Here is a 144,179-nt window from a genome sequence, read left to right as displayed (position 1 = left end):
CTCACAATCAAGGCTAGTCCGAGCTCTCTGAAAAGTGGTAAAGCCAACCCCCTTAATGTAGGGGTCCTGTCTAACCTTGGGGAAGGTCTAGTGCAATCCTTCCTTTTAATGTGTATTAAGATCAATAAGAATCCTAAACCTTTACAAATGCATACGTTCCTTTCAAGGTGCATCAACCAATCCATTTTAGTACATAATTTGAAATCACAATAGAATTTATCCTAGTAATCATTCTATAAGAGGCTAGAAATAATGTGGAAAAATACTAGCTACACTGGTTGGTATATAAGGTATGACTTTTATTTTTCATCATCAATTAGTACAAAATTCTCTTCATTTGACACCTTCTCTCTCTCAGTTTCCATGGATGTTCTCACATCTTTGATCCGCTCTCCTCTGTACATCCCCTTTCTCTCTCTCTCTCTCTCATTTGTAGTCTTCTCTCTCTTCTTTCTCTCTCTCCTAGTTGATTCCTTTACAAGTGGTATCAAAGCTGAGTCTTTGATCCATGCTCAATCAATTTTCAAGTCTATTTTCTTCATTTTCAAATTAAAAAATCTATGGACCTTCAAGTACAACGAGCATAGACATGGTAGGAAGCATCTAAGTGACCAATGGTCTCACAAGCAAAGAAGACAATAGGCTTAGAAGCACTAATGGAATCCTGGACAAAAGTTGAGGAAAATTACCAAAGAAAGTAGCTCATTTTCAACTTTAGGACAATTTTTAATGTATTTTGGATAAAAAGAAGGTAACATGAGTAAATAAAGTCTTTAATCAAGGTTGCTTTTCAAAAGAGGACTCTTTTTCTTCCTTTCAAGCTTTCCTTTTTGAGTTTCCATGAAAGTATGCAACTAAGAATCTGTCATAGCTTAGATTTTGCTCTCCCATGGCCTCAAAGGCTTCCATAGCTACATTGAATAACTCACAAGCTCTGCATTAAGCACCATAGTGATTGCTTTCCACACCATAATATCAGGTGGTATAAGAGGAGGTGTTTGTGCTACTTGCACATGTAGAATAGCCTCACGTAACTCAACAAAAATTAGGGATTACAAGCTTCCTTAGAGGTTAGATAAGCTCTAAACAAAGATCTAGTAATGCTTCTCCAAGCTCGTATTAATCCAAGGCAAGAATCTTCTCCATCTCGTGAAGCTTGCAACCTTCAAACCCTAGGTATTGGTAGGTTTGGATAGTAGGGTAAATGGATTAAAATCTTAGTGATTCAAGGTCCCTCTTCATTTAAAATGTCTTTGGCAATCACCTAGAACCTTTCTTCTATCCATCCAATAAGAATTAGTCAAATCCTTCACTTCTTAAGCTTCATTCTTCTATGATAAAGCATGGATGACAAAGGCCATTGATTCTTCATCGAGACATCTTCAACATAGAGAGATTTTACTTCTCTAAGATTAAGAATCCTATCTACATCAAGGATACATGGGGATTTTGCAAGCACTGGTTTCATTGGGGGTATCTTGAAGAGTGCAAGCTTGGATTCAGGGTATTCATCAACAACCTTACAAATTTCTTATCTCTAAGGGCTTAAGATAGTTGAATATATTCTAAGTTGGAGGATTATTCAATAGGAAGCCAAAGAATTGAAGTCATGGGTTGCATGGGAGAATATCGGAGCTACTTGAGCTATGGGAGCTACTGAAAGGTGAAATTGGAGTATTCAATCTTCATCAACCAGTAAGAGGTATTCAATTCTTAATCCCTCTCTCTTCCTTTAATCCTCTTTTTTGGGCCATTATCCATTTGTTGGAAGAGAGTCAAGAATCCATAATGCATTTTATGAAGCCCATCGCTTGTGTGGATTAGACATCCTTCTTCATTTTAGTGAGTACTCAATGTATTGAAAGTATTTCATTGAATCCCTTTTGCTGAAGAATCATTTTGAATCTGATATTTTGATCTTACCCATAACTTGTTGATGGTTGATTATGCATAGAAAAATAAATGAAAAATTCCATCATAAAAGGATAAGACAAGCAATGAGTCACTACATGGTAAGCCCCTCTTCCAATCCATTTTACCATTTTGATTTCCAATTCATATCGTGGAATCAACTAAAAGTTTCTTTCAAGAATCGCATTTCATGCTAATTGCTTAGCCTAGAATTGGACTGCCATGTTGAAAATACCCATGAGAAGCAGATACTAGGTGAGATGTGAGACAAAAGAGATGTGACCCTCCCTCACATTGAAGATCATGACGGTGCACAACCTAGCTTGGGGAGGTAATTTATACACCCCTCAAGTGTCTTGGAGCCCATGTAGGGAGCCCATTTTACCCCTTCCCTCGCATAGGTACAACCATGAGGAGTGCTAGAGACGAAGTACTATTGAAGATTCAACCTCACATCAATTTTCATGGGGTACTTTAGAATTTGCAACCATTTGAGTAGGGATTAAATGGATTAGATGTTAAAATAGGGTGCTATAGGGTCTACAAGTTAAAATAGGGCATTTGGAGCCTTTTGCAAGAGTTTTCCAAATTTGGCAAGGTATTCTTGGGTCTATTTAGCCAGGATATAGGTCTTGTAGGAGTTCTTATGGCACTCTTAAATATGGTTCTAGCACCAAATTGGCTGATAGATTTTATGGATCTTATGGGATCTTATGGGACTTATTAGTTAGAACTTCCCTCATCTAATAGGATTCACAATGCTTCTATGTGAGTCTATTCAAGCCCTTTATTGGATCTACTATGAATTATGTAGAGGGGCTTTCACCCGTTGATAAGGAGGGCATCATCCAATATGTGCCTAAGAAGATTATTTGCTAGCAAGATAAGAAGCTTAGATCAAGAAAGATCAAAGAAATTTGATCAAATGCAAGGATTACCATTAGAAGAGGCTTATTGCAGACCAACTTCCATTATTCCTTGTTTTAGCTCATATAGATTGTAGATATCTCTTTGTTTTAAATAAAATTTTATTCTATACTATGGAAAACAAACACCAACAAATATGGACTAAAAGCATTCAAAAAGAGTCTTGTTTTGATGTATAGCATCCCTTGATCAAAGCTTCCTACTAAAAGTTATTTATGATTTACTACAACATGGTCCTATAGTAGACAATATACTTTCCCATGTCTACAACTCTTATTGGCCAAAGATTCATGAGTAAGTTTTGGATTTTCTCATTCCTCATTGATGTGTATACAATATACTTAATCATAACTCCTTTATTTATTCAAAATTCTTGGATTATACACTTATTCATACCTTGTACTGGTTCAAACAAAGTAGTGCTCTATTTTGCTTCTATCTCATACATTGTAATAAGTACCAATTTTGTTTTTGGGGACAAAAATACTCGGGCAAGGATAGAATGTAAGAGGATGAAAATAATATAAAAAATACTAATAGGGGATAATACTAGCTACACTAGTTGTTATATAAGGTGTAAGGGACTTTTATATTTCATCATCAATTAATACAAAAGTCTCTTCATCTTACATCTTCTTTCTCTCAGCTTCCATGGCTCTTCTCACCTCTTTCATGTCTTTTTCTCTCCTCATTCAGATTTTCTCTCTCCTCTATATTAATATTCTCTCTCTTGTGTGGCTCTCTCTCTCTCTCTCTCTCTCTCTCTCTCTCTCTCTCTCTCTCTCTCTCTCTCTCTCTCTCTCTCTCTCTCTCTCTCTCTCTCTCTCTCTCTCTCTCTAGCTCACTCCTTTATACATCCAATAATCCTTGGGTTTACTCTTCCCCTTGGAGATTTACTTGGAGTTTTAAGTTGTGAACTTCCATTATTTCCTTTCAAAGAACTAGGGTTCTCCCTTTAGTCTATTGCTTATCTTATTGGAAGGCAAGTGATCAATTCCTTTCACTCGTTAGGGTTTCAATTTCAACTCAATCTCTATTTAGGACAGACCTATCTAGAATAGGCAATCCATCTATCATGGGTTTTTTAATGGTCAAAATCGGTTTCATGTTTTAATAAGACATTAATACGTCTTTGACTTGTTATGGTAGGAAGTTTCCAAGATCTTAAAGATCTTCTCAATGCATAGATTGTTTAGGGGCATTCATACTTGGATTCTCAAATGTTGGGATGGTTATCTTATCTCCTAAATAGTTTCTATCCAAATTCTGAGAGTTTCAAAGGGGAGGTCGATTGATCCTTCCATGGTTGCTGAAAGGTGAGAAGGATCAAAGCTTGCACGCGAGCTATGGTGGGAGAGCAAGAGCAAGAAAGAGAGAGACAAGAAATGGGAACTCCAACAGTCACAATGTGTGACCGGGCCTTCCTTTATTTACTAGTCACTAAAAATGAATGTAAAGAATAAAGTGACGTGACGGGCGCCCGCCACCTGTAGTGTGCAGTGGCGGGTACTGTCATTGTAGTAATACACGGGGCGGCACGGCGGAGGCGCCTTTACCCCAACAACCTCCCACTTAAAGGCGAATCTGCCCCAGTGAGAGAGAAAAGAAAAGAAAAAGACAGTACAACTGTACATAGGTACAAGGGATGAGGAAAGGCAACATCTCATCCAACGCCCATCAATCTCTTGAGGAAGGCAAAGCGCTCAGTAGTGAGGCTTTTCGTGAGCAGATCTGCAGGATTCTCATCAGTGGAGATCTTGACAAGGTCAACAGACTTGTCCTCCACAACACCACGTATGAAGTGATACCTCACCTCGATGTGTTTCGTCTTCTCATGGAAGACCGGATTCTTAGCCAACTGAATGGCACTCATAGAATCCGAATGCAGTGCAGGTATAGCATCAATCCCAAGGTCAGCAACTAGACGGCCTAGCCATATGGCCTCCTTGCAAGCATCAGTGGCTGCAACATACTCGGCCTCAGTGGTAGACAAAGCCGTACACTTCTGAACCCTGGACATCCAAGAGACAGCACCTCCAGCCTAGGTGAATACATAGCCAGAAGTGGACTTCCTACTATTTGCATGTCCTGCATAATCGGAGTCAGTGTACCCCACGACCCCTGTATCCTGGCTGCCATAGCAAATACACATATCTGTTGTGCCCTTCAGGTACCTCATAATACCCTTCACGGCATCCCAATGTTTCCTACCAGGTGTAGCCATATAGAGTGCCACAACACCAACTGCAAAGGCAATATCTGGACGAGTGGCTATCATGGCATACATCAAACTACCCACGACTGAAGCATAAGGGATCTGGGCCATCTCAGCCCTTTGCTCATGTGTCTGCGGACAATTGGCCTGTGATACCTTCACATAAGAAGGCAATGGATAGCCAATAGGCTTTACGTCCTGCATGCGGAAGCGCTCAAGGACTTTATAAATATACTCCCTCTGTGACAAGTAGAGGAGTCCCTGATGTCTGTTGCGTCTAATGCGCATACCAAGTATGTGAGAGGCCTGTCCCAAATCTTTCATCTCAAAGCTCTTCTTTAGCTGAGATTTAAGAGCATCTAGCTCCTCATGAGCTTTCCCTGCTATCTGCATATCATCCACATAGAGTACCAAAATAAGCAATGAACCATCACGGGCTTTCTTCTGTAAAGGCACGGATCCATAGCACTCCTACTGTAGCCCTGTGACTGCATAAAGGCATCAAACTTATGATACCATTCCCTAGGTGCCTGCTTCAAGCCATAAAGACTTTTCTTCAACTTGCACACTAGGTGCTCCCTGCCAGGTTCTGCAAAGCCCTTAGACTGCTCCATATAGATCTCATCATGCAAGTCCCCATGTAAGAAAGCCGTCTTGACATCCATCTGATATAGATCTAAGTCAAGGTGAGCAACCAAAGCCAAGACCAAGCGCAGGGTGGTCATCTTAACCATAGGAGAAAAGACCTCATCAAAGTCTACACCATGCTCCTGCTTAAAACCCTTTGCTACCAATCTAGCCTTGTATGCCGGCTTGGGGTGTCCAGGGGTACTTTTCAGCTTGTACACCCACTTGCATGGCAAAGCCTTCTTGCCCTTAGGCAAGGCAACCAAATCCCAAGTCTCATTTTTATGCAAGGAGTCAATCTTAGACTACATAGCCCTCTCCCAGGAGTGACTGTCACCCCTGCGCATAGCCTCATCATAAGTGAAAGGCTCTCTTGCATCTGTAACCAAAATATAATGCATAGAGGGCTGAAATCTATCAGGTGGACGTCTGTCTCTAGCAGACCGTCTCACTGCAGGCTCTGCTGCCTGCCCAGCTGCCTGTCCAACACCCTGACCATGAGCATCTGCTGCAGCTGTAGGCTGTCCAACTAGTTGTGCAGGAGCTCTAGGCTCCTCCTGAAAGATCACTCTGCGGATCTCAACCACCTTCTCAGGCTACCTGTGCATCTTGTCTTCATGGAAGACTACATCATGGCTGCATACTATTTTCCGCGCCTGCGAATCCCATAGGCAATAGCCCATCTCTCCTGAATCACCATAACCAAGAAAGATGCATTTAATGCTCTTTGGATCCAACTTACTCCTCTTGTCCTTGGGCACATGGCAGAATGCCTCACATCCAAAGACACGGAGATGCGCATAAGAGGGTGGCTTACCAGCCCAAACTTCCTCTGCAACCTGGAAATCCAATCCACTAGAAGGTGATCGGTTTATGACATGCACTATTGTACTAACTGCCTCAGCCCAAAAGCTCTGTGGTAGGCCTGCATGGCTAAGCATAGAGCGGACACGCTCCTGAATAGTCCTGTTCATGCACTCAGCCAAACCATTCTGGGCGGGGGTGTAAGGGGCGGTCAACTGACGCTTAATACCCCTGTCATCATAAAACTGCTCAAAAGTACGTGAGACATATTCTCCCCCATTGTTAGTCCTAAGGCATTTCAGCCTATACCTAGTCTGGTTCTCAACAAGAGCAAGCCAACGCTGAAAGACTGCCAAGACATCGGACTTTTGCTTTATGGGATAAGCCCACACTTTCCTAGAAAAATCATCAATGAAGGTAACAAAGTACTTCCGCCACCCATAGACATACACGGCATGGGCCCACAAACATCTGAATGCACCAAAGCCAAGGGCTCACTCATGCATGGCCTTCTCGATTTCTTATGCGTAGACCTATTCTGCTTACCATAAAGACAATGATCACACGAGTCAAAACGTGCATAGTCCAAAGGCGGAAGATACTGCAAACCAGATAACATTTTCATTCCCTTCAAAGACATATGCCCCAAACGGGCATGCCAAAGTGATACATGTGGGATAGAATCCACTGCCAAAACATGGTCTACAGAAGACCCAGATACAACAAGAGGATAGAGGCTGCCAGCCTTGGCGCCTCTAGCAAGCACAAGTCTGCCTCTGATAATCTTCCAGGCAGAATCCCCAAAACAAACATGAAACCCTGCATCATCCAACTGTCCTGCAGACATAAGACTGCACGTAAGCGCAGGTACATGACGTACATCCCTGAGCAAAAAGGAACTGCCAGTGGAAAACTGCAACTGAATATCTCCACAACCCACAATATCAAGAGACCTGTCATCTCCAAGTCTAACTGATCCAGATACAGTACGGTAAGAGTGAAACCACTCACGGTAAGGCGTCACATGGAAGGACGCACCTGAATCCAATAACCAGCACTGTGCATACATACTAGGTGTCTCAGTCAAGTGTGAGGCATCAGAAGAACTAGTTGCAAGTATGAACTCATCACTACCATCGGAATCCTCGGTCTGCGTGACATTAATTTCTTCAATCTTGACGCTGGACTTCGCAGGTACTATGCTGCGATCAGAGGACTTCTCATGCACTTTCTCTTTCCCCTTATCCTTGCGCTTCTCATTGCGCAACTCATGACACTGTGGTCTGATATGGCCCTTTTTTCCACAATGATGACAAGTGACATTAGCGTTGCGCCCACGCGACTTTCCACGAGATTTAGACTAACGCTTCTGAGAGTCACGGCCACGGCCATTCCCACGTTCATTCCTGTCATTCCTGCCTCTAACTGTCAAAGCATATGAAACACGAGAGGCATCCAAGTTTTTGCGATTAACCTCTTCCTGCAAAAGAGCACTCTCAACATCATTCAGTTTCAGAGTAGCACTAGAGGCACATAGGGCAGTGCGGAATATATCCCATGACTCATTCAGAGTCCCAAGCAAGAAAAGAGGAGTTACTTTCTCTCCAAAGGTGATATCCTGTGAAGTCAGGTTGTTCAGTATAGCATGGAACTGGCTCAAGTGAGCAGACATAGTCACATTATCCTTCATGCGCAGATCCATAAGCTGCTTCAACCAGTACATCTAACTCGCCGGACTTTTCTTATCATAAAGATTCTTGATCTTATTCCATAGATCCCATGCACTCTGTGCTTCCTCAAATACATTATAATGTACCTGTTCAGTGAGAGACAATACAATCGTGGACTTGCATAGCTCATCAAGTTCAAGCCAATCGTCATTGTCCATAGTTTCAGGCTGCTCCCCACTCAACCGAAGTGGCTTAATCTAAGATTTCTGCACCAAGACCTGTCAAATTTGACTCTTCCAATAAGAATAGTTGGTACCATCCAACTTTGTGATGTTAAATATGGCATTATCAGTCGCGAAGAGGACACCATAATGCATGCTGGAAATGCACAGACAATGTAAAACTGCTGGTTGTTTTACTGCAGAAAATGCCCAAAATCCACTGAAATGAGCTCCAAATGGCGAGAAAAGTGTGCCAAAAGATACTGCTCACTTAGTACTAGGTGTGGTACACCAAATTAGGATATTTCAGCATAAAAAATACTGCTTAGTCCACCAATAAATGCTTGCTGTAATAAATTTCAGAATTGCAATAATGAGAGCAAACTGTCCCAAAACTAGATCTAATGTCAACTAAACAATGCTAGGTCCAAAGCCGGCATAAAGAGGACAAAGCAAAGCCAAATGACAGTGAAAATACATGAGCATAACACCGAGAGATGTCAAATAGCATTTGCCAGTAAGAGGCACACCCCCAAACAATCTAGGAAAAATGTAGAACCAACTGCCAAAACCTGACACAAATAGATGTCTGCTCAAAAGACAGAGGATCCAAAATTGAGACTCAGCTCATAAGCATCCTGTGAACCAAGACATATACTCAATGCAACATCCAATTGTCGGAGTATAATCTCAAAGTCTCAATACATCTATAATTGCTCAATGACATAGACTGCTCCAATAGCATGTAATCCCTGCTCAAGGTCAAGTAAGCATGCAAGATGCTCCCACTGGCACAAAAGGCGTACAATCGAGTTAAGGGCTCAAGCAACCCAAGACAAAGTACCAGTTACAAGTGACCAAGTCAATGCATCATACGCTTCCCAAGAGCATGACATACATGAAGCAACTTATGTAGCAACCACTAAGCAAGACATAATCCCAATGGCAAGATCTCTATCAAGTCAATACATCCAGTAGCAAGCCAAAGTCAATATCCCTGTGAGTTGGAAGTGCTCAAAACATCCAAATCGGAGCTCCAAAATATCTGTCAAGCATGGACGAACTAAGAGGCATCAACCACGGACCAAAGCATGTAATGCATAGAGCTTATCTGTCAAGTACAGACAATAGGCATAAGCAGCCCAAATGCCAGTCAAGTCGACCAAATTGCCAATGACAAACCAATAACAACGGAGCAAATGCGATGCTCAAAAGCATTCCGGAATCACGATCATGAGTTCGAAGTCGATCCCCAAAGTGTAATACATCATGACATAACCCATAGCATACATCCGGTATCGATAGAGAAGCAATACATGTGACAAATGAGCTTCAGCCCGCTCATGTACAGCAGCTCTAAATAGTCCAAAACTGTCAATTTTCAGCCCAAAAACAATGCCAAATCATGGGCAAATCGAATGCATACATTCCCAAGACATTAGGCATCATGTAGACTGCATACGGGCATCAAACAAGGTAACCGGAATAGAGTATAAGCATCAAATGCCAATGCCAAGTGTGGCTGCCCTGTTTCCAGCACTGTATAACAGTAAATGACAGTCCCAAATCAGCCAATATTTTAGGCCAAAATCATGGCATAATCATGTGCATACATTCCCAAGACATTAGGCATCATGTAGACCGCATACGGGCATCAAATAGCACAATCAGAATGGAGTATAAGCAACAAATGCTAATGCCAATGGTGCTGCCCTATTTTCAGCCTGTTATGACAATCCCAAATCTCAAGAAATCAGCCCCGAATGATCAAGACCAATGCCCAAAGCTTGAATGACATCAAACATGAAGTCTATAGCCCTCTTGATCAAGGTAGAGCGCAAGAAGCAATGGCCAAGTGTGGAGCTGAAGTAGACGAGTGCTAACAGCCTGGAAAAAAATGGTGCAATCTGCCCTGTTGGTGCTGAACTTGCTATTGCTCCACGTGGGCTGAAAGGGGCTAATGGGGGGCTCAAGAAGGGCCTATCAAAGCCCTATGACAAGCCTCTTTGAGCCTTGATAGGTGTAAGGCACAATATGAGGGGAATAAGCTTCAAGGGTTTGAAGCCATGGCTGCCCTTGCTGTTTGCAACCTATAGACTGAAATAAAACCCTGAAAGAATGATCAAATATCTCAGTACCAATGCCTTGAAGGTGCCTCAATAGGCCGGGAAGGTGCTCAGGAAGCCGGGGAGTGACGGGAGCTCGGGGAGATCGGATATGGCTGCCGGGATAGAGATCCAATGCATGAAGGGAGTCGATCCGAAGGTAGAGAAGCACCAAGTTGAGCTCGAGCAAGAGGAAGCCAAGCTTTGATACCAATTGAAAGGTGAGAAGGATCGAAGCTTGCTCGCGAGCTATGGCGGGAGAGCAAGAGCAAGAAAGAGAGAGACAAGAAATGGGAACTCCAACAGTCACAATGTGTGACCAGGCCTTCCTTTATTTACTAGTCACTAAAAATGAATGTAAAGAATAAAGTGACGTGACGGGCGCCCGCCACCTGCAGTGTGCAGTGGCGGGTACTGTCAGTGTAGTAATACATGGGGCGGCATGGCGGAGGCGCCTTTACCCCAACACTTGCAACTTGGCAATGGTCATCGGATCATACCATCGTTAAATCTAACCTATTTAACTTTGAGCATATGATAAAATTCTAGGCTAAGGGAAGTTGCTATTTAAATTCTTTAAATATTCTTATGAAGGATTCCAATTTGTTAAATTCAATACAAAGCACTAGTTGAATTTAGGAGGAAAAATCTAAGTCCTTATCTTAACCTTTGAAAGTAGTTACTTTCAACATCTAAGTTTATTTTAACCTAGCCCAATACAAATTAGAATTCAACAAAAGCAATCTCGCTTAATTTTTCAAAAGGGTATCTTTATTCATATCTTTCACATCTAAGAGGTTTTCTCTTTTCTTAATCTAATTATGAACATTTTCCTAAAAGGTTTCTCTTAATCAGAATAGCCCTAGATTTGAAACTTACTATCATTTTGTTACATAAGGAAACTTGCATACTTTAACTTGTGCTTAGACTATAATTTCTACCAATTTTAATATTGGTCTAACCTAAATTCTTCATTCTTTCAAGACTTTAATTAAATGTGAAGAAACATATGATTAGATGTTTGGTATTGGGGCATTGTCTACACTTGTAGCTCAATTTTGCAGCTCCAACACTTATAGCTCGTGAACTTCTTTTCATTGGGGCTGTCATGATTGATAATTCCTCTATGTGATGCTCTAGCCTTTGACTATATTGAGAATTTTTTGCTTGAATTCAAAGCAAACAAGGTGGAGATGATAGAGCTTCAACTTGTCATAGAAGAGGATAGATCTCCGAGTAGATGAGAGAGAGATCTTCTTGGAGATGGATCCTACGATGATAGTTGAAGTGGAACATGTGATGATGGATTTAGCTTCTTCTTTTCTTTCTCTACTTCAGCACACACACACACACACACACACACACACACACACACACACACACACACACACACACACACACACACACACACACACACACACACACACACACACACACACACACACACACACACACACACACACACACACACACACACACACACACACACACACACACACACACACACACACACACACACACACACACACACACACACACACACACACACACACACACACACACACACACACACACTCACTCACTCACTCACTTCTTCCTCTATATCTCTTCTTCTCCTCTCCCTCTCCCTCTCTCTTTATCCTCTTGTTTTCTCTTTGTCTCTCTGTCTCTGTCTCTGTCTCTCTGTCTCTTTGTCTCTCTGTCTCTCTCTCCTTTCTTGTAATGCTTTGATGTTATGATATTTTGTTATTTTACCTTATGATATGCTCTCATAATCATTGTTACCTCACAAGTGGGTGGCCTATTTGTGATCATGCATGCATGTCAGCTCACATGGCTGGTGCTTGACACGTTCAAGAGGGGGCTTCCATCAATGGCAATGATGATGAAGGAGATCACATTGATGATCATGGAAATGGTCATCAAGATGACAAGTGGGAGGAGGAGAATGGTGACTTGACGAAGTAGCTAACTCACAACTAAAGTTAATAATAACTTTAAATTGTTAAACTTTTTAACATTTGTATTTTTTATTTTTCCTTTTTTCTAACTTTAATCTTTGTTTATGTGTGGGGAGAACTAGAGATGAAAGCTAACACTTGGGGCCATTGTTCAGTGCAAAGGAGGTGAGAAGAGGAATAAGACCTCAGGGCATTGTTCACTCATGAAGGATGTGAGAGAAGAGGAATAAGACCAAAATAGTGTTTTACATGCGAAGAAAGCCCAAGATTTAAACCAGAGATGTGTGTTTACATGTGATAAGAAGGAAAAAGGAAATTTTCAAAAACCTAAGACATTATATCCTCTTCCTTTTTTAGGAATTGAGATGTCCTCATCTTGAAAGAAATAGGGGATTTTGCCTACACAATGCTTCTTCATCAATCCAAGTGGCATCCTTGTTAGGATAATCCTTCCACAAGATGAGGTGCTCTCTAATGGTCTTGCTTCTTAGGGTTCTCCCTTTCACATCAAGTGCCCTATCAGATTGAAGCTCAAGGACTCCTTGGCTTGGCATTACAGCTTGTTGATCATCAAGAATATGATCAAGATTGGCTACTAACCTTTCAATAGGCTAATATGAAACACATTGTGAACTTTTAGGTTTTTAGGGATTTGTAACTTATAAGCCTCGGATCCTAGACACTTGAGGATCTTGTATAGTCTACAATATTTTGGACTCAAATTCTTGAATTGTCCTTAGGATAAAGAACTCTTCTTAGGTCAAACATGGACAAAGACCATGTCTCCTTCCTTGAAGATCCACTTTGCCCTCCTAGATCAACATATGCTTTTTTCTGATCCTTGATAGCTTGGATATCTTGTCTGATAGTCTTAACTCGCTCGTCCATTTCTTCTAACATCTTTTTAGAAGCTTTTACCTTTAGGGTAGGATCAAAGAAGTTGAGCGGTGTAAGAAAATCTTAAAAGATAAAGCCTGAGTAAAAGCACACAAGTGAAAGTAAGAGCTATGGCACAAGAGAGAGAGAGAGAGAGAGAGAGAGAGAGAGAGAGAGAGAGAGAGAGAGAGAGCATATGTGGGAACTCTAATAGTCACACTGTGTGACAAGCCTTTCTTTCTCAATAGTCATTGAAAGGATAAAGAATGAAGTAACAGTGATGGGCATTTGATGTTTGTAATGTATATGTGTGTGAGTATAGTGTACAATGAGTAAATGTAGGTGCTAGGCACATGTGTCTTTGCCCCCAACAACCTCCTACTTAAAGGCAAATGTGCCTTAGTGAGGAGTAAAAGAAAAAAGAGAAAGTACAATATGTACATAGATTACAATAGGTATGGTTGCCATCTTCTCCTCCTACGGGATTTCCATGTGTATTGAAACAAGAAAAATCATTTGAGAATAGGGTAAATTAGCAAAATTTAAACTCAAGAACAATCTAGATCTTATGGCACACTATGAGACAACATTTCAATGTGGCATAGGCTCTAGGTGCAAAATAATACTATTCTTCTATTTGGCATATTTGAAGACTTCTCAATGCATATGATACAATTTCTAATATTTGATACCAATATATACAACAATATTGTGCAGAAAACATGAGACATACAATAATGCACATGCAAATTTCCAACATTGATCCTCCATCAAACAAATTAATATCGAAGCTTAACAACAATAGGTGGCACTTGGAATGGAACCTCTCACAAAAGGAATAGGTGCAAGCATGTGCCCTAGATGTACACATGCTCACAAATCTAGTTCTCAATTATTCCCTAGTTATAGTTATAAATCTCTATGGTCATAAAAGGAACATGGTAGTATGCAAAATGAAATTTTAGAAATACTACTAGGCATCAAATATGTAACTATCAACTATTAAATAATGCTTACCATAAATCATGGGTCATGCATAGCTTATATATACCTACTTTGGCTACCCTCTTTAATGGATATTGCTGCCCTACGTAATCTTTTGGAAGTCTTGTAGTAGTTTTATTACAATTTTCATTTGATTGTAGTCCCTTAAATGGATAGTGGCTAAATATCCTAGACTCTATGACCACTTTCTCATCCTAGAATACAACTCATGCAAGTTATACTTTTGCTTTTGGTGTGAACAATTCACTATGGCTCTACAATGTTCTAGATGCCATTGTAGCCTTTGAAGGTGATTTCTATGTAGATTAGAGGGATGTCAAGTTGATCATCCAAAAGTTCATGTCTAGTGAATTGTCAATTTTACTCATTCTGGTGCTTGCACAATTCTTGTTGCATGACTTGTTTTGATATGAACCTTGTTGTGACAATAGCCTTGACAAGCTAAGTTGAGCTTGTTAATAAGTGGAAGTCCATTTGCACATAGTTTGGCCTTTTCATGTCATTCCTAGGGTCCAATCTTGATTTATATTGACTTCTTGAGTGAAGACAAGGAATCATACAATTGTAGTCTTAGTTTCTCTCAAGACTTCAACATCAAGCTCTAATCTCATAATGAGGAGCATCCTACTAAGGGAACTTTGGAATATAAATTTAGAAGTAATTGAGTTTAGATGCTTTAGGCAAGGGTCATGGTGGTCATGATGGCCTAGGAAGGAGGGTTTCAAGTCAAGGAGATACCTTTATCTACCAAGATTCACTTCATCTCAACTTTTTGAATGGAGATTACAATGGTGAAGACCACCCTTGTTACTATCATTTTGAAAAACTATGGCTTCATCAATTCATTTTTTAGTTCACTTAAAACTACAACCATTTAAAGTTTTGAAAATTTTCATCATCATCAACTCTTCTTTTAGCTTGCTTAAGACTATATCTTTTTTTTATTTTTACAGTTTCCCCAATTTCACTTTCTAGAACCTCCCTCCAAGCTTTTACTATGATTGCTTCCTAGCGTGATGACTTCACTTGGATACAATTCCAACAATTTTACCCATCATTGATATTTCTCATTTACCTATCCCAAGCGTTCCATTTGAGGACACTACAAATACTTTGAAGAAGAAGAACATGAGACTAAACATTGACTTATGGGTACATGAAGAGAAGGATGCATTCATATTTTTTCTTCATTTTTCTATGCCAATGGTTGCACTTGAAGACACTACCAACACTCTTAAGACAAAATGGAATCTCTAAAAATTTTAGAAAGTTGAAGAAGAAAAAACATGATGGACTAGTTGGTTCTTCCATTCTTCAATGGTCATGCTAAAAAAAGAGACAAAATAATTATTGATGGGTTCTTTGAAGGGAAGGATATAGTGATATGATGAGGAATTGTTCTTTCACTTTCAATGGCAATGCTTCTGCTTGGATAGGGAGAGTAACCATTGATCTATGGGTGCTCTAAAGAGAAGGATCTAGCAACATGATCATGAGTTCCAATCATAAATGTATGACATAATGTATATATTTTATGAACCCATAACATAATAAAGACATAACACCATCTCTATGAATGGTGTGCTCCCTAATGCACACCCTGCAAAAGTAAGATGCACAATATCCACATAATAAAAAAATCTACTATGATTTAGGTATGTGCAAAATGAATATTCCAACACATTTCTTAAGAAATAGATATGCATATATAATATAGATCAAGAGTTACACTTGAAAGTTTACTTTGATCATAATGCATTAAATGTTGAATAAAACTTAGGTGGAGACAAATGAATGGAATGTTCACCTTTGGATTATGGTATTAAAATTGTCCGATATTCTGATTTCCATAACAAAACTAGGTTGCATGCATTGGTTGAAGCTACACTGCCATAAAATGATTTTTAAGTAAACTTTAAACCTTATTTTGCAAATTATTTTTTAAAGAAATGTGAAGATATGAAATTATGAAATGAAGAAGTTATACATTTGACTTTTAGTCTAGAATCCTTAACCATCAATTTTTTTTTAGATTCACCATGAAACCCATCTGAATAATAAGGAGTTTGAAGGCCTTGTCTTCTTCAAACTTTATGCAATGTTGTTCAAGGAGCCAAGTTTGGGGGGTGTGTGTGTGTGTGCACGCGCGCACATGTGTGTGCGTGTGCGTGTGCGTGTGTGCATGTGTGCGTGTGCGCATGCGCATGTTATGGAGCTTTTTGTGCCAATTTTATATTGGTTACATTGAACCCTGAAGCTTCACAAAACCAAGAAATACACTACCAAAGGATTCGTGGTTGTGGACTATACTAGGGGCAAGGGGGGGTATTTATGGAGCTTTTCATGCAAATTTTACATTGGTTACAATTGAGTTGAAGCTTCACAAAATCAAGAAATACATTAGCCAGAGGATCTAATAGAGGATTCATGGTTGTGGAATGTACCATTAGTGTCATTTGCAAATTGACTAAGGATCATTTTTCTATTGGAATCAAGAATAGCAAACAAAACATGTGACAAAGGGAAACCTTGTTTGATTGAGCTTTTATGAGGGAAAAGGGAGGAGGGCTGCAAATTTAATGAACCTTCTACCAACCCTCCTATTATCCAATAAGATTGGAAAGTGAAGTCTCATTTTACCCTACCATATGCTTTGTCAAAGTTTATTTTAAAGAAGACAAAATTCTACTTAGTGTTTTGAGCACGTTCCATTGCTTCCCATAGAAAATGATGGAGTCCAGAATAAGTCTACCCTCCTTAATGAAGCTTTTTTGCTCTCTTATTATCCATTGCTCAAGCAAATTTGAAATCCTCCCAGCTAGAGTTTTGGAAGACACTTTGTGAACTAAGGACAAGTGATGGGTCTCGAGTTGCATAGAATACCCTTGTCATCTCTTTGATGAATGAGCTTGGTTTCCCCAGCTTTTGTGTTATGGGGGAGCACCCCAAAATGAGCCAACTCTTTCCATATCATGTGTAGGGGGAACTATTGTGTAGGGGGTAATTACAATGTTTTTGAATTATTGGTAGAACTCATTGGGCAGCCCATCTAACCCAAGGCTTTTACCCTTCTTTAAGGAATCTATTGTGTCCTTTAATTTAGTGCATCTTATGTTTTGATCTAACATTGTAGTAGTAGATGGGGATATTATAACTCTCATGCATCTAGCTATTTTGGCCTTAGCCAATGTTGCACTCACTTTAGGTTAAGGGGCTTGGGCAGTCAGGGGAGGGGGTGGGTGGTGGGATGTGTGTGAAGATTTTTTGTAGAGAAAACCACCTTCGAATTAGCATAAATAGAGACCACAACAAATTCCTCTTCGAATTCTAGTGTGCCACCAAACAATTATAACATCCTTGTTGGAATAAGTAATTAACAATAAAATCCTAGCATGAATGCCTATTATAATAACCCTAGTTCTAGGAAAGTGATCAATACATACCATTTAAAATCAATAGAAATACTTGACAAATTTTAACCAATTGAGCGCCTCTAGCCTTTACGTCTTATAGCCGCAAAATATTCAAAGAGTGTCATCCTATCTCAGCCAATTAACAATACCTTTAGCTCTCGAGGGGTTATTTAGCCAATTTGTGTTGTACCTTTAAAGACTTAATCATTTTAAAGATTTATAAGGTTTCCCTTTTGGGAGTGCAATTGTTCTTTGATGGAGAGAAGACTTAGCACCAACTTTGAGAACCTCCTCTTAAGTTCAATAGATACATTACCATTAGTTGGGCATTTATTGTCCACCTTAGGTCATCATGGGAGTACTTCCTACTTAGCTTGAGGCTCTCCAACATTGACATCATTTTTAAGATTAAACTCATTTAGTTTCTTATTAAAACTCATCATGAACTTGTTATTTGCAAATCAAAAGTTTTCCACAAATTCTTCATCCCAAATTTAAAGCTTTGCAAGAAATTGTGGGCCTACTATAAGCACTAAGCTCTAGTTGAGCATCCACCATCCCCACCACTGTGGAATTTTTTGAAGCTATTTCATGTGGCACCCCACTAGGTAGTAGGATAGGGAATGATTCAAATCTTTGACCATCTTCTTTGGGATGGAGTTTAAGATGGCTTCTAGGGGTCCATGCCTTGCATGGCCATATTCTAAATAAGACCACAAGTGTAAATGTTGTTCCTCTTAGTAATATCCATCATAGCTAGTTTCAAAGCCATATATGGTTGTATCATTGCAGTACCATTGTTTGGGTCACCAAGGACAATACCAAGGTTATGTTGATATACTAGGTTGCTAAGAATGGAGATGAATGATGCATGTAGGCAATTGTTAAACCTTAAGCTTTTAGTTGCGTTTGGATCGCATTTATTGCAAGGGAGCCACAAGATTCCATCATTGTGAACATGATAAAACCAAAGAATGCAACAAAAGAACTAAGCTTACCAATGTGATACATCAAGCAAATCATCCTCCACACCTTTCTTATCTGATATCAGTAATTGTGAAAAATAATACGCTAGAACATGAGTTTCGTCCAAGATGAGCAACTATTTGAAAATCAAATTCTTGAAACAATAGTATCCAACAAATTACTCACCTAGAAATTTTTGCTTTATTAAGAAAATATTTTAACACCTCATAATCAACATATAGTAAATTTATTCCCCAATACATCATGGCAAATTTGTCCACCACAAATACCATGGATAAGCATTTATTTCTCAGTGAAAGTATAATTCCACTCCGCATCACTTAGATTATGACTTGCATTATAAATCGGATGATTCACCTTAGTGTCGTCTTCTTGACATAAAATAGCTCCTATAGCAAACATTGGTGCATCTACATGAATGTGAAATTCCTTCAATCCAATCCAAGGGTGCTAATACTAACCCTTCAATTAACTTGTACTTAAAGAATTCAAATGCTTCCTAACAAGCATCATCCCAATTAAAAGGAGCATTCTTTCATAGCAAATTTGTTAAAGGTGATGCCACCTTTGCTAAATCCAAAATAAAACATTGATAGTAGTTTAAATGCTCCAAAAATCCTCTAAGTTGTTTAAGATTTGTTAGTGGTGGAAGTGCAAAAATCTTAGCAATTTTAGCAAGATCCATGTAGTGTCTTTCTTTAACCATAGGGACATCTTTTGATATTACCATTGATACATTTTTTAGCAAACTATGCCTTGCACTCATTTCTTGTGTTTCTTCCCCCACATTCATAGAATGTATAAAAATGCATCCCCAAGGTCACTTTAGTCCCTATCCAAAAAAAGTTTGGGACATTCTTCAAGGAATGAATCATTCAAATCATTGTCTTCATATATTGTATCATCAAGACATTTATCTTCCTTTGTTGATATCATTAAGCAATTTGGGGTCTTATCTTTTAATGTAGATGTAATATCGCCATCAGAATCATTATCTAATGAGAGATCAATAGCATATTCACATATACCCACCTATTCTACTTTGTGAGGCTAATGCACCATATTCGTCTCTACTTTTTTTGCTCCTGCTAGTCGCTACGTCTTAAATAAGCACAAGGACCTTCCTAATCAGTCCTCTCTAACTCTAAATCATAGAACTCACTATTGGATCTCTCATTCATTGTACCAACCACTTCATTCACGCTAGTATCAACTTTTCTACTCTTGCATCAAACTCGTTTAAGATAAAGCTATTTTAAACACGTAAGTGCTATTTCCAAAAATTTCTTAAGGTTAATTTTAAAGATAACTTCTTTCAATGCTTCCCACAAATCATAGAACTTTTCCACCTTCCCCTCTTCTTCTATGTTTCCCTATGCTAGAGGCATCAATCTCTCATGGAATAAAGCCAACCCCACTTGATCTTAGGATTTGTTAGGGGCACCGGTAATAGCACATGATCATAAGAATGTTGAGAGTTCAATTCATGTAGCTTTACATTAGATTCTACATCCTTAGTTTTTTCTCTTGCAACTCATTTTGCTTGTGGACTCTCTTCCTCCAAACCTTGCTCCTTCTATTATCACTTTTGTGCTCTAGTAATGACACCGATCATGGAGGTAGCCTTAAAAGGCACCTACAAGGTAGGAACTTTGACTTCACTCTCCACTCTTGCTCTTTTGGTTCTACTTTGACTGAATTTGTGGATGAAGTCAAGGGGTTAGTGGAGGCTTTTTTTGCCTTTGTCATTAATATTGTTATTATCCCCTTGGTAAATTGTCTTCATAATGCCCTTCACCACTGCACTTCCTACAAAGAAGCATATAGTCTTGATTTTTACATACATTTGGGCATTACGTAGCTATATGACCTTCCTGTTGACATCGACAACGAATTGTTGGTCATCTAGGCCTTTGTTGTCCATTTTGCCTTATCATATTTCAAAAATTTACATCATTTCTCCTAAAATGGGAGTTTCTCCCTTGATTCCAATCACTATTATAATTATTTTGGGGCACTGGAGGTCTTCCTTAGGCAGGTAAACCTCGTGGTCTAAAGGCTGATTAGGGGGTCCAATCTCGTAAGTAGTATTACTCCTATCCATATAATTATAATTTTTCTACATTAGTCACATATGACACATTATTAGGCACCCCACTTGAAGTACTTGGATATTCCATCTAGGATTCCTTAAATAGATCATTTCACTATTGTTGGCTAAGCTGCACTTCTTCCCACCATCTAGCATGTATTTTGGCATTTGCTAGTGTAGCTGGCCTCTAAAGGCTAATATGCTGATGGACTTCAAGATTAAGCTTGTTTATAAATTTATGTTTTTGCATAGGATTCATATTTTGTTTTATTATTTTCATGTGCTCAATATTATGTTCAACTCTTTCAATTACCCCTTGGGATAAATAATCTAATTAGAGAGCTTATATGCCTTAGAAAACTTTTCGTTTGAACTTTTCTAAGAATGGCTTTGACAAGGTAGCATATGTTCCTCTGTGTTGAGCATCCAAGTTTCCATACCACCTCGCATTGCTTCATCCTTCAATGTTGCAGGAAAGATATGCACCTTTTGATAGTCATCAACTATTTCATTTTCCATGCAAGTTACTTCAAATCTTTGTATGTCTACATTGGGATCTTCATCCCAAAGTCCCCCAAATTTGGTAAAATCAACTAGTCTTATAGGATTTCAAGCCATTGTTTCCTAGAATAAGATCCCTAGCTTGAAATCTTGAGTAAAGTCAATCAAACCATGCAGATTCTCTCGGGCTTCTTAAATAGGGATTTTAACCCCAAATGAGACATGTCTTGCAATGATTCTTCTTGGTGGGGAATTATAAACAAGGATCATAATGCTAAATTTAATGTTCAATCTATCCACCACTGGCTCTTTAAATAATTGTTTTAAATCAAAATTAGACTCTAAGTCCCAATCAATGGATCGTTTTTCACTACCTAGTGCAACATTAGTCTCACTTCCTTGACCCTCACTTTGCCTAATCCTTTCTTCAATTGAGCTATTAGTACTAGAGGCAACCCTATCCCAATAATACAAATCTACTTTGCTTCTTATCAAGGTTGTCATGTTTGATTGGATTTCAGGCTCAAGAGGTTCTTCATTTGAACTAGAGGTTGCATCTATACCCAAATTCAACAATGCATTAACTCTTTTGAGTCTTTCTAGTATCCAAGCTTCTTGTCTTGCTACTCATTCCCTTGCTTGTTGTTGATCCCGAGCTCCTCTAATTAACTATAAACTTGTAAATACCCTGAGCTCTGTCAACTTTTCCATCAAACATTCCTACACCTTGTGCTTCCAAACAAAATTTAGAAAGCACGTTACAACTTGAAATTTTTTGGGAAATATTTCACTGTGTGCATTCATTCCTATCCAAGTCACTTGCTCTGACTAACTTGCCTAAGTGCACCTTAAGTGCCTTCTTTTTAACACTAACCATTCTATCATCAAATTGTGGAATTTTATTAGCTTTGTGGATCTTTTGGTATTACAATCCTAAGATCATCTTGCTATATAGATAAAAAGGAATCTTAAAGATCATGATTTTTAGTAATGAGCTATGAGAGCAAGCATCCTCCATTCTTCCTTCAAACCATGCATTTTCTCTAACTCTTATTGGTTAGGGTTTCCATGATTACTTGCGCACTCAATAGCTTAAGGGTCATTGGCAACTCTAGGTCTACTTCTCCATAAGGAAGTTTCTCTTTCTACTTAGGGATTAAACCTAAAATCTCATTAACTTCTCTTATGTCCTTTGTGTTGAAGGATACTCTCTATTCTCTAGATACACAAATCCAAGGCAACACATTATCCCAATTAAGCCTCCTAAAATTTTGATAGTCCGTCCGATATTACCAATCAAAATTGTACAATACACTAATCATATTTACTTGGATTTTCTCAACCAAACCCAAAATATGGTGCCGAGAGAGCAATGGTTTGAGCACAATTGTTATACCCCCAACTCTAGGTAGGTAGGTAGTTCATCTACAATTAATTGTGCATAAAAGTATTTGTCACCCTTGATTAAGTATGTACCTCTTGCCCAATTTAACACTTGCCAAAATTTGAAAAATAGTCTTTTAGGAACGAGACTTCGTATCCACCCATTAATTCCACAAGAACACACCTAGGATTTAAATATTTCCAAGGATACTCACAACCTTTCTAGTGCACTTGGCTCCTGATAAACACACCAAAAATGACTAGTCCTAGACTAAGCCACACTTTAACCGAGTTTACAAGCCAACTTATATTAGACAGGTGAGATTGATTGCAAATATTGCTCACTTTGACTAACCTTCCAAACTTTCTCTAAGAACTTTGATCATAGTCCAACAACAATACATGTATAATTTATGCTCTACTAATCAAACCTCCACGGTTCAATCATCACAATAAAATCAAACTATTGCTTTGAAGAATTGATCACATCTAGGTCACTAAATAGACACTAGAAATCGAACCTAGGATCATCTATGGATTCTCCCCATCTCTTAACGATTGGTCCTCATAAATTACTTATCTTGCTTATAATGACAAATTATCCTGGATGGCATTTTGTTTTCCTTTTGAAAGTTTGTCTCAAATAATAGATCAAGTGATCTACAAGTTTCACCATTTATGTGCCTTTTTATGTTTTCTTTTCTCCTCCTTTGATATAAATTAATTCTTTTTATGGATTTCATAAACAAACATTCAAAAGAAACAAAAGTAGCATCCTATAAAACCCATAAATTAATTCCTTTTTAGATGCAATGCTCCATAAAACATTGTGTGTTGCTACTCATTAAGCGATTAAAAATTTAATCTCTTTTAAGATTTTTTGATTACCATCCTTCTCTTTCTCTTTCCTTTAGCTAGATAGAAAACAAGATATATCAACTTTCTCACTCTTGCGCATATACGCATAATTCTTTTTATAACCTAAACTATGCCCCCTAAATTATAAATTTAAATCTACAGACGTCCCTCTCTATTTTCTTACTAAACAACAGAGTCTAGTTATCATGAATGAGCTGGCACTTAAAATTCAAAATCAGCATTGAGGCTTACCCTTATACCCCCCTTTATACCACCATTCTACCTCTTACAAATAATTATTTGATAAAAATGTGAAAATACTTTAAAAATATAAAACTCACTTAAGACTTTTCTAACTCCCAAATTCCATTGTTTTGATACATAATGATGTGGTTGATAATATCTCTATTTCCTTAATTCAAATATTTCTAGTTTAAAATTGGCTTAAATTTTTAATTAATTTATTTTTTATATCCAAAAAAGTTAATAAACTCATTATTTTTTTTTAAAAACACTTTTCATCTTTCTCCTAATTTTGGAGATTTTTATGAGTGTCTCTCATTATTTTTACATAATAAAATCATGATTTTTATTTTAAATTCTATTTTTTATTTTTAAACTAATAAACATGTTTTAAAAATCTAGGAAAAATATAAAGATTTCATAAAATATATTTAATATTATAAAATATAATATTACATTTTATATGTTTTTTGTATAATTTTAAAAACTCTATTTATGACTATTTTGATACAGATTTCTCACTTTTTTTTAAAAAAAAATCCAATGAAGTCCAAAAATCATATGACACATAGATAGTGTAAAATCAGGCTTCGATGTAATGATAAAAATATTTAAATATGAAGAATTCCAAGCTTTCTACACTCATAATAATATATAGATACTACACTTACTTGGAACTTTGGGCGATTATAGTCAAGACTTTGAGGGCTGTCTGTGTAGTCCAACAAAGGGAATCATTCTATTAGCTATTTTTGTCTCAACATGTATTTACCTTGATGATTGTCCATAGTCGACTCCAAATTTGTCGCATTTTGATCATTACATGTGAATTTAGCTTAATCTGGTTAGAAGTTAATCTTTTAAATCTTAAAGGTTTAAAAGAAGATTTCTAATAGGAATATTAACCATTTGATCAATGGATTTTGTCACCATGATCCTTCAACATACTCAGATGCTAGTATTTTAATTAGAAAATGTGGCACCTTGAGGAGGATATGGGATCATAATTAGTTTGAAATTGACGGAGCAATTAGCATCTATGCTATTGAGTGAAGAGAAGGGTGATGATGGTTGAAGATGATAGAAATGATTCCCCCTTCCCTCTTTACCAGGTAGCATAGTCTGTTCTTGCCTTCCCATTCGTTCACTTCTCGTCGAATGATGGTGCCCTCCAAGATCTCCCAACAAAGATGCCGACAATCACCCTTCATCATGTTTTTTTCTTTTTTTCTTTCTTCTTCTAAACCATCACAAATCTTTTAAACTTTCAAATCTCTGTGCCCCCCCCCCCCCCCCCCCCATACAAGGCATCCATAACCTTAGGCTTTTGGGCACACACCTACCCCCCATTCTATGACTTTAGACCCATTTCATTCTAGAGAAGATATTGGACAAGAGTATTGACATGGTGTATTACTGAACGCAAAATAACTTGGCAAACTTATCCATGAAAGATATTGGGCATGGGCTTCACCCACCCTCTAAATTATTAAAACAATTCCTAAGATACCACTTCCCAATCTAATGAGTGTAAGACATACTTTGTATGTCACGAGAATACTCACACTAGATAACTATGCTAATAAAATTATCAATGATTCTCCATAACATTGTAGAATTTCCATCCTTCTCTTGTACGAAAGCTCCCTTGTACCAAAATTTTCCTTTTGCCAATGGATTGTGAGGACAAATCCTTTTCCAAGACATCAATTATGATGCATTTGCATCAAATTATTTCAAAAGTATGGTAACAAGATCTTAAGTGTATATAATTTTTTCTGAAAAGTTTGAAATTTTGAGTAAATTTTTTGCAGTTGTGTGTGTGTGTGTGTGTGTGTGTGTGTGTGTGTGTGTGTGTGTGTGTGTGTGTGTGTGTGTGTGTGTGTGTGTGTGTTCTAATGCTTTTTTTGTGAGTGAAATAACATGAGAGAGAGAGAGAGAGAGAGAGAGAGAGAGAGAGAGAGAGAGAGAGAGAGAGGATGAAGAAGAAGAAGAAAGTCATGTGACGTCTTTTTAGATAAAGTCGTCTTTTTCTCTTTGGATTCTCAAGATGTGTGACACATAGGATTATGTCATGGTTGGTAAATATGTCTAGTTATCTTTTATAGCATTGTGAAGTCTTTTTTATGAATGCATCTATAATCATAAATACCAATTGTAATTTTACAAGGGAAATTGAGCTTAAGCGCTCTCTTAAGCAAGCTTTACACCTTATTGCTTGCAAGGATGATAGAGCCTTTGTTGCATAACATTGACCTTCAAGTGCAAGCTAGATCTAGTCATGTACATTTCCTGCATGATGGGAGTCAATTTTTTCCTCATATGTTTGTTTGAATAAAGCTCTAACTTAATTCATGTAGCCCAAAATTATGCACTCTTTGATGCAAGTGAATGAAGACTTTACTAAAGTCTAGTTCCATCATAATGAATGATAAAAGTGGAGCTTCTTTAGATAAATTTTGATGCAATCCCTAATTAGGTGAAGGAGTTGGGATACAAAGAAGTTAAAGGTTGGCCAAACCTTTAGATATGTAGGATGTGTTGTAGAATTATTTATGGGCATGATCATTGGTTCCAATGGGTATTTGAAAAAGTTTCAGCTCATATTCAAAGGTGGATGAAGACTCCTATGGACTTGCCTAGGAAGTTGGTCATTCTCAAGTCTACACTTACTCCAATGATGGTATTTTTGGGGTTGATATTTCTAGTTTAGTAGGAGCAACTAGCATAAGATCAAGCCCCTCATTAAGAGTTTTATGGTCTTTTAGTCATAAGGTCTCCCATGAATTCTCTTGTGATTAGTTCACCTTGCCTTAAACTAAAGGTGGACTTGGTTTGGAATTGATGCATTAGAAGTCCTACAAACTTTATTTCCACTTGTTAAAAGGAGCTAAAAGGATTTGACAAGTAGCAATTCTTGGTGATTTTAATGTGATCCTAGTAGGAAAACAAAGGAGGCCAATTTTCTAGGGGGTCAATGGAGGGACCTAGATTGCATTGATGTATTGTTTTGTAAGAAAATCAAGGTGAATATAAAGCACTTTGGAACTCCTTATAATCTAGCATATGCTTTGAGAAAACTCATTGCATAGTGGGAGTCGAAAAGGCTCTAAAGAGAGACATGGTCTCATAGATTCAAGGCATCACCTTTGAAGAGGGGTTTGTTGTGTGTCTTGTTCTTATTCCTTGCCTAATCAAGATAGGGTGTGGGAAAGTCTCATTTCACAAGCAGGGATCCTGCTTAAGGCCATAGAGAGCCTTCCTCAAACTATACTCTCTATCTTAAGGCCATAGGGAGCCTGCTTAAGGCCATAGAGAGCACGTCACCACCACTGCACTCTTTGTCTTTCGTTTGCTCTGCACGTAACGTCATCACCACTGCAGGTCGTTAGTGTTAGCAGCAACGTCAACAATGTCAGCAACATCAACATCGTCAGTGTTAGCAGCAACGTCAGCAATGTTAGCAATGTCAGCAACGACAGTGATGTCAATGTTAGCAGTAACGTCAGCAGCATCAACGACGTTAGTGTTAGCAGCAACGTCAGCACGACAACCACGTCAGAGGTTAGCAGCATCAAGAAAGAAACAACAGCAGGAAAATAGCGTCAGCAACAACGACCTGCGCATCAGGCACGCATCAGTGTCAAGTCAGCATCAACATCAAGTCTGCATGGCGGGAGCTTTTGATACCGTTAGAGATAGATCAAAAGCACATAAGAATTCTAAGAGAGAGATTAAGAGAGAGAGAGAGAGAGAGAGAGAGAGAGAGAAGTTTGTATTGTTTAAATTGTTTATACTTAGTAAGTAGTAGGTTTGTTTATAGTAGGTTTGTGTATAGTTAGTTATTTTACTATTTTATTTATTTACTTTAAATTAATTAAAAAATCATTGATCGATGATTAAGTTTGTGTGTGTGTGTGTGTGTGTGAGGTTTGTATTGTTTAAATTATTGATTAGTAAGTTAGGTAGTTTATTGGCTGTTTAGATTAGATTGGTTACTTATCTTACATAGTTAATTGATCGATAGATTAGATTAGATTAGTTTAGTTTAGTTAGTTAGTAAGTTATTGATTAGTAAGTTAGTTTAGGGTTTTAGGATTAGGCTAGCTCCCTCTTGGATAGTTTAGATTAGATAGCTCTCTCTCTCTCTCTCTCTCTCTCTCTCTCTCTCTCTCTCTCTTCTTTTTCTCTCTCCTTTTTCTTAGTTAGTTAGTTAGTAGATTGGTAAGTTATTGTAAGTTAGTAAGTTATAATTATGTTAGTGTCAATTTTGTTAGTGGGTTTCTGTCTTTGTCTCTCTCTCTCTCTCTCATTCTTCTTCATGTTCTCTCTCTCTCTCTCTCCCCCGTCATGTCTCTCTCTCTCTCTCATTCTTCTTCATGTTCTTTTTCTCTCTCCTTATTTTTCTTAGTTAGTTAGTTAGTAGATTGGTAAGTTATTGTAAGTTAGTAAATTATAATTATATTAGTGTCAATTTTGTTAGTGAGTTTCTCTCTCTCTCTCTCTCTCTCTCTCTCTCTCCCCCGTCGTGTCTCTCTCTCTCTCTCATTCTTCTTCGTGTTCTTTTTCTCTCTCTCCTTTTTCTTAGTTAGTTAGTTAGTAGGTTGGTAAGTTATTGTAAGTTGATAAGTTATAATTATGTTAGTATCAATTTTGTTAATAGCTCTCTCTCTCTCTCTCTCTCTCTCTCTCTCTCTCTCTCTCTCTCTCTCTCGGTTAGTTAGTTAGTAGGTGGGTTGGTTGGATAGTTAGGTTCTCTCTTCTCCCTCTCTCTCTCCCATCATGTCTCTCCCTCTCTCTCTCTCTCTCTCTCTCTCTCTCATTCTTCTTCGTATTCTTCTCTCTCTCTTTCTTTCTCTCTCTCTCTTCACTCTCTTCTTCTTCTCTCTCCTTTTTCTTAGTTAGTTAGTTAGTAGGTTGGTAAGTTATTGCAAGTTAGTAAGTTATAATTATGTTAGTGTCAATTTTGTTAATAGCTCTCTCTCTCTCTCTCTCTCTCTCTCTCTCTCTGTTAGTTAGTAGGTGGGTTGGTTGGATAGTTAGGTTCTCTCTTCTCCCTCTCTCTCTCTCTCCCATCATGTCTCTCCCCCTCTCTCTCTCTCATTTTTCTTCGTGTTCTTCTTCTCTCTCTCTCTCTTTCTTTATATCTCTCTCTCTCTTCACCCTTTCTTCTTCTTCTTCTTATTCTTCTTCTTTCTCCTTTTTCTCAGTTAATTAGCTAGCAGGTTGGTAAGTTATTGCAAGTGTCAATTTTGTTAATAGGTCTGTGTGTGTGTGTGTGTGTGTGTGTGTGTGTGTGTGTGTGTGTGTGCGTGTGTGTGTGTTAGTTAGTAGGTGGGTTGGTTGGATAGTTAGGTTCTCTCTTCTCCCTCCCTCCCTCTCTCTCTCTCTCTCTCTCTCTCTCTCTCTCTCTCTCTCTCTCTCTCTCTCTCTCTCTCTCTCTCTCTCTGTGTTGATTAGTTAATTAGAAGGTTGGTTGGTTGGATAGTTAGGTTCTCTCTTCTCCCGCTCTCTCTGTGTCTCTCTCTCTCACGTCCATACACATGTTCTCTTCTCTCTCTCTTTTCCCCCCGGTTTGTGTGTGTCTCTCTCTCTCATTCTTCTTCATGTTCTTCTCTTTCACTATCTCCTTATTTTTCTTAGTTAGTTAGTTAGTAGATTGGTAATTTATTGTAAGTCAGTAAGTTATAATTATGTTAGTGTCAATTTTGTTAATGGGTTTCTCTCTCTCTCTCTGTGTCATTCTTCTTCGTGTTCTTCTCTCTCCCTCTCTCTCTCTCTCTATCCCCCGTTGTGTGTGTGTGTGTGTCTCTCTCTCTCTCTCTCTCATTCTTCTTCATGTTCTCTCTCTCTCTCCTTTTTCTTAGTTAGTTAGTTAGTAGGTTGGTAAGTTATTGTAAGTTAATAAAATATAATAGTATCAATTTTGTTAATAGGTCTCTCTCTCTCTCTCTCTCTCTCTCTCTCTCTCTCTCTCTCTCTCTCTTTGTGTTAGTTAGTTAGTAGGTGGGTTGGTTGGATAGTTAGGTTCTCTCTTCTCCCTCTCTCTCTCCCATCGTCTCTCTCTCTCTCTCTCTCTCTCTCTCTCTCCTCTCTCTTCTTCTTCTTCTTCTCTCTCCTTTTTCTTAGTTAGTTAGTTAGCAGGTTGGTAAGTTATAATTATGTTAGTGTCATTTTGTTAGTGGGTTTCTCTCTCTCTCTCTCTCTCTCTCTGTCTCTCTCTCTATCCCTCGTCGTGTCTCTCTCTCTCCCTCATTCTTCATGATATTCTTTTTCTCTCTCTCCTTCTTTTTCTCAGTTAGTTAGTTAGTAGGTTGGTATGTTATTGTAAGTTAATAAGTTATAATTATGTTAGTATCAGTTTTGTTAATAGCTCTCCCTCTCCCTCTCCCTCTCTCTCTCTCTCTCTCTCTCTCTCTTTGTTAGTTAGTTAGTAAGTGGGTTGGTTGGATAGTTAGGTTCTCTCTTCTCCCTCTCTCTCTCCCATCATGTCCCTCTCTCTCTCTCTCTCTCTCTCTCTCTCTCTCTCTCTCTCTCTCTCTCTCTCTCTCTTCGCCCTCTCTTCTTCTCTCTCTCTCCTTTTTCTTAGTTAGTTAGTTAGTAGGTTGGTAAGTCATTGCAAGTTAGTAAGTTATAATTATGTTAGTGTCAATTTTGTTAATAGCTCTCTCTCTCTCTCTCTCTCTCTCTCTCGGTTAGCTAGTTAGTAGGTGGGTTGGTTTGATAGTTAGGTTCTCTTTTCTCCCTCCCTCTCTCCCATCATGTATCTCTCTCTCTCTCTCTCATTCTTCTTTGTGTTTTTCTTCTCTCTCTCTCTCTTTCTTTTTCTTAGTTATTTAGTTAGCGAGTTGGTAAGTTATTGCAAGTTAGTAAGTTATAATCATGTTAGCATCAATTTTGTTAATAGGTTTCTCTTTCTCTCTCTCTCTCTCTTCGCCCTCTCCTTTTCTTCTTCTTTTTCTTCTTCTTCTCTCTCTCCCCCTACTCTCTCTCTCTCTCTTTCTTGGTGGTTACTAAGAGAGAGACATATTATTATATTGGTTAGTTGGTTAGCTATTAGTAGGTTCTCTCTTCTCTCTCTCTCTCTCTCTCTCTCTCTCTCTCTCTCTCTCTCTCTCTCTCTCTCTCTCTCTCTCTCTCTCTCTCTGTTGATTAGTTTCTCCCTCTCTCTCTCTCTGTGTCTCTCTCCCGATGTCTCTCTCTCTCTCTCTCATGCATATACACACATTCTCTTCTCTCTTTCTTCTTTGTGTTAATGTATGATTTTAGTTGGTAAGTTGGCTATTGGTTGGTTAGTTATTAGTTAGTTGATGAGTTGGTTAGTTAGTAAGTTTGTTTGTTTGTTAGAGAGAGAGAGAGAGAGAGATGGTTACATTAGTTGGTTAGTTAGGTGGAGAGAGAGAGAGAGAGAGAGAGAGAGAGACCATGTTCGTTATGTTGGTTACGTTGATTAGTTAGTACATTGATTGGTTGGTTAGGTGGAGAGAGAGAGGGTTAGTTGAACTTTGTTGGTATTAGATGTAGGAGTATTCGCTATTTTTAAATTTTGAGAATATTTTATATGTCCCTCAAGATTAACACGTGCTTTTTGTCGAGTATGGAGGCTTCTACAACAAACATGAATATGTCTATAGAAGATATTATACTGTGCACTCCTAATGTGCAAATGAATGTACGTAAAATGAAGGCGGCTATAAAGAAGAAGGCAATTCGTCGTGCACTCAGGCATGTTGGAGGGCATGATAGTTCCGTTGGTTTCTTGAGGTTGATTCGTCACATGGATGGGATTGAAAAGCAAGTGAAGACACTATTTCCTCGGCACCAAAAAGCTTTGATTTCTCTTTATGAGAATATTGGTGACCGTCTACAAAGGATTGAGAGAATGTTGGAAGAGAAATATGAAGGGCACCTTGCCGATGGGGTAACAATACAGGGCGAGTTTGAAGAGATCAGGTGTTATATATGTGACATTTATGAACATATCCAAAAAATTGGTTGCCACGTGTTGGATCTTCGGATGATCAAGAAGAGAAGTTGAAAGATATTATTAATAGTGCAGGTCATATAGAGGATGGAGTATGTGATTTAATTGCTCACAAAAACGAGAGCTTGGTTGCACCGGAGAACATTGCCCTTGATGTGCAACTTACTTCTTTGAAAGTTTATCTTAATAGGTTTTCAGCAATGTTAACACTGATGAATCGCCGTGCAGGCTCATCTTCTTCCATTAGAGAACATTGCCCCTAATATGCAGCTTGCTTCTTCTTTGAAAGTCTATTGTAATAGGTTTTTGGCAATGTTAACCCATGCTTTTTTTGCCATGGTTTGCTTGGTATATGTAATCCCTACAAGACTTCTTAAATGAGTTATTTGATGGAAATCTCCATTTTCAAATAGATTATTTATCTCTTTCAAACTATAAATCTATTTTTAATTATTTTAAGAGTCCCTCTTTCCCTCTGTCTCTCTCTCGATTAATATACAATTTTATTAAAGTGCTTTCGTAACTTAGATTAGATTAGATATATATAGAATGGTTGAAGCTTAGACATGTTGGGACGCTTTGTATAGTTTGGTTTTGCAATCAGGGTACATATGCCTCTCTCTCTCTCTCTTGTGGGTGGCTTATGTGTGGCTCTCCCGCAGTGTCTCACTCTCTCATTCTTCTTCTCTCACATACATACACGTGTACACACACACACACACACACACACTCTCTCTCTCTCTCTCTCTCTCTCTCTCTCTCTCTCTCTCTCTCTCTCTCTCTCTCTCTCTCTCTCTCTCTCTCTCTCTCTCTTAGTTAGTTAGTAAGTGGGTTGGTTGGATAGTTAGGTTCTCTCTTCTCCCTCTCTCTCTCCCAGGAGTCCTCTTCTTCTTCTCTTCTTCTCTCCTTCTTGCTTGTGTGTGCTCTTGAGAGAGGGAGTGTGAGAGTGTGAGGGAGTGAGTGTGTGTGAGGGTGAGGGATCAAGAGGGTGAAGATCTTCACCATCTCCTCTCCTCTTTTTCTCTTCTCTTCCCTTCTCTTCTCTTGCGCGCGCGGCTATGGAGGATGGAGCTTGGAGATGGAGGAGCCTTGAGGATGCTTGCGCTAGCATCTAGGATCGTGGAGCTACCGGAGTGCAAGAGAGAGGAGGGTACTCGATCGAGTATCAAGGTAAGCTCACTACACTCGTAGGATCGATGGCGCGTCGGCTAGGTGAGAGATAGCCATTAGAGCTCGCTTGAAACGCTTGAAAGAATAAGCGGTCCGAGGGTCTTGGCGGTTGAGTGAAAGCTCCCACATTTTGGTTCCCTTGTTGCCGGGACCAACGGATTCAAGCTTGAGCACTTGCGCGCCTCACATCAAGAATCGAAGTAGGGTATTCATCCGCGAAACAGAGCTTGAGATAGGTAGGAAGTTGGGTGCTTTTAATCTTCGGAACAAGTAAGTATTTTGGATATTTTGGTTGTTTGATGATTGGAAAGCATGGAGAATCTATTCCAGTTTTGTCTTCGATTTTTGTTGCATTTAGCGTAGGTTAGAGCTAGGAGATCGAACCAGAAAAGGGTAGGGTTCATTGTTTCAAAACAGGGAAAAAAGTCATGCAAATGCACAAAATTCTCACTAGTGAGGACTAAGATCGATAAGAGAGGGATCAGGGGTGTCAACGCCACAGCTGGGAGGGCATATAAGTACCGGGAGGCCAAAGGAGAACTCATTTGTGCCATTTCAGTGTGAGAGAAAGAGAGAGAGAGAGCTAGGAAGCCCCAGGCTGTGTGATTCGATCGCAGCACCGACGCACTCACCGACCCATTCAGGTATATCAATCCCTCCCTCAAACCCCCTAGATGGTATCTGGAGGTTTGTGCTTGTAATGGTTGAGTAAATCATAAGAATCGGGCAAGATCGTCATCGCGCGGTTTCCGTCGCGCCATTTTCGGCCCGTCCGAGCTATTGCTTCTGGGCCGAGGCCCAGAATCGGCCTTCAGCCCCTTGCCATTCGGCCACTCGGTCAGAACCCTAGTTGGCACTCGGATTGTCCGAGTCAACCCGTTCGAGAGACCCTCCTCGGACCGTCCGAGCTAGAACTTTTTGACCACATGGCACATTCGGCCTTGTGCCATTCGGCCCGTCCGAGCGACCCGTTCGAATTTCACAATCGGAACTCGGCCACACCCGGGATTCGATCCTCGGCCAACTGTCCGAATTAGCTTGTCCGAATCTGTCAAACCTGCAATTCGGCCCGTCCGAGTAAAAATCGTCCGAGCCAAATTTGGAGATTTGGCCCTTGACCCCTTGCCATTCGGCCCGTCCGAGTGACCCACTCGGACCCTACAATTCGGACCACTTGGTCCGAATGCAGCTTTTTGTCAAAGTTGTTAGAAATTTGACTCGACCGGCAAATGCGCATTAGCACAAGTTGTAGAAACCCTTCGGGCATTCAGAACTTGATTCTGGCACCCGAGATAAGAGAAATTGTAGTACACAGCCGCTTAGCGGAGGGCGGTAGACAGTTGAGGGATCCACGGACTAGAACGCAAGCCAGTGAACCACGAAGACCCGATCGATCAGAAGTGAACAAGGAAACAAACAAGGAGCTTACGAGCAAGAGTGAGTGGGGCGACGAGGAATTGTTTGCTGCACTCACATTGAATTTTGCACTTGAAGTACACTTAAGGAAATTGAAAGCCTGATTGGGCACAAGTGCACGAGGAACAACACACTCACTGAGTGGCGGTAAATTGAGAATTATATTCAGTAATTAAGGGAACTCACTCAGATAAATCGCTCAAGGAACCCACCAATAGGAGAGGACCCAGGACGTAAACAGACACGCAAGCGTAGAAGAGAACCAAGCGAGGAGCGCCAACAACAAGGACCTATCACGACTAGTTAACCTGATCGGCAGCGCAGCGAGGCACAAGAATCCGACCATGACGGAGGAAGGCTCAGACCATCTGTTTACCGAGGAGCTCGATGTGAGCGCATTCCCAGATGCTATACAGCAGATGATGAGCAGTTAATATGCGCATGCCCAGTACGAGCACCGTGGCAGAACCACAGATGCAATCATTGCAGACCTAGAGGAGGAGAGAAGGCTAGCCCGCAAGACGTGGTGGCTAGGGTTTTTGAGGAAGCCATCAGAGTCGATGAGACCAGTTGAAAGAGCGGAGCTCCAGGAGCTCAAATCTAGAAGAAACCAACCCGCGGAGTTTAGAGAGAACGCCAGCCTCTAGTGAGCGGTCGAACCCATCACCCCAAGATAAGGGGAAAGCCACCGAGACCAGACCAAGGCCTGACGGAGGTCAGGATGGAATTAACCAAGATACAGGACATGTTGAGATAACCAACGCGCCCGCACATCCAGTGCGTGTACTGTGGAGGAAACCACTTGTCGACCGAGTGTCAAGACCCTAGGTCAAGACCTTGCGCCAACTGCGGGAGGTTCGGCCACGATGCCACACAATGAAGACTACCAAGAAGGTTTCCATACTCGCAACCCTACGGCCAGCCTTATCTAGCTAACAGGCCGCAGCCGTTCTTCGGAAGGGGAGCCCCATTAGCTCTACCCACGCCTAACGATATGAAACCCGCCATCCCTAGGATGGATATAAATCCCACCGGCATTCCTAGACCGCTTGGTCCTTATGTGACCCACCCACCAAGCAACGCTCCAGTTCATTACGTGGAGGAGCCAAATGATGAAGAGACCTACATATACCCTTACGTCTCGCATGACGACGAGGGTAATGCGGTCCTCATGGATTATCGACCCATGCCGGTGATGGCATTGGGAAGAGGACGATGTAGAGGTCTAGGAGGGCAGCGACAGGATCCAGTCACTTGTTAGACTTGCAGACACCCCGGTTATATCTCATCGCGTTGCCCTGAAAGAGAGCAACAAAACATGGACAAGGCTGATCAAAGGTGCGCAGAGTGCGGAATCACCCATCTTTTCGTTGATTGCCCAAAGTGGAAGCCATCCTCCAGCGCAGCTAATTTGCCATCCGTCCCATTAGGGCTGTTTGGTGTCGAAAGCCCCGATGGGGAGGCCACACCTATTCCCTTACGAGTTATGACCCGAGCCCAAACCAAGCAGGCCAGCATCTCTCTGCCAGGACCTAGCAACCTGGACGCAGCCTCAATAGGGAAGAAAAGCCGCATGCGAAAAAAGAAGAGGTCGAACGCTAAGGTCGCATTGAAGATCGAGAGTGCTACGACTTTAACTGCTGGGAAGAAAGTCTCAGACGCAGAGGCAGAAACTTCAGCCCCTAAGATAGCCAAAAAGGGAAGCGCCAAGATAGGGGAATACCCGCACCCCAAGCGACAATTGGAGGCAATAGAAAAGGTGAAGGAATGGGTGAGGGAGGCTCAACAGCACCTCAAAGATGCGGAACCCATAACGGAGGACGAGATCGATGATCTCTCCAGCATAAGCACGCCAAGGTCACCGCCTCCACCTAAGTCGACCAAGGCTACTATGCCACAAACAGTGCCACTAAGACCAAGCCTAGACGCAACAGAGCCGCAGATCAGCCGTGGCCATTGGCCCGGACAGTCTAGGTTAAAGGAGGGATGAGTATTTAGCAATCTCCTGACCACACTAGTGACCACCCCTGTAACATTTGGCCTGGGAGATCTGCTTAAGCAGTACCCTGCCCTATGGCAAGACCTTAAGTAGTGGATTGAGGGCTCACAAGAGCAGGTTACGGTAGACCCTCAAGACCAGGATGCAGAAACACAATTGCCCAGCCTCACGCTGCACTCTGTACCTAAATCTTTGCACGTCAACGCCTTTTGGGAAGGCTCTGAGATGCACGCAGTCCTGCCGGTCCTAGCCCTGGGTGACGCAACAAGGAAGGGAATCGTAGACATGGGAGTCGGGGTTAGTGTGCTTAGCCATGCGGTGCTACAAACTTGGGGAAACCCGCCTGTTGAAGCTGCTAGGTTTAACGTCACGCTAGCAAATGATATGAGAGTGAAACCATTTGGGGTCCTGAAAAATTGGCCAGTGAAGATCGCAGGAGTCCAGTTCTCCGTTGACTTTGTAGTCATGAAGGGAGTGGACTACGATGTCCTATTAGGCCGACCCTGGATGCGCAATGCTAGAGTCATCGAAGATTGGGGTAACGGCTTGATCTTCCTTGGCAATAGAACTAACGTCGTACGAATAGAAATGGACACTTGGAAGACCTCACCAGTAGTCGACCTAGACACCATCTCTACTATGCTTAAAGGGAACACTCAGGTCAGGAAGCCCTATGAGTCCTTGACCAAGTATATCCCATACCTAGAGGATGAGCGGGATTGGATGCACGTCCTCGCTACAATTGACCTGCCGTTCTCCGACCAGGAGGCATACGAGCAAGCCATCAAAACGGTCGGCAAGGCAAACGGAACACTTCCTACGCTACTCTACATGATGGCAGCAAGCCCCCATGGAGGGCTTGATCCTGCTACCTTCCAAGTGCCTTCCAACAAAAGGGAACTCTAGGGAATACTGGAGTACTTAACGGACCGGCTAGCAAGCAACGCAGCCGTCAACTTCAAGCCGCTCCAGGACCTCTTGGAGGAGTTCGAGCGGAAGTGGACCAGGGTGCACGAGCTGAACCTCAGGTATAACTGGGCCTTGGTCCCCGACCAACGAGACGAGGCAGAGCAAGCCTTGAGAGACGATGAGCAGTCGAGCGATAAAGATTCCTATGATGAATACGAAGATTGCCAATCCTTCGGTGATGAAAGTGAGGGTGAAGTGGATACCATAGAGTACGACACTGAAGGACGAGAAATTGAGCAGATACTGGCAGATGCCAAGCCGCAAAAGAGACAAGCCCTTAGAATGGACCAAGGAGTCATGTGTACGAAATGTGATCATGCTTGGTTGGAATGCATAGGAGCAGTAGACCTTGAGCAAGCCGGCCTAGCCCAACCAGGAACGACATCACTGCTTAGAATCGAATCGCCATCTGAACTGCGGCCACCAGGGGAGACCACCTCTACTAGTGAAAATGGGGGGTGTAACTCTGAATCGGAAGTTACTTCTGATAGCGACCCAAAAATCCCTAGGCCACCCATGACCAGACGCACCAAGGGGGACTTACCTGTCCACCTGAGGCGCAGACGATTGCGGCAGGATGAGGTAAAGCGCCCCAAGGATGCACGATCATAGGAACAGAGAAAGTGGCAAGACCTCCCTAAACGCTTCACTAAATTCAAAAAAGGGGATAGGGTAGTGGTTCTACTAGGTGCCAAGCGCCAAGGGCAAACAAGCGAACCAATCGAACGGCCAGCCAAGGTCAAGGAGGTAAACCTAGCCCTGGAAAGGGAAGTACCCCGAGCGGTGTTCATTGGCGAGGGCTTGACTACTGAAGAGGAGTTTAGTCTTGTCGCTCTTTTGCGGGAGTACATAGACGTATTTGCTTGGTGCTTAGATGAGCTACGAGGGATAGATCCGAGTGTTGTGACTCACAACATACCCATGACGTCAAATGCAATGCCGGTCAAGCAGCGACCGTACCCCATGAATCCAAAGCACGCTCATGCTGTCAAGGAGGAAATCGACAAGCTGATGAGAGCTGGATTCATTTACGAAATTGAGCACACAAACTGGGTGTCACCCATAGTCATTGTGATGAAGAAAAACGGCAAGATTCGAGTATGCGTCAATTACAAGAAGGTGAACGCTGCTACAAAGAGAGACAATTACCCCTTGCTGTACACCGAGCACATGCTTGAGAGGGTGGCAGGTAAGAAAGCCTACAGTTTCCTGGATGGCTTCTCGGGGTACAACCAAGTGCAAGTGCATCCTGCAGACAGGCACAAGACCACCTTTGCCACTGAGTGGGGTGTCTTTGCTTACGTAGTCATGCCCTTTGGGTTAACCAATGCCCCCGCCACCTTTCAACACCTTATGTGCACCATATTCAAGGACATGCTTCGCACGAAGTTGGAGGTCTTTGTTGATGACCTGTGTGTCCATTCGACCTGGATTGAACATTTAGACAAACTCCGCACGGTCTTTGAACGGTGTCGCTTATATCGCCTCTCCCTGAACCCCTTGAAATGTCAGTTTTGGGTGAAGCATGGATGCATCTTAGGACACGTGGTGTCAAAGAACGGCATTGCCACGGACTTCTCGAAGGTCAGGGTTATCGTTGACTTTCCACCCCCAAGTAATTACAAGGGAGTTCAATGCTTCTTAGGTCACACAGGATACTATCAGCGGTTTGTACTGAACTACGCACTGATCGCTAGGCCATTGTACAAGCTACTAATCGTCTTCGAGTGGACCGAAGCATGCCAACGGGCGTACGAACAATTGAAAAAGGCTCTAACGACGGCACCGATTCTGCGAGCCCCGGACTGGACCACTGCCTTCCACGTACACATTGACACCTCTAAGTTTGCCATAGGAGCAGTGTTGTGCCAACCGGGTGAGCATAACTTGGACTACCCAGTGAGCTTCGCTAGCAGGCAACTCACTGAGACGGAGATGAAATATTCAACAACAGAAAGGGAGGGACTAGCCATGGTGTTTGCCGTGAACAAATTCCGGCACTATCTACTGGCCACACCTTTCATTTTCTTCGTGGACCATCAAGCCCTCCTCTACTTGGTAAACAAACCTTGTGCTACAGGACGCATAGCTCGATGGCTCCTCCTGCTCCTAGAGTTCGAGTTCTTCATGGTGGTACGAAAGGGAAAAAAGCATTACATGGCTGATCACACGTCCCGTATACCCACAGGAGAAGCAGCTAGACAAGGCATCATGGACGAGTTACCTGACACCCACTTATTCCACCTGTCCAGAGAGAGAGACCTATTTAAGGCTAATCTGACGCCATACTGGGCAGATGACATAGTCCAAGTGCTCGAGCACAGACTACCTGAGCGACCAATAGAAAAGACACAACTTAGGCGCTTGATATTGAAGCTCCAGCCCTACCAACTGATTGCAGGCCAACTCTATAGGTTGGGGCAAGACGGATTGCTGCGAAGGTGTGTGTGTCAACATGAGATGCATGATGTGCTCTCAGAAGCGCACAGCGGCATTGCAGGTGGACACTTTAGCGGAGACACAACAGCACGGAAGGTGTTGCAGTCCCAACTACGATGGCCCACACTTTTCCGCGACGCCAAGCGATTTGTCAAGCACTGTGACGAGTGCCAGCGGGCAAAAGTTCCGATTCGTAAGGATCAAATGGAGTTAACCCCAATTATTGCTCGCCAACCCTTCGAAAAATGGGGAGTTGACTTCATAGGACCAATAAGGCCCGCAGCACAGTACTCGCAAGCCAAGTACATCGTAGTGGCCACGGATTACCTCACGAAATGGGCAAAGGCAAGAGCAACACGAAAAAACGACGCTAGAACGACTGCCAAGTTCTTATGGGAGCAAGTGATCTCGCGCTTCGGTTGCCCCATCAAACTGGTTAGCGACCAAGGCACACACTTCGTCAACGAAGTGATAGCACATCTTCTATCCACCTTTCTTATCATCCATCTCAAATCCTCGCCATACTACCCTCAGGCAAATGGCCAGGCAGAATCGACTAACAAAATTCTTATTAACATCCTGACTAAGGTGGTCTCAGCCTTGAGAATCGACTAGGACAACAAGTTGATGACAGCCTTGTGGGCCTACCGCACAGCTTATAAAACAGCTGTCGGTCAAACCCCCTTTAAGCTGACCTATGGCACTGAAGCAATTCTACCGGTAGAATTCTTTGTCCTTAGCCTAATAATAGCACTCCAAGAACGATGGGAAGGGAGGAAAGCATGGACGCAATGCCTGACCGAGCTGGAATGCCTGTCAGAGACTCGTCTTCTAGCCACCCACGCGCTCATCTGCAAGAAGGCTCGATGAAAGATGTGGTTTGACAAGCATGTCAAGCAGCGAGACTTCGAACAAGGAGATCTTGTTCTGCTATACTCAGTGAAAGGACACAAACAGAAGATGAAGTTCCGAGGACTAGGCCCTTTTAGAGTATGCATGATTGGTAGAACCGGGAATGTTGAGTTGGAGACACTTGACGGTGAAGGAGTAGGTTTTTTTAACGGCAGCCGCATAAAGAAGTATTATCCTCCTTCCCATCCATTACATGAGCCATCCATGCTAGAAGCCCCGTTGAACGTCTGAATGGCAATTGTAGCCGATCTTACAGATCATGATGAGGAAGCAGTAGCACCGGCGTATCTACGAATCACAGTCACAGCAGGCATGGTGTATTCTTTCGACGCCTTGATTGATGAAGGGGCCGACTACAACATCTTGACGCATGACCATTGGACATGCATTGGTCAACCGACGCTACAGCCCACTAATGCCAACCTCACCCTGTTTGGGGGTGCTGCCTATTCACTCCTGGGGAAGTGCAAGGCACTTGTTTCCATTGAGACTGAAAGTTTACCAGCCTTCTTCCACGTGTTGCCTAACACTAAAGAAGTCGGTAATGTGTCACTATTGGGTCGCACCTTCAAGAAGCTAACGCACTGTAATGTGGATTACAACCTAAACCGCATTCATCTTGCCATCGGCAGCACCCGTATAGTAACGACCTTCAGCAAGGGCTGTCATGATTCCTCCACCATCATGACGCCACCGGTAGAAACCCCTAGCACCACGCCCCAGACCCAGTCTAAACGGGAGAAACCTGTGGCTTCGTGCCACGCACTCGACCCAAGGCCCAAACCCACCAAGAATGCTCACAAGGCCAGGGAGCCCAGACTTATGTGGGTGCCAAAACAGCAAGAATTGCATTCGGGTACACCACCCCAAACGGGACACTAACCGCCAAAAACATCAGCCGTTCCGACCTAGGAGGCAATATAGACGCTATTGCCATAGACAAACAACCATGCTGCGATGGATTCGTAAGGATCTCTTGCGGACACAGGGATACTACAAGGGCAACCCCTGGATTTGGGTGCCTAAAAATGGCCGGCTAAAAAGCTCATCTACAAGTGATTTCGCCCTAAAAAGGAAGGCTTGCACACGGGGTAACCAGCACATAATCAGCACGCCATTACTAGCAACGGCTAGTAAGCCTCAACTCATCTATCGACCAAAGCAAACGAGACAAGCCTTAAACTCGCTTAATCCAGAGGGCTTAAAAAGCCCTATGACTGCTCACTCAGAACCCAGCCCAACCCCCAGGCCCCTAGAGCTTCCTGCAGCACCTCAATGTGCTTCTGCGTGCAAAGCCCAACCTGTGGCACCGCGGAAGGAGTCACCACTATCCAGTCCAGTTGCACCATCTCCACCAGCAGGTCTTAGACCCTCGTACGCGGTCTGACCTTTCCTCTCCTTGGCTAACGACCTTGCCGTGACCTCTGGGGATGACTTAATAACCTGCATCAGGATGTTGGACGACACTTTCACCACATTCGCTAGAAGCTATGAGAGGCTAGACCTAGGCCTCCTTGAGAGAACCCTTGCTTCGCAGGTTCGTGCATTACCATGCACATGGGAGGAATACGAACTTATAACTACTAAATCCCCCAAGATCGCTGCAGAACTCATAGCTAACAATGAAATCTCATAGGAGCAAGCGGAGCTCAGACGCCTAGTCACTTCATATCAAAAGCCTCCCCGCTTTGTTCCTGAACACGAGATGCACGAGCTCATGCAGATGGCAAGCTCGCCCTCCATGTTCTTACAGCAGTGGTTTGCTCTGCGAATCCAATGGGAGAAAAAAGGTTGCCGAATAATGACCAATGCTAAGCAACGCATGGCAATTAAAACCATTGAATACGACCCCACTTATGTGGCACCCATCTCGTTTAGGGTTTTGGCCATCACCCGCAATCAGCAATTGGACGACCATGTGCTCGCCCACCCCTATATTGACCAACTCCTCACCAAAGAGGAATTACATGTCGCCAGCCGCCTTAATACTGGGGATCTCTTTCATGATGTCTTGACCTACATCTCCCAGGTCTCTATCCAACCAGCTGCTCTCGATTGTCATGCGCAACTGGAATACAACCCACGATTCTACACGTGGCTTCTTCACATGTAAATTCCTACCCCAACAGCACCAACGCCACCCTTTAACTCCCAATCCTAGGAAGGATTCTTCTCTCAGCCGGAAGAAAGGTGGTATGTATGTACATGCAAAAACCCGGTGAAAAGAAAAGTGGAAAATACGGTGGAGGGAATTAGATAGGAAATGAATAAAAAGGGGGATATGGTAAAGTAAAAGGAGTGAAAGACATAAGCATTAGTATGGAAAAAATGGCTTCCAAAAATTCAGTTAAGAGTTTAAAAACAGCAAAGTGCTATATGGAAAACACTAACGAAGTTATGAATTATGGCAGGAGCAGAAAATGTCGCAGCAAGATCGCGCCCATCGGCTCCCATTCACTGAGATGAGGAAAGGGAGCTATATTGCATCCAATTGGAAAACCGCTCCTTCGGCTAGCTGAAGTTCCGAACCATCCACAACATCGGAGTCGTGGTGGCGAAGGAGGAGGCAACCAGAAGGGTGGTGGAACAGTGCAACCTGATAAAATATATTGAAAAATTCTCGCAGGAGCCTGATCACTTCAAATGCGTGGAATTCCTCAGGACATATAATTCGGACCAGGAAGCGGGCACTGTAACAGTAGGCCGAGGAGAGGGCGCAAAGAAGGTACTGGTCCGGTTGGACCCAGTCCTGGTGGAAAAAGCTCTGGGATTGGCACCTAGGATAGAAAGGCAGCAAAAAAGGGATGTTTACGCCTTGCTAAAAATGAAGAAGGAAGAGGTACTTACAAACGACGGCATAAGCATCCAAGACATCCCCAACACTGACGCCAGGCTACAGGCCAAGCTGGTGCACGTGCTCTTCTCCAGCCAATGATACAACTCCTTAATGCATCGGATTAGTGTGCCCATGCTAGAGAATGTAGCAGCCCACACTCTAGATGAGGTGGATTGGAATGGCTATGTGTGGAAGACTATCGATCAAGCGGCCAAAGCACTAGCCCTGGGAAGTGCACCAACAGGGGCAGATTCTCCTGCTTCTAAGGTAACGGAAAGGAAGAAAGCCTCCTCCAAGGCCTCTTTCATCGGCTACAGAGGAGTCTTTCATCGGCTACGGAGAAGTCGCCCCCTCGACAGGACAAGGACAGGTCCACCGACAGAACAGAGACAGAAGAAGAAGGGGAAGGACCAACTAGTAAGAGGGCAATCAGAACAACGAAGAAAAAGGCGGCGCAGGGGAAGAAAAAGGGTGATGAAGGCAGGAAGAAGGAAAGGGAGGACTTGGAAAGGGCAAAGAAGGAGTCCCTGAAAGAAGCAAAAGAGAGAGAAAGGATGAAAAAGCAGGAGGAGCAGAGGGAAAGAGAGGAGTTGCAGAAAGCCAAGGAGGCGTCCAAACAAGAAGCTGAAGCAGAGAAAATGAGGGAAAAATAAAAAAAAGGGAAGAAGCAGGAGGAGCAGAAGAAAAGGCAGGAGGAAAGGAAGAGGAAAGTGGAGGAAGAAGAGGAGGAGCTGCGAAGGAAAGAGGAGGAGGACCTGGCGGAGACCACACGACGGTCCATCGAACAACAGTGCCGAGCGGACGAACTAAGGAACCTAAGCCCATGCAGAGAGGAGGGGCCTGGATCCAGCACACAGGCGCCAGAATTCGTGCCACCCCCAGTCTCCGAAGGCAAAGGCAAGGCCCCGCTTCATCCAATCCCTACCCTCCAGATACCTCCCGCGGAACTCACCACTGTCACCCCCAACATCCCCACTAGCGTTGATGTGTCAAATTTCGTGGTGTGGATGCAATATTTTATCAACAAAGAAATGGGCCAGGGGCGGAGCACGAAAACTACGGCCACAGGACAGAAAAGGCCAGCCATAGATGCAGAATCCAGGCAGGAACCCAAAAAGCAAAAAGTCGAAGCTTCCACCTCGCCTATTCACGCAACGATGATGCCACCGGCTAATTACGACGAATACGTCGCCGAGCTGCTCTCCCAGTTGGAGAGAGCGAAGGAGGAACGCAAAATAGCCGTGGCTAAGTTGGCAGTCGAGAAGGAAACCATGGCCGCCTTCCAATTGGACAAGTCAAGAATGGTAGCCTTGCAGCAGCGCGAAATTGGAGAGATGAAACAAGAACTGAAGGCTAGGGATGAGAGGGAGGATCATTGGAGGCAGTTACTCGAGAATGAGACGCAAGAGTTAGTAAACATGCAAAGAGGGCACAAGCTTCTCATAGGGCAGTACGAGGAGCTTGCTACAAAAGCTGCCAAGGTGGATGCACTCAGGGAGGAGCTGAATGCTAGCGACAAAGAAAGGCAACGAGGCATGGAGGAGCAGGAGGAGGAGCTCAAGCACCTAACAGATCAGCTGACCTATGAACGACAAGAATAAGAGAGGTTGGTCATGGAACTAGAGGATTATGGACAGAAAATCATGATGTTGACCTTGAGACAAGGGGAAGGCCTGGAAGTGATGAACAAGAGGGCAGAGGAGTGGGCCGAGCATAATGAGAGGACGGTGAAGACACTGGCGCGCTGCCTTGCTTTAACAGAAAAAGAGAAAATTATTGTGGAGAGCAAGGCAGAGGCAGCCCAAGTGGCCTTCAGCACACTCAACATAAGATCTTCCTTTACACCATCTTGGACGCCACCCACACAGCACAAGGAGAGTCGCTGGAAGCAGTACAGAGGAAGCTTGGCATGGCGAGAAGAGCTCTACATGCTGGACTGCAGATGCCACCACTACCGGCGGAGGTGAGACTGAGTCTGGAGGAACAACGGAAATACCTGATGAGAGCCGGCCTGACCCCCCAGGAAATAGATGCCCTCGGGTTTCTGGAAGAAGCAGTACTTGCAGAACGACAGGGGGAAGAAGCCGAGCTGGAAATCGATGTGAATCGCTTCAGGGAAGATGTGGTCCCGCAACCCCCCTCACCACAGGCCCAAGATCCACCACAAGCAGACCCAGCTGCAGAAAGAAAAGCCATCTCTAAAGAAAGGTGAAAAAAGCTGGTGGAGGAGGCCAGACAGAAGCTGAGAGCCAAACCAACCGTGCTACCATCCGCGCCTCTCCCTCCGTGTCCAAATGATCTCCCGGCGGGATTCCATGCAGAACTGGTGGTGTGGGAGGTGCACGAACTAGCAAAGGAGCCATTCTCCTTCAGCTTCCTCCTACCCAACAGTCTGCGGAGGGTCCTGCCCCTCAAAGTGATGGACGAGGTGATCGCGATTGGTGGCCGGATGGGGAAAAGATGGCTGGAAGAGCGGGAAAAGACCCCAACCTCTTGGGGCACCGAAGCAGACAACTACTGGCACGATAAAGTTTTTGAAATCCCCTACATTGTACAAAACTATAGGGACCAACCCCTGTGGAGGAGACGAGTATGCGACATAAGCATGCTCGCCTGGATGGCTTTTTGTAATACCCTGCCGTTTGAGTGGAACGACCCTACTTATATGGCGTACCCTCGAAGGGTAGGCATAGATTTTGATGCCACCCTCCACGGGCGCTATGACTTCCCCGTCATTTATAACTCCACTATAGCATCCTTCGACAACGCCCTTCTTTTTACCGCAGAAAGCCTAGACGAATCTATGATGCGCTTCCTTGCGGATTTTTCCTCATGTCCTGACCCCGCCTTCATAACCACCTGTAACTATCTTAGGCTACTTAGGCTACTCCTTAAGCAGGACTCGACTCCACAAGAGCGTGGCCTGCCTCCCCTATTCTTCGACCCTAATGCTATAGATAATTGTGCCATGGCTCGTCTCATGATGAGGGCTACCCTCCTCCCTTCTTTTTGCCTAGCCCTCCTAGAGGACATGAACGACAACCAGTTCACTAGATGCAACCACCCCTTCCTCTCCACTACCTCCCTACATGTCCTCATGAATCTAAAGAATTACATGCAGAGTCGCCAATTTTTGAGCAAGTCTCTCTGCCCACCTTCTCCTCCTCATTCCGACTAAGATACTTGGGCCTATGTCTCATCTCCAAAAAAAAAAAAAAGCACCTAGGGATCTCCCTAGCCCCCTCCCCCACTTCACGCTTAGGACACATCAAGGGCAGGACTTTCAGACCTGTCACCCTAAGGCTTGCACCGCACCACCAATGAAGCACAAGCTGGGTTCTCAAGTGTGGGACATTACCAAGGGCTTGCCCAAGGTTAGACCCATCTCCCAGTTCCACTGTCACGAGCACAACACTCTACACGACAAGCAGCACACCCCTTAGGGAGGGCACAATTTTTTTGCAGGTTATATCGACTCTCAGGGGCTGGCTACCCGCGGAAGACCGTCACCCCTGGCACCCCTTAAGGACCCAAAGCGTGCCGGCCTCCAGCCACCCGCCTGATGCTGATGGCCACTATGATCGAACCGGCTCAAGGTGATTCCGCCATTGGCATAGATCTTGGACATGTATCGTCCAACGATCCATGCCCTACGCCTCAAGTTCCACGGATAGCTTATTGATTCCACCAGCCCGAGAACCTTCAGATCCAAGGCACAAATCTTCAATCAAAGCCACGGGGTTCAAGCCAAACCGAGTTCAAGGGGTTTTTACCAAAATAAATCCCCCCACACCATCATTGCATTGCTTCAAACGCTTCTCCTACTCACAAGACGACCGGCTACAACCGTGTGACAGATGCTGAGTATCTCCATGGAGCTTACCATACGCCGGACTCGCTCCGAGTCATCATCCCTAACCACCCACCTACCTGTTCCGCCTACTACCAGTCGACCTAACATGCCCCTTGTCCCACCACAGTGCCATGGGACTGGCACTTGGCTAGGAGGGGGGTAATGTTACCGTGTTTCTGACCACGTTACCGCAGCACAGCAGCACAGAGGAGCGGAAACTGGGAAGAAGGAAAAAGAGCAAAAAAAGGCGCAAGAGCAAAAAAGGCGCCTTGACTGGCAACCCATCCCTGAAAAATTCAAATATTCAAACACGACTCTCAAAAGGCTTCGGTGTGGGGCCACGGCAATAAAAGAGGAAAAGGCGCACCATCAAAATATGGGAGCACCCCCAAATCTGTGTAAAAGAGTGCCAGGCTCGCTCCTATGCAAAGTGTATGCATTAGTGGGAATAGGGTAAATTAGAATGGTGGGAAATGGGAAAGAGGGCCTAGGCTACGACCAACCATGTAAAAGAGGAAAAGGGGATGACCGCTCGTAAAGGATTTAGGGTTTTGTATATAAAGTTGAAAAAATGAATGAGAAGCTCATTCTTTGGTGTGTGGCAAAAGGAGTCCTCTTATTCTTCTCTTCTTCTCTCCTTCTTACTTGTGTGTGCTCTTGAGAGAGGGAGTGTGAGAGTGTGAGGGAGTGAGTGTGTGTGAGGGTGAGGGATCAAGAGGGTGAAGCTCTTCACCATCTCCTCTCCTCTTCTTCTCTTCTCTTCCCTTCTCTTCTCTTGCGCGCGCGGCTATGGAGGATAAAGCTTGGAGATGGAGGAGGCTTGAGGATGCTTGCGCTAGCATCTAGGATCGTGGAGCTACCGGAGTGCAAGAGAGAGGAGGGTACTCGATCAAGCATCAAGGTAAGCTCACTACACTCGTAGGATCGATGACGCGTCGGCTAGGTGAGAGATAGCCATTAGAGCTTGCTTGAAACGCTTGAAAGAATAAGCGGTCTGAGGGTCTTGGCGGTTGAGTGAAAGCTCCCACACTCACAAAGGCATGATCTCTTTTGCTCTCTTTCACTCTTTGTGGCAAAATGTCGCACTCAGGTTTCACCCGCTTTTTTTTTCTTTGAGTACTATCGCAATAGCGACCCCACTATTATGCATTGCAACTGCCCGTTGCTATATCCCTATATCCTTATAGTGAATGCGACACATAACGCAAAACAGTATGCACAAAATGTTCACAGTTTGCATAATGGCCCATCTTGAGGGAAAAATCTCATATTCACATCAAGAAAGTATTAACAAGGTAAGTCGAAGAGGCAATACAAGGGACTATGTCACGGGTGAGGGTGGAGCTATTAACACGCTGCCAACTCAAATCGACGCTATGGGATGAGGGAGCTAACTCCTCTCTCTTCCTTCTCTTTCCCTCTTTTTTTTTCCATTTTTTTCTTCTCTCTTTTAAATTATATCACTCACTCTCTCTATAGTTCTATATGTTCATATTCTCTCTAGTCTTCTTCTTCTTCTTCTTCTTCTTCTTCTTATTCTTCTCTCTCTCTCTCTCTCCGTTTCTTCTCTCTTCCCCCTCTCTCCACTCTTTTCCTTCCCTTTCTTTTCTCTTTTTTCCTTTTTTTCTTATTCTTCTCTCTCTCTCTCTCCTCTTCTTCTTCCTCTTCCTCTCTCTCTCTCCCTCTTCAAAAAAATTCTCTTTTCAATTTTATATTTTCTCCCTCAATAATTCTCTCTTCTTTTCTTCTATCTCTCTCTCTCCCCTTTTCTTCTCCCCCTCTCTCCTCTCTTTTTTCTCTCTCCCTCTTCTTTTTTCTCTTTTTTTTCTTCTTTTTCTTTTCTCTCATTCTCTCTTTAATTTTTTTCTCTTTCTCTCTCCTTTAAATTTTATCATTCCCTCTATAATTATCTTTCTCTTTGTTTATATTATCTGTATTCTTCTTCTTCTTCTTCTTCTCTCTCTCTCTCTCTCTCTCTCTCTCTCTCTCTCTCTCTCTCCCCCCCTACTTTCTTCTCTCTCGTCTCTTTTCTTCCCCCCTCTCTCTCCTCTTTTTTCTCTTTTTCTTCTCTTTCTCTTCTTCTTCTTCTCTCTCTCTTTAATTTTTTCTTTTTCTTAATTTATATTTTCTCTCTTTATAATTCTCTCTCTTCTTCTTTTCTATCTCTTTCTCTCCCCTTTTCTTTTGCCCCTCTCTCTTTTCTCTTTTCCTTCTCTCTCTCTCTCTCTCTCTCTCTCTCTCTCTCTCTCTCTCTCTCTCTCTCCTCTCGTTTTTCCTTTTTTATTCTCTTTCTACCCCCTCTCTCTCCCTCCCCTCTCAAAGTATGGTTTTTAAAAACATTTAATTAAAAGGAAATTTACTTTTTCAAATGGCTTTTAAAGAAATTTAATTAAAAGAGGAGGAAAAATGAAAAAAATAGAGAGAAGTTTAAATGAAAAAGTTTAATCTAAGTAAAAGAGGGGGAGAAGATAGAGAGAAACTTTTGATTTAAAAAAGGGGAGAAAGAGACGTTTGTGAAAAGTTTGATTCAATGAGAGAGAGAGAGAGAGAGAGAGAGAGAGAGAGAGAGAGAGAGAGAGAGAGCCTACACATGAAAGAGAGGGGGTTTAATTAAAAAGGGGAGAAGGAAGAGAGATGTGTGATTAAATGTGAGAAAAAAGGGGTTTTAATTAAAAAGGGGAGGTTTGGGAAGGGGGTAGGTTCGAGAAGCCCTCTGGAGGTACCTGCAACCAAAATAATATAGTAGTGAGATAGGGGTTTGTATGGAGCTTTTCTTTTAAGTGGTTCCTCCATACTGCAAGTAAGATTATATGTTATCTTTAGGATTTCATTCAACTCAAATCAAGGAGTCTACAAGCTCTCAAAGGCAAGTTATGTTAAGAATTGGTGAATGGAGTATGCACTCAATGTGAGATGGGAGTTTCAATCAAGGTGGTCGCCAATCTAATCAAGGTACTAAGTTGAGGCACCATCCTGTCAATTCGATAGCATATAGAACATGAGTGGTATGGTTTCATGTTCTATGGCATTAGTATTTTCCAATTCCCTAAGAGAGAGTATGAAGTTCCACCATATGGGTTGACCATTGCCTTTGTTGACAAAACTTAGGCTATCCAATTTTAGTCCATGCATCATATCTCTATTCTCCAAAAGGACAATATGGAAGAATCCTATATCTTAAGCCTTTATGATGCCTTAGTAGTAACACAACACTTTGTAGAGCTTAGGATCCTTTATAATTGGTTTGTATAAAGCTCTTCTTCCACGGGTTCCTCCATATAGTGAAGTATGATTTTTTGTTGTTTTTTAAGACGTTATTCAACTGAAATCAAGGAGGTTATATGCTTTAAAAGGCAAGTTATGTTAAGAACTAGTGAATGGATTATGTTGTAGTTTGGTAAGTAGTACCAAGAACTAGAAAAGGAGATCAAAATGTGCACTCAAGATGATGTGGGAGTTTCGATCAAGGTGGTTCCTAATCTAGTCAAGGTGTTAAATTGAGGCCTCTTGCTACTGGTTTTGAGTCTCGCTTCTACGATTTTACTACTTTTGGCAATTCTTGATATAGTTGGTTTTGTTTTGGTCGAGATAGCTCTTGAATCAAACACTCTGATTGGAAGTTGTGGCCAATTTTGTGAGATGGGTCAAGTATATTACTAATCAATGAAGGTGATCCTCAATTCTACTCAATATGATTAGGAAATTCATTTGTTCTCTCTTGGTGGAGTTTGCTTTTGGTGTTCTTTAGGCTTCATCTTGGGTTTCACAATAGGCTTAGTCAACATTTGTGTGTTTGGTTTTGGATTTGCCTTTGTGGCTCTTGGTTTTTGGCACAAATTTTGACAAGGATGGAGGCATAATGGGCTTTGGTGTTGGATGATTTGGCTTGGATAGATTGGGTAATTAAATATGTTAATTCACAATGCAATGGTTGAGAAGGTCAAAGAGATTCATAAAGCTTGTTGATAGGCTAACTTATAGTGGATACTCAGCCAAACATTTTGGTTGCATGACTAAAGTGATGGGTCATAAAGAGCCTAGAAGGTTCAGTGAAGTAGTTGGCGATGAAGATTGGTGTGTAGCTATGGATTAATAATATGTTGCATTGGCTGAAAATGACACTTGGGATTTGGTTGCATTGCGTAAAGGCAAAACACCCATTGGCTGCAAATGGGTTTACAAAGTGAAATGCAAAGTAGATGGAACTTTGGCAAGATACAACACATGCTTGGTTGCTAATGGTTATGCATAAAAATATGGACTTGATTATGAGGAAACTTTCAGCCTAGTTGCTAAAATGGTAAGTGTGAGAATGGTCATTGATTTGGTAGCATGTAAGGGATGGAAATTTTTAGAGATGGATGCCAAAAATGCATTTTTGAATCGAGATTTGATTGAGGAAGTATATATGGAACAACCTAAGGGTTATGTACATCCGGATTATCCTAATCATGTATGTAGGTTGAAAAAGGCACTTTAGGGTTTGAAGCAGGCACCAAGAGCATGGAATGCTTGGATCAACTTATATTTATAGTAACTTTGATTTCAGATGGGAAATGCATATCATAGTTACTAAGAATATAGAGAGATGTTATGTATTCTTGGTCATTTATGCAAATGACATGATTAGCATTAGGGATGATGACTTTGGTATTACAAGGAATATGGTTGCTATAGAAGTAGTATGCATAGGATATGATATTCTCCTCTCTCCCTCCCTCTATCTATCTCTCTTTATCTCTTTCTTTGTTATCTTTCATATTTATTCTCTCTCTCTCTCTCTCTCTCTCTCTCTCTCTCTCTCTCTCTCTCTCTCTCTCTCTCTCTCTCTCTCTCTCTCTCTCTCTCTCTCTCTCTCTCTCTCTCTCTCTCTCTCTCTCTCTCTCTCTCTCTCGCGTGAGGAGTAATGTTGAATGGTATGGGACAATGTTTTGGTGTTCATTGCCACGATGATATTCGATGTACCGGTGGGTTTTCACGTCTATTATTGGTTTTGAATTGTGTCATGGAGCAAATGGAAATTTGCACTCGTATTGTTCATATCTACTACTACCATTGACATAACAAGCCAAATGATGTTAGCCAATATGAGGCCTCTTAATTTGTGTGTCAAAGTACATTACTTATCATCAAATAGAACATATGCACATATCTCATTAGTTATGCTATCAAAGTTCGTCTCCTACAACAACCAAAGAATGACATGTCGCATTGAAAGAGTCCCTATGTTGGATCTTGTATCTAATGGCATGGTACTGGACACAACTAATGCAAGAGGCTTTCCTTAGGATGTAATTATTGAAAATAATGTGAAACCTAGTATGAAAGAGAATGGCACACTTGACATGGTAGTCTTTCAATGAGAACTTTGGATTGAACTCCTTTGCTATGGATTTCAATGTATTGGTCTTAGCCCACCTTTTACTAGTCACCTCATAGAAGTGAATGTGAGAAAAAAGTGAGGCATACCTCACGTATCGAGTATTGATTAGATCCTTCAAGTCACATCGGTGCCATGATGGGGACCATGATATTGATGTAAGTATACTAGAGCAAAGTATATGCCTCAGTGCCTCCTCGTTTGATTTGTTCTTGTTTACTTGCTTGTAATTGTTGATGTCTCTTTACAAGCATGTTGTGGTCATGTTGTTTGCAAACATAACAACTTGTTTTAGGACATGGTGTATATATTGTCATAAGCACCATGAACAAAAGGGACGAAGAATAGGAACAAAATGTTGTGTAAGGTGATATATGGGCAAGATGAGTCCACTATAGCCAAACCATCTATTTTGAACATTACTATTATTTCTAGAAATGAATTGCCATTCTATGCAATGAAACATGCAATGACTATGCTATCAAGCAAAGTATAATTCATTAAAATTTTGCTTCTAGCATTGTGTCAACAAGAAGTTTTCATGGCATACTTCTAGAATCTTTTCTACCAATTGCTCGAGGACATAAAAAGTCGTCTTCGAATGCAAACATTCTACTATTATCATGTATTTTTGCATCATTAGATTGTGTAACATATCGAGGGTGAGCACATCAACAATGCTAGATCTTACCAAGTTAAGTTTAGTTGATGGTCTAGTTGCGATAGTACTTTATTCCAAGACACCAAAAGCTTATCAATAATTGAAGTCGATCCAAGGTTCCATTTGCAATTTCCCTTCTTTTTCAGGATACCAATAAACAACACATCCATGATGCTTAGAAGTTGTAGATATAGTGAATCAGTAGAAAGAATCCTCTTTATATAGTTTGATAATGGTTGGCACAATGAATTATTTGAAAGAATCCTCTTTGTATAATCCAACAATGGTTGTAGGTACAATGAATCGGTAGAAAGAATCCTCTTTGTACAGTTTGATAATAGTTGAATGACACATACAACGGTCTTTATTTGTATGACAAGCTCCATATTTCTTGTCATGATGTGCACCGTGTCTTATTGGCAAACATGAATAAGGATGGTGCTTAAGAGAGATGTCGAAAGTTTCATTTGTTTTGTAGACCTAGTACTCTTTTCGAAGAGAGTGGTTTGATGTTGCATTGTGACAAGTGGGACATATCATTAGTGTGCCAATAATACGTGTATATTCTATTACCCAAGATAATTCCATGTTATACACATCGTACCAACTTCACACACATGGTTTTAGTAATGTGTTTCTCGGAGCCATGGTTTTTATTTTCACAGAAGATCTAAATGAAGCCCTATGATTCGGCAACAACTACATACACGACTCCTCATTGTAGCATAGTTTGTTAGGATAAGAAAGTGTTCTTATTCTCATTACATCAACATGTTTCTATGAGTAAATATGGTTTTAAATCTTGATGTAGTTGAAGATGTGTTAGTTGAGTTTAGTGAATGTTTCTACACATAATACATACTTTGTTTGTAATATTAATGCATATAGTAACTTAGCCTATTGTCTATAATTGTTTATCTTATGAAACATATTAATCTCACCAAATTAAATGCACCTGTAACTATGTCTAAGAATTTTGAATTTCTTTTGTTTAACTATGCATGAGATGGAAGAGACTCATAAGTTTTTGAAGCTAGTAAGTTTCAATTGGAAACCTAGCTTATGGCTTGAAATGCTTTATTGATGAAGAGTACCTTGTTAAACAAAAAAACCAAAGCCAAGCAAGTTACTTTGCCAAAGTCTCAAATGTAGTTGCTTTGATATTTCACTAATTTTTGGTATAAGAATTAACCTGTAACTTTGTAAAAGCACAACAGTAATACATAAAAGCACATGAACATGCTATATAAGTAGCATCTCAAAGGGTTTGCACAAGTCTCTTCATCATTTATAATTAAAGGAGAAGGTGTTGTTCCCCCATATGCTTATGAGAAGGATATGGATTTTTCAGTGATGTTCTTTACTTTTCAATATTGTAAATTTTTGGTTTTTGTAAATACAATATTTAAAAAGTAGCTTCTAAATAAGGCAAAGGTCATAGTTACAAAGATTGCACTTGCCTTTGTTGTAATCAAGCATGTAATCATGACAATGCACTAACTCTAATACTTTTTTATTAATAAAAAATTCATTAGTTTGACCTTCAAAACTCATTAGTTTGATCTTGATACATCAAATTCAACTAAATTAATTAATTTAGTGTAAGCTCATCACAATAATCCAACCTAAACTCAATAATTCAACTTAACTATGCTACCTTTGCCAAAACTTAATTTGTATTAAAATATTAAATTGCTTAAAGCTATTAAGGCATATTAGCTAAATATATGGAGTTACACTTTTCTCTGAGCAAGCACTTTCGAGCAAGCCTTAAAAATCAAGTAACACCATTACAAACTCCCTAAGATAAATGAAGCTTTTTGACTTGACAACACAAGTAGTCTTCATTTATAAATATCCCAAAAGGCCTTGCAGTTGGCTCAAACCACAATGTCCAAATAGTATTTGCGAGAGAAACCAAGCATGAATACAGGCTTGAGCATGTAGGTTCAACTTTTGTAAAATATTAATAGGGCTATATGTGACAAGGAGGACAACGAGAGTAGTAAGCTATCCATTTAAATGATATATAAAAGTCATAAATTGAGACATGTCTTATACATGTATGCATTTAGGCTATCCATCACTAGGCTCTATAAAGCATATAAAATCCAATCTTCTATAAGGAGGATAAAAGGTGCATAGAAACTTATGGGCATAAAACAATAGACATGCTTTTCTCAAGCCCTCTTTACAACTTTTTCTGCATAGCCAATACATCTGACTCGTTGGACTTTTCTTATCATAGAGATTCTTAATTTTATCCCACAACTGCCATGCACTCTATTCTTCCTCAAAGACATTGTAATGAACCTGTTCTGTGAGAGACAATACAATAGTGGACTTGCATAACTCATCAAGCTCAAGCCATTCCTCGTCTGGCATAGTTGCAGGCGGATGCCCGCTCAATCTCAAAGGTTTGATATGCGATTTCTGCACCAACACTTGCCAAATCTGGCTCTTCCACTAAGAGTAATTCGTACCATCAAGCTTAGTGATGTTGAAAATAGCATGATCAGTGGATGAACTCACCATAATGCAAGCTGGAAGACTGTAGACAGTTCAAAACTGTTTGTTGTTTACTGTAGAAAATGACCAAAAAATTACCAAAATAGAGGGAAAATGGTGAGAAAAGTGGAACCAAAGATGCTATCCACCAAGTACTAGTGAAATTACATCATTTCAGAATGTTTCAGCATGAAAAATCCATGACATTCCATACATATATGCTTGCTGTAATAAATTACAAATTACAATAAAAGAGAGCTAACAGTGCCTAAATCGGATGTCAAGGCAATCGGATATTTCCAAGACCAAAGTCGGCATCATGCAGGCATAACATAAGCATATGACGGTCGATAAGCATGAATCCAACACCCAAACATGTCATACAAACATCTGCTAGTGAGTAGGCACACCCCCCCCCCCCCCCCCCCAATCAACGGGGCAAAGTGTTCCTGCCACTACCAAAACTTGACACAAGTAGGTGTCAGCTCACAAAGATACGGATCCAAATCTGAGACTCAGCTCATAAGCATACAGTGAACCAAGACATATAATGTATCATCCAAAATGGTAAGAAATCCCAAAGTCTCAAGTGTTTGTAACTGTTCAATAGCATGTAACTGCTCAATACATAAAGGCACCACCTGTTCAATGTTTGATAAGCATTCAAGAATGCTCCCACTGGCACAAAAGCCGTATATATGAGCTCAAGAGCTCAAACCAAGGTAAGGCACAGTGCCAACAACATAAGTCCAAGACAATACATCAATAGTACATCCCGAACACGTAGGCGGTAGAGCATCCGTATGTAGCATCCATAAGCATGTAAGACATCAACTACATCCCAAGATACAACTCTGGCAAGCCAATAAATAGCTCAAGCAAGCTTTGGAAATCCAAGGTCAAGCCAAGACGAGCTCTAGTAGCAATAGGCTCCAAACAATGTAACTAGCATGTAGTAATGGCATAGGCTAAGCATGTCAAGACCGGTCGGACATAAGCAACATACATGCCATAAGTACAACCAAGATGGAGCATCCAAATGCTTTGCAAAGCGAGATCAAGCTCAACCAACGATCCCGAATCAAAACCAAGCTCTATATCGAGCCCCAAGTGTCAATACATCACTATATATGCCCAAAACATAGCCCGAAAAGCATAGGCATAAGCATACATGAGTAAAATGACTTTAGCCCAACTGTGTATAGCAGTGATTTACTGTTCAAAACTGAGAATTTCAGCTCCAAAATCATCTCCAAATGGTTTCCAAACAATAGGCATACATTCCCCTAACATTCGGGCATCAAACGGGACCAACCGGGCATCAAATGACAATGCCAAACAAGCTGTAGCATCAAATGTCAGTGTAACACTGTCATACACTGCTTGTGGACTGTTATGACAGTCCCAAAACAGTGTTAAATCAATCCAAATACTATGCCAACACATCAACCAACAAAACCAAGCATCAAAGCATGTTCATATGCTCGAAATGGAGCCTTTCCAAGTGCCAATGGAGGTGAGAGCTGCTGTTGTGACTGTTAATGCTGAAGACACATATGGGAGGGCTGTTGATTCTGCCAACTGTAAATGCTGGTCCTGGGGCTACAAAAAATGGTGGCCAAGCTTCAGAGGGGTCCGGTTAAAGCCAAGAAAGGCCTCAAACAAGCTCCAACAAGGGGAGAGCAACCCACATATGAAATGAGAGCTGGGAGTGTAATGGATGCCCTGTTTCAAGAGGGCTGAAAACTGAGGTAAACCCTATAAAGAGTGAAGCAATACCTTTGTGTGAATGCCTTGAGGGTGCCCAAAGGGGCCGAGAAGGTGCTCGGGAAGCCAGGGAGTGACGGGAGCTCGAAGGAGTCGGATATGGCTGTCGGGAAGGAGACCCAATGTGAGTGGGGAGTCAATGGGAAGCTGAGAATGCCACGAGCCAAGCTCAAGAGTCGGGAAGCCGAGCTCTGATACCAGTTGAAAGGGAGAGAAGGATCAAAGCTTGGACTCGAGAGCTATGGCGGGAGAGCAAGAGCAAGAAAGAGAGAGACAAGAAATGGGAACTCCAACAGTCACAATGTGTGACCGGGCCTTCCTTTATTCAAACTGTCACTAAAAGAATAAAGAATAAAGTGACGGTGACAGGCGCCCACCACCTGCAGTGTGCAGTAGTAGTGACTGTCAGTGTAGTAATACACGGGCGGCTAGGCGGAGGCGCCTTTACCCCCAACATGTCTTCCCATAAACCAACAGGAACTCTAGATGACTCAATCATAGCTCTTGCTATGATGGTCCATGGTTTTTTAAGGTACATTCTACTAAGTAATCTCATGGACAGTCAGCGAGCTTTATCCTTCAATGATTCAATGCCTAGTCCACCTTTCTTCTTGCTGGGAGTAAGGAGATCCCAAGATATAGCATGCCACTGTTGTGTTTCACTTGCTATCCACATAAATGATCTTAGTGCTCTCTCCAATTGGTTCCAGCATGGTGTTGAAAATGCTAGTATGGCTGTAATAAATACCACACTAGAGGCCATCATTGAGTTGATGATCATCAACTTCCCTCCAAATGTATAAACTTCACGAGACCACTTATGTAATTTGGTTTGAAACTTGCTTGCGAACCATTGAAATTGTTGGGCTTGTGTCAACCCTAAACCTAGGGGGCAGCCCAAATATCTGAAAACCTCCCCTTTTTTTAATATCATGAATCCATAAATACCAAGCCAAATCTGGGGGATCTTCCAGCCCTACATATAGTAGCTCAATTTTCTGGTGACTAATGAGGGACCCTGATAGGTAAGAGAAGTCTTGGAACACCTCCATTAGAGTGTCTATATGCGCTTGTTCTGCAAGAACCATATTTGAATTATCATCAGCAAAAAAATGAGATACAAAGTAATCATTCATAGGTAGCTTTAGTGGCTTGAGAGTCCCCATTCGAACCAACCAATCTAACTTGTGTAGTAGGGGGTCAGTGACAATAGCAAAAAACAATGGGGCTAGCTGACAATGTTGGCGAATTGACCTATGAAGATTGAATGGCTTAGACAAGGTTCCATTAGTATGGACTTGAGTGGTTGCATTTGCAAACAACATGCAGACCATCCTAATGAAGCCATCTCCAAAACCCATGGCTAACAAGGTAGTGGTAATAAAATCCCAGGAGATCCTATCATAAGCTTTGTCAAAATCCATATTAATAAGAACCGTTCTCTGTCCAAACCTAGGTTGATTGAAGAGGGTAATGCACCCTCTTTGTACCATTGATTAGCTGCTGCAGCATAGTCCTTGCCGCAAGTATCCTAGATACACTTGTATAGCTATGCTAGCATGCCATCTATTCTAGGTGACTTGCCATTCTTCATGCTCTCAAGGGCACATTCTAACTCGTCCACGGTGAAAGTGGACTCCAACTTTGTTGCTTGATCCTTGGTGATTTTGCTTCCATACCCTTGGAAGAAGGACTGCAGCTTCAATTCATAATCCCAAGCCTTCTCATGCCTTCGCCCCACTATGTACACCAAGTGGCTGGCTAAAGCATCCAGAATCTCCTCTTTAGCTATTAGTTTGCTGCCATCTTGTGTTTCTATGCAGCTGATCCATTCCCTTTTGCCTTTCTTCTTTAGAGCATCAAAGTAGAAGCTTGTAGGAGCATCTCCCTTAGCCTCCCATTTTGCCTTCACTTGGATTTTTGCTGCCTGAACTTTATAGGCAAGTCGAAGTCAAGAGGTGCAATCCATGGCAGCTATTCTCTTATGAGCTAGAGATCTGCCATATTTTTTAGAGACAACAATGACATGGCTGTTGCTTGCCATCCATGCCTCTTTAGGAGTTGGGCATGCCTTTCTTGCATCATTCCACACTTGCTTGATCTTCGTGACAAAGGAAGAATCTTCTAGGAATGATGCATTGAAACAAAAAATTGGTGGTCCTTCTCTTATGCCACCCCTAGTCACACGGTGGAAGGTCACCTGAATCGAACTATGATCCGATGCAGAAACCTCAGGAAGCAAACTTGCAATTTGGAGTGACCCACCATGCAGGATCATTGAAGTGTGCTCTGTCTAGGCATGCTACCCTCCAGTAGTTCCCCTTCTGTTGATTGTGCCAAGTGTAAACAACTTATGTCTTTTGAAATGTGGGTGCCACATCACGAGGCCGTGTCCTGCCCAGCTCTATTTCTCTGTTGTCAATGCAGAGCCACTCCCATGGGAACGATCTCCTTCTCCCATTGTTACATTCCAGTCCCCCATCATAAGTGTGGGATCACCATTCAGTTTACCAACTAGCATAGTCCATTGCTTGCTTATTATTGCTAAGATGTTAGAGGAATATACAAAAATAACAAACACCTTTTCCTTAAAGACATTAATCTTTATAGCTAAAAAGGAACCTTCCTCTTCTGCCCATGCAAAATTAGGGACCAAATACTCTTTCACCAACATCATGGACCCTCCTCTGCCTCTGGTGTAGCCTTTTGTAATAGTTAAGTACCCAGGGGCTATTAAGCTGTTTACTTCATCTTCACCTACCTTTATTTCTTGTAGCGTCAATATATCTGGCTTACGCCTCCTTATGAGGCCATACATAATTTCTTTTCTATGATCCGAGCACAACCCTTGGACATTTCAAGCTATGGCAGTTATCTTATTGGACAGTCCTATCATGTTAACTATACGGGGCCTCCATAAATTGTACCTCCTCCCCTAGAGCAGCATAATAGTTACGATCCACGAGAGGCATTCTTGCCAATCTCTTAATGGAAACTTTGCCTTGCTTGGAAGTCTTGGTTCTATCTCACTTTGCTGTAGGGTGAACACTCTCCTTCCCGTTGTCCTTCGTGACTTGGATGGCACCATTGGTCTTCTTGTTAGGCTTTGACTACAACTTGGCAGTTTGCGGGGCCTCCCTATCCTTGCTCTCTCCTTTGGAGCCACTAGGGCCTGCCTTATCAACCTACATTGCAAGAGGTCCAGGTGTGCTTGCTTTGGTCATAGTCTCTGCAGGAGTTGTTGATGGAGCTTCATTATTGACCTCTGCATTCTTTTCGGGACAGTCCTTGGTATAGTGACCACATTGTCTACAGATGTAGCACGAGTGTGGGAAGTTGCCAAAGCGAACTTGGATGACAACCTCGAAACCTTGGTGATCAGTAAGCTTCGGATACTCTGGCGGCTCCTTCCTTTTGTCCCAAAGGACACAAACCTTTTGTTCGGGCTTGAGAGCACCGTAAGCTGATGAATTGGAAGGAACATATAGTACTCAGCCAAGAGCTCCAGCAATGGTTGCAACTTCCTCATCCAACCAAATAGGTAGGTTAGCAAGAGTGACCCACACAAGGCACTCATATTGTAGGACTGTCTTTGAGGAAAAGGGAGGTGTCCAAGGCATTGCAAGCACAAGATTACCTTTGTAACCAATTGCATAGCCTAAGACCCAATCTTTCTCTGTTGTTGCAGAGTTGAGTAGAGCCATGAAAAAGCCTCTTCCCACAAACCTGAATTGAAGCATGAACTCCCTTGATATGTGGTAGTGAACCATCAGTTGAACTCTTCTTTAGAAGGTGGCTTGCCCATAAAATAGAAAAACACCTCAGCAGAAGCATAATTTGCATATCTCTGTCGGCTACGCTATAGTGACCAGGCCACATATGCTTTGAAGCACGATTTGCCTGCCTCAACAGCTTTTGCTCTCCTTTTGTGATTGATAACTGTTTGCTCCTGCCTAACCATGCGCTCCAGCTCTGCCATTTCTGTGCCACCCTGCCTAGTCACAAGAACATAATCTATCTCAGTGGTTCCTTCATTCAGGCATGCTTGCTTTCTCCCACGCTGATTCTCATCCCCATTGATGTCTCCAAGACGTTTGCCTGCCCCTGCGCACTGCATACATACAAAGGGAAGAGGAGACCTTACATGCTAGGCCAGAGGAATCTTTGCTACAAAGACGTAAGTGGCAATGATCTTTGCCGTTTGTGCTCTGCATTTGTTTAATCAGATCCCCACTATTGACGCACACCTTGATCGTTTTTCTTAGGGAATCGGTTTGATCACGCACTAGTTACTGAAAGGCCTGGATTGACTAGTTACCAAACTCTAGTGAAATATTTCAAGAATAAACACTGGGAAAATTGACAATTCCATTAAGAAAACCTAACTCACGTGTCTCCCAGCTCGCAGATCCATTTTGCTACTCTCACGACACAAGTATACTTACTAAGGGTCACGGCCCTCGTAAGTTGATTTTTTGGGCGACTCTGGAGAAGTTAACGCTGCGCCCGGGTCAAAAAAAAAAAGGGAGGAGGGCAAAGCTGACCTTTCCGGGCACTCCTCCCTCCGCCTTCGAGAGATTGGAGGGGAAAAAGGCCATCTGTGATTTTCATCGATCAAGATGTATCTCTTCTCGGATGCCCTGTTTATATTTTTATGATTTGCTAGCAATTTACCTCTCACTTTGTTTCCCGGACGGGACGTTGATTTTTCTCTTTCTCCCCTCCATTTTTTACGTGCAGAGCTTGGCTGTCCCAAGCATGGCTTTTGCAGTAGCTCGTAGATCAGCGTCTGTGGTTCGATCTTCTGTCCTATCTAGCCAGCGACCGTGGCAGCATCAAGTGCGCCACCTCAACATTCACGAATATCAGGTTAATCTCTCGACAGCTGATTTGACTCATGGAAACTGGTTTATGGAATTAAACACGTTCCCTGGAATTGATCATGAAATGATACACTTCTAAGTTTTGACATTTCACGTAGAAAGACGGTGCTCAATACCAGAGCCCGCTTCCGCTTCAAATTAAAGTGCTTCATCACGTGCATTGTTTGAACATTGCATCATTCCTGACTTCTGGATTGCCGAAAGGATTGATGGCAAATATTTAAACTGTCATTGAAAACAATAATTGAGATCAACTGTCTTTGAGAATCTCACCATCTCTGGTCAAGGCCGCCGAAAAGATTTCCTTAGGAAACGTACTGAGCAGGGGCAGGCTTAAAGCAACATTAAGACGTTGTCATCTATGGCCAGGTTGCGTATGGATGCATTGAACGAGTAATTTTTCAATAGCAGATGTGTCCCGTATCACTTTGCTACAGCATCATTGTCATATACTCCTATATTGCACATGGTTACCCGCACAAACTTTTGGCTCACATGCTACTAGATAGCTAAAAGCTTACAACTTGAATTTGAAGTACCTTGTTGCATAAAAGAGGAGATAAGTTTTGAAGTACCTTGTTGTATAAAAGAGGAGATAAGTTTTGCTCTTCTTTGCAGGGTGCAAAGTTGATGGGTCAATATGGGATAAATGTGCCTAAAGGTACAGCTGTTTCTTCAGTTGCTGAAATTGACTCAGTAGTCAAGGAGCTATTTCCTACTGATCAAGAGGTAACCCAGTTATTATTAGGATCCTAAGTGCTTGTTCAGTTTTGTCTGAAGGAATGTGTACTTGATGCGCAAAATTTGTTGTTCGAGATAAGAAGTTGTGTATGAAATTTCAATATGGCAGGACTGAACTTATGTTTGATGTGAAAAAGCAAAAGTCTATTAAAACTGAATGCTGACTTTATGTTGCTAGTGGACTTTGTGGCTTTCAAGTATGTTTGATGCCAGCCTTGGAATTGCTATTGAGACTGTGATTGTCCAAGTTTTGTCACTTTATAGTTGCTTCACAAGTTGTTGGTGGATGCACCTCTGTTCAGTGGGATAGTTGTGTTCTTACTATATTTCAGATTAGTATTTACAATTTACAAAATCACGCGATGGATTGAAACCACAAGCCCACCTTGGTGTTGGTTTGATGCCAGCCTGTTATCATCAGGCAGCAGGAGATGGTGCTTTTGTCTTTCAATTCTTGGTTTTGCAAATTATGTATGATATTTCATGGCGGTATTTGGGGGATTAACTGGTTTTCCTCTCCCATTATGCTTAAGTCCTTGGTCTTGTTTCCTCTTCTCTTATTCAGCTTGTGGTGAAAAGTCAAGTTTTAGCGGGTGGTCGAGGGTTAGGAACATTCAAAAATGGATTTAAGGGCGGTGTGCACATTGTGAAGAAAGAAGAAGTAAAGGCAGTTGCAGGTTCATCTCGTAACTTCCTTTTTCAGTTCTTAAAGTGACTTGAGTCTTTTTACATGCTAGACATTGAATATACTATTAAGGTTTTTCTCGACAATGCTAGAATTTCCTTTTTAAAGCAGAAGCTTAGAGTGTTTACCCGTGAAAAATGCATGTTTTACACACAAGGATGGTTATTGTTGTCTACACGAGGTGGTAGCGTATCTAAGTCCAGGATTGATTGGCTTTGCCAAGTTGAAGCTGCTGCTTATGTGGACTTCTGTTAGAAGTCTTGCTACAGATGTGCCCATCTTTGTAACTTATTGTACTCCTGGATTTTGAAGGTTAACTATGTTCACAACAGTTTTAGTGTCCATCTGTATGTTAAGCAGGGAACTTCTGATTTTTGAAAGTAGGGACATGTGGCAATGGTAAACAGGAAATGGAGAAGAGATTGATACAACTGATATTATAGCCAGGATAGCACTGGCTAACAAGCGTTAGCAGTGGGTCAGATGGCAGGACGGGAAGGTGCAGGTTACCCCAGGGACCGGTCCACATTTAGCTAGTACAGCAGCTGTGGCCTATGAGTAGAGATTATTCTGTAATACTTGCTTCATATTAGATAAGACAGCAGTTCTGGGCATATGAGTGCAGCCCATTTCTCTGAATAGAGATATACTTGCTTCATTCTCTGTTCTTCAGCATCTTTACCAACAGTGATCAGGATTGCAACTTGCAGTGTCTACAATTGAAAGATAGCTGTTCAGATCAGATTTGAAGCAGATCTGGAGCCCTTAGCACAGAGCAGCGATGATGTATTTGAGTTCTTGGGGTGTGTGCCTTGCTATTGTATGAAGCTTTTTGAAGGGCAATTTTATTTCCTTTCTTTATTACTGATTTATGTGTTAAAGGTAGTTCAAACAGTAATGCTTATGTTAGTAGAGCTACGGTTCCTTGTGAGGCAGAGGATGAATCAGATTGGTATTTTGAATTGTATTCATTCAATATGCTGATGTTGTGGCACCGACCAGGCTTGATGGAATGGCCTTTGCAATGTTGTAGCAGTAACATTAAGGGTGGTGGTCAACCAGAAGAGCCATGCCAAAGGAGTTTCTTGTGACTAATCAGCAGATCCCTTTGCATAAGATCAATTGCAACTATTATCTTGATGACTTCCTTAGACAACCTTTTAATTATCTAGATTGTATACATTTGTGATTTGTGTAAGTTTTCCTTTAGAGTTTCTTCTATTTACTTTGTCACCTAGCTCTAGTCCTCCTTAAGTGCCTCGTGCAATGTGATATGCCTTATTAGTAGCATATTTGCTTATTTTGTGACTAAATATCTCAAGGAAATTAAAGTAACAAATTCTTAAGAGTTATACATCCATAGATACTTGAAAGAGTTGGAGAATAATTGAGGGTTGAAGATCAGCTATCCCTTCACTCGAGGCTTGCTATAGAGCATGTGTCAAATGATCACATCCATACTACATAGGCACATAAAAGAGTGGCAACCCCTCTTGAAGGTATGTATTTTTGCTCAACCTAAGTCTATTTACCCTTAAGCTTTGTCACAGTCAAAGTCTGATAGGGAAAAAATATTAATCACTTTGACATATTATGCAAAGATGTTCAAAGGCACACATGCTTGCATGCATACAATTATTATGCAACAAGCCAACTAATTTTCTATAAATTGGAGATAGAAGAGAGGTTTTAAAGAGGCTATAACTTGCCAAAGAACAAGAACAATGAGAAGTAGGCTCGAGTAAAGGAAAGGAACTCGTAGTGGGTCCACTTGTTGCCTATGTTTTGTTGCTTGAACTTGTTGCCCTCATTCAAGACCAAGTAACAATTGTAAATTTGGAAAAGCTAGAGAAGAAAATATTTGAAGAGGTGGAAAAGATTAACAGAGCTAGAATTTGAGATGAGGATCTACCCCCTGTTAGAGATCACAGCCAGGCAGGAGGCTGGTGCAGTCGGATAGTGTGCAGTCGGACTGCACAGTCGGACTGCCACGTGGCAGTCCGACCCATCGCAGGCAGTCGGCTGCAAGCCGACAGGGTATTTCTGGCGCCCTATTTTCTGGCAGATTCTGGCTATAAATAGACATTCCCAGCAGTCTCCTACACTTCTCTGCTCGCAGATTATAGACCGGTGACACGCGCAGATTCCGTCTCTGTTCGCAGATTTCAGACAGGAGACAGTGCAGACTGCAGCGGACTTCGAGGTGAACAGCAGGTTGTATCGTCGAGGTGGAGACACGCAGTCCAGCGCACTGCCCCCGTGTATATATCTATCTTTGTATTCAGCACACTTTATACAGCAGATCTTCATCTTCCACTGTCTCTTTCTCTCTCTTCTCTCTCTGCGTTCTCTCTCTCTCAGTCCTACGCTTCCGCACCGCTGCACTCTAACATGGTATCAGAGCAGTGTTAGAGGGCTGATTGAGCGTAGAATCAACCTGAAGAGGAGTTTCCATCGCGACACAAATTTGCGTTTTTTGCGTTTAAGGGCAGACAGGAGGGCTGCGCCTTGGAACAAGGCTGAAACGAGTGTGGGCGCGCAGGAAAGGAGTCCAGGTGGTGGATTTGCTGCTGTTTACTGCTGTTTGACGCAGAGGAAGTTTGAGTTTTCAGCCTACAAGTGCAGGTTTTGCTTTTTCATCGCCTCCGGCGGGTGAAGAAGGTTCAGGACGCGGAAGAGCCTTAGCAGGCTGAGTTTTCCCAGTCAGAGGGGGCTGCTTTTGCGTTTGTGAAGGCATTACAGGTGAAGATGTCTACAGAGATTGACTTGGAGTTCCAGTCGATTATGGACGAGAAGGTGCCTGTCTTACCGGCTCTTCCTGCAGATCAGAAGCTCGACGGCGACAACTACCGCATCTGGCGCGTCATGATGTTGGCCAACCTTGAGTCCTATGATTTGGCGGAGCTGGTCCAGGAGGAGATCGACCGGCCCTCGGTAAGAGATGAGTCCAAACTCTCTTCCGATGCTCGTGCGGAGTTGGCCAAGGCTCAGTCTCATTGGGACAAACTGAATGCCAGGATTCGTTCCTTCCTCTTTCTATCATGTACTACAGCCGTGATCGCTCATATCGAGCACTTGACGGTGGCTCGGGAGATATGGCTGGAGCTTGATCAAATGTACAATCGGATGACCCTTATGAAGTGGGTTTCTTTGGAGGTACAGATGCGGACCTTGTCCGTAAACAAGTCTTCTTCGCTGCGGGAGCATATTAACAAGCTAAGGCAGCTTCAGATGCAGGTTCAGAATGCGGGGAAGCCGATTTCCTCCGAAGACATGGCGATCACACTTTTGTCCCAGTTGCCGCCACGATTCGGTACATTTTACTCTGCCCTTATTGCTTCGGGGCGAGAGTCTACTCTTCGGTGGGAAGAGTTGGTTCCTATGGTCTTGGACCAAGAGGAACAATAAGGGATAGAATGCTTCCAAGTCGGAGGCGCTGACAGGTCAAGCCTCTCAGAAGAAGGGGAAGGACCAAAAGAAGAAGAAGGGGGATAACAAGTCCAAGAAGGACAAGGACAAAGACTCCACATGCCATATTTGTGGAAAGACTGGCCATTGGAAGAAGGATTGCCCTGACAAAGACAAGAAGGACACCAATAAGAAGGACACCTAGGATTCTGGAGTGGTGGCTGCACCCTCATTAGCTGCATTTCTTCATCTAGCTGTCATTGAGGACGCTTCACCGAATGCTTCTGATGCTGCGATGACGGCTCCCCAGGCTCGAGAGTGGATCGTTGATAGTGGTGCCTCACGGCACATGACTCCTTCATCAGATGGTGTTGCCCAATTGCGACCCTCGCGTGGGCAAATTCTCATTGGAGACAGCTCTTCAGTATCTATTGCAGGTCGGGGTAAGATGCAGCTTATTCCCGATGGACGAGGTGGTACCCATACCTCAGAGGTTTTGCATGTACCAGACTTAGGGTACCATCTCCTTTCAGTTCATAAGATTTGCTCCCTTGGCCTTTTGGTGGAGTTTGATAGTACTACGGTGCGAGTCCTTGATCGTGGATTGAGGAAGGTTCTCTCATCCGGATATGCGGAGAACGGCATTTATAAACTGAAGTCTTCCACCGCCCTCTCTACTCTTCTTCTTACCTCTTAGTCACAGTCAGAGTTATGGCATGCTCGGTTTGGTCACCTGAACTATGATTATCTTCGGAGGGCGTCACGTGGACAGCTTGTTCGAGGGTTGCCGGATATAGTGGTGAGTCAGCAGGCATGTGTCTCCTGCATTAGGGGGAAGTAGCATAGGGATGCCATGCCATTCCCCACACAGCTTCGCGGCGGTCTACTTCACCGATGGAGCTTGTATATACGGATCTATGTGGCCCTATGAGGAATGAGTCCTTGCGTGGGAGCTCGTACTTCATGCTGATCGTGGATGACTACAGCAGGATGACATGGGCCTATTTTTTGGCATTAAAGTCAGAAGCTTTCTCACACTTCAAGGATTGGCTTCTATTTGAGGAGAACCGATCGGGCCGGAAGTTGAAGACCTTGCGATCCGACAAGGGCGGTGAATTTGTTTCTAATGAGTTTGCTCGGTTTTGTGTAGATAAAGGAATTCACCAGGAGTTTGCCAATACCAATACTCCTCAAGAAAATGGCGTTCTTGAATGGAAAAACCGCACTGTGATTGAGATGGTGCGCACCATGATGGAGCACCGCCAAACCCCTCAGGTTCTGTGGGCCGAGGCTGTGGCTACTGCAGTCCACATCCTTAATCGATCCCCTACTTCGGCCGTGGAAGGGATGACCCCGTTTGAGGCTTATTTTGGGACGAAGCCAGATGTTTCTTACTTCAGGGTATTTGGGTGTGATGTCTATGTTCACATTCCCAAGGCTCACCGTGATAAATTTGAAGCAGCTTCCCGAAGACAGGTATTTGTTGGCTACAGCTCCCAGTCCCAAGGCTATCGATTGTATGATCCCGTCAAGCGGGATGTGTACACTATCCGCGATGTGCGGTTTGTGGAGGTTCCGGCTATCTCAACGGGTGAGGAGCATCCCGTTCTTGGAGATCCAGGGGAGAGTTGGGCTCCTTCTATAGTTCCACTGGAGCCCGTGCCTTTTGATTATGATTCTGTTTCTGACACAGAGTCTACTGTTCCACCGGTCCCCTTAGAGGAGTTACCACCGGTGGATATTCCAGAGTCCTCTGCTGATGGAGAGAGACGAGGGGAGGTTCGGCCTCCTCCTCGCTGGGCCCGTGACACACTCCGTGATTCAGGGATCGAGGGGGTTCCTGAGGAGTGGGGACCGCAGGATGGTCCGCGGCGGTCACGGTGGCACCGGGCACATTCTACGGAGCTTGTTTGCTCTAACTATTGTTTGATGACCCGTGTTATGCAGGATCGAGAGCCCACCTCCGTGAAGGAGGCTTTACAGTCCGCACCATGGAAGAAAGCTATGGAAGCCGAGTTGGAGGCTATTGAGAGGAATGGCACTTGGTCACTTGTGCCCCGCCCCCCGAATAAGAAGGTGATTGGCGTCAAGTGGGTCTTCAAGACCAAATACCTTAGCGACGGTTCTTTGGATAAGCACAAGGCTTGCCTTGTTGCTAAAGGTTTTGCACAGCGCCCAGGGATTGCTGATACTTTTGCTCCCACAGCTCGTTTGGCGACCATTAGAGCTGTTCTTGCTTTGGCTGGCCATAGGAGATGGCCTGTTTACCAGTTGGATGTGAAGTCGGCCTTCCTCAATGGTGATTTAAAGGAGGAGATCTATGTTGAGCAGCCTCCTGGTTTTGGATCTTCAGATGGGAAACTCTACAGGTTGAAGAAGGCCTTGTATAGCCTCAAGCAGGCTCCGCGTGCATGGAACGAGAAGATTGATTCGTTCCTCCAGTCTCAGTTGGGATATCGGCGTTCCAAGGCCGATCCGCAGCTTTATGTTCACACTTCCGAGGATGGTTGTGTGCTTTTTGTCTTATATGTTGATGATTTGATTGTCACAGGTGATGATGCACAGCAGGTCCAAGAGACGAAGTCAGCTTTACATCGGACGTTCGAGATGACGGACTTGGGTCTACTCCATTTCTTTTTGGGCCATGAGATTTATTAGTCTCAGAGGGGGATCTTCATCTCTCAATAGAGATATGTACAGGAGCTCTTGGTGTCTTTTGAGATGGAGGATTGTCTGGCCCTTTCTACTCCTATGGATCCGAACTGGAAGGCCACTTTCCATTCAGCTTCTCCTTTGGCGGATGCTTTCCGCTATCGTCAGTTGATTGGGTCCTTGATTTGGCTTCTCAACACTAGGGTTGATCTATGTTTTGCTGTTGGGCTCTTGGCAGGGTTCATGAGTGAACCTAAGACGGTGCATTGGCAGGCTGCTCAGAGAATACTTCGGTATTTGAGGGGGACGTCTGATTTAGGGATTCATTACCCCGCAGGGACAGATGGTTCAGCTCTTGTACTTGCAGGTTGGAGCGACTCGGATTGGGCCGGTGATGTGGACCACAGGCAGTCTACTACAGGTTATTGTTTTACCTTGGGTGCAGGTGTTATCTCATGGAGTAGCAAGAAGCAGCCCATGGTAGCCCTTTCGTCTACTGAGGCAGAGTATCGGGCCGCGTCTTCCACCACATGTGAGGCTGTGTGGCTTCGGAGATTATTGGAGGAGCTTGGGTGCCCCCAGACTCGTCCTACTTTGCTGCAATGTGACAATGAGAGTTGCATTGCCGGGGTCCAGTCGCCATATCTTCCCCCGAAGGCCAACCACCTGAATCCTCCTCCACAAAAGGGTGGCAATCCCTTCATCGTGCTGCCCTCTGTCAAGGGCCAGACGTCCCCCCTCCTGAACGGCGAAAAAAGTCCCCTGCAGGGCATTACTCACTCTACCTGCCACTTAAAGGGGGATGCTTGCTGGTGAAAACCTAGTTGCCCATACTTCCCCGGGCTCTATCAGCTCTTGTATCAAGGGAGCAAGCCACTCAGGAGATATTGCTGCATCTATCTCCCTTCTCCTCAACTCCACTCCTCTCTGGCAGCTTGATACTCGTTGCAACATCTCGTCCGCCATCTTGTACACCTCCTGCCATGTCCTGATGGTACGAGTTGGGCTAGCCTCCCACCCAGCCCAGTGAATGTGGGGGCGCTCACCTATATGTGCCCCTTTCTGATCTTTGACTTGGGGGTTTCAGATCACTGGTTGACGGTTTGTCTCCTCTTTGCAGCCTGGGGGACTCTGGATTAGGGCCTTACGGAGGCCTTGCTACACGCGGAGTAAGCTGCGAAGGAAAGGTGATTTGGGTTGACGTGAAGATCCATCTTAAGGACGGCTCTACTCACCGCCAAGCCTCGGTCTACAGTCTTGGAGGCCCTCTTGCAATAAGACCTTCCAAGTCTGCCCGCCCGGTGTGAGACCGCGGACAACTAGCTTGCCCAAGAGGGCCATACTCTGATACTCTGGGTCTATGATTCCAAGCCCTCCCTCTGACCTATGTTGTATGATGGTCGCCCACGCCACCTTGGACCTGGAGTCCTTGGAACCATCAGACCCTGACCAAAGGAAATTCCGCACTAGGCGGCGAAGCTGCACTACACACAATGAGGAGAAACACCAACACGAGGCGATGTACCAGGCCGTCTCTAGGAGGACATGGTTAACCACCAAGGCTCGTCCGGCTAGTGAGAGATGGATCCTGCTCCAGTAGGTCAGTTTCCTTCGAATAGAATCAAGGACAGGAAGAAACTGCTGGCAAGGAGTGATGTCGAGTCCCACTTGGAACCCTAGGTACTAGACAGTCTGCCCTCTGCTCACTCATCTAAAACCTAGGTGGACTTCACACTCCGTGCTAGAGTCCAGGTTTGTGAGGAAACCAACTAACTTTCACCGGTTGATCTTCGCTTCCATTGCAGAGCAAAATACGTCAAGGGCCAGCCTCACTCTCTCCAACATCAACTCATCGTCCTCTATGTAGAGGGTTGTGTCATCTGCGTACTCTGAGTCTAACAACTCAGTTTCCTCTTTTACTGGAAGTCGGAGGCTGCATAATCCGCTCACACGTGACCTAAGAAAGTGAGACATCGCCTCTGCGAAGAGTAGAAATAGGTATAGGGCCAGGGGGCAACCTTGTCGAACCGATCTCTCCAGCCGAAACTCCTCCCCTTGCCTTCCACCTATGAGAACCTTGTTGGTGGCCGATCTGTACAGGGCGGAGACCCCACTAATCCAAGCTTGGGGAAATCCCTGTCAGAAGTGGAGCAGCGGTGGAAGCATAAACATGTGCTGAAATAAACTGCTGAAACACAAGACAAAAAGAGAAAAGAAAAGAACACGATACAGATGAGAACTCAGATGTATGCACGGGAAATGGAATCCATATATCTGAACACGAGACAGTCGCATACAACAGTGAGTCACTGGCTGCGTGGGCACTGGCACTGGCTCCTCTCTCCACAGAGTCTGCAGATGGTGAAGATGAAGTGACTGACTGAGGAGGAGCCACTGAGTATAAATAGGCTGAAAAAGTGGGGAGCAATAATGCTGGTCGGACAGCATTTAATGCTGGCCGACTGGTGCATAAAATGCCCCAATGGCATAAAATGCCACACTAGAAAAATACCTAAAATACCTAATAAAAATGCCCAGCCCAGATCAAGCTCAGACTCACACATGAGCTGACAAATACTCTGCTAACACCCTCTCTCAGATCATGAGTGATCTGATACAATACAATAGTACAAGGAAAAGGGATCAGAAACTATACAACATAGAACCACCAAGTAGAACCATGGATACCCAAGCAGTGGGTGATCAAGCCACCACCAAGGTGCCTCGGAGAGAACCTGATGTCGATGTCGATCGTACCAAACACCTGAAAATAGAGAAGATCATAGAATGTCTCTGTGTCCATCACCAATGTCTCGCAGTAGCATACAAGACCAGCCTGTCAAAAATGCCTCTGAACATAGGTGACCATGGAGTCGCCGCCTTTGGCCAGACCGCCAAAGTGTCCCCTCATGTGATCTCCAGACGAATGTCTCCCGCTCTCTGTCAAATAATCAGCTCAGCATGAACCTGGATGTCAATCCCAGCTCCAGGATTTGATTCCGCTAGACTGAAGTCGATGCGTCAGGAACGTCCCTCTCTGGAACCTGTGCACCTGTATAAAAGTATAGATGAGGCGCGGCCACCCCATCTGAACACCCGCTCACACTCCCTCTCTAGCACAAGAGAGTCGTGAGGGATGACCTCATCACCACCACTAGAAAGCAGCCGAGGAAGGGGCCACCAAGCCCTTCCCGCGATCCAAAGAAGAGGATCCCTTTTGCGCCTTGGACTTCACCTTGGTCGGAGGATCGGAGTCGGAGTCTGATGAAGGAGAGGACTCATCGGTAGAGTTAGCATCCCGCTTCGTCTTCTGCTCCTTCCTGGAAGTCGCTAACTTCTTGCAGTCCTTCCGCAAATGTCCCTTCTTGCCACAGTGGTAACACTGGGCCTTCGACTTCTTCCCGTCACCCCTCTCTGAAGCTACATAAGCCTCACCTCCATAATGTGCCGGAAGCCGCCCTTGTAATCTCAAGGATGCCTCATGCTCAAGAAGCATCGAGGTCATATGTAACTTATCATCAGTGGAAGTGCACGGAGGAGCCATATGGAGAGGATAAGAAGAGAAGTAGAGAAGAGATGGAATTTAGAGAGGAAACACAGCCAAAACACAAGCACAGACTACAGAAAATGAGAGTTCACATGCAATAGAACCCAAAATCTGATCAATAGAAGACAAAATCTGCTGCAGAAAGTCAAAAAATCAGTCAAAAACTGCCAAAAACAGCAAAAACGGCCTGAAGTAACAGTCACCCAGCCACGAGAGATGCTGAATCAGCAAAACGCAGGCTGTAAACTGGAGAAAAACAGGTAGAAAACTGTCGCCAGCAGCTGCAGATGAAAAACGCAGGCAGCAGAGGGTGCGTAGGCAGCAGAGGGTGCAGAGGCAGCAGGTGATGGCAAAACTGCAAAAAACGCAGGCTGAAAACAGCCCCAAAACAGGTCGCCTGGCTGCGACAGCAGTCGTCTGATCAGCAGGGGTACAAAACAGTCCTGAAATCAGCAAGAAAACACAGCAAAAACACAAATCCTGAAAACTGATACCATGTCAGAAGTGGAGCAGCGGTGGAAGCATAAACATGTGCTGAAATAAACTGCTGAAACACAAGACAAAAAGAGAAAAGAAAAGAACACGATACAGATGAGAACTCAGATGTATGCACGGGAAATGGAATCCATATATCTGAATACGAGACAGTCGCATACAACAGTGAGTCACTGGCTGCGTGGGCACTGGCACTGGCTCCTCTCTCCACAGAGTCTGCAGATGGTGAAGATGAAGTGACTGACTGAGGAGGAGCCACTGAGTATAAATAGGCTGAAAAAGTGGGGAGCAATAATGCTGGTCGGACAGCATTTAATGCTGGCCGACTGGTGCATAAAATGCCCCAATGGCATAAAATGCCACACCAGAAAAATACCTAAAATACCTAATAAAAATGCCCAGCCCAAATCAAGCTCAGACTCACACATGAGGTGACAAATACTCTGCTAACAATCCCAACCTCACCATGGTGCCCTCTAGGAAATCCCAGTCCACCTTGTCATAAGCTTTCTTGAAATCCAAGAGTAGTATGAGCAGTCTCTGCCCACTATGCTGAGCCCACTCTGTCGCCTCAAAGAAGGTAAATACATTTTCTAGGATGCTCTTATCCTGGACAAAGGCTGTTTGAGTGTCATGGATGATATCTAGAAGCACGGGGCATAGTCGCCTACCAATCATCTTTGCGAGTGCCTTATAGGCCACGGACATTAAGGTGATCGGTCTCCATTGGGAAAGCTCCATCCGGTCTCCCCCTTTGGGGAGAAGACTGATGAGGCCTGTCGAGAGACTCCTTGGCATCTATCCTGAGATGAAAATCTCCTACAAGGCCATTAGTAGGGGGTCCTTCACCACTTCCCAATAGGTAGTGAAGAAGGCCTTAGAGAGGCCATCCTTCCTCAGGCATTTTTACCCATCCTGTGTATGGAGAGCCTCCTCTAGTTCCTTCTTTGTGAAGGGGGACTAGGAGGGAGCGTCCCATCTCCTTTGTGACGAGGGACGGGATGTGATCCCATACCTGCTGTCTACATATTTGTTCTCTAGGTGAAGCTATCTCCTGTTGGAAAAGGCGCGTATGGTAGTTGGTGGCAATCTCCATCACCTCGTCTAGGCTAGAATGGGTCCTTCCATATTGATCTCGGAGGTTGCGTATTTGCTCTCTTGTGGTGTGAGGTTGGTGCACCTGGAAGAACTCTTTGCACATCGTGTCCCCCTTCCGCACCTACAAGGTTGTTGAGGTTCGGAAAGAGAACTCCGAGCGCTTGTCCTCTAGGCCAGCAATGACTGCTCGCGCATGCATCTCCTGTGTGCGGAGGGTGGGGTCCTCTGGTGCCTCCTGCAATAATCTCTGCGTGGCTGCAAGGTCCCGCTGGAGTGCTCTCTCTCTCCTACCAGCTTTGTTGCCTGGCCTGTATAGCTGTCTCTTGGCAGATTCTACTCGACTCTGCTAGGACCTCTATAACCTCCTCTGCTATCCGGTCCTTCCTGCCCTACTCTTTGGTCCAAATATGCTCTATCTGTCTTGTCACCTCCTCCCGCCTATAGATCGAGTCAGGGATCCGACAGGATCGTGTCTAGGGTGGATACTGGGGGGTCAAGTGTCAGGAGAACCGAGCAGTGATTGGACAACGTGGTGCCTGCCAACTGCTCAATCTAGCCTTCACGAGAGCCTCCCCACTCTCCCACATAAAAGTTGTCCAACCGCTCCAACAGAGCTCCACCTAGCCGCCTGTATCCCCAAGAGAAGTCCAACAATCTCTTCCTCTTGTGGAAGGCAGGGTCTCTCCAGGCATGGCGTGCTCCGACTGCTAGCAAAAAGACCTCCCATGCCTCCTGCTCCTCCCTAGCCATGCCCTGATAGTTACTGCCTTTGCCCTGCTGGTCCTCCAGAGCCTCCAGATTGTTAAAGTCTCCTCCAACAATCCAGGAATCTACCTCTGGGAGTCCATCCATGATCTCCACTAAGAACCTGCTGCGTGCCCTAACCTCCATAGGGGCATAGACATTGAAGACTCCAAGGTAGAAGTCACCAATATCCAATCTGACCCATAGAACCCTCCTTGCCACTGTCGTCCTGTGTTCTTGTACACAGGTGGTGAGACTTGGGCCAATAGAGGTGCATACGCCTCCACTCTTGCCGTGGGCACCTATGGCGTACTCCCAGTAAGTGTGCGAGCTGCCCGGCAGCATCTCTGATACCCGCTGGGCTTGGGTGGGGGTGAGCTTGTGCTCCTGAGAAGCAAGATGTCGATCTGTCCGGCTAGGGCAGGCTGCAGCTCCTGTAGGACAATCAACTTTTTGGAACCACTGCCCCATTGTAGTGGAGGCTATTCACATTCCAAGATGCTAGGTGTAAATTGATGGGGAAACCTGTGACTGACCGAACAGGCATTTGTTCGGTGTGGAGGTTGCTGATAAGGAGGAGAAACTGTGAGGCGTGCAAGTACGCTTTGCCGCCGGTTTGGATGGCGAACTCCAGTCCCCCATGGAGGCCCTCGGCTGGACCATAGGGGTGATAGATGCTCTAGGTGGTACTATCAATGCATCTATCAGCCATGTTGAGAGTTGTGACTCGGTACACTGGTAGAAACGGGTTGCTTGTGCCAGGGGCCACTCAATCACGTCCCTTGGAGCTCTCCACTGTGGAGGGGCTCGAAAGATAATGCTCAAGTGTGGGACCTCGGCAACAGCCCACCTCATGCACCCAGGCCATTGCTGTGCAAATAATACTAATCCTTCATCTCCCATCCACTGGGAGATGTGATCCGCCACCTAACTCTTCACCTCCTCCTCTATCTGTGTAGTCATCCACACCCTTGAGTGAGAGGACTAAAGAAAAAAGGCGTAGTTTGGTCCATCTGGTGGTGCTATTAGATGGACCTCGCCCCTCCTTGACTTACGAACCATGAAGATCCCCACCTCTAGAAGTAGTGGGAACTCTCCGCGCTCCGCAACTCTCAGGTAGGACCATGGGCCATTGCGGAAGAACTGTAGCAATAGTTGTGCCTGTCTCGGGAAAGTGTGACGGGCGGCAGGGGCGGATGAGCTCGTGGCTATACGGGAGGGGGAGGACTGCTGGTGTGAGGAGGAAGTAGGTGTGTGTGGCTCATCACCTCTTGTGGGAGGGTGGGGGGTGGGACTGGGGGGACCACCTGAACCGGGTGTGGATCAGGGGGGGTGCTCGGTATGGAAAGTGGTGGGGGCGAAGAGGATCGAGGGATAGTGGGATGGACAGGGATGCATGGCGGGTGTATGGGAGGACTGGTGGCCCTTGAAAGGGGGGACTGTGGGCCAGGGTCAATGGGGCTGGGGGGGCATGAGATGTAGAAGTGGGTGGGTGTGGGGGTTGTGGGAACTCAGGGGAGGCAGTTTGTGGCGCGGGTGGTGGATGTGGGGGGCTCAGTCTTGCCGGGTGGGATAGGTAGGGGGGGTTGTGGAGGGCTCTGCTGAGGGGGGGGGGGGGTACTCGCCCACGTGCTCCCTGCGTCGCTCCCCCCTGCCGTCTCTCTGTGTCGTCTCTGTACTCATGTGAGACCGTCCGTATCCACCTGTGGGCCTGTTGGCAGAGCCACCCTAGCACCGAAGCGCGTACACTTTGCTGCCTAGTGCCCCAAGTCATGGCAGCGTAGGCACTACCCTAGCTGCCCAATCACAATGACCTGCTGCCTAAAGGAGTGTCCGTCTGTCTCAATCTCTAGGAACTGTGGGATATTCTTAACCTCTTTCACTGCCACTCGTACCTTGGGGACTCCTGCGGCAGTCATCGCGTCCGCGGAGGATGCGGGAAGGACCGTGCCGAAGAGTTGTCCAAAGTCTTCCACCAACTGGGGATACTCTATCGCTAGGCCGGGAAAGAGAAGGGTGACCGGGTGCTGAAGAAACCTGTTGTGGAGTGCAAATGCCTCCATAGTGAAGCCACTGTACCAAGGGACCATGTAGATGACCCCCTTCATGGACGCATAGGGTGAGCTGGCAAGTAACTCCCGAGCTGCGTTGCCGAGCTTAGCCAAACCATGAAGATCCCTTGGCCCATTAGAACTGCCTCTACGATCTGCGCAATGCCGATGCGCAGCATGGAGTGAAGCCAGTCCCGAAGTTGGGCCCTAGCTGGGGAATGTCCTACTACCTAACCATAAATCGCTGTTTCCTTTAGCTCCAGCTCTATAGCTTGGATGGCTAGGAGCTGCTCCTCAGAGAGCACGATGTGCAAGGTGTTTGACTGGGGGGCACTCACTAGTGCGCGTTCCTTTTGAAAAGCTACTAGTCACGTTGCGGTGCTGCTTGAGGGGGAAAGTTGCTGCGGATGGAGGGAGCAACTGGAGGGTGGGGGGGGGGGGGGGGGGGAGGTTGCTGTTTTGGCGGTGCGGGAGGTGTTGGATGCCGTGGATATCGGGTTACGCTGGCAGCGGATGGGGGAGGTGTGTCCCAGGACGAGACGGGTGGGGCGGAGGAGCACGCTGGCGGACAAGCAGGCGGCTGCAGGGCGGGAGGGGGGGGGGAGGGTTGGCGAGAGGGGAGGGGAGGACTGGCGAACGGGGGTGGGAGAACGGGAGGGGGGAGAGACTGTCGAAAGGGGGGGGGGGGGAGGGTTGTCGAAAGGGGGGGGCGGGGGAGGGTTGTCGAAAGGGAGGGAGGATGCTTGGCGCAGGGTTGGGGGGGGGGGAGTTTGCACAGGTAGGGGGTAGGGGAGGACTGGCGCGGTGGCAGTTCGACCGGGGACGGAGGGCAGCAATGGCGCAATGGCGGAGTCTTCTACTCATTGGTTGAGTTTCCTACTGGATATTGTGTCTTGATCGACATGGATACCGCTGAAAATGTTCAGTTGCACCATTTCCTAAGACTAAAGTTCTTAGCTGATTTCTGGGATGTTATCTTTTGTGAACTTTTAGACTTCTCAACAATGTTTGAAGTCTATTCTGAGCAGCTGTTTATGATTCTTGATCAGACAAGATGCTTGGACAAATTCTTGTAACAAAGCAGACTGGACCAGAAGGCAAGCCTGTCAATCAGGTCAGAAGTTGATCATATTCTTTCTCCAGAAAGTTTTATTTATCGGTAGAATCACTGCTGGCATTTTCTGTTTTAAAAATCCTCATTGAAAAGGATGTGTGGGTAAGACAGTGATTGCCAGTACTGAGCAGTCTCATGTATTGAATGCTTGATTCACCATGAGACCTTTCATGGTTGCCAAGGAATGATATGCTCGAAGGGAGGATGTGGAGCCTCTTTAACATTTTCTTTTGGGTGGCAGGTCTATTTATGTGAAAGGCTTTCCCTTGTCAACGAGATGTATTTTGCCATTGCTCTTGATCGTGCCAGTGCTGGACCTGTAAGAGTACTGTACATTGAGCTTGCTGTAACCATGCATGGTTAACTTGTCTGTTCTGGTTCATTACAATCTACATTGTGATAGTTTACTGTATTTTCTGAGTGTCTAACATGGTTGAATTTTTCAAGCTTTCTTAATGTATGGAAAAGGGTGATACATACTTATCCAGCCATATTTGTCACTTTCTGAAGTGCTGTCAGTATACATGGGATATGTTTCTGAAAACCTTTTGATTGTAGGTCTGTTAGTGCAGCTTATTTATGTTTCGGGGTGATGTGTTTGGTTTCTTCAGGTTATTGTTGGTTGTAGTAAAGGTGGGACCAGCATTGAGGATCTTGCAGAGGAATATCCTGACATGATCATAAAGGTCTGCTCTCATTAACATCAACAAACAAGCATTGTGTGTGAAGGTTGGCTCTTGGATGTAATATTCTAGCTGGTTATGCTAATTTAGATCATGCTTGGTGGGAGGGGATTAGGTTCCTGTGGATGTATTTACGGGTATAACAGACAAAGAAGCATCAAAAGTGGTAGATGGCCTAAATTTAAAGGCTTCGGAAAGAAGTGCAGCTATTGAGCAAATCAAGAACCTGTACAAATTGTTTGTCGAGAAGGACTGCACACTTGTGGAAGTGAGTAGAATGAGATTAGCTAGCTTAATAGCATTGCCTGTTAGTTTGGCTGAAAAAATTGAGATCTCTTTTTCTGTTGTAATCTGCAGATCAATCCTCTTGCTGAGACTTCAGATAAGAGGATGGTAGCTGCTGATGCAAAACTGAATTTTGATGACAATGCAGCTTTCCGTCAGAGAGATATATTTGCCCTGCGTGATAAATCACAAGAAGATCCACGGGAGGTAAGTAGGTGTTACATACGCGCTATATAGTTGCTCTTTAATTAGCTTTTTTGCAAAGACAAAGTACTATGGAAGTCCTATTGCCATTGCTTTTTGGACACATGTTTCTTTCTCATTCTTGGGGCAATTGGCAGTCAGTTTTATGTGTCCACCTGCCTTTCTACTTTTGCTTCCAATACATCCAATGCATGACTGTATGTAATTTGGTTAGGTTGTCCTTGATAATAATTGACAAGTATTACAAACACACACACACACACACACACACACACACACACACACACACAGACAGATTGCTGCAATGGATTTCCCACAAATTGGAAGCCAAGTTTATTTAGTGGAAATTGCAGGGTTGGCTTTTCCATGTGCGCGTCAAAGTGACACAATTCATCATGCTATCCGTGCTTCCTTATTTTTTACCGCTTTTGCCTTGGGTTGCCTCTATCTTGAAGGATATTATGTCACGTGCTTGCCTAACAATTTCTTGGCAGCACGTTTTAGTGGTTCATCAAGGAACTATCCTAGATAGTTTCGCCCTGCACTCGCGAGAATGCACGAGATCTATCGTCTAGGTTTCCTAGAGTCCACCCTGTAACGGAAGGTATCGGCCGTCCCCACAAGGATCGACTTGCAAGCTCGAGATTCTAATTTGACAACTGAGGTTGCGATACGTTAGCTAGTTCCATCGGAGGTGTTCCACAAGGGCTTCTCGTCTGACTGGAGCGATCGTAGTTACCCTTGGTTCATGGAGTGTAATGCTTTTTTCCAGTAATTGGTTAGGATTTAGGGAACCTTAATGGAGTTCTGGCATAGCCATCGCACATTTTCCCTAAGATAATTTTTTATCAGGGTTTTAAGACCTGACCCTAGGTAAGTCAATGCTCGGCTTTGTCTAATTTTTCCTAATTAACGTTTCGTTCAATCTCTTGACAGAAGCTCCTAGCTTACCGAGACCACCCATCTGTAGGACGGATTCGTCAGGGATCTCACCCACCCACTTATCACAAATGGTTTTCTTTAGTATTTTAATTACCTATCACATTAAGTTATGGCATATAAAAGCAGTTTCGTCAATTAACCCATTATCACAGGTTCATTCACATAATTTTACGTCACAACACAAAGACATAGAAAATAGTCTTTTGGTAAAACATATTTATTTATTATTTTGCAAAGTTATTTACAATGATTTTTCCCTTTTGCCACGGAGAAGATAAACCTCCGTTCACCGGAAAATCCCTTTTGTCTGCGCAGAAGAAAAGAAACCCTTCAAGATTTCCGTTCCTTTACTAGTATCGGGGACTCTAAGATCTTATCCTAATTTGTGTGAGGGTCAGGTAGTTCTTAGGAGCGATTGAGAGGTTTATGGCTAAAGCCCCCTTGGCACTCCCGCCTCCTCTTGTCTAACGGATTTCTCACCAAGCGACCTTTCGTCATTAGGGCCGGTCCAAAGCTCCTTGCGGCGGTATCAAACAATTCCCTTGGAGCAAGGTTCCGTGTCTAGCTGTGGGGGAGGCATAGCGCGATCTTTCCTCTTATTATCTTGGTTATATATTTACAATTAGATCTTACTATAAGCACAATCAATCTTTCCTGTGCAACCATCAATGCTTGCATGCACAAATAAAAAAAACACAAGTGTTTTTAGCATAGGAAGCAGTCCCACCCAAATCTAGGGTTTCTCTTTTTAAAGTTCTACCTTATTCTTAGGGTTTCACTTCCTACTTGCAACTCTTTTTCGAGATCCGCAAGTTATTTCATGAATCTGATTAATTATAAAAAGTCTATTTTATCCTTATGAAAAATTTGGTATTTCCACCCTAAAAGATAATATGGTGATTTATGTCTATGGCAGGCAATTCATGCGTTGCCTTGCTCTAACCTGCGCTTAGCAGGATTTCAAATGCTTTTCTAAGTTTGTTTAGACTTTAGAATTTGTATCGACAAATTTTTATCAATGTCCAACAAGTTCTACAGGCTTTCAATATTTATTTAATTTCTTGATACTGATAGTTTCAGGGTTGTCGAGTATTTTATAGTTGTTTTCGCTTCAACATTCTCGATATTTTAGGTTAGGTTATCTTGTTGATTCATACGTGGATCAACTCATGATATTGACGTTCTCGCTAATATAATAATTAATATTAACATTACGTATGTTTTTAGCAAGAAAATAATTTTCATTTTATTTTACTCATATTCTATGGTTTAATGGACGATATCTGATCATTTATCAAACTTTCAACATTATCTAGAAAGATCAATTTTCTTTTAGCTGTCTTAAGTGCTATGTTGATTGTTTTTCTGAAATTTTTATTCGAGGCAATGCAAAAATTATAAGTGTAATTTTTCTTTCATCTTTCAGACATCGAATATTTTCACGCACCTAATTTATGTGCGTCTAGTGTATATTTTCTTATACAAATTTCTGTTGATTTAATACATTGATTATTTCGTGATATTATCTAAATGATTTTTCATAAATTATTATAAAAGTCATATGCGTCCATTTATCATTAGTAAAATGAAATAGAGATAGTTACTTTCAAGGAAAAATTATAAAATATTCCCTTTCCTAATAACGTCTACCGATTTTTTGTCATTATGATTACATGCGTCTTTAACTAAATAACAATAAATATTGTAAAATAAACCATAATTAAAATATTTTCTTAATGACAGACATATAATCCTTTTCCAAGTGAAAGAGTCTTTTCATTGAATATTTAATTATTATATTACTTGGGTTATTTTCATACGCGATAGTTCATATGCATTTTCATTAGAATGCATTTATAATCATTAAAAGCCAATTAAAGCGATAAGCTTATAAATTATTAAATTTTTCTAAACTGACGAGATGTTACCTCTCTCAGTTTGCTATGACAAGGGTTTCACCAATTTCTACCGTGTCATTTTTTCCATTGGTCGCATTCCTTGCTTCCTTTGCTTCAAATGTGCTTTTTGAATTTTTGCGACCTTGCGGAGCCATCGGATGTTAGGTGAAATTGACGTGGTAGTTCAGGAAGAGTTGAAGGTCATCCAAAAAAATTTCGCTAACGTTTTGTCCAATGATTTGGTCGTATGGGACAAAGGCGTAATAGGGGTAGAGAAAATGAAAATGAGGTAGAAGAGGGGGGGGGGGTATTTTTCTTTTTTAAGGCTCAAAGCTTCGATGGATAAGAGAAATAGAGAAAAATTTCCATCATCAGTATGCAATCGACTGATTCATTTGGCTACTTGTCAAGAGCCAATTGAGCTTTATTAAATATTCATTTTGATTGCTTACCTATTGAATGGTGGCATGGAGATGATTTTTTAATCCTTTCTCTCCCTCCAAGCGTAAAAAATGGTCATGTATTCTGGCCTATTTTTTCAAAAACGTCTTTTTTTCCCTTCAAAACAACTTCTTTTGGTGGTTTTTGGCCTAGTTACTTCATGAATTATCAAGTATATAAAGTCGTGTCATACTTTTTGATACTTAACTTACTCAATATTATGCTCGTTCTTACGCGTTCTTCATCTACTGATTGAGGCTTTTGCGAATTGTCTTGCGGTTACGAAATCAATGCGATTCTTGACGCATTAAATGGAATCAGTAATGTCAAATCAAATATAATGTGGAAAAAATTATATGATCAAGTTGTCGTAATATTATTTACGAGGCGTCTTTGCTTTTTGTTGGCTGGGAACATTGAGGCGTCTTCTCATGTTGGATTGTGGAATTGATTTAATGCGAGACTCGATATCAAGAAAATTATGTGTGATCACTTATGTGACAGCTCAACAAGTAATTTTTAAAACGCCTCAAGTCCGAATTTGTTTCTTGATATGAAGCGCTGTGGTGGAAATATTACATATTACTAGACTCTTTCATTTTATGTTATGGACAAAGGACTCTTTGCATGCTGGCATGTTGGTGTCTCTTGGAGCTATGTTTGCCCTCCCTAAACGTATGGGTAATGAGGCTAGTATGAATGTGGAAAATAACATGGTTACTCTTTCTTGGTCTCTCTTTTACATCATGTGTATTGATCGGCACCCTTAGGATTTTATTACTCGTTTCTTTTTGGAAGACTGAGGTGTAGTGCATAGTAATACAAGCATTCAGGGCTCTTGGTGGCATGTTCTTAATGCTGATATCCCTTTCTCATCATCTTAATGTTGATGTTCCTTTCTCTTTCTTGGTGACTTAGTTGGTATGCTCATGGAAGTTGATTCTTCAAAAAGTGCAATGGCATCCTGTGGAGGATCGCTTGGTCACTAGTGACTAATTCTTTTTAGATGGAATTGTTGGCTATATCAAAGCTACTCTCGTACAATGGAAAACAAGAGGATCATCCTAAATTTGATTGTATGGTGTGCATGGGCTGATCTTCTATTCTTGATGCCACTTTGGTGAGTCACAATGGATTGATGTCTTTTAGTATTGCTAGAAGGCTTTTTTGGATCCCTCAAGGATATTGAGATTTGTGGGACCAGTTTTTGATGGTATTGCAGCCTAGGGAGCCCTTTCCTGCCCTTGATTTCGATCGTCCATAATAGGTTTATGATTTTGGCAAGATGGCTTGATCTTGAAAAGGCTGCGGCTAACCAAGTGTATCACCTTATGATTAAGGACCACCATTGGGTGGTCACTAAGGCGAGTACACTTTGGGGCTTGCATAAATCTCACGTTTGGCGGAAAATGATTGTTATGGAGGGTTGGCTCAAGAAGACTCCATATAAATGTAAAGTCTTCCTTTGGCATGTGATGGTTGTTGGGCTTCCTCTTGCCTCAACTCTTTTAAAACATTGAATCTCAAATGGCATTTGTTTTTTTGTCTCACTAGTGAGGATCCTCTTGCCATTAATTTCTTTCATGTCCTTTGGCTTGGAAAATTTGGACCCTTTTGTTTGATATTTGGAGGGTTGTGGTTGGCACATCGCTATGCCCTTTTGATTGGGTTTTTGTCGGGCTCAAAGACCCCACTTTGGCACAACCACATATGAAGGTTTCTTTTTTGGGGGAGGGGGCATGCCCTTCAATTTTGGGGCTGTTGGCACAATTGGATAACTCGGAATGCTTTTGTTTTTGATTTCGCTTTTGGTGCTTAAAGATATCTTGCCCAACTAAAGGGTCTCCTACATTGGTAGCTAGATCTTATTCAACACTTTGATCTTCTTTCCAAGGACTTGGCTCCTTGGCATACGACAATTTTTGTTGCTTCGTAAAAGGGAAAGGGAAAGAGAAAGTGGGGGTTCAGTAGTTTTCTTTTTTGTGATCCATCATGAGAATTGCTTTATGGAATGTTAAAGGTATTTCTTCGGGCAGCAAGAAGTATTGGTTGTGGAAAGTTGTGCTAGTCGGCAATTGGGATGTTTTTTGTGTTGTGGAGCATAAACAACATGCTTTGGTAGGATCATCTTATGTATAGAAGGATTATTCTGTCTTTTTTAGTGGTGGGGTTCCACATAACATAAATCTGGAGTAATGTTGGTTGTTAGATCTTCATTGCAACCATATTTGATTTCTCAAGACTATTGAGGCAGATTTATGATTTTGGAAATCCTATATGAGGGAGAGGTTTTATGGCTAGTGGGTGTGTATGCTCCTTTTGCTGCTGGTGAATGTCGTCAGCTTTGGGATGACTTACATTGCCTTGCCATGGCTCGTCAAGGTTTTGTAGTGGGTGATTTTAATGCCTGTATATCTCTGGATCAAATGATGTTACAACACTCGGTTATGGATGGTCTTGAGCGACTGGCTTAGGATGCTCTAGCAGTTGTGTCTTTGAAATAGGACATGTGGTCTTGGATGCATCCCTCTTAGTTAGGATATACTTATCGTTCTCTTCAACATCCAAACACATTGTCCAGACTGGATAGGATCTATATTTGTCAAAGTGATTCTTTTCTCCGTGCAGTCATTGATATGTGGGTAGAGCGACAACATGTCTTGTGTGATCACTATCCTTTGATCTTGGAAGTGACACACTGACTTGTTCATGCCTATAAGGCTCTCCTGGCTCGTTTGTCTCTTTGTTTCAATCAATCTTCTCTCTTGCAAAATCAGTTTTTGGAATGTATTTAGTAAATAATTGATTCCTTTTGTTCTAGGGTCCTATCAAAAGGGATGGAAGCATGAGCTGTTTTTCGGGATAATGCGCATTAGTTAGGATATACTTATCGTTCTCTTCAGTATCCAAACACATGGGCCAGACTGGATAGGATCTATATTTGTCAAAGTGATTCTTTTCTCCGTGTAGTCATTGATATGTGGGTAGAGCGACAACATGTCTTGTGTGATCACTATCCTTTGATCTTGGAAATGACACACTGGCTTGTTCATGCCTATAAGGCTCTCCTGGCTCGTTTGCCTCTTTGTTTTAATCAATCCTCTCTCTTGCAAAATCAGTTTTTGGAATGTATTTAGTAAATAATTGATTCCTTTTGTTCTAGGGTCCTTTCAGAAGGGATGGAAGCATGAGCTGTTTTTCGGGATAATGCGCGTTTGTTATCCCGACATTATGGTATTCAGCATGCTTCCTTTTTATGCGTTGAATTAGTGCATGCACAATCTTTGTTAGCCCATTCGTTGTCTTAGTGTCAGTTGGGGGATATAGCTGATGACTTGCTTACATTCATTGAATGGTTGAAAGGTCGAGCTCAATGTTTACAGGAAGAGGAATATGCAAAATACAAATTGCTGTCTAGAGCGGAAGCTTTGTACGACACTAGCTGTCGATCTCATCAATTCTTTGCTCGATTACATCAAAAATACGCTCGGGAAAATATTGTGCGTTTGAAGAATGAGCAAGGTGCTATGGTGACAGATCCTACATCCATCATTGAGACGTGTGTAGGTTTTTATAAATCATTGTTGGGGCCCTCAAGAGATTCTTTCTGATGCTGTATACTCAGCTCAGAGATACATTTGTGATCTGGTTAGTAATCAGGTTCAGCCAGAATGGATAGCCTTAATGGAGGCTCATATTTCGGAGGATGAAGTGGAAGAGGTGCTGTCCCATTTGCCTCAAAGGAAAAGCCCTGGTTGGGATGGGCTTCATAATGAGTTGTTTTCAGCCAATGCTGAGCTGTTTAAGGATCCGTTGACTCGCCTGTGTCAGCAAGTTTGGAATTCTGGTGTCATGCCTTCAGACTGGAAGATTGCAATCATTCTGTTATTGCCTAAGGTTCCCTCTCCTATCTCTTTGAATAGCCCTTTGGTTGTTTTGCAGGCATTCTTTGTGACTGTCTGTGTTGTGGTGTGTGTGTTTACCATCTGAATGGTGCCTCACGCTCCTCCCCCTATCTAGTATGTCCCACTGGTTAGTAATGATTACTCTTCCCTACTCACCTTTGAGCCTCTCACGAAGGCGGGACTCATGACTTTTGTAGCTGCCTCCTTTCCCTTGATTCCAGAAGATCCATCCATGTGTGATGAGTTCCTTGCCTCATACAGCAAGAAGTCGGGACTGGTCCATGGTACTTCCATGACATTAATACCCCGCGGGTTAGGGAAGGCTCTGTCTCTTCCCTACAAAGGAGAGCCCTTTGTTATGGAGACCCATTTCTGTTATGGGCTCTTTATACAAAATCTTCTTAGAAATCATTGCCAACAGATTGCAGAAAGTATTTCCGCATTTGGTTCATCCACGTCAATACGGTTTCATTAATGGTTGGACTATAATGCACAACATTTTAAATGTTCAACTGGGGATTGACTTTGCAAAAGCTTCAGGCCAGTAGGTGGTTATGTTTTAGCTTGATATTGAAAAGGCATTTGATCATGTAAGCTGGTTTTTTTGAGGTAGCTAATGTTCACCATGGGTTTTGGGCCATGTATGGTTTCTCTTGTGGATACTATTAGTCAGGGGGCAGTGGCCCGTATTTTACTTAATGGAGGGATTACTGATGAAATTGCCTTATCTCGGTCTCTTTGGCAAGGCTGCCCTCTCAGCCCTTTGTTGTTTGCATTAGTCACTCACCCGCTCTCTTTGTTAGATAAGTTGGCCAATCAAGGTGAGATCATTGGTTTGTCTCTTCCCAGAGGGGCCCAACTTGTGGGTCAATCTTTAGCAGATGATTCCTTTATGTTTCTTAAGGCTGATCGCTCGAATGTTAATCGGGCAATGGTCGCGTGGAAACTTTTTGGTATGGAAAACTTCATATTAATGCTTAGAAATCCACACCGCTCTCTTGTACGGAAAATGATTTGCAGTCTTTGGGCTGGAATGTTATTGTGATTCCTAAGGGAAATATAACCAGACACTTGGGTTATCCTATCGATGTGGAGGTAGCTCCTCGTGCCTTGTTGGATTGGATGGCATCCCATATTCATGATCGGTTTATGTATTGGAAGTCTCAAGGCTGGCCTCTCTATGTGAGACTTAAAGTTGCTCAATGCATTATGATCAGCATGATTTCGTTTTTCTTGCCATTGCTTGCTTGGACCAAGAAGTCCCTATTGGAATTGGTTCACCCTATCCGATTCATGTTATGGAAAAAGAAAGGAAATTGCCTAGGCCACATGTGGATTTCATGGCAGCATGTGACTACTCCTAAAAGGATGGGGGGACGAGCTCTTTTGGATGTTAATTTTCATATGACTGCTTTGAGGTTAGCTCTTCTGCAGGCACTTTGTGTAGGAGTCATCCCTAGACAGATATAATAAAATTTTTTATAGAAAGGACTTGCATTTCTCACGGTAGCACGGTTATTCATACTTCTTGGTGGCATGTGCTTAACTCCACAAGATCTATTAAGGTCTCCCAGTCTTTTCTCCTTTCCCATACGATCACATCTTGGTAGGCGATGTTACGTTTTGCAGTTTGGCGCCCTCTTGATTTTCGTAAGGAGGAGAATTCCTTGCTAGGTGAAGTACTGGCTTCCTCCAGGTTGTTGGATTGGCCTAATAAAGATTTGCAGCGAGACAAGTTTAATTGGATGGCTTGTTTGGGGTTACAGACATTCCTAGATGGTGCCATTCCTGGGTGGGCCTGTCTTTATTCCTTTCGGCGTATTCATCAGCACTTTTGGGTGCCTAGAGGATATCATGATATTTGGACGGCCATACAGGATAAACTTGTGAGCTACTATCCTTTGCTTGCATTACAGCTATTGTCTCCTTGGCGTGATTGGACGTTTGTGATTCTCGATGATTTCGAGAAAAGGTCAGCTAACCAAATATATCATCGGATGGTGGAGGCCAAGAGATGGGTCACGGGTAAGGCTAATAAAGTACGGCATATTCGGGATAGCAAAAAGAAGTGGCATGATAAATTCATCTAGCTCTGGAAATCCAAGGTTCCGTATTAGGGAAAAGTGTTTATGTGGAGGCTACTTATTGGGGCTCTTCCTACTGGGAATGTGTTGTGTGCTCGTAAGATCTCTGTTGGTCGATGTGTATTCTGTACCACATGTGATGAGATAGTGCTTCATTTTATTGTCTCCTGCCTTGTTGCAAGACAAATTTGGCGTTCTGTTTCCCGTGTGTGGTTCTTGTTGACTCAACACCAGATATCAGCTTGTTCATAGATTATGGGAAAGATGACCTCCATGACCTCTTTGAGTTCAGATTATTCCTGCCTTTTTCATTTCCTTAGATGGACAACCTTATGGCATATTTGACGTACTCAGAATGCCTTCATTTTTGATTTAGTATTTGGCATTCATGGTCATGTGGCCAGAATTTGTGGTTTAGTGTTGTGGCAAATCTCCTCTATGGTGTCTGTTGATCTGGTTCTTCGTGACATTGTTGCTCCCTAGCTGGATACTGTTCGCTTCGCACAAGCTGATCTTTCAGTGTGACATTTCTGTGTCAGAGTCTGTGTAGACTTTCCTTCATGTTTGTTGTTTTCAATGCTGACCTGATGGTGTGATGTAAATATTTACTACTTAATTCAATTATCTTCACGGAAAAAAAAGAGAGGGAGAGAGAGAACCAAAAGGATGTGCTGTCCCATTTACCACAAAGGAAAAGTCGTGGTTGGGATGGGCTTCCCGATGAGCTTTTTTCAGCCCATGTTGAGTAGCTTAAGGACCCATTAATTCACTTGTGTGAGTAAGTCGGGACTTCAGGTAGGATGCCTTTCAGATTGGAAAATTGTTGTGATTTGGTTACTGTCCAAGGTTCCTTCTCCGACCTCTTTGAAACAATGGAGATTAATTTCTGCTATGGGTTCCTTGTATAAATCCAAAATTATTGCCAATAGATTGTGGAAAGTATTATTCCCACACTTGGTTCATCCACGGCAATATGGTTTCATTAAGGGACATAATATATTGCATAACATTTTGAATGTTCAATTGGGGATAGATTATGCGAAAGACTCTGGCCAGCAAGTTATGCTTTAGCTTGATCTTGGAAAGGCATTTGATCATGTCAATTGGTCCTTCTTGCAGTAGCTGATGTCCACCATGGGATTTGGTCCTTGCATGACTTCTCCTCTTGATACCATTAGTCAGGGTGTTATGTCTCGTATAGCACTTAATGGAGGGATTACAGATGAAATTGCTTTGTCTCAGGCTCTTCGGCAAGGCTGTTCTTTGAGTCCTTTGCTATTTGCTTTGGTCACTCACCCGATGCTCTCATTGTTGGATAAGTTGGCTGATCAAGGCGAGATTGTTGGTTTGTCTCTTCCCAATGGTGCCCAACTTTTGGGTCAATCTTTGGTAGATGATTCCTTTATGTTTCTGAAGGCTAATCATACTAATGTTAATCGGGCAATGGATACTTGGATTCTCTTTGCTTTAGCGTTGAGACTCCATATTAATACTCAAAAGTATACACTGCTTTCTTGAATGGAGGGTGATTTGCAAGTTTTGGGTTGGCAAGGAGTTGTGATTTCTAAAGGAGATATCTCCCGACACTTGGGTTATCCTATTGGTGTCAATGTACCCCCTCATGCCTTGGTTGATTGGATGTTATCTTGTATAGATGATCGGTTCATGTACTGGAAATCGCAAAGCTGGCCTCTTCATGTGAGACTTAAAGTTGCTCAATGCATCATGATCAGTATGCTCTCATTTTTTTTGTCACTACTTCCTTGGACTAAGAAGTCTCTTTTGGAATTGGTTCAGTCTATTCGCCTTATGTTGTGGAAAAAGAAAGTAAATTGTTTGGGCCAAGTATGAATTTTGTGGCAGCATGTGACTACTCCTAAAAGGATGGGGGGAGCAACTTTATTGGATGTTAATTTGCATATGGTTGCTTTGGGACTCGCACTTTTGCAGGCACTGTGTGTTCAAAGTCATCCTCGGTCAGATATTGCAAAATTTTTGCATCCTGGCAGGAGATGTTACGTTTGTAGTTTGGGGCCCTCCTAATGAGAATTCGCTGCAAGGAGAAGTGCTTGCTACCTCTAGGTTGTTGGATTGGCTTGATAAAGATTTGCTGCGAGATAAGTTTAATTGCATGGCTCGTTTGGGGTTGTAAACAGTCCATGATGGTGTCATTCTTGGGCAGCCTCGTCCTTCTTTTTAGTGTATTCGTCAGCACTTTTGGGTGCCTCGTGGCTATCATGACATTTGGTCGTCCATACAGGACAAGCTTCAAAGGTTCTCTCCATTGCTTGCTTTAGAGCCATTGTCGCCCTGGCAAGATTGGATATTTGTACTTCTTGATGATTTTGAGAAAAGGTCAGCTAATAAAATCTATCATCAAATGGTTGAGATCAAGAGATGGATCACTAGAAAGGCTAATAAATTATGGCATATTCAGGATAGCAAAAAGAAGTGCTGGGAAAGATTCCTCCAACTTTGGAAGTCTAAGGTTCCTTATCAGGGGAAAGTGTTCATGTGGAGGTTGCTTATCGGGGGTCTTCCAACTGGGGATGTGTTGCGTGCTTGCAAGATCTCCGTGGTCGCTATATATTTTGCACTACATGTGATGAGACATTGCTTCATCTCTTTGTCTCTTGCCTTGTTGCTCGACAAATTTGGAGCTTTGTTTCCCGTGTGTGGTTCTCAATGACTCAGTAGTGGATCTCAGCCCGTTCGTGGATTATGGGAAGTATGACTTCTATGTCTTCTTTTGCAATCAGATTATTCTTGCCTCTTCCATTTCCTTAGGTGGACAGCTTTGTGGCACATTTGGCGTACTCGGAATGCCTTTATTTTTGATTCGGCCTCAGGCATCCATGGTCATGTGGCTTGTGTTCGTTGTTTGGTGTTACGGCAGATCTCCTCTATGGTTTCAATTGATCTGGTTCTTCCAGACATTGCTGCTCCCTAGCTTGATATTGTTTGCTTCACTCTAGTTCTCCTTTATGTGTGATATTGAGTGTTAAGAGTCTTGGTGATTTGTGTCTATTCCTTTTTCTTAGCTGACCTGATGGTCTGATGTAAATATTGTTACTTAATTCAATTATCTTCACGGAGAGAGAGAGAGAGAGAGAGAGAGAGAGAGAGAGAGAGTGGATGGATGGATTGAGCTCGGTCCAAGTCTAAATATTTGAGATCTTTATGGAGAGAAAAGCAAAACTATTTAGTACTTAATGACATTATTACAAGATAGCGGGAGTGATGTGAAGTTGAGAACACAACTTTTGTGGCTCACCTTAAGATTTACCACTACCCTTTAGAGATGCCCAACTAGTGTGGAGGCAGGCTTGCAAGATTCTTGTTGCATGGAGTTGAGGCTAGAGATTGAGATGCGAGACATGATCTTTATTGTTGAAGTAGCTCTTGTGCCTCAAGGGCTTGAAGATCTTTGCCCATCCAACATGTATTAGAGTTCTTGGGGTTACATTCAAAGGTTTAGGATGTCATTGGTTGTAACATACTTGGGCATTGCTCACATCATGCCATGTGGCTAAGAGGTTGAATTGGTGACTTAGTTGGGAAGGCAATCGGGCAAGGCAGTTACATAAGGCAACATACAATAGGTAAGTCATATTGCTGTCGTAACTTGCAATTTCTACAGTAGTATTGACATTTCTATCTTATTCATGAAGTTTCTTCTTTTTTTGAAAATTGCCAAGAATAGGAATAACGAAAACTTAGTACAAATTGTCAAGACAGACTTACTATTCTAGAATGTCATCCCCACTTGTAAGGATTATCATATATAGGCCAATTTAAGGCTCTGGAAATTTAGGAATGTAAAATGTAGGTACCCTTGGGGCCCTATGGGTATCATGTGAAAACTCTTTTTTAGTACATAACAAAATAATGTGTATGAGTTTTCTATGTAAAGCTATATACATTCTAAACTATTAGCCCACAAATGCAGATGGCATAAAATTTCCATGACCGTATCGTCTTGCTGATTAACTATTTACTCTAGTGGATTTAGCCCACACTCTAGAGTCTTAAGGCAAGTGTGACCCTAATGTACTAGAGTTTTGGTGACAAGTGCTTGATTAATTGACTCATGTAGGTGGAAGTGTAGTAGAGAAGGAAGATCAAATTTTTTCCATAGTTGGAGAGTTGCACATTAGTATGGCTTTTTTCATGATCCCAAAGAGGATGGAGAGAAGAGAAAATACTTTGAAAGGGGATGGATCTACAGGTTGTGGATCAAGTATGGGCCTTTATACTTTGAGCCCATGGTCCCATGTGGTGATAGTGGTCACTTCGTTGGAGTCAAATTTTTTCAATACTACATGAAGTTGATGTTGGGATAAAGGCCCGTTTGACCTCCGTGTATAGCACACACACACTATTCAGTTTTACATGTGAATGCACCCTTAATTTGCCCTAAGTATAAGTGCATTTTATTATGTGTACCAACACATTGTTGGTACACTCAAAATCTAATCGTACTTTCACTCACTCTCTCTCTGGTCGTCACTCTCACACTCTCCTCGAACTACTGCTGCACATCCTCAGCTGAGCTCCAACAATTGGTATTAGAGCACATAGTGCACGCTTCTCGAGATCAAGGGCAGCTGACAGTGCAAGCAGCTCGCGAACACCTCCAGGCGGAAGGAAGTCAGTCGAGAAGGAGTCGCGGGCTCTCAGCTCAGAGTGGGCTACGGGTGGACAAGACGTAGGCAGCCGCTTGACCAATAGGCGATAGGACTAGGCGAGCGACTTGACGGGATTAGCTGACGGGGCTGACGGCAGGCAGAAGATCAGGTGTGCAGGTCGAGTCACCAGCTGAGCAACCAGGCGACGTGACCGGCCGACGTGACAAAGGGGACCAGGCAAGTGACCAGGCATGTAGGTCCATCGACGGAGTGAGTAGGCAGTGCCACATGACGCCCTGACGGGTCAATGGACCCCCCGTCAGTTTTTTTTTCCTAAAGGAATCAAAACAAAATTCTCTTTAATTTCAAATTATCCCCTTTTGCCTTAATAGGGGCTCGTGTGTGAAAGCACAGTTGTCAGTTCTGTGCGAATTCAAGCCCAAAAATTTGGGGTTTTTCCTAGATATGACCTTGTCTACGCCTAGCAGTGATATTCAGGTCAAAAATTGCAGACATTGTGTGTGGTGACCTCAATTAAATTGGGGATTTTGCCAAATTTGTTAGAATTTCGCTATTTTGAGTAAAATTTCTTGACATTGGATCCCATAAAATTGGGGCCTTTCATGTATTGGTAAAATTTTGCTCAATTGGGTTAGATTGGCTAACATTTATGCACTTTTGGACCTGAAATTTTGGGGGTTTGTGCAGAAATTGGTAAATTTCTGCACTTTTGCCTATGTGGTGGCTGGTTCATGTACAAACAGCAGAGATTTATTATTGTTTGAGGAAGAACAGCAGCGTATTTGCCGGTTCAGCTTGTGCTTTTACAGTCTAGGGCCTTTACTCGTGTTCGTGATAAAATGGTTGCAACTTCTTCCAGTTCAGACATCAAGAGTTTGATGGAAATCAAACGGTTTGATGGTCATGGCTTTGACCTTTGGAAAGACCGTATGCAGGGTGTATTGTTCCTAAAGGATTGTGAGGATGCTTTGCAGGAAGATAAACCCGCACAATGTTTGATGCAGATTGGGTGAGAGTAAACAAAAAAGTTGTGGCTTACGTTAAGATGGGTGTCATTGATGACATCTTGACAGACATTAAGGGTTTAGATACAGGTTATGCAATATGGGAGAAGCTCAAAACTATCTATGAGATCACCACACCTCTTAATGAAGCGCATTTAATGCGCAAGTTAGTGAATATGCGGCTGGATGAGTCAAAGCCTGCAGCTAAGCACTTCACTGCATTTACAGGCATTTTAAATTAGCTCAAGGATGCAAATTTGGACTTTGATGATAAGTTGAGGGCGATCTTTTTGATCATGACACTGCCTTATTCTTGGGAGACCTTGGTGGTTTCTCTCAGCAATAACCCCAATCTCTCATATGACGGGGTAAGGGGTTTAATCTTGAATGATGAAATTAGGCTTATTTCTAGTGGAGAAGGCAGCAACTCAACTTATAATGTAAGAGACAGGGCTGAAAAGAAATATGCAAATGCACGACAGAGAAATAAGAGCAAGAGCAAAGGAAAGGAAAAGAGTGACATTACTTGCTATCACTGTGGTCGGAAGGGCCATAAGAAACCTGATTGCAAGTATTACAAGAAGGAACAAGAGAAAGAAAAATGCAGGAGACAAAAAGAAGAAAGAGGATAAGATAGATGCATCTAAGACAGCCAAAGGCAAGGAAAAGACCAATGTGGCCTCTAGTGTGGTCATAGAGAAGCTTTCGGATATAGAGGCTGATGTATTATGTGCAGTTGATTATGATGCCCCTGTATATCACATGCAGGATATGCAGATTACCAAGGCTGATGTGATTGATGCACTTTTGACAGTTGATAATAGTGTCACTCAGACTTGGATTGTAGCCGCTGGTGCCTCTTTCCATGTAACTCCTTGCTTGGAGTGTTTTGCTATGTTCAATGCAGGCAGTTATGGAAAGGTGTATCTTGGAAATAACCATGCTTGCCGCATTGATGGGATTGGCACTGTACACTTGTCTTTAGACAATGGGCAAGAGCTTGTGTTGAAAGATTTCAGATATGTGCCTGGCATTAAAAAGAGTTTACTATATGTTGGTTAGCTTGACTTGCATGGTTATACTACACTGTTTGGTGGTGGATTGTGGAAAGTGAAAAAGGGTTCCATGCTGATTGCAAAAGGAACCAAGAAGGACACTTTGTATTGTTTGCACTGTAAAGCTTTGAATGGCAAGTTTCTTGCAGTTGGTGAAATTGGTAGTCACTCGGAGTTATGGCATAAGAGATTAGGTCGTATGAGCCAAAAAGGACTTGATGTCTTTATCTCTTTGAAGAGGGTTGATAGAAAAGGCTCTAAACTTGACATTTGTAATGAGTGTTAGTTTGGAAAGCAAATAAAAAATTCATTTTACTCTGGTGTCTCTCATAAGTCCAATGTCTTGGACTTAGTGCATTCAGATGTATGTAGTATGCCCATGAAATCGTTGGATGGTGGTGCATATTTTATCTCCTTCATTGATGATTGTTCCAAAAAGATTTGGCTATACCTATTGAAGAAGAAAAGTGAAGTGTTTGCTGTTTTTAAAACTTTTCATGCATTTGTGACCACTCAGACAAGTAGAAAGCTGAAATGCTTGAGAACTAATAACGGGGGTGAGTTCACATCTACTGAATTCAAGTCCTTTTGTGGCTTGCATGGTATTAAGAGGAAGCTTACAGCTCCTTATAGCCCTTCTTCAAATGGGGTGGCTGATAGATATAATAGGACTTTATATGAAAGAGTGCGGTGCATGTTGCCTATTGCGAATCTCCCTCATGAATTTTGGGGAGAGGCACTCAAAACTGCGGTTCACATTTGTAACTGCTCTCCAAACATGTCCTTAAATAATGGCATCCTTGAGGAGGCTTGTTTTGGCAAATTGGCCTCATATGACCATTTACGCATATTTGACTGTGATGCTTTTGTGCATGTTAGAGATGAGCTGAGGAACAAACTTGACCCAAAATCCTCCAAAGGCATTTTCATGGGCTATGGTGATAAGGGTGAATTTGGCTATAGAGTATGGTTACCTTAGTCCAAGAAAATTATTCACAGCTGTAATGTTGTGTTTAAGGAGGCAAAATACTTGAAAGGTACTTTAGCATCTAATGAAGATATGGAAAATGTCAAATTTTAGAATTTGCAGCCATCTATTATTTCAGAAAATGAGCCTCATGGTGTTGTACCACAGGCTGAAACTGATGATCAGCCGGTTATTTTTGAGCGAGATGATGATAGACAGCAAATAGGAGCACAAGGAGGTCATGGACAGCAAGATAGACTTGCTGATTATGAAAATGCGGGTGTTGGCAATGAAAATGAAGGTGTTGTACAGCATGATTAGCATGTTGAAAATGGCTTACAATAGCCAATAAATGCTGAAAATAACATGCCTCAAGATGTAGACCCAATTCTTGAAAATGTTGAACATTGGGTATGCAAGTCTACACGCGTAAGAAGGCAACCGCATAGCTTTGATCCCTCCTTGCATTATGTGATGCTTTCAGACGAGGGTGAGCCTCTTACATACAAAGAGGCCAAGTCATGCAAACTTAGCAATAAGTGGGAGGTAGCTATGTAGGAAGAGATTAAATCTCTATATGCTAATGATACTTGGGATCTTGTGTCGTTGCCCAAAGGAAGGAAACCTCTTCCAAATAAATGGGTTTACAAAGTAAAGACAGTTAATGGGAAACCCAAGTACAAGGCAAGATTGGTTGTGAAAGGGTATGCACAGAGGAAGGGATTGACTTCCAAGAGGTCTTCTAACCTGTTGTGAAGATGACCACTCTACGAGCAAGCACCACAACAGTGGTACAAAAAGTTTGACACTTTTATGTTATCTCATGAGTTTACCTGCAGCCATATAGATCATTGTTTGTACATGAAAAAGGATACAGATGGCAGTCCCATCATACTTGTTTTGTATGTGGATGATATGTTGCTAGTTGGGAAAAGAAAGACTAGCTTAGATGCTCTCAAAAATCAGCTGAAACGAGCCTTCTCCATGAAAGATTTGGGGAATGGAAAGCACATTTTGGGTAGGAGGATTCTTAGAGATAGAATGCAGAAATTGTTGTTTTTGTCTCAAGAAAAGTACATTGAAAAGGTATTGGACAGATTTAACATGGATGAAGCTAAGCCTTTTGGGGTACCCTTACCTCCTTATCTTAAGCTTAGTAAAGCCAACATGCCAAAAGATGACATGGAAGCAAATGCTATGACTGGAGTCCCTTCTGTATCAACTTGTGGCTCTCTTATGTATGCTATGGTTGCTACTTGTCGAGACATTGCTCAGGGAGTGGGAGTTGTTAGCAGGTTTATGTCAAATCTTGGCAAAACACATGGGATTTTGTCAAGTGTATTCTTCGATACCTAAAGGGTACATAAAGAAAGTGTATTTGCTATGGGCAGGGTGCACTTAGTTTGCAGGGTTATTGTGATGCAGTCATGGCAGGTGACTTTGACACTCGTAGGTCCACCAGCGGGTATGTCTTTACAATTGCTAGTGGGGCTGTTTCTTGGTGTTTCAGGTTGCAGAGCATCGTGGCATTGAGTAGTACTGAAGCTGAATACATATGAGCTCCGAAGCTTCTAAGGAAGCTATATGGTTGAGCAGACTTACAGAGGATCTCGGCATGTCTCTGGGTATTGCAGTTTTGGGATGTGATAACCAGAGTCTTGTGTATTTGGCTAAGAATGCCATGTAACATTCACGCACAAAGCATACTGATGTGCGATATCACTTCATCAAACTGATTTTGGAAGATGGTCTAATCACATTGACCAAGATCAAAACACAGGATAACCCTGTAGATGTTCTCACTAAAGTCTAAGCAAAGCTCAGCATGAGCATTGCATACGACTAGTTGGAGTTGATTAGAGGTTCACTTCAAACCTTTAAGTGGGAGGTTGTTGGAATAAAGGCTCGTTTGACCTCCGTGTATGGCACACACACACCATTTAGTTGTACATGTGAATGCACCCTTAATAAGCCCCAAGTATAAATACATTTTATTCTTTGTGTACGAACACATTGTTGGTACACTCAAAATTTAATTGTACTTTCACACACACTCTCTCTGCGGTCTTCACTCTCACACTCTCCTCGAACTGCTACTGCATATCCCCAATTGAGCTCCAACGAGATCTTTATCCATATATGCTCTAAGTGCTTATAGCGTCTTTGATTGGGTTTTGTGCTCAAAGATGTATGGTTGTATTTTCGTGATAAATTTTATATTGTCTCTCTAGGACTTTAAAAGACATTTGTCCTCCAAGAAGCGTATGATAGTGTCAACCTGGTTGAAAATGTAAAGAGTTTGATTTTGAAGATATATGGTGGGTGTGTTACTGGTGTGGAAAACCTTACAGCAGTATCCTGGTGCAATGCAACAGTTGAAAGCATTCCACACGTATTTTAGAATTTTAATGACATGCTTCTTGCTTGGTGGGTTGACCAAGTAGTGATGTAAAACTCCAGGCCTATTTTTTTGGAAGTATTTCTACTGATTTGGTGGGTACCCAGAGTACATAGGATATACTTACTTGTTTGCATGGATTAGGTTTTAGATTTGTGAACCATTTGGATATGTAATATGCTATCTTCCAAGATGCTAGTTATCACCCTTGCATTTTCTTATAGGTCTTTATAGGAATCTCATTATGATAGTTTTCACTTGATTGGATAGTCGAGTCATGTTTGTTTGTGTTTTCCCAATGTTCGGATGTTCTTTGTCATTTTGGTTGTGCCGATAGCATCACTTCTTGGAAACTAAAATATCAGAATATTGGTTCATAAAAAATGTGTGCATGCACATGTGTCTCTAAAGTGTGTGTTTTATGCCTTTGTCTGGAATACGCTTTTGAAGTCTTTGGTGTTGGGATAAAGGTCCGTTTGACCTCCGTGTACTACACGGAGGTCAATCGAGCCTTTATCCCAACCACCTCCCACTTAAAGGTCCAAAGTAAACCGCTAATCAACTCCCACTATTCGTATGTAATGCTCGTGCTGAGCCTTGCTTAGACTTTTAGTGAGAACATTTGCAGGGTTGTCCTGTGGTTTGATCTTGGTCAATGTGATTAGACCATCTTCCAGAATTTGTTTGATGAAGTGATATCGCACATCTATATGCTTTGTGCGTGAATGATACATGACATTCTTAGCCAAATACACAACACTCTAGCTATCACATCCCAAAATTGTAGTACCCATAGACATGCAAAGATCCTCTACAAGTGTGCTTAACCATATAGCTTCCTTAGAAGCTTCAATGGTTGATATGTATTCAGCTTTAGTAGTACTTAATGCGACGATGTTATGTAACCTGGAACACCAAGAAACAGTCTCACCAGCAACTGTAAAGACATACCTGTTGGTGCAAACGGGCCTTTATTCCAACGATCTCCTACTTAAAGGTCCAAAGTGAACCTCTAACCAACTCCCACTAGTCGTATGCAATGCTCATGTTCAGCTTTGCTTAGACTTTTAGTGAGAACATTTGCAGGGTTGTTTTGTGTTTTGATCTTGGTCAATGTGATTAGAAGATCTTTCAGAATCTATCTGATGAAGTGATATCGCACATCTATATGCTTTGTGCGTGAATGATACATGGCATTCTTAGCCAAATACACAACACTCTAGCTATTACATCCCAAAATTGTAGTACCCATAGACATCTCAAGATCCTCTGCAAGTTTGCTCAACCATATAGCTTCCTTAGAAGCTTCAATAGCTGATATGTATGCAGCTTCACTAGTACTCAGTGCGACGATGTTCTGCAACTTGGAACACCAAGAAACAGCCCCACCAGCAACTGTAAAGACATTCCCGTTGGTGGACCTATGAGTGTCCAAGTCACCTGCCATGTTTGCATCACAATAACCCTGTAAACTAAGTGCACCTTGCCCATAGCAAATACACTTTCTTTGTGTACCCTTTAGGTATCGAAGAATACACTTGATAGCCTTCCAATGTGTTTTGCCAGGATTTGACATAAACCTGCTAACAACTCCCACTGCATGAGCCATGTCTAGATGAGTAGCAACCATAGCATACATAAGAGAGCCACAAGTTGATGCATAAGGGTCTTCATAGGATTTACTTCCACGTCATCTTTTGAGTTGTTGGCTTTACTAAGCTTAAGATAAGGAGGTAAGGGTACCCCAAAAGGCTTAGCTTCAGCCATGTTAAATCTGTCTAGTATCTTTTCAATGTACTTTTCTTGAGATAAAAACAACAATTTCTGCATTCTATCTCTGATAATCCTCATGCCCAAAATATGCTTTGCATTCTCCAAATCTTTCATGAAGAAGGCTGATTTCAGTTGATTTTTGAGAGCATCCAAGCTGGTCTTTCTTTTCCCATTTAGCAACATATCATCCACATACAAAACAAGTATGATGGAGTTGCTATTTGTATCCTTTTTCATGTAGAAGCAATGATCTGCATGGCTGGGTGTAAACTCATGAGATAGCATAAAAGTGTCAAACTTTTTGTACCATTGCTGTGGTGCTTGCTTCAGCCCATGCAGGCTGAGTTTTAATTTACACACCATTTGCTCTTTTTGAGGAACTATAAAGCCCTCAGGCTATTTCATGTAGATGTCCTCATCAATGTCACCATGCAAGAAAGCTGTTTTTATATCCATTTGGTACGGCTCTAAGTCCAATATAGCAGTGAGAGCCAAAAGCACACGTAGAGTGGTCATCTTCACAACAGGTGAGAAGGCTTCTTGGAAGTCAATCCCTTCCTTCTATGCATATCCTTCAGCAACCAGTCTTGCCTTGTACTTGGGTTTCCCATCAATCGTCTTTACTTTGTAAACCCATTTGTTTGGAAGAGGCTTCCTTACTTTGGGAAACGACACAAGATCCCAAGTATCATTTGCATATAGAGATTTAATCTCTTCCTGCATAGCTAGCTCCCATTTATTGTTGAATTCGCATGACTTGGGCTCTTTGTATGTAAGAGACTCACCTTCATCTGTAAGCATCACATAATGCAAGGAGGGGTCAAACCTATGTGGTTGCCTTCTTATGCGTGTAGACCTGCGTACCCAATGATCAACATTATCAGGAATTGGGTCTGCATCTGGTGGTATGTTATTTTCAGCATTTATTGGTTGTTGTAAGCCATTTTCAGCATGGTGTTCATGCTATATAGCACCTTCATTTTCATTACCAGCATCTGCATTTTCAAGTCTATCTTGCTGTCCATCATCATCTCCCTAAAAAATAACCGGCTGATCATCAGTTTCAGCCTGTGGTACAACACCATGAGGCTCATTTTCTAAAGTAATAGATGGCTGCAAATTCTAAAATTTGACCTTTTTCATATCTTCATTAGAGGCTAAAGTACCTTTTAGGAATTTTGCATCATTAAACACAACATTACGGCTACGAATACTTTTCTTGGATTGAGGTAACCACACTCTGTAGCCAAATTCTCACCATAGCCAATGAAAATGCCTTTGGTGGATTTTGGGTCAAGTTTGTTCCTCAGCTCATCTCTAACATGCACAAAAGCATCACAGCCAAATATGCGTAAATGATCATATGAGGCCGATTTGCCAGACCAAACCTCCTCAGGGATGCCATCATTTAAGGACTTGTTTGGAGAGCGGTTGCAAATGTGAACCGTGGTTTTGAGTGCCTCTACCCAGGAGGGAAATTAGTAGTGGACAGCATGCACTACCCTCTTTCACATGAAGTTCTATTATATCTTTTAGTCACCCCATTTGAAGAAGGGTTGTAAGGAGCTGTAAGCTCCCTCTTAATACCATGCAAGTCACAAAAGGACTTGAATTCAAAAGATGTGAATCCACCCCCGTTATCAATTCTCAAGCATTTAAGCTTTCTACCTGTCTGAGCGGTCACAAACGCATGAAAAGTTTTAAAAACAACAAACACTTCATTTTTCTTTTTCAACAGGTATATCCAAATCTTTTTGGAACAATCATCAATAAAGGAGACAAAATATTTGCAGCACCACCCAAGGATTTCATGGGTATACTACATACACTAGAATGCACTAAGTCCAAGACATTGGACTTACGAGAGACACTAGAGTAAAATGAAATTTTTATTTGCTTTCCAAACTGACACTCATTACAAAGGTCAAGTTTAAAGCCTTTTCCATCAATTATTTTCAAAGAGATAAGGACATAAAGTCCTTTCTAGCACATATGACCTAATCTCTTATGCCATAGCTCCGAGTGACTGCCAATTTTACCAACTGCAAGAAACTTGCCATTCAAAGCTTTACAGGGCAAACAATACAAAGTGTCATTCTTGGTTCCTTTTGCAATCAGCATGGAACCCTTTTTCACTTTCCACAATCCACCACCAAACAGTGTAGTATAACCATGCAAGTTAAGCTAACCCATAGATAGTAAACTCTTTTTAATGCCAGGCACATATCTGAAATCTTACAACACAAGCTCTTGCCCATTGTCTAAAGACAAGTGTACAGTGCCAATCCCATCAATGCGGCAAGCATGGTTATTTCCAAGATACACCTTTCCATAACTGCCTGCATTGAACATAGCAAAACACTCCAAGCAAGGAGTTACATGGAAAGAGGCACCAGCGGCTACAATCCAAGTCTGAGTGACACTATTATCAACTGTCAAAAGTGCATCAATCACATCAGCCTTGGTAATCTACATATCCTGCATGTGATATACAGGGGCATCATAATCAACTGCACATAATACATCAGCCTCTATATCCGAAAGCTTCTCTATGACCACACTAGAGGCCACATTGGTCTTTTCCTTGCCTTTGGCTGTCTTAGATGCATCTATCTTATCCTCTTTCTTCTTTTTGTCTCCTGCATTTTTCTTTCTCTTGTTCCTTCTTGTAATACTTGCAATCAGGTTTCTTATGGCCCTTCCGACCACAGTGATAGCAAGTTATGTCACTCTTTTTCTTTCCTTTGCTCTTGCTCCTGTTTCTCTGTTGTGCATTTGCATATTTCTTTGCAGCCCTGTCTCTTACATTATAAGTTAAGTTGTTGCCTTCTCCACTAGACATATGTCTAATTTCTTCATTCAAGATTGAGCCCCTCACCCCATCATATGAAAGATTGGGGTTATTGCTGAGAGAAACCACCAAGTCTCCTAAGAGTCAGGCAGTATCATGATAAAAAAGATCGCCCTCAACTTATCATCAAAGTCCAAATTTGCATCTTTGAGGTGAATTAAAATGCTTGTAAATGCAGTGAAGTGCTCAGCTGCAGGCTTTGACTCATCCAATTGCATATTCACCAACTTGCGTATTAAATGCACATGATTAACAGGTGTGGTGATCTCATAGGTAGTTTTCAGCTTCTCCCATATTGCATAACCTATATCTAAACCCTTAATGTTTGTCAAAATGTCATCAGTGAGATTTATCTTATTGTAAGCCACAACCTTTTTGTTGACTATGGCCCAATCTGTTTTGAGAAACCCTTCACCCTTCACCGGCAGTTTGCGTTTTTGCGTTTTTGCGTTTTGCGTTTAGGGTTTGCTGCCCCAAAAAGGGGCGCTATCCTAGACTGACTATGCTTATTTATAGGCCACTCTCTCATTCATTCCTCACGACTGATTTGTTTAGTCCGTCCCTCTTCTCTCCAGCCTCTCCACTACCCTCACACCCCTTTAGGAGGACATTGCGGTTCGTGGTTCATGGTTGTCTTCATCATCTTCCTTGTGCTACGGCACCCTTGTTCCCTTGTATCACATTCACTCCATGATTCAGAACTTCATCATTCTATTCATTAGAGTTTCTTCTCTCTTCTCTTCTCCTTTGCATGTATGTCGAGTTCAGTCGGTGTTCCTCCCCGCAAACCTTATTGTCTCGCTGGAACGTCATCTTTTGACAATCTGCATTAGACATTAGTGCGAGTTTATCTTCCTGCAAAGCATCCTCACAATCCTTCAGGAACAATACACCTTGCATATGGTCTTTCCAAAGGTCAAAGCCATGAATATCAAATTGTTTGATTTCCATCAAACTCTTGATGTTTGAATGGAAGAAGCTGCAGCCATTTTATCACGAATAGAAGAGTAAATGCCCTTGAAATGCAAAAGCACAAGCTGAACCAGCAAACACACTGCTGTTCTTCCTCAACCAGAAATAAATCTCAGCTGTTTGTATATGAACCGGCTACCACATGGGCAAAAATGCAGAAATTCACCAAATTTTGCACAAACCCCCAAAGTTTGAGGTCCAAAAATTGCATAAATGTCAGCCAATTTGACCCAATCGAGCAAAATTTTATCAATACATGAAAATCTTCAATTTTTTGGGATTCAATGTCAAGAAATTTTACTCAAAAGAGCAAAATTTTGACAAATTTGGTAAAATCCCCAATTTAATTGAGGTCACCACACGCAAAGTTTGCAAATTTTGACCTAAATGTCATTGCCAACATGGACAAGATCAAATCCTAGAAAAGCCCCAAATTTTCTAGGGTTGAATTTTCACAAATCTGAGATCTGTGCCTCCAGTGCGTGAACCCCAGTTAGAGGAAGGAATTTCAAAAAAAGGATTTTGAAAAAAATAGTGGTTTTTGATAAAACGAAAAACAGAATGACGAGTCCGTTGGCCCGTTTGTTAGGCGGGTTGCGTGGTGCCCGTTGGCGCCTGGTCAGCTGTCGATCGCCTCTTGTGCTTGGTCCGCGTTGCCAGCTCTGTCGCTTGCGTGCTGTCCCGTGGCGCCTGTTATTGGCAGCCGCTCATCGACTGGTCCATTGCTGTCCCTGCTGTCACGTTGGACCTGCCTCCTGGTTCTCCGATTGTGTCGCCTGGACTGTTCGCCACCACGCAGCAAGTCGCCTGCACACGTTGCAGTGTCACCTGCTACTTGACAGTCGCTTGTGAGCTGCCTACTACTCGTCTCCTTTTGGTGGTCTTAGAAAGCATGCGAAGCCTTAAGCTCTGATACCAGTTGTTGGAGCTCAATTGGATGCATTAGCTCGAGGTGTGAGAGTGACGGTTGGAAAGAGTCAGAGAGAGAGAGAGTGAAGTACGATTAGATTTGAGTGTACCAACAATGTGTTGGTACACAAAGAATAAAATGTATTTATACTTGGGGCATATTAAGGGTGCATTCACATGTGCAGCTAAATAATGTGCGTGTACTATACACAGAGGTCAAACGGGGCTTAATCCCAACAACTTTTTTGTGTATAGTACACGCACATTATTAAGCTGTACATGTGAATGCACCCTTAATATGCCTAAGTATAAATACATTTTATTCTTTGTGTACCAACACATTGTTGGTACACTCAAATCTAATGGTACTTCACTCTCCCCCTCTGACTCTCTCCATCCGTCACTCTCACTCCTCCTTGAACTGATGCATCCAGCTGAGCTCCAACATCTGGAATGTTATTCTATATCCGATGATTGCTTGGCGCTCACAAGCTTTATGAATAGCATTGCCTTTTGTAGATTAACAAAACCGAAATTGGGTTCCATACAGGAAATATTTCCACTTTGTGCATGTCTCCACATCCTAGGTGTTCGGTTGGTGCTTACAAGCGAGAGGGTACTGGCAGCTGCAAAGTTCCCAACAAGAAAGATTCTACCTGGTTACTCCTTTGAGTGAAGCAAGTCTTGTATTTTATCCTTGGCCTCTGAAATGAGCAGGATTTGTAAAACTTTTCTCATGGTGGGTTCTACTTGTCTTGGGGCTTCCCAACACAGAATGTAAAGTTACAAAAATCAAATCTGTGGCTTTTGGTTTCTCTATTTCGGGGAATGGGAGTAGCAAGTATGGATTGTTCAATGCATATTTGTGTCTCAAACGTGACTAGATAATCTAGTAAGTGATTAGTCCAGTTTCTTTGCAGGTAGAGCTTGAGTACTGAAAAAGTGTCTGAATGCTATCATTGTGTTCTTTAGAAATTGGTTTATTGGTTAACATGACTATATTTTTTTCCATACTTTACTAAGTTTTTGTTTGCTCCAGGTTGCAGCAGCTGAGGCAGACCTAAACTACATTGGTCTAGATGGAGAGATTGGATGTATGGTCAATGGTGCAGGCCTGGCAATGGCTACAATGGATATAATTAAGTTTCACGGAGGTACACCAGCAAATTTTCTGGATGTTGGAGGAAATGCATCTGAGAGTCAGGCAAAATTCTACAGAACCTCAGCCATAGTTCCCAGCTTTTTGTGGTCTATTGCTCTTGAACAGACATATTTGACAAGAAAAGATGTTTCCATGCAGGTTGTAGAGGCATTCAAAATTCTCACCTCTGATTCCAGGGTGAAGGCCATTCTTGTGAACATCTTTGGAGGCATAATGAAATGTGATGTGATTGCAAGTGGTATTGTAAATGCAGCGAAGCAGGTGAGTTAGAAGTTGTCAATAAACTTAGAAGGTTAGGGCTCAAAAGTAAGGTTCTGTGCGAACACAATTCCAGCTACAGATTCCATCCACAATCTGTATTCTAGAGGAACTGCTTGTTGTTGCCAGCTCTTTGTGTTTTACAGAGTATAGAATAATGCCGGGAGGGAGAAAAGTCTTTTTTTTGTGGGGGATGAGGGCATAGGGGTGCATGAGAGAGAGAGAGAGAGAGAGAGAGAGTATATTAACGTCTCTAAGAGGCCAATGTGGCCTATGAGACCAAAGCAATACATACAATGATGGTGTGTTTCTCATCTGGAACGAGAAAAGATGAAAAACATGCCCATAAGACTGAAAAAATGAAATAGTGTCCTATAAAGGGGAAACATGTCAATGATCTAAAAGTGAAAGTAGAAAAAGGAAAACTCTCCATCAATGAGATGCTTGTCCTCTAAGGAGGTGTATCTCTGCATGGCTGAGGCGTCTCGGCATCTGTCTCCTGTGGCTCTCAATGATGGCTTTAATTTGTCTGTGGTGTGGATGTCTAGGCCTTCGTCCGGGTGGACATGGGCGCCTAGACCGGCTAAGTGCCACTGCTCTATCCAAAGGGACACCTACAGAAGATGAGGTCAAATGATGATGTACTCTTGTAGGCTGTGTGGCAGTAGTAGTGGTATCTGCCCTACTCTGTCGTGTATCAGTGAAAAAGTCAGTGATTGCTCTCTGTCTATGTGAGCCGAGCTGTGGGGGCCTCCTACTTCGTAGAATTGTTGCTCTGCGCCTCTGGAGCTCCAAGAGGAAGAATCCCAAGCATCTCTGATCCTCAAACTGCATGATCCGTCTCAGGGGTCCAAAACCCTCTCGAAACAGACAGTGGTATCTACCTCGTATATCATAATATATAGTGCATCGGCAGATGTAGTGTTCCTTTGTCTTTGGCTCTCTATCGCATAGTGGGCATATGCGTTCCTCTGTCTGTATATCCTCCCATCTGCCTGTCTCAATCCTCAGGTGGTGGGATGAGGTGCGGATCTAACCAATAACTGTGCATAGTCCATGAGGCAGTTGTGTGTCCATGTAATTGGGTCGGGTGATGAAACCATCCTCAGATACCTAAAAGAAGTGGGTCTGGTAGTATGCCATCCTTGTGCCATGGGGGAAGGGGGGTCGGATCCAGGTCTTCTCCGTATCTAACTTCAGTATGTCTGCTCTGATCACATGGTTTAGCTCTGATCGGCTTAGGTCAAGTGTAGGGCAATCCAGGCTATAGTCAAAGGGGGGTAGTCTGTCAATCTGCAGCCCATGTAGACTCATCCATGTACTCATCTGAGCAAACCAACAATGTCTGTCGCCATCTGCTGCTAGTTGTCTAGAAGAGGCCAGGGCTAACCGTGGGTATCTACCTTGGGGGAGCTCCCATAGTCTATGTATGAAAGTCACTGTTGCTAGTTGTCTAGAGAGAGAGAGAGAGAGAGAGAGAGAGAGAGAGAGAGAGAGAGATGGGAATGGAGACCTATTTCCGTTATGGGTTCGTTATATAAAATTTTCTCCAAAATCACTGCTAACAAATTGCAGAAAGTTTTTCTGACACCTAGTTCATCCACGCCAATATGGTTTCATTAAAGGCTGCAGTATAATGTATAACATCTTGAATGTTCAACTGGGAATCGACTATGCTAAAGCTTTAGGACAGTAGGTAATTATGCTTCAGCTCAATATTGAGAAGGCATTTGATCATGTTAGATGGTCTTTTTGCGGCAATTATTGTCTACAATGGGATTTGACTCTCACATGGTTTCTACTGGTTAGGGAGCTGTGGCTCGTATTGCTCTTAATGGAGGGATTATCGAAGAAATTGCCTTATCGCGGTCTCTTAGGCAAGGCTGCCCTCTCAGCCCTTTGCTGTTTGCTTTGGTCACTCTCCCGATGCTCTCCTTGTTGGATAAGTTGGCTGATCAAGGAGAGATAGTTGGCTTGTCTCTTCCCAGTGGTACTCAACTTGTGGGTCAATCTTTGGCAGATGATTCTTTCACGTTCCGTAAGGCGGCTGATCGCACTAATGTTAATTGGGCAATGGTGGCGTGGAATCTTTTTGCTTTGGCATTTGGTCTTCATATTAATACTCAGAAATCTAAACTTCTATCCTGTACGGAGATTAATCTGCAAGTCTTGGGTTGGCATGGAATTGTGATTTCAAAGAAAAATATCACCAGACACTTGGGATATCCTATTGGTATGGAGGTAGCACCTTGGGCCTTATTGGATTGGATGGCCTCCCGGATTCATGATAGGTTCATGTACTTGAAATCTCAAGGCTAGCCTTTACATGTCAGACTAAAAGTTGCTCAAAGTATCATGATCAGTATGATATCATTCTTTTTGCCACTGCTTCCCTGGACTAAGAAGTCCCTTTTGGAACCAGTTAAGCCTATCAGGTTCATAATGTGGAAAAAGAAGGGGAACCGTTTGGGCTAGGTCTGGATTTCGTGGCAGCATGTGACTACACCTAAACGAATGGGGGGAGCAACTTTGTTGGATGTTAATTTGCATATGAAAGCCTTGAGGTTGGCCCTTTTACAGGCGCTATGTGTACAGAGTCATCCTCGGTCAGATATTGCAAAGAGAATGTAAAATATCAAATGGATAAATGCAATTTTTTTTTATTTATTCCCCTCCCCAGCCGACTGTTGTGCTGGAAGGGGAGGGGAATAGAAAGAAGCGAGAAGCTCCTCGGTGGGAGCTCGCAGGGAGTAGTGCCATGCGTGTTGACACGAAGGAGAGGGAGGATCCCCCCTCCCCTCCCCTATTTAAACCCTGCGTTGCTGCCGCTAGGGAGAGAGGAGGACAGCAATAACAAATGGTGACGTTGCCCAAATCGTCCGTGAGTGCAAGGGGAGGACGCCGTGAGCTGGGAGAGACTATGGTGGATGCAGTCGACGGGAGGGAGTGCTACCCTGCGCTGCTGTCGTGAGGACGGAGCTGCCGCAGCCATCTGTTAATCGCCCCCCCCCCCCCCCCCCCCCCCCCCCCCCCCCCGTGGAAGATCCTAGAAGCTTCTATAAAGGAGTTTTTTAAGCCCCCTTTCCCCCTAGCTTTATTACACACACACACCCCCCCCCCCCCCCCCCCCCCCCCCCCCCCCCCCCCTTCCCCGGTTTTAATCCTGCTAAGGCCCTTTCATCCCCCTTCTCGTGCCTTTCCAAAAAAAACCCTTCAAACCTTTCCCCCCCCCCCCCCCCCGTGTGTCTAAATCCCCCTTTTCGATGGGTGTTAGAACCCCTATGTTTTACCCATGAAGCCTTTCACGTAGGCCTTAAAAACCTTATTTTTTCTCCCTGGTGGTAACCCCTATAAGCCCCCTTCCTCTTGAGCCTTGGAACCTATCCCCCTTCGTGTTCTATAAATCCTTAGACCCCCTTTTTGCGTGGATATTGGAATCACCCTCTCCCCCCCCCCCCCCCCGTGCGTGATTAAACCTTCTCTAACCCTTCCCTTGTGGCGTATTGAGAACCCTTTTCTCCAAGTTGACCTAAGGGTCCTTCGATCTTACTTATAACTTTTATGGTTACTATATTCCCTTAGAGTTCTCTCCCGCACCTTGTGTCTTTTCCATCCCTTTTCATTCCTCGTTTGAACGAGTCATTAAAAGGCCATTAAGCCTCCCCCATGGCTTCAATAGGTCTTAGTCGTAAAAGATTCTAAACACCCTTTCGAATTCCCGACTTCAAGGAGGGAGCGGGAGCCTTCCAAAAACTACTTTCGACGGACGGTGCAAGGAAGCGACGGTGGAATTCTGAAAAAAGAGTGTAAAGCTGCTTCCACGTTCGAAGGACTACAACTGTGATGCCTCCTAAGAAAGTCCAAGGAGTAGCTGTGGGAGGTGGATCTCCCGGTATCCATGTGGATATCTCACCCTAAAACCAGGTTTTTCTTCTTGGCTTTAATTCAGTTTTAAGTCAATCATGAAAAAGGGAAATTGTTAGGGATAGGATATATTTGTCCGAATTATTTGTAATGAAGGATTTTAGCTTATGATAATGTATAGAACTTAGTTTCCTTCGAATAGTATCAAGCATTATAAATTACGAGCAAGATTATCTATTTACTATAGTAGTATATTTTAGTTAAATCCTAAAGGTATAGAAATTATATCTTGCACCATTAGTCTTATTCCTTTTCGTAACGAATCATTGTAAATGATTAAATTCATGAAAGGTTTCTTTCGTTGCTCAAATTACTAGGAGGTTATCATTGCTAATTGCACATCTTAGCAAGGGAAATGTTTGTTATTTGGCATGAGTTCATCTGCAAGAAAAAAGAAAGTTTAAATTAAACTGTATTGACTGAAAAGTAAATTGTCACAAGGATAGAAAAACCGTGACAAGATGATTAATATTACCTTCCAAAAGATAACCAAACCAATCTAAACATAGAAATATTCATACCCTAAGCACTTGACTACTTTCCTTATTGTAGGGTAAAAAAATAAATAAATCGTAAAGATAAAAAAACTAGGGCTGCCCCCGAGATCCTTAAAAAGAAACCCTAGGCCGACATACGTCAGCTTAAAGGATCTAAAACGGATTATTCCATCGCAGGACTTGCGCAGCAAATACGAAATCATTTAGTCTTGTGATTGATTCACAAGGAGAAAGGGTAAAAACCCTCAACAAGGATGGCAGATCCCTACGCAAGTTATCTTGCAAAAGGACGTATTTTTGGATATCCTTCTAAATAAGGAAAGTTGTAAACTGGAAACTAGCATATCTAAGGAACTTTAGGGTTGACCAAGTTGGGTTAATAAGGTACGCCTTACATCGGAATGTAAAGGATCTTGCCAATTTACAAGACACCTTAGGAACGAGTGCTGATATACTCAAAAGGAAAGAACACTTCCTTAGCAGTTTGCCAAACAACACTGTTGATTAATGGAAATGTTTGTGCTTGCTAGAGATTTTAGGGCTCTGTTTGAATTATGAATTACAAATTAAATGAGTACCTATACTTCAGGTTAAAGGTATGAAGGAAGAGGCAGTTTCAGTTACCTCCAACTACCTGCCTAATCCTAACTAAGGGGGTTGTTCACCGCGCCGGGAACGTGGACCGAACCCGCCGCGAGAGGTCTCTCCATTGAGCTCTACTTGGAGTAGGAGGACGCTTGGGTGCTAGGGGGGGCTCTGGCCGTAAATCCCTCGCCTTCCGGGTCCTGCACAAGAGGCTAACGTGACTCGGGATTGGATCTCGAGGCCCGCAAACTAGTTTACGGGCGGAATCTTGGAATAGTGATCCCTACGGGTTACTGGATAGTCTTCGGGCGGATTATGGACAAGCCTATGGGCAGAACTCATTGTATTTCAAAGATAAAATGATGAAATATTAACAAAGAACTTGCTTGATATCGTTTTCTATGTCACGTGATAAGATTACGTGAAGGAACCAGTGCTTAATCGATTAATTAAAGAAGCTGATTGGTATATGTCAAATCAGTGTGTTAGATAATTACATAACTAAAAACAAACCGAGGAAAGTGCGGAGGATGGGCCATGGGTCCGTCCTACGGTTGGGTGGTCCCGGTTAGCCGGGAACTTTTCTCAAAAATCTCGATGAACAGCAGGATGATTATCAAAACGAATAACGGAAGCAATGACCTAGAGTTATGTCTTACCCGATTTACGCTGTTTTAGGGGAACGGAATGGGACTATGCCTTATAGCAGAGAGGTCGAGCTTTGCATCCCTCTCGTTTCCCATTCTCCTTGAACCAAGTGCAGCGTGAATCCGCTTCGGACCTAGCGTTTCTGCGTAAAGTAGTTCGCTCGGGTCCGACGCTAGTTGCTGTTAGTTAATGACTAGTCAGGAAAACCCTAATTCCGATCAATCCTAAGTGGGAACGGCCAGGATACTTCTGCTACGTGGCAGACGCGGGAAGACCTAGATCGCAAATCCCGTAACATTCCATGGGAGTGCCGGGTGGAGCTTTCTAGACATCCTTTCCGACGGACTGCTAAGACGTGTCCTAGATAATACTAAGAGGACATTTTCATTGAAAAGACTAGCGTCTCCCATGGTAACATAGTCATTCGTGCCTCTTGGTGGCATGTGCTTAATTCCTGGAGGCTTGTTAAGATCACACGGTCTTTTCTACTTTCTCATTTGATTGCATCTTGGCAGGAGATCCTACGTTTTTCAGTTTGGCACCCTCCTGAGAGTCGCAAGGACGCGAATTTGCTGCAAGGAGAAGTTTTGGCCTCCTCTTGATTGTTAGATTGGCCGGACAAAGATTTGCACAGACTCAAGTTAATCGGATGGCTCGTTTGTGGTTGCTGATAGTTTTTGACGGTGTTATTCTTGGGCAGTCCCGGCTTTACTCTTTCATCTGGTCATCCATACAGGTCAAACTTCAGAGGTTCTCTCCTTTACCAATGCTATAGCCATTGTATCCATGGTGTGACTGGAAGTTTGTGATACCGGATGATTTTGAGAAGAGGTATGCTAACCAGATATACCATCAGATGGTGGAGGCCAAGAGATGGGTCAATACAAAGATGAATAAATTATGGCATATTAGGGATGGCAAAAAGAAGTGGCAAGAAAGATTCCTTCAGCTTTGGAAGTCCAAGGTTCCCCATCAGGGAAAAGTCTTCTTGTGGAGACTGCTGATTGGTGGTCTTCCAACTGGAGAGGTGCTGCATGCTCGAAAGATCTCTGCTGGTCATTTTGTATTCTGCACTACATGTGATGAAACATTGCTTCATCTTTTTCCCTCTTGTCTAGTTGCGTGACAGATTTGGTGTTTGATTTCTCTCGTGTGGCTCTCAGCGACTCAGCTACGCATAACAACCCATTCATGGATTATGGGAAAGATGCCCTCCATGTCTTCTTTGCATTTTGATCATTCTTGCCTGTTCCAGTTTCTGAGATGGATTGCCTTGTGGCATATTTGGTGTATTCAAAATGCCTTTATTTTTGATTCGGTCTCGGGCATCCATGATCATGTGGCCCGTATTCGAGGTTTAGTGCTATGGCAGATTTCTTCTATGATAGCAGCTAACCTCGTTCTTCTTGACATTGCTGCCCCTTGGCTGGCTATTGTTTGCTCTACACCGACAGTGTGATTTTCTCTTTGTGTTAAAGCCCTGATAGTCTTTCGTCACTTTCTTGGATGACTTGATGGTCTGATGTGACAGAATGTAAGAGATTTAGTGAGAATGCTGACTAGATGGTCTGATGTATATATTTTTCGGAGAGAGAGTTCTAAGCTGACCTGATGGTCTGATGTAAAATATTTACTTAATTCAATTATCTTCATGAAAAAAAAGAGAGTGTGAAGGGTGTGAGAGTGCGCAATGGCGTGCAAGGTCAAAGTGTTAGCTAAAGAGCAGAGATGAGCTGAGAGTTAGAGGAAGAGTGAACGCAGAGATAGGTGTACCGATGTGATGGTACACAAAGAATAAAAAGAATGTATTTATATGTTAGAGTACATTAAGGGTGTGTTCACACCCATAAGTCTATTTACACGGATACAAAGGGACTTTACACCCAACAATCTCCTACTTGAAGGCCCGAAGTGGTACCTTTAAGCTAATTAACTCCCACTAAACAAATGCAATGCTCATGCTGAGCCTTTGCAAGAGACAGTGTGAGAACATCTGCAGGGTTATCTTGGGTTTTGACCTTAGTCAGTGTGACAAGACCATCATCCAAGACCGGTCGAATAAAGTGATACCAAACATCTATGTGTTTGGTACGTGCATGGAACATGGCATTCTTAGCTAGACATACTACACTCTGGCTATCACAACCAAGCATTGGTGTACGTGAAGGAAGACCAAAATCCTTGTCCAGACGGCTAAGCCAAATAGCTTCCTTAGAAGCTTCTGTGGGTGAAATATATTCAGCCTCTGTAGTACTTAGTGCCACAATTTTCTGCAATCTTGAACACCAAGAGATAGCCCCACCAGCCAAAGTAAAAACATACCCACTGGTAGATTTCCTAGTGTCAAGATCTCTTGCCATGTCTGAATCACAAAATCTCTGCAACTCTAGTGTACCCTTTCCATAGCATATACACTTTTCTTGTGTACCTTTCAAGTATCTGAAGATACATTTCATTGCTTCCCAATGTGGCTTGCCAGGGTTAGACATAAATCTGCTAACAACTCCCACTGCATGAGCAATGTCAGGGCAAGTTGCAACCATGGCATACATCAAAGATCCACAAGCTGATGCATAAGGTATACCCTTAATGGCACTAGCAGCTGCATCATCCTTAGGGCAATCAGCTGTGTTAAGCTTTGTATGCGGCGGTAAAGGCACACCAAGAGGCTCAGCATCAGCCATATTAAACCTGTCAAGTACTTTGCTAATGTACTTGTCCTGTGAGAGAAACAACAAATGCTGCCCTTTGTCTCTTTTAATGCGTATGCCCAAAATGTGTTCAGCTGCCCCCAAATCTTTCATAGAGAAGTCTGAACTTAGCTGCCTTTTAAGAGCATTCAAAGTACTCTTATGCTGTCCTGCAATCAGCATGTCATCCACATATAAAACCAACACAATAAGCCTGCCATCATCAGCCTTTTTAGTGTATAAGCAGTGATCTGCATAATTGCGTTTAAATCCATGGCTGAGCATAAAGGTATCAAATTTTTTGTACCATTGTCTTGGGGTTTGTTTCAGCCCATATAAGCTGCGTTTCAGCTTACAAACCAAATGCTCTTTTCCTGGAATAGCAAATCCTTCTGGCTGTTTCATGTACAGCTCTTCATCCAAGTCACCATGAAGAAAAGCAGTCTTCACATCCATCTGATCCAACTCTAAATCCAAGGATGTAGTGAGAGCAAACAAAACACGGAGTGTAGTCATCTTCACCACTAGTGAAAAGATCTCCTGGAAGTCTATGCCTTCCTTTTGTGTATAGCCCTTAGCAATCAGCTGTGCCTTACACTTGGGCTTCCCATCAATACATTTCACTTTGTAAACCCATTTATTAGGAAATAGCTTTCCTATCCTTGGGGTAAAGGTACGAGCTCCTATGTGTTATTTGCATATAGAGACTTCATCTCTTCTTGCATAGCAAGCTCCCACTTTCTCTTGCTTTCACATGACTACGCCTCTTTAAATGTCAGAGGCTCACCCTCATTAGTCAAGAAAATGCAATCCAAAGATGGTTGAAACCTTTGTGGCTGCCTTCTGACACGTGTAGACCGTCTTACCCAATGATCTGTATTATCAGGCAGTGGACCTACATCCTGAGGAATGTGCACGCCATCACCAGGTGGCTGATTTTCAGCATTTTCTTGCTGCTGTAATCTGTTTTTAGCATGTTCTTCTTGCTGTCCTATTTCATCCTGTGCATCTATTTGCTGTCCATGATCTTCTGGTTGTAGCACAATAGGTTGCTGCTCATTTTCAGCATCAAAAGGGACACAATTTTCAGCTAATGGTTGGCTGTTCATACTGAAATTTGACCTTCTTTTTGTCAAGATCACCAAGTGTAGCATTTTTCAGCAACTTTGCCTCATTAAAGACTACATCTCGGCTGTGTATTATCTTCCTACCTTGAGGAAGCCAAACTCTATAACCCATCTCTCCCTCATCTCCATATCCCATGAAGATGCGCTTGATGGATTTCATGTCTAGTTTGGTCCTTTGTTCTACAGGTACATGCACAAAGGCATCACAGCCAAAGACACGCAAATGGTCATATGAAGCAGGTTTGCCAGACCAAACCTCTTCAAGAATGCCATTTTCCAATGCACAATTGGGAGAGCGATTGCATACATAAACTGCAGTTTTAAGAGCCTCTCCCCAAAATTGCTACGGGAGATTAGCTGTGGACAGTATGCATCTGACTCTCTCACAAAGTGTGCGGTTAAATCTTTCAGCCACGCCATTTGATGCAGGATTATAAGGGGCTATGAACTCCCTCTTAATGCCATGCATCTCACAAAACTTGTTAAATTCTTTTGAGACATACTCATTCCCATTATCTATTCTTATGGCTTTCAACTTAAGCCCTTTTTGTGTGGTAACAAAAGCATGAAATTTTTTAAAAGAATCCAACACTTCCTTTTTGCTCTTAAGTGCATACACCCATGACTTTCTATTGAAATCATCAATGAAAGTAACAAAGTACTGTGCACCCCCATACGAATTAATAGGCATAGTGCACACATCAGAGTGTACTAGGTCAAGAGCATTAGACTTCTTAACGACACTAGAGTAATAAGGAGACTTCACTTGTTTTCCATATAAGCAATCATTACAAAATTCGAGACCAGAGCCTTTTACATCAAATCTCCCTAAAGAGGAGAGAACTTGAAGGCCTTTCTGGCTCATATGACCAAGTCTTTTGTGCCAAAGCTCCATTTGTGAATGGACTTCAGCCAGGGCCAAGAACTTGCCAGGTAATGCTTTACAATGCAAGTAATATAAAGTTCCCCTTTTGCTGCCTTTAACAATCAACATAGAGCCCTTATGGACCTTCCAAGATCCACCACCAAATGTAGTAAAGTACCCTTTAGCATCAAGCTGCCCAACTGATAGTAGACTCTTCTTTATGCCAGGTACAAATCTGACATCTTGCAAAATTAGCTCTTGGCCATTTTCAAGAGCCAAGTGAATGGTACCAACACCCTCTATCTCACATGCATAGGTATTACCCAAGTAAACCTTGCCTAGGCAACCTGTAGTGTATTCAGAAAATGACTCCAAAGAGGGGGTAACATGAAAAGAAGCACCGCTGTCCACTATCCATGATTGTGACAGCCCATCATGAGCTGAAAGTAAGGCATCAATTACCTCCTTTTTGGTGATGTGCATATCACCTGTTGCTGCCATAATATCTGCATCATTACATGAGGCTACAACAAGTATCTCTTCAGTGTGAGGAAGCTCTTCAATGATCACACTGGATGCGACATTTGCCTTTGCAACTTCTTTTGAGGAAGAACTGTCATCATCTTTCTTATCATCTTTCTTTTTCTTACCCTGCTATTTCTATCTTTCTTGCTCTTTCTTGAAGTACTGGCAATCAGGCTTTTTATGCCCTTTACACCCACACTAATAGCATGTGACATCCTGCTGTTTGCCCTTGCTTTTGCTTCTGCTTTTCCCTTTACTAGTTGCATTACCCCTCTTTTCAGACACTCTTACATGGTAAGCTGAGCCATTGCTTTCACCACTAGACTTTCTTCTGATTTCTTTATTGAGGATTGAATCTCTAACACCATCAAAAGTCAAAGCGGGGTTGTTGCTAAGTGACACAATCAAGGATTCCCAGCTGTCAAGCAAAGTCATCAATAAGAAAATAGCTTTCAATTTATCATCGAAAGCAGTCAAACGAGAGTCTTGCAACTGACTCAAAACCCTTGTGAAAGCACTCAAATGCTCAGATGCTGGCTTAGACTCATCCAATTCTATGTTCACCAGTTTACGCATAAGATGCACTTGATTAACAGGAGTTGTATTTTCATAAGTATCATTAAGCTTTTTCCATATAGCATAACCTGTATCAAGACGCTTGATGTCTGTAAGTACATCATCAGACGTCTTAATGTATGCAATAGCCTTCTTATTAAGTCTAGCCCAATCCACATTTGTCATAGCTGCAGGCTTAGTTTCCAAGAGAGCATTTTCACAGTCCTTGAGAAACAAAATGCCTTGCATCCTATCCTTCCACAAGTCAAAGCCAGTGCCATCAAACCTCTTGATTTCAAAGAGGGATTTTGTATCACTGCTGCTAGAAGCATTTGCAGCCATTTTTCAGCAATACACCAGAAATTCAATGCTGCAATTTATGTCAGCAAAAATGAGCTGAATATTCAGTTGATCTCAGCCCAAATTTTCAGCAAATAATAGCAAGATTCAGTCCAAGTATGTGTTCAGCAGTAGAGCGAATGACTTTCAGTAGTATGACTGCAATTTCAGCATACAATAAATGCATACATCACTGCCAGATAACTCCCACTTCAGCAATATCACCATAAATACATCTGCACCAATCCCAGATCTGCAAATGATCACTAAGACTGTTGCAACATGAATAATCAGCAATACATCAACTCAATGGGAGCTGCCCAACATGTGTACTGCATACATATGTGCTTGTATCAACTTATGATACCCCAAAACACCAAGAATTCTCTGCAATTTCTCCAAAATCGCACAAGCGGGAGATAAAAAAATGCTCAGATCACTCTACTTATGGCAACAAGATTACTTCAGAAATATTCCCAAAGTGCATTTCACGCATTAACTTTGCCAAAATCCATAGATTTCAGTAAAAAACCCAAAATTTCAGTGACCAATCTGCCTCGATTGCATTAATACATGTTCCTGAAAGCATAAAACGGGCAATTTTAGCAAAACTTCACAAAATTTTGCAAAAGACCCAAATTTCTCGGGTCCAATTGTGCATCAATGTCAGCCAATCTGACTCAGTTGACCAAAATTTCGCCAATACAGCAAAAGTCCCAAATTTTATGGGTCCTACGTTGAGAAATTTCACAAGGCTGAGCAAAATTTCAGTAAATTTGGCAAAATCCCCAATTCAAACGCGCACAATGTTTGCAATTTCTGACCCAGATGCCTCAATCTTGCATGAGCAATACTCAATCTGAAAAAGCCCCAAATTTCTGTGCCTAAATCTGCACCAACTTGCGAATTGTGCTTGAGCACGCGAACCCCGGTCAGTGAGCAAGGGGTCTCCTTGCAAAATTAATAAAAAATTGATGTGAATTGCTGATATCATGACGAAAGCATCAGCAGTTGATCAGCCGCCTGTCCCGCATGCTTGTCGCCTGACAAATCTGCCTGCGCCCATCCTCGTGAGCTGTCGCTTGCCTGTCGTCTGTTGTCGCCTGCCTGGGAGCTGTCGTCTGCAGTCGTCTGCTGTCGCCTGACTATTGCTTGCCTGGGAACTGTCGTTTGCAATCGTCTGACTTGTGCAGGCTGTCGCCTGCCTATCGCCTGTTAATGCAGACCTGAAAACTGACGACCTGACCTGTGGGAGGTGACAGCTTGCTGAAATGTGTCGTCTCGATGCGCGTGCAGCCGTCTGCTGAAAAACGACCTGCTGTTTTTCTCGCACGCGCGAGCTGAAACTGACTCGTCTTGACTTCGGGAAGTGTGCACACCTTCACCAAAGCTCTGATACCAGTTTGAAGGGTGTGAGAGTGCGCAATGGCGTGCAAGGTCAAAGCATTAGCTAAAGAGCAGAGATGACCTGAGAGTTAGAGGAAGAGTGAACGCAGAGATAGGTGTACTGATGTGATGGTACAAAAAGAATAAAATAAATGTATTTATATGTTAGGGTACATTAAGGGTGTGTTCACACCCGTAAGTCTATTTACACGGAGACGAAGGGACTTTACACCCAACAGAGAGTTGGGTTTATTCACGAAAAAAAAAAGAAAAAAAAAGAGAGAGAGATGGGTTAGGTCACATAAAGGCTAATAAGGTGCAGTTGTATAGAGATGTTGTACATAAATGGCAGGGTAGATTGTCTGATGTATATATTTTTCGGAGAGAGAGTTCTAAGCTGACCTGATGGTTTGATGTAAAATATTTACTTCATTCAATTATCTTCACGAAAAAAACAAGAAAAAAAAAGAGAGAGAGATGGGTAAGGTCACATAAAGGCTAATAAGGTGCAGTTGTATAGAGATGGTTGTACAAAATGGCAGGGTAGATTGTGGGATGAGGGCATAGGGATGCATATACAAGAGAGACAGAGGGGAACTTTTGTAACAAATTGTTTCAAATGTGGCCAGTTGGGTCATTTCATTTGAATGTGATCATGCTCTAAAGGTTTTGCAGCATGGTTTGGATGTTGAAGTGGATATGTGGGAGTGTGAACCCCAAGTTGTGTCGCAACAATTTGTTCCTTCCCTCGTGCCTCTGGTTTTCATGGAAATACAGATTCACTTCAGGCCGGGCTTGCTGTAGAGTCATGTTGTGTGTGTCAAGATTAGGCATCTAAGGATGCTCCTTGGTTTTTGTTGTTAAATGCCATGCTTGATAGGAAGCTTGTTTTATTCTTGCCCATTGGGCCTATGATAATATCACACAGACTTTTCAATGTAGGGGTAAAGGATTCTACTCTAAACCTCAATCACAATCTTCTTGGGTGCTTGTAGCTGGAGTGGTTGGTAAAGGTGCTATTGGTACTAATTTGAGGCTCGATGCTTGAGGTAGCCCTCTTGAGATGCATTCCTGCTTAGCAATATCAGTTCTCTCCCCATGCATCGGTTGCTGAATTGCCAAGGGCGGATCATGTGCATGTGCTTCATAGTGAAATGGAGAGATTTCACGCTGCAAAATCAGTGGATGCAAAAAGGAAAGCAGTGATCCAGTAGGTCTTCTCCTTGTTCATCATAAAACTTGCCTTATGGAATGCCAAAGGGGATCATCGACCAAAAAGCAACATACGTTGTGGAGGATTGTTTTTACCAGTAATTGGGATGTTTTTTATGCAATGGAGCATAAGGAACACTCCTTGGCTGGTTCCACTTATGTTTATAGGACTTTATGGTGTTCTTTAGTAGCCCGTTTCCTCATAAATCTGGAGTTATATTATGTTGGCTATTCGATCTTCATTGCGGCCTTCATTGGTTCGTTAGGATGCTCGGGGTAGATTCTTGGTGGTGGAGATTATGTATGAGGGGGAGGTCTTGTGGTTGGTGGGTGTGTATGCACCTAATACAACTTGAGATTGTCTCTAGCTTTGGGATGATTTGCAGTCCCTTTCGATGGGGTTGGTCATGGGTGATTTTATTATTTGTGTATCTATAGATCAAGCAACTTCGCCTCACTCTGTTATGGATGGCCTTGAGTGTCAAGCATGGGATGCTATGGCCACCTTGGCTTTGAAATAGGATATGTGGTTGTGATTACATCCTTGAGTTTGGTTTTATATACCGATGTCTTTAACATTTAGAAACGTGGGTCCGATTGGACAGAATGTACATTTGCTAGAGTGATTTTGTCCTTCCAATAGAGATTGATGTGTGTGTGGAGAGGCATCATGTCCTTTCGGATCACTACCCTTTGGTTTTGGACATGACTCATTGGCCGGTTCATGCCTTCAAGGCTCTTCTTGCTCGTTTGCCTTTACATTTCAGTCAATATTTTCTATTAAACAATCGATTTTTTGAGTATATGCAATAGTTGATTGGTCAGTTTTGCATGCACGTCTGTTTGGGGGTATTGATGCATGGCCTATTCTTAGGGATAATGCATATGCCTTGTGTTGACAGTATGATATTTAGTATGCCTTTGTTTTTTGTGTTGGATTGTAGTATTTGCACTCTTTGTTGGGACATTCGCTCAGTATGCAACAAGTTGGGGATAACTTTGACGACTTGGCCACATGTTCTAAGTGGCTGAAATATAGAGTTCAAGCTCTACAAGAGGAAGAATATGTTAAGTTTAAATTGCTGGCTCGTTTGGATGCTTTGCATGATAATAATTGTCAGATTCATAACTTTTTTGCTTATTTGTATCATAAATATGTCTGGGAGAATATTGCGTGATTGATGAACGAGCAAGGGGAAATGGCTATTGAGCCCACATCTATCATTCAGATGTGCCTTGAATACTATAGATCCTTGTTGGATCCGTAGGAATTTCTTTCTGATTTTGTTCTTTTTGCTCATAGATACATTTGTGACTTGGTTTGACATGAAGTTAAGCCTAAATGGAGGGAATTGATGGAAGCAGATACCATAGAGGTAGGAGTTGAGAAAGTGCTATGCCATTTACCTCGCAAGAAAGGCCTAGGTTGGGATGGCCTCCCTAATGAGCTGTTTTCAACTAATGCGGCACAACTTAAGGTCCCATTGACTAAACATTGGCAGCACATTTGGAAATCCGAATCGATCCCTACTGATTGGAAAATTGCAATTATTCGTCTGCCTCTCAAGGTTTCTTTCCCATCCACTTTAAAGCAATGAAGATCTATTTTTGTTATGGGTTCATTATATAAAATCTTTTTCAAGGTCATTTGCCAATAGATTGTAGAAAGTGTTTCCTCAGTTGATTCATTCTCGTTAGTATGGGCTCATTAATGGATAAAACATCCTGCATGATATTTTGAATGTTCAAATGGGGATTGATTATATCAAAAGCCTTTGGCCAACATGTAATTATGATTGAGTTAGATATCGAAAAGACTTTTGATCATGTCAGCTAATTCATTTATGCAACAATTGATGTCTACTATGGGCTTTGGTCCCAGCATGAGTTCTCTTATCGACTCTATTAGTTAGGATGGAGTGGCATATGTTGTGCTTAATGGGGGAGTCACAGACGAGATTGCCTTATCTTGTTTTCTTTGTCAAGGATGTCCTCTTAATCCTTTATTGTTTGCATTGGTTGGATGGGGATATTGTTGGTTTATCTCTTCCTAGTGGTTCTCAACTTTTGGGTCAATCTCTGGCAAATGATTCTTTTATGTTTCTTAAGGCTGACCAAACTAATGTCAATTGGACAATAGCAATTTGGAGTCTATTTGGTTTGGCCTTGGGCCTTCATAATAATGCTCAAAAGTCAATATTGATCTCTTGTATAGAGAGGGATTTGCTAGAATTGGGCTGGCAAGGAGCTGTTGTTTTCAAGGGAGATATTATCCGGTACTAGGGATATCCCATTGGTGTGTATATCTCTCCCCAAGCACTACTTGATTAGATATCCTCGTGAATTCACAATAGGTTTATATATTGGAAATATTAGGGCTAGCATCTTCATGTGCGGCTCAAAGTAGCACAATCTATCATGATTAGTATGGTCTCTCTTATTCTTACCCTTGCTTCCTTGGACCAAGAAGTCTCTCTTGGAATTAGTGCTGCTTATTCATTTCTTAATAAGGAAAAAGACAGGCAATCATTTGGGTCAAGTGTGGATATCTTTAGCATATCACATCTCGGAAATGGTTGGGAGGAGCTACTTTATTGGATGTTCATCTTCACTTAATAGCTTTGAGAATGGCGCTTTTGCAAGCCCTTTGTGTGTAGAGTTATCCTCGGACTAATGTTGCAAAATTTTTTGTCAAGGAGATTGGTATCTCCCATGGTTGCATGATTATCTGGCCATGGTGCTGGCGTGTGTTGAATTCTACGAGACCTCTTGAATTGTCGTAGTCATTTCTTTTGACTCATTTGATTGCCTCTTGGTAAGAGATTCGTTGCTTTGTAGTTTGGCATCCTTTGATCTCTGAAAGGAGGCTAATTCATTACATGCAAAAGTGTTGGCCACATCTAGGTTGCTTCATTGGCCAAATAAAGAATTGCAGCGAGAGAAATTTAATCGAATGGCTCAAATGGGATTGCAATCAATACATGACATTTTCATCCCTAGGCAGTCTCATCTTTATTCTTTCCATTGCATACGCTAGCACTTTTGGGTGCCTAAAGGTTGTAGCCAGATTTAATCAACCTCGTAGGAGTAGTTTCAGTGGTAAAATCCATTGCTTGCTTCTCAGCCTACTTCACCTTGGCAGGATTGGATGTTTGTGAAACCTGATGATCTTCAGAAAAGGTCGGCTAATCAGATCTACCACAACATGGTAGAGGACAAACAATGGGTCGTTGAGAAGGCAAATTAAGTGTGGTGTGCCTGGGATAGCAAAGAGAAGTGGCGGGATAGATTTCTTCAATTGTGGAGGTCCAAGATTCTCAAGGAAAAGTTTGTGTGGAGGTTCCTTATTGGTGGTCTTCCTACCGGGAATGTCCTACGTGCCCACAAGATCTCATAGGGCCATTGTATCTTTTGCACTACTAATGATGAGGTGCTGATTCATATCTTCATCTCTTGTCCTTTGGTGAGACAGATTTGGGGCTTTGTTTCCCGTGTGTGGACCTTGGTGACTTGGTAGTAGACACCCGTCCATTCTTAGGTCTTGGGCAAGATGCCTTCATTGTCTTCTTTGGACTTGGATCACCCTTGCCTTTTCCACTTTCTTAGATGATAGCTCTCAAGCCCATTTGGTGTACCCATGATGCCTTTATTTTTGATTTAGCCTCAGGTATTTGTGGTCATGACTCATGTGGCCTGTGTTTGAGGATTACTCTTATTTCTTCCATGATTTCAGCAGATACGGTCCTCCCTGATGTGGCTGCTTCTTGGCTGGATATTGTTTGCTCTACTCCAATTGAATTGCCTGCATGATATTTGTGTGTTATGTTTTAGTAGCCTTTTGGCTTTGACGTGTGCTTGACAGGATTTTCATGGCTGGCTAGAAGGCTTGATTTGAAAGTTCTATCCATTCTGTTTGGTTGGCCTGAAGGCCTGATATAAATAGGTCTACATTAATATACACTTATTCACATAAAAAAAAGAGGAGTTAGGTTACACTAATGCTAATAAGGTGCAGTTGTGTAGAAATGGTTATACAAGATGGTGGGGTAGATTGTCATTGTTATGGAAGTCAGAGATCCTGTACTAAGGTGAGTCTTTTGTTGGGAGAGTTCTAATTGGAGGCCTCCATATTGGCGACACGGTGCAGCATCACAAGATTGCTTGTGGCAATTGTGTCTTTTGTACTACATGCATAGCGACTATGTTTCAATTTTTGTTTCCTGCCTGGTTTACAAATATGATGAAATTTCATTTCCATCGACATTGCAAAGAACTGCTAATCGAGCATGGGTCTTGGGAAGGTTAGCTCAGACGGACCTTGCAGCTGCAGCATTCTTATTTGTTTCATTTCTTGGTTATATTGGGCTTTGGCACACTTTGTGTATTAGAATGACTTTTATCTTTGACTCTGTTTCTGAAATTCATGGCCAGATGGGTGCATTAGAGGCTTGTAATTATGGTAGGTGGCTTCTATGGTATGGGTGGGGTTTGATATTGTGATGTGGCTAATCCATGGTTAGAGGTCATTTGCATGACTTCAATCACTATTTGTGTGTGATGGTGCAGTAGACTCTTAGTACTTAGGGACTTCAACAAGTTTGATGTTTGTTCTGGTGACCATGTGGCCTTGTGTGGTTCTCTTTAAGCTGTGCATGTGGCCTTTGCATGCTGGCATGATGGCCTTTTGTGGATGTGATGTTCTTTAATTAAGCAACCTTTTGAGAGAGAGAGAGAGAGAGTTTTCAAAAAAAAAAAGAGAGAGAGAGAGAGGGAGTCAATTCTGTTTGTCCTCTGTTGTGACTCAAGGTTGCACTTAAAGTACCTCTGGTTGTTCGGCTAGAGGGCACGAATGTAGATATGGGAAAAAGCATTCTCAAGGTATTTCTAAATCTGCAAAACTATGAATAAGTGACATGTATCTGTGTTATGGACAACTCGTTTCTGTTTGTTAAAAGTTCTGCAATCAGTACATTAGAGGATATAAAGTCTAGCTGGTATTGTGCTCATTGACTTCCTGCTTTCCCGTTCGCTTTTACAGGAAAGTGGAATGACAATCATTGCGGCGGACGATCTTGATGACGCTGCTCAGAAGGCAGTAGGTGCTATAAAGGGTTAGCTGCAGCATGGCTCCCATTTCTTTTGACATTTACCAACTGCAGCTTTGCCAAATAAAATTCTTCTTAGCAGTGGCTCATGGGGAATTTTGATGTGATCCATAAGTCCTTATTGTTGAGCCAGTTCCCTTACATCCTTTTGTTCAATGGGCCAATATTGCAGTAGCCTGCTGAAATGAGAGCACAGGACACAGGGCTTGATGCTCAATTTAAACAGCCTGATATACAAAATCTGTCAGCTTATGGACGGTGGATAAACCAAAATGACACCTGTTGGTAACACGATAATATTTCAGGGGAAGGAGCATTCCTGAAAATTAATCAAGTTCTCTTTTGCAAGTGGAATCCCTTTAAAGGCTTGATGTTACTTTGTTAGTAATCAACACGTCAGTTGACTGTGTTTATTGCTCCAATCGCCCTCTTGAAGCAAAAACTCCTGATATGCTATTTCAAGTTCTAAAATGCTCTGGAATTTTGAATGGTTTGTCTTTGAGGTTAATATTAAATGCTGTTGGTTAAAATCCTTGGATTTTTAGGAGTATGTGCATTCTTAATGTAAATTGTGCAGTACTGTGAATAAAATATTTGCGAGGTTTTTAATGTATGAGAGTCCAATATTTTGAGAGAAAAGTAGGTTGAAGAGCCTTAAATCTGATGTTCTATCACAGTGAGTTCAACATAACAATGTCATGATTTTGTGAGAGATCCAATAATATCAATCTAATGCGGTACGGTCTAGAATCTATCCTGCATCCTGTTAAGTCTAATGTGGTATGGTTCTGAATCTATCATATATCTTATACATTATTTAGAGCTTTGCTTTGGGGATCTTGAACCAACCAGACAGCTTCCAAGCCTTTGCGGCAAAAGGAGAAGTTTGGTATTCAAGAAATGAAGCAGGGTTTTTTGAAGGGTTAGGGGAACGAACACACACACACACAGACTCTCTCTCTCTCTCTCTCTCTCTCTCTCTCTCTCTCTCACAGAGATGAATATATTCTTTAATTAAACTTATGTAATGATATGATATTTTATTGGTTGAACACGGGCATGCAATGTATATGTACTTTAAAAACATCCACGAATGTATACTATAAGAAAAAGTTAATTTTAAATTTTTTTAAATATATGGGATGATAAATTTTATGGTTGAATATGTTTATGCAATGTATATATACTTGAAAACTACTTATAAATGTAGAGACTAGAAAACACATGAATAATATATACATGCGCAAATACATACACATGTATGCATATATGTTTATAGATGGAAACATATATGAGAAAAAATAGAGTAGAGAAGAATGAATGTACACTTGTAAAACATATGCATACATGCATATATAGACATATCTACACAAATATATGCATATACATATACATACAATGCGTACACGTGCATATACATCTACATGTGTATACATATGAGGTGAACAAAGATGAGAGACGAGAAAGAAAAAGAAAGAATAGAAAATAGTAATGATGTGAGGAAATATTTACAAGATCACACAAATAGATTTAGAAATTAAATACACGTATAGATAGACATGCACATATATATGCACGTTTATATATACACAGATCTAGGTAAAAAAAAGGAGGAAATATGTATTTGTGTGTATGAAAGAGAGAGAGCACACATTTATGAGACCGCACAAATGACACGTATTAAATATATATACTCACACATCTAAATATATATATGAGAAAAAATAGAGTGGAGGAGAGGATGCTCTTATAAAATATGTAATTACAAACATGTACACTTATATATGCAAATATCTTCACATAAATACATGTGTATGTGTGTGTCTCACACACACACACACACACGGAGTAGAGAAAACAATGATAAAAAAAGGAAAAAAATGTGTGTATCATTCATTCACACATATGAATGGGCGTATTATACATACAAACATACATACATGTGTGTGTGTGTGTGTTTTATTTTCTATACTTTTTATTAGAGAATCTTGAGGATGTCATATGAGAGCCTCTCAACATCCCCTAAAATCTTTTCTTTTTCTCTCAAATTTTCCACTTTCTTCCCTCTCTTCTCAAACAAGGAGAGAGGAGTGTGTGTGTGTGTGTGTGTGTATGTCCGTCTCCCTTTCCCCCTCTAAAATTATTGCTTATATTCTCAATAGTTCTCCATAGTTGGAGAGGAGGGTTTCTCTCTAACTTTTTCTTATATTCTCAATAGTTTGCCACAGACAGGGAGGAGGAAGCTCTCTCTCTCTCTCTCTCTCTCTCTCTCTCTCTCTCTCTCTCTCTCTCTCAAATATTGTATTGCTATTGTAATTGAATATTATTATATAAATTATACTTAAACTATAATTACTTATTCTATATTTCAAGAGATTTGAACCTCTAATCTCATGGATATAGAAAAAGTTCATATGCCATTAAACCATATACTTTGCACATGTTAGGAGTGTTATTTTTTCCCTATTTATTCTTATGTTTTCATTTTTTAGGCAATTGTACCAAATTTTTGATTGTCCAAGTTTTCCCACGTGTCTTGGTTTACTTTCGTGATGATGTGCCATTTCGATGAATAATCAAGATTGCTCCAAAAGGAAATAGCATTTTAAAAAAAAGCTTCAAGGCAAATAACAAAGAAAACTTTAAGGCAATTGAACCCTTAAACTAGTGGGTGTAGTTCAAAGTTTCTAAGTCATTAGACCATATAATCTACACATGTTGGCAATACTATTTTTAACCAGTTTATTCTTATGTTTCCATTTTTCAAGAATTGTGCTAATTTTTTGATGATCTTAGTTTACCCACATGTTCTAGTTTACTCTCACATCCTAGTTTACTTTCACTATGTGACATTTTAGTGAATGTTTGAGATTAATCCAAAAAGGGTGCCTCCTTTTTAGCCTTTGATCTCGACTTTCTCCCCTCTTAAATGCCTATGTGAGATCGTCTTGATGCTAGAGGCCCTCAGATTTTGTATTTGGTAGGTAGATGGTCGATTCTACTTTTCCCCTTTCCATTTGTTACCATTATTGGCATCCAATCATATACATGTTTTGATTTATGTTTTTGCGTGTCCACATACATAGGAGTGTGTGGGGTTACGTGTATCATACATACTTCATTTTTAATAGTTGGGACTCCACCAACCTATGCTCATGTGAGACTATTTTGATCTATAAATTGATCCAAACTAGTTGCTATTGGAGGGCGACTACCTTGGACATTCACAATTTCCTAGTTCGTAGTTTTTCCTTGCCTCTTCTAGTCCTACCCTCACACAACCCCTAGATTCTCCGTTCCTTCTTAGCACCATACATAATGGGCTTCTAATGTCTACATGTGGCTTCAAGCCTGTGAAAGGCCATATTGAGTTAGACACACAAGAAAATTAGATAAATTCGCACAATAATTTCTGCATTGAGAACTATTACGACATTGTGAGCTTCCTGTAAGGATTGTAGGCGTAATTAGCTAGGGGCCCAACATTGTGAGCAACCCTCTAGCCCTATTCACATGTAGCTAGGTTTGTGCTATCTTTTAATAAAAGTTATGAAAATGTCATGAGCTTTTGTAAGGAAGAGAGTGCATATGTAGCTAGGATGTAGTAACCGCCCAAACCCAACTACACCTAGGTATGTGGTGCCTGTCAAGCAAAAGCTCATAATATTGAGCACTATAGGGAAAAACAAGGGGAAATAGCCCATGTGTTAAAAAATTGTTATAGTAGGCAATGGACATGAGCACAATATACCTCCGTCCAATCATGTGGACAACTCTCCACACCCATTATTTATGCACCCCCAAGCTTTGTGAGAAGGTTGCTACCTACACTCCCACATCTAGAAGCAATAGCCCAACAAGTTAGAGTGGAAGAACATATAATATGATTTTTGCATTAAATTAAGCACAACCAAAACCAATGTGCAACTAGAGTAAGTAAGCTTATACCTTGAGAATGAATGTACTTGAGAAGGAAAATTACATTGTAGTAGGAAAGTGGTAGTCCTATTTGGGGAGCTTTCAAATGAGGCAACAAAATACTAATCTTATCATGATCATCCTCCAATTTTTTTGCATTTGAGGCTCTCTCACAACTTGGCCAATTGATTTGATGTTTTACATTTAACACATTGTTGCTTTATAGCTCATATTGCCATATATAGTATGATCATCATCCATCATCAAATAAAACTATAATTTTTTGTATTGATGGATAATGCACTTTCCATAAGCATTAAATGCGAGCCAAATTCTCATTAGTATTTTCAACCACAATACATCATTAGGCACATTAGTTCAAGAGTGGTGCTAAGCATGATCATTTAGTGATCAAGAGGGTATGGCCATCAATTAGAAATCATTGCTTGAACATAGCACGATAGCCCAAGGAATAGAAACATTACATATATATACTTTTTCGATGTCTCTATTTTATGCATGAAGGAAAACTTTTGCTCGAACTCTTCACTATGTATGGGCAATAATACTTATACTTGTAATGATGTGTCAATAAGACATCTAGAGAGGATAAAATTAGTATACCAAAATTGAGATCATAATTAGTTTGCATAAAGTTGCAGTGTTGAAAATTATTCCATTAACAGTATATACCACCTTTGTGCATGGTTTTCTTTTATTGCAATGTCTTCTATAGAGTCCAAACTAAAACATTGGCAAAAAAATCACTAACAATGAATAGGATGAATGTAAGGTTTTAGTGGATCGACTAAAATTAAGAAAAGTCAATGTTGTAGGTTGCATTTACTTTCTTCATTTTCTTGTGTTCACATAATGAAAATATAATACAAGTATTAAGGTTAAACTTTGAGATAAGGATAAAAAGCTTAACAACACATTTCATGGGGGAAACAAGCAAAGGACTTGAAAAGATATTAGTACAACACAAAAAAGAAAAAGACAAATAAGAGTGATTATGTACAAAGAAAAATCGAAGAAAACTAATCAAAAGGTGAAGAGGAAGGAAGGATGGGCAATAACCAAGTGTAAAAGTTGGGGTTATACTCTGATTTTGCAAATGCATCAAGCTCAAATAGTCACATAATCGAACCACACAAATAAGTAGTAATATCTATGAGTAGACAGGGACCAACAAAGTGACTAGACACATGTAGTTCCTTCTCGCCATTTAAAAGTGACACAAGACGAGTTTGTTAGCTATGCAAGCCTTTCTACACTTGACACTATAACATGTCCTATGCCTAGGGTGTTTAACACATTCAATTACAAACAACTATATGATCTTATCTCTAAGCCCTAAAACATAGCTATAGAAACATTTTGTTGACTTATATGAAGGTTTTGATGAGTTGGAAATGTAGTTGCATGGTTTTTTCCTATAGTAAGCCTCATCAGCATCACCTTCTCTACCTAAATATTGTTGCATAAACTTATTTTAGTAACAAAGAACTACAATGTCTCTATAGCTGAAGATACTTGTATTATAATGAAGAAACACAAAAGTAATAACACACTCTTGCATGGGGGATTTTATAGATTATGTAGATCATCAATGTACTATAAAAGGACCTATATACTTGTATTATAATGAAAAAACATAAAAATAATAACACACTCTTGCATGGGGGCTTTATATAAAGTTCCAAGAGCATAATGGGAACATCCATGTACTTTCAAACATTACTTTCATGTACAATCAAAAAGGAGATAGGCTGTCTCACAATCAATGACAAATTATTGTAGATTATCAATGTGCTATAATGGTGTCAAATCATGATATACACTTATGATCATAAAGTAAACACCAATCACTCTCTCAAAACAAAAGTGGCATGACAAAGTAATTGACATAGGATGACAAGATGCTACCACAACTAATGAAACAACATTTGTAATCTATTTCACTCATGGCCATACAACACAAATGCAAAGTATGAGTCTATACAAATAAAAATAAAGCTTAATGCAAATATCTGTAATGTTATTTTGATTGTGTGACCTTGGTGTTTACCAAAATAAAAAGAATATTTGTGACTTTGTGAGCTCTTTTGAAGTAAAGAGCCTACTTGACTCTTGTGTGAAGCCCCTGAAAGACTCAATTTGCCTATTGCTAATTAGTGAGCACACACACGCAAAGAAAACAAGTCACAAAGCTGCAAAAATAAGCTCACTCAAATGCCATAATAAGGTCATTTTAACACCAATAAAGAGGCACATAACTGCTAAATTTTCTTATTTGGCAGCCTTTCATGAAAAGTAAATTGGTTTCACACCAACATAGAGATAGTTTTTAAAAAAATCATAAGGTAGCCTTTGATGAAAAACACACCTAACTATAACGGTCTACAAATGACATAACATTGGCCTTTTTAGTGCCTTTTCTATTGGTCTATTGGGATCTTGACTAAGTTGAAGAAAGATACAAATTGTTTGTCAATTATCAACTCATTTTTTCCTCATCCATGCAATGCTCTCACTTCTTAAAAGGCCTCTCATTTACCATACATGAACAACCATGCACCCGAAAAACTCAATTGATGGTCGTAACATCGGTCTACTTATCAAGTTTTGGTGTTGTAGAAGCTAGCTTGTCCATGGTATCAACATTTGTGGGGATCAAAAGTTGAAGTAGATCCCCATAATCTCTCTCTCTCTCTCTCTCTCTCTCTCTCTCTCTCTCTCTCTCTCTCTCTCTCTCTCTCTCTCTCTCTCTCTCTCTCTCTCTCTCTCTCTCTCTCTCTCTCTCTCTCTCTCTCTCTCTCTCTCTCTCTCTCTCTCTCTCTCTCTCTCTCTCTCTCTCTCTCTCCCATTGCCATGTGGAACATGCTAACCCTATCTATCTTCCCAAACCCCATCATAAGAGTTATTTTTGTACAAGAATACAACACAAAGATGGGAGCCCATTTGCTATAGTGATAGATTTTATACTCTCTCCATAGAACATTGAGGAGGTCATCCATGATTAAGAAATCCTTTTTTGTAGAGGGGAGCCTATCACTAGCATTATTGCTTCATTCATTGAGATAGTGAGTTGTAGCCATTCCATTTATTAATTCATGTGACATCTCAATGTATTATAGATATCCTCTCTAGGATTTTAGTTAAGATTGTCCATATAGTCCATGGTAACTCCATTGAAAATGGAGGACATTCTAGGGTTATTTGGGATACACATTAGAGGAAATATACTTTTACATAGACATATGACTTTGGTACCTTCTTCCACTTGGAGTCACATATTGTTTGTACTCTTTTTGAGGTTATTAGTTAAGTTTTCTTTCTTTAGGTGATGGTGATGCTTAGATATCTTGGCAATGGTGTGGCATAGCTTGGAGAAATTATGGCCTTTAGAGAAGTTGCATATACTCCTTTGTCTTTCAGGTTGAATTGGTTCCAACTATGCAATGAATGAGATTGTGCTCAATGCATTCATTTCTTCAATTATCACCAAATACTATGGTTCAACTTTTCAAATGATTTAATTTTGGCAGTCATAGCCTAGGTAAACGTTATTTTGATGTTGAATGCATGTGTCACTAACATGATGTATATGGCAAAGAAATGTCCTTGCAATATTCACATTTCAAGAAATCTATGAGAGGGAGTATAAGGAAGAATTTCTCCATGAGAGAGAGGTATATGGAAGAATTCCTTTCCAACATGATAATAAACCTAGTAGGAAAAGCTTGTGCAAAATAATATAGGACATCCATTTGAGCTTCAGTCATATCCTCATTCTGATTAATCATCAAGTTTGGAATACGCTTCCGAGTATTCAGATGAGACTGCTAATGCATAAAAGCAAGATTCCAACAAAAATGAGATGGCAAGCATACCGAGGTATCCTTAGAATGAGCATATGCTCTAACAAAGTGAAGATAGGAAGTAGAACATTGTGTAGAAGTATCCCAGGACCTAGGAATGATAGGTCAATTAAACACTGGTCCTGCCAAAGAATCATTCAATGTCCACTGCCATCACGTGTGTCACTAACATTATGTATGTGGCAATGCAATGTCCTTCCAATGTTCACGTTTCAAGAAATGTATGAGAGAGAGGTATATGTAGTAATTGCTCCACGATGCAATAACTTAATAGTGGATTTTTTATTTTCCTCACAACACCAAACAAAAATTGTTTTTATAGAAAGAAAAAAAAGTATTTTTTCTCTCTCTCTTTTGAGGCTCAGACCATCAAATTTTATTTTTGTTAAAAATATATATGAATATTCTCTTTTTTTATCACACATGCACACGCACACGCACATGCACACAAAGTGTTTATATATATCCTTTTGTCAACATAATAAATATATTATATTATATGTATATGTATACCCATAGGTATCTACATGCTAAATGGAATGTAGTCGGGTGTGCCTACATGCCAAACCACAATAGTTGTATGTTTGAACATGTGTGCACATGCATACACACTCACACATGCATACATACATAGACAATGCACACACACGCACACACACACACTCTCTCTCTCTCTCTCTCTCTCTCTCTCTCTCTCTCTCTCTCTCTCTCTCTCTCTCTCTCTCTCTCTCTCTCTCTCTCTCTCTCTCTCTCTCTCTCTCTCTCTCTCTACATTATATGTCTCATATGCGGAGATTATATGCTAGGCCACTTTTTGCATTGGCTACATCAATGATCCACATCATCGTTGTGGGGGGACACATAGAAGTGACTTAAGGCAAAGGAGGTATGTGTATGAATGTATTCATACATGTCAAATTATGTTGCCAAAACCTTGATCTTTTGCCCCTCAAATGCCTAGCCCAATAACCTAAATCCTAATTCCTATTATCCCTCTTGACTTTAAAAATTAATTGTCCATCAAACCTAATCCCATATTCTATAGTCCTAATGCTATTCCTCAAATCGAACCCTAATCTAACTACCTCATTCTTTAAACATAATGCCATGTTCAAAACCTTGATTGATGTATCTCACTAAATACCCTAATCTTGCATCCCCTCTTGAGCCCCAACCCAAAAATAATAAATCTTACCCTCTCACTCATAAGGAAGATAGACATACACATGAATCCACACACACATAAATATGTGTGTGCACAAGTGAGTATGCCTACATGTAGACACACAGACATAGACACACACATATACACACATAATGTAACATTAAGTCTTAGCCCTTTCGCCCCTAGTGACATCCCTAGTTCACCAATTCCCCAAACTTGACCCTCATGCCCAAAATCCTAACTAATTAATCAATATAAACACTCTAATTTGGCACCTAACCCAAATTTAATCCCACCAAGCCACATATTTTTTCCCAATCCCTAGATTTTGCCCATAGAAACCCTAATCCTATGCTCCCTTAAGTGTTTATAGAATGTAAGTCTATGATATAAATTCGTTTTGTTGGAAGCAAAAGGCGCCTAGCCTCCTTGGTGCTTTGAACTTCGCTATGAAGTGCTAAGAGAATACTAGTGCAAAGCACTGAGAGAACACTAATGCAAAGGGTTGAGAGAACCTAACATGGAGCGGCTAGTGTCTATTATGGATTCAAATGTGTGATGCTTTGATAGCAATGCCACTAAGCACATTTTTTGCAACATAGTTTGTTCACTTCTCTGATTCTATCCCTAAGAATTATCACATGCACTAAACACTCCTTTTATATTGTTAAATGAATTTACTGTCGATTGCTATACTTGCCAAGGTTAGGTTAATTTTCAAAATCATGGATGAAAAATATACTATTCATAATGTATCACCACATTTGCTATAGCTAATTTTCTATATATATATATGGTTGTACAAGGTCAACAATTATGGAAAGTGTGTGAAAGAAATGGCATGTGCAATTGCAAATTCACGAGTTGTTTCACATGCACAACTTTTTAATATATGCTTTGGTCATATACAATTTTCTACTTTTCTATACTTGCAAAAGTCTGACATGGTTTTTTCATTGGCTGCTCTTGAGGAACCTATAAAAGATATTTGTGAGGATTCTACATTTTCTACAAAGTAGCATGCTTCCTTTCCAAAAGCTAGTTTAGTGAAAGCTATTTGGAAAGCATAGCTTATACACAATGACATTTATGATATGATGAAAACCATTATCTTTTTGAAAGTACATTTGTTGCTTAACTTTTATTGCCAATTATTGTAAGCATGCATGGGTATATCATTTGAAAGCTAAGTCTCATGTATTCTTGTGCTGCAAATGCTTTTGTATGTAAAGCTAAAAACTCATTAGGATCTAAAGTGGGTACTTTTTATTCTAATTGAGGGGGGAGAGTATATGCCTTAAGAGTTAAATATATTATAAGTTGAATGTGGGATGAAACACCAATGTTCAATGTTGTATACACCTCAATCAAATAGTAACCTAAGAGGAAAAGTTGATGTCTCATGGAGATAGCATGCTATGTCAAGCTTTGTTGCATGGTTCCTGGCTTGACTACTATTGCATGACTTATGTAGTAAATAGGTGTCCCAGTGAACGATTGTCCTCTATGACAACATATGAGCGCTTGGTATGGTTGAACGGCATCCATCTCTCACTTGTCTACTTTTTTTGCTTGGCTTAAATATTAGTACTTGTGGAAATTAACAAAAAATGAGATGACAAGGCTATGAAATGTATCTTTGATGGTTATAGTGTTGAAAGCAAATATAATAGGTTATCTCATCCTATAAATTATAGGTTATATCATCCTAGAAATCAAGCATATTTTGGCTAGCTTCTTTCTGGATGATGCTACGAAGCCTTTACTTTCATGTATGACACTTTGTTACATATTTTCAGTGGTGCAAAGTCAAATGTAGCACCAAATGAGGAGTTTTTAGCTAGTGCAGGTCTCTATTGAGTTTACAGATCAACATCCTTCTAATGCAAATGTGAACAATGATTTTGTTGATGAGAGACAAAGATTGAGGAGTCTAAGAATATGCCAAAATGGTTGGTGCAAATGTGAATGATGACCTTGTTGTGATGAGAGACCAAAGACTAAAGTGTCAAAAACCATGCCAAAATGACTAGTGTAGATGTCACACGATAACATACGAAAATGTACCTTTGTCTAATCATGCTCATTCTTGCTCTCTATAGTGTAGCTCATGCATGAGGTTATTTTGCATTGACTATTTCTAGCATGTACGATGAGGATTAGCATGTTTCTTTTGAAGAGGATAAAATTCCAAACTTGGTTCTTGTGTGAATGACCTCTTGTCAAAAAGGTATGTTAAGTGGGTTTACAATTGGAATGTAAGCTAGATCATAGTGTTTGATCACTATAAGGCTAGACTTAGACAAAGGGTTATGCTCAACAAAAGGGCACTTACTTTGATGAAACCTTACTCCCACTTATTGAATGAAGTCAATTTTATTGTTTTTGTATGAACATGTCCATCCTATGGACTTTTAAATTTGCATTTTTAAATGGTAATTTGCACGAGGAAGTATGTGATCAGCCTCTAGTTTTGTTCAAAATGGGCAAGAAAGCAAAGTGTGTAGATTGAATAGAGCATTGTGTCATCTAAAGCAAGCACCTTGGCCTTGCTATGAGAAAGTACTTGCATATTTGACTGCACATAGTTTTCAAAATAGTCCAACTAAGAGTATGTTATATGTCAAATATGAGAATGATGTGTCTCTAATCATTGTGCTCTATATTAATGGTATGCTACTCACAAGTTGATATTGTGGTTTATATCGATGGGATGTTGCTCATTCGTCCTAATGAAACATATATTGCTTGATTTTAAGGTTGATTTGAATTTAGATTTTGACATGTCAGTTTTGGGCTTATTGCATCATTATTTGGGCATTCAATTTAAGTATTATGGAGACATTACTTTGTGTGAAATAGAGTATGTTGAGGCATTGCTGCAAAGATTTGGTTTAGAGGACTCCAAGTCTATTTCTACTCTTATGGAGAAATGTTTGAGCCTTCATGATGTGAGTGATTTCTTTGATGTATCTCTCTATCACTAACTGTTGAATTCTTGATTTATGTATGTATTACCAAGCCTCATCTCCAAATCACACTCACAAAAGAGTAGGTTTATAGGCACAAGGCATTGGTAGACAATGAAGCATACCTTCTGCTATTTGCGTGATACTTAGCATCTTGGGCTATTCATCCCAAGGAGGGGTCATTCCCACTAGATTTACACACATTTTGAAGTTTAAACTAGGATGGCTGTTACAATACTCATGCATCCACAAGTGGTTTTTGCTTCAAGCTTGGCAACTCATGCAATATCATGGTTAGGCAAGAAGTAGCCTAGCATGGCCAAGTGAGTATAGGATAGCTTTTATAGCCACAATTGAAAATGTTACCTGAAATCCTTTTAGTCGATTTAGGTGTTGGATAGCCATCTGCCATCGCCATCTTCACTAATAGTTAGAGTAGTGCAATTGGCCTATTGACAATAAAGGACATGCTAGAGCTATAAGGAGAATTCATGGCATCTCCAATAGCTCTCTTGTGGGCAACACCTTGTTGTTTTATCCCTCATAGAATAAAGAATGAATGTGTACACATATAGTTAGAGTTAATAAGTAAGATGGAAAGTTGGCCACATTGGCCTTTATCCCAACAACCTCCCCCTTAAAGGCCAATGTGACTTTAAGGGAGATGAAATAATAAGAGAATGAGTGAGGTAAATACATATGAGTTATCCTCACACAATGCCTATCAACCCCTTGCAATGTGGAAACTTTTTGAGTGGTAGATGCTTGGTGAGAAAGTCTATAGGGTTATCATTAGCATGAACTTTGACAAGCCCAATTGATTTGTCCTCAAACATTTGATGAATGAAGTAATAACTCACATCTATATGCTTGGTTTTCACATGAAACATAGTATTCTATGTTGGCACTCTGACTATCACTATGTAATAATAATGGCATGTCTTCACTAAGGCCCAAAGTCTCCCACTAGATGACTAAGCCATATGTCTTATTTGCATGCCTCTATGATTGCAGTATATTGAACTTCAATGGTAGATAATGCCATGCATTTCTATAAATGAAACTTCCATGAGATTGCATCACCATACAATGTAAAAAACATATCCTATGTTTGAGTTTCTATCGTCAATGTTTCCTACATAGTTTGCATTTGTGTACCCAAGCACACCACTACTAAAGCATTGTCAATATAATGAAGATATATCTACATGTGTCAAAACCCTTCTATACTCATGAGAGGAATAATATTTTATTTTCACAGAGCACCATACCATCTCAAAAGAACTAATGGCTACCTAAATGACCAGAGGGCAAGCTCTCAAAGTGTGCTTGATCACATAATTTAAATGTAGTTGCATAGAGACCACAGAAGAGAACCTAGATGAATCAAATTGCATGACCAAATAGCCAAGTTTGAGTCCCCATTTTTGTAGAAGTGGTTTACCCAATGCACATAGTGGGAAAGGATTGATTACCAGATTATGACTAATGCTGAGCAACGATGTGGGATAATGTAAACTTAATGTGTTTCCACCTGTGTTTCCTCAATGTCATTTTGACTACTTGCTCTAACTTAGAATTGACGGGAAGACGACATTAGGCTATATCCATGCTTGGACTGGCTTTTAAGTGAGGAAGAACTTCATATCACCTATTGCATATGTTTAAGGGATCTCAATCACCTATATCCTCACCTACATTACACATATTGGCATTAGGCCATGTGACATGGACCATTATGCATACATGGAATACAATCCTCATATTTAAGTTTGGTTTAGTGAAGCAAGAGCCAACCAGTAATGATAAACACACACCTTCTTGTACATAAATTATACTCATTTTAGGTATTGTAATTCATTTTTTACTTTTTATTTATTTAAAAAATGATGAAATATTCATATAGTAGAAAAACTTGCACCATTGGAGACTCTCTAACCCACCAACTAGCCCCCACAAGCTAGGAAGCCTTGCAAAACTCTTTAGAACGGGAGGGGTAAAATACAAAGAAGAGTGGAAATATCAAGATAAAAGTTACATGCACTAAATGCATCAATGTGTCATAAAAGAGTGGTTTAAATAGATTTCTTACTATTATAAAAATCTTCAGATCTCTCAATTTGGTTTCCTTGTGAATAGGTGCATAGAATCAACGATAAAGTTGTTTGCAAGAGGTAAGGCAAGCCCCAAATACCCTTCACAGAGGATGAATAGGCCAAGTATAGCAAATGCAAAGGTGGTGTAGAGGGTGCTTGACCTACTAGAATTCTTGGAGAAGGTTACTAGGAAAAAAGTGGACGTGGGTAAAAAAGTTGAACTTTGCAACCAAGACATTGGCAATGACGTTATCAAAATCAGGGCAATCCTCGATCCAACCTTGAAGATGCATGCAAAGCTAATGCACACTCTATTCTTTAGTACAAAGCACAATTTCACCTTGAATACAATCCACATGGGTCTATTTGAGGACATCCTAACAAGGAACATAAAGAAGTAGGATCTCAACATCTACACTAGGGAAACTGTACAACATGTCACAATCAAAGTCTTAAGGCTCAAACCACAAAACAACGAAGACTCTAATGATATGCAGCAGGGGGCAAGAAGTTAGTAAGGGGTAAAGCATCAAGGAATTTAGCCTTAGTTAAGTGCTCATAGCCATTATTGAAGAGGCCCCCAATGATCCAAGATCGGTTAAGGAATTGATAACATGTGTAGGAGAGGGAGATGCAACATCATTAGTGGAAGAGGTGACCTCTATAGCAAGAGAAATAGTTTTCATAGAAGAAGTCCCTATACAAGTGATGAGGATGATGAAGAAAAAAAACTGTGAAAGGAGGTTAAGCTATCATAGAAACACTACAAAGAGACCCAAAAAAATTTTGTCACACATAAGGAGGCTAGTAAGACAATATCTAGTGTATCTACTAAACATGGTCAAATATAAGAAGGCAAAGTCTTCCAACCCACACAAACCAAGAAAAGGTTGCATATCCAAAGGCAAAAGAAGTTGGAAGAGGAAAGAAGGAAAAGAGGTGAGGAAGCTCATAGAGCCAAATTGGAAGACATCCAGAAGAAAAAGTTAGGCAAAACTCAGTTTTAGGAGAGACCACGAGACAAACAGGAGAAAGGAAAAGAAGATACAATAGAAAGAGCCAAAGGAGAGTTTGAGAAGTTAGATATAGAGCGACAATACAGACTCTAGAACGAAGAAGAGGAGGCAAGAAGAAAAGAGGCATAAGAATTTAACTTGGCCATCTCAAAATCAACCAAGGAGCCAAGTAGATAGAGGAGCTATCTGTCACTCATCGATCCACCTCACCCTTCCTTTCCTAAAGTAGGCTCAAGCAAATGCATCAAGAAGGGTGGAAGCACTACCAATGCAAATGCTCCCAAGCTTGTGGAAAGCAAAGGGAAGTAACCCATCCAAGCACTACCACCTCCTATATCTAAACCAAGGGAATTGGCCTTAACAACCACTTAACCACTACAACCACCCACCCTTATAGGAGGAGGTAGCAAATTAACATGGATAGAAAGATTCCATTGGCTGGTGACCATGTTCACAAACATGTTAGGGGAACGTTAGAAGGACTAGCACTTACAAGGTCAAAAGGAGTGGCATCATAGGAGGCAAGGTTAGAAAAAAGAGTTGCACATTCCTCGTCTCACTCAAGGACCCATCAAGACTTTTATGACCCACTCAAGGCACCAGAAAAGAAGAGGGATTGGAAGGAAAAAGGAAAAAAACAAGTGGTACGTACCCTAGAAAAAGAAAAAGAAGTCTATGTAGCTTACCAAAGATAAAGTAGCTTGGACTTGTATAACTTTGGAATGAAAGTGGATGTTTTGATGGAGACAAGTATTGAGAATATGAAGTATGAAGAAGAACTCTAGCAATGCCACTAATAAAAAGAGATAAGAGAGAAGTTGGAGGCCCAAGATAAACCAACCTTGACAACTATAGCCCACCTAGAAGAGGAGTTGAGCAAGCAAATTCCTTGCACACACATTTAAGGTGCTACAAAGAATCTCCAACATCCACATCTCCTTGACTGCCACATGGCCTCTTACCCTTAGCCATGACTCCACTCAAGTCTCAAGCAGATTTATAAGTGCCATGGGACTTGCACTAATTAATGAGGGGGTAGTGTTAACTTGATGTAGGTTTAGCAAAAGCAATTGACTTGATGTAGGATGCAAGTTCAGCAAAAGAAAAGAGCAATTAAGAGCCTATACAACATTTAGAAGATAGGAAGCTAAATAGGATAATCAAAGATCAAAAAAATCATTAAAAATTCAAAGCATGAGGAACAAGTATACCATGAAGATTGAAAACCCGAGATGGAAGCTAGTAAAGCCTAAAGAAGGTTAGAAATAGCAAAGGCCTAGGAAATGGAACAGTGAATGTAAAGGATTGGAACTCCTTGAACTTTTAAATATTTTCAAGCACTAGGCTTCTCCCATGCAACTTGTAATTCAAATCTAAGGCGCCTTTAAAAGTGTGACAAATGAGTGAGTTAGGAGGAACTAAGTGAGAAGGTCTAGATGGGTCACTACTATTGGCCCTAAGAATGTGCATGGATGGAGTTCTTGGCAGCATGAGCATTTTCAAAAAATAGGCCTTGCAAAATTTTTAAAAAGAAGTCCATATTTAAAGTGGAAAAGACCTCAATCAAATCATTCTTGTGCTTGCAAAATCAAAAGATTATTATTTCTATCTCATATTCTTTGTAGACTCTACTCTATGAGATTCTTTATTGTAGGCCGTGTTAAGTATTAAAGGCTACATGTACCTAGCTGCCTACATTTACTTATACATAGGTCCACACATGTATATTGTAGGTGTGGTGAGCACCCATCACGTCAATTTATTCTTTATTATTTTAGTGACAATTAGAATAAGGGAAGGTCGGTCACACATTGTGATTGTTGGAGTTCCCACACATCGGTCTCTCTCTTCTTGCTTGAACCTCTATAACTCTTGCTTTCTCCTTGCATCTAGTTGTGCTTCTACCTTCCACTCACCTTTTAGTTGTTGGTGTTAGAGTGGGAATTCGAGGAGTTTCATCATCCATCATTTGCTTCAGCCCATGAAAAAGCCTCAACTCAAGGTTTAATGGTAGCCATTGTTTTTTCATCCTGAGGTATGCATTGAGCGTTCTCTTCTTGCGGCTTGTTCCACACCTATCAAAGATTATTCCAAGGATTGTAGGGGCTTCATTGAGCCTTGA

At 41.9% G+C, this 144,179-nt stretch overlaps 1 protein-coding gene across 2 annotated transcripts; it reads left to right on the top strand.

Annotated features, from left to right (window-relative positions):
• Nucleotides 1-62,159: 62,159 nt before the first annotated feature.
• LOC148031985 (ATP citrate lyase (ACL) family protein) lies at nucleotides 62,160-127,357 on the top strand. Of its 2 annotated transcripts, XM_087682594.1 has the most exons (13): nucleotides 62,160-62,314; nucleotides 62,434-62,562; nucleotides 63,195-63,305; nucleotides 63,883-63,994; nucleotides 79,047-79,111; nucleotides 79,353-79,430; nucleotides 79,723-79,797; nucleotides 79,910-80,062; nucleotides 80,152-80,286; nucleotides 107,171-107,335; nucleotides 107,432-107,554; nucleotides 126,711-126,782; nucleotides 126,943-127,357. In XM_087682594.1, exons 2-13 carry the CDS (start codon nucleotides 62,452-62,454, stop codon nucleotides 127,018-127,020), a joined length of 1,278 nt encoding a protein of 425 aa, XP_087538720.1. In that variant the 5' UTR covers nucleotides 62,160-62,314; nucleotides 62,434-62,451; the 3' UTR covers nucleotides 127,021-127,357. The 2 variants fall into 2 exon arrangements, with proteins under 2 accessions (XP_087538720.1, XP_087538719.1); XM_087682593.1 differs by lacking the exon at nucleotides 62,160-62,314 and having other exon boundaries at nucleotides 62,321-62,562.
• Nucleotides 127,358-144,179: the final 16,822 nt, after the last annotated feature.

The sequence above is a fragment of the Lygodium microphyllum genome, chromosome 8 (genome assembly GCF_053477565.2).
Source record: "Lygodium microphyllum isolate KBCC chromosome 8, Lygodium_microphyllum_v1.1.10, whole genome shotgun sequence".
Lineage (NCBI taxonomy): Eukaryota > Viridiplantae > Streptophyta > Polypodiopsida > Schizaeales > Lygodiaceae > Lygodium > Lygodium microphyllum.
This window is presented reverse-complemented; position numbering and strand designations above follow the sequence as displayed.

Excerpts from the sequence above, each read along its gene's own strand:
- LOC148031985 (XM_087682593.1), top strand. The coding sequence starts at position 62,329 with ATGCCCTGTTTATATTTTTATGATTTGCTAGCAATTTACCTCTCACTT. Across the intron at positions 79,431-79,722 it reads ATCGTGCCAGTGCTGGACCT|GTTATTGTTGGTTGTAGTAA; the intron begins GTAAGAGTACTG and ends TGGTTTCTTCAG. Across the intron at positions 80,287-107,170 it reads CACAAGAAGATCCACGGGAG|GTTGCAGCAGCTGAGGCAGA; the intron begins GTAAGTAGGTGT and ends TGTTTGCTCCAG.